Here is a 144179-nt window from a genome sequence, read left to right on the forward strand (position 1 = left end):
AGCCATCCGAGACCGTCTATCAAAGTTAGGAATATTAATCCTTATGGAACTCTTATAAAAACATATCAAAGTGAATAAGAATCATAAACAAGCTCGGAATCAAAGAATAGAGTAACCCCAAGGTGCATATCATACCTTATTTGGCTCTAGGACATGCCAAAAGAAAGGAAGGGTAAGCCTTACATACCTGTTCCACGTCCTATTAGCTACGCTTAATTGTCCAAGCTTGATAGTCTACATTCAAGAGAATTGACATAATCATTAGACTCATCGACATATACTTGTCTTAGTCTTTCAAATGAATTCACTTATATTCTATCGAAATTTCGGCAGCATTTCCCCTGTAAATACAACCATCCCCGAGAATCTAACTCGGCCAAATTATCAACAACAATCCGAGAATTCAACTCGGCCAAATTATCAACAACAATACCAACAATCATATCTCCAACTTCAACAATTATTTCAAATGCATTCTAACACTAGCAATCCTTTCTACACAATTCGACGACATTTCATTTATATTCAATTCAACCTCATATAGTCAAGCTAACACCGATGATTTCACATTCAAGTATTAATCCGAAATCATTCTAACATGATTCAAGAACACTTCAAATAATTCAACCAATATACCACTTCACCCGAAACCTTCCAAATTTAACAAGAACGATAACAACACGTTTCCTTTCCTTCCAAATTCATAAACTACACTAATAGTCTACTCATTAACAACTCCATCCACATAATTATGAGAAACCATACTAATGTCACATTAGCTCATTCAACAATTCCTCAACAATTACAAATTCATTTCAAGTCATCAAATCTTCATTTTTATTATGGAATCCACAACAACAACAATCAAAATACTAAATAAAATCAATTCATCACATCTACACAACACCACCTCCATTCGGCCACACCATACACATACATATTTCATGAATTTCATCCATTTCTACAAACTACAACATTCATAAATCATCCCTAACACAAGTAAAAGAAGATTGAACACATACCTTTCTACACACATCTCTTCACTCGGCTAGAATCCACAACTTGCACAACGAATACTTTGCTTACTCCAACAATCACTCCATGTTGTTAGGGACGTTCCACTTGGTTGAATTACTAGAAGAAAATGATTTTTCTTGATCAATTTCCATGGCCTCCATTTTTGAGCCATGGCCGAACACTACCATATTTCTTTCTTCATGTTTCCTAAGTTGGAAGATGAAATATTTTTTGTCTTGCCTTGTAAGCTTTCTTATATATATATATATATATATATATATATATATATATATATATATATATATATATATGTATAGTCCATAAGAGGTTGGACACATGCCCCACCTCATGGCTCAAGGCCATTGGCCAAGCTATGGGTGGGTCCCACTCTCACACACCACACGGCCAACATGGCCCCTTTCAAGAACTTTCAAGACTTCTTGTGAAATTCTCATTTTGCCCTTAGCCTTTCACAATATTACCATGAACCATCTTGTGAATTTCTCTTTTTACCCTTAGCCTTTCTCAATACTTCCTTACTAATAAACAACTTGTATATTAAATTAACTTTGGAACATAGTCTTGTCCTTAACTTCTCACAATTATCTTGAAATATCTGAATGTACAAAATACGGGCTATAACATTCTCCCCCCCTTTAGAACATTCATCCTCGAATGTTCAACTGATCTTATGGGGTCTTATAACACTTCGGGGGGGGGGGGGGGTCCCTCTTATCGTTGTTCTTTTTCTTTATGATCGAACTCCTCAGTCTTTACATGAGTCCTCATTCCGTGTCATGGGTTTTCTAATCCGCTGCGCCAACTTATTATCCTTGTATTCCCCAGATCATCTCTTTTCTGTTATTGTTTCGTCACCACACCTTAACAGAAGCCATGTCTTTGGTACGCAATCTTCACTTGACGATCCAATACGGCCACAGGCTGTTCCTTGCTCTCATTTTATTCACAGCATTACAGTCTAGTTACAGTTATGGTAACTTATGATCCAAGTTCACTTAACTTCTTAGTTCGCCACACCCTTGAGCTCTTGCTACAACTTTTTCTTTACTTCCTTCCCTCACATCTCTTGACACAAGTACACTTGTCTTTGATTTCTTTGTATTGGCGCTCGTTTCGTCCATCGTTATTCCTTATTGGCCCTCCGATGTGGACTCCTTACAATCATAATTGGATATATCTTCACGCTGATGGTTCATATAATTCCATAGTGTATACTCTCATGCTCCGTATAATTAATGGTCCATGAATTATTTTCTAGTATCCGGTGAACTCTTTTATTTCACTCACAGGCGCTGCGTTCTTTCTTTCTTTCAAAAATCTCCCGTCTACCAATTGTTGATACTTTCATTATAATAGTCGTTGTCATCTGAAATATCCTTTGAATCTTATTATTTTCTCCAATATCCTTTGTGAACTTAGCTTGTAGCCATTTTCTTGCTCTTTTTATTACTCTTTAAAACCTGTCGCTGCGTACTTCGGTACGGTGCCAATTTGCCCGATATGAGGGATTCAAATCATGTTCCAAACATATCATAATTCATGTTGGCATAAAGCATTCTCTTAAGGTGTCTTCCATCCTTTCCCTTCATTTCGGCCTCGCGGTACACTCATTGTCAATTCGTTTCTACTTCTTTCAGGTATTCTTCTGATGTACCGATATGTTTCGAACTCTGGCCCCGAGCTAATAGATTTCCTTTTCTGGCGCTTGAAAATGTTGTGATTCCTTTTAAGCCTAATATAATATGTTCTCCCCCCTTTTTTTAAGGGGCTCCTTATGTGCCAACAGTCTCCAAGTATCCTTGTCTACGATAATTACCTGTTGCCCTTCACTTTCTTCTTAAAGTCGAGTTCCATTATCGTATAGTCTAGCCTGTCTATCTTCTTGCTACTTACACTCTCTCTATCCTCGCTCATCGAACCTTTAACTATATTTATGATGCTATGACCGAGCGGTCTCCCCTGCACGTTCATTGCATTTCATTCCATTTCCTCCAAGATCGAATCTCTCAGACCATACCATTAATTTCCCAATCAACAGTGTCGTCCCATCACCCTTGTTCTTTCCTTGGTGCATAGTCGGATTCCTATCGCTAACTCGTTAAGGTATCCTCCTTATTCCTATGGTTAGAGATTCCCAATTACTTTCCGCCTAAATTTTCTCCTCTCCTTTTGACTAACCTGTTGGTATACCCTTCCTACTTTCATTCTTAACCCTCCTTGGGTTTCTTCCTCTTCGAGCATTTTTCTTCTCTGGTTATTTGTAGTATCGGCTCTGGAGCTCATGAAATATTCCTTGAAACGCGCAAATCCATTCTATTCTTGAGTCATTCTTTTGGCAAAAAGCCCCTTCATGTTCGGGGCAACCACATTAATTTTACCATACATTTATCCCTTTATATACTTCTCACCTTATCATCATCACAAGGCCTAATCATTCTTTCTCTTACTTCACATCCCTTGTCATAGTCACTATTACTTTAGCCCCACTTATTGGAATCGGTTCTCGAGCCCCACACATTCCTCTTTTGTTCCATATTTCTGCACTTTATTCTTTTTCACGTACCCACGTTTGAAGTTTTTACCCAAGTAGTCTCGTGCTTTGCCGGTAATTTCTCTCGGGGACCTCACTCACTGGGGTTCTTACCTTTCACCTTTTTCCTACATTTGATCTCCCTGCCTTCCACTTACTCACTCTCTTTCTTTTCCAAATATCATTGTATTAGAATTTCCAATCTTAACTTGTAGAGAAAATGACATCAGCTTACCTTGTAACACTTGTACCATTTATTTTTGTTGTCACTTGAACTTCGGTACCCTTACTCGATTGAGGCCATCCATACCGTAACGCTGGTTGCTGGGACACACATGCCCACCGATACAGTCACATGTGGGATATCCTACGCATTCATATATATATACATATATTTTTACTACTAACTTGCCCACAAAATACTTCCAAACGCTATTCAAGCCTATCCTAATTCCAGAGTTGGGATGCACTTTCTATCTCTTCACCAGTCTAGTCTGCCTCGTCCTACGCGACCTCTTATGGTCTCCAACCATCCCATATACCCTAGTTTCCCCTTAGGCTACTCTAGCTTCTCATTTGTCTCTTATGTCTAAATCTATAGGATTCCTTGCGCACTTCCCAGGGGGTCACCCATCCTGAGATTTCTCCCACCTTAGCACGCTTAATCTCAAAACTTCGATGGAATCCGGTGCCTTAATGCTGATATAATCGTGTCCACTCCCTCGCATGACCTTTATCACATGATCTGGAGCAAGTCGAAGTCTTACAGATTCCGAGACATTCTCGTAACACGTCTTTCCCTTTATAATTACTATTTTACCCTTTTTAATCCTCAATATTCACCTTTCACTTTCGTGTATAACTACCTTTCGTCCTAGATTCCCAGATTCCCGATGGTAACAAATATACCTTCGTCGATGTTACTTGTAAGTACTCGGGTATCAGTCTGTTCGGATTCCCACTCACCATTCTTGTATAATAATCTATAGCAAAACTGATTGTCGACTTTCTCTGAATCCTTCAACAGACCTTGCTCTTACTAAACCTCAGATGTTATCCATTTTAATCCTCTGGACTGCTAATCGCCTTTCTCGCTATCTTTCTTCCTGTCATGCCAAGTCCGTAAATCCTCTAAGACAACGCATCCCACTTATTGTCTATTTACGATATTTCCTTTCCACACTTCTTCTTGTTAGGTGTACCTGGTTAAATGACCTGATTTTGAAAAATTCTGACCGGGTCTCCTTACAATTCTTACTATTCAAAACCTGTACGCAGCAAATATCAACAATGCCTCACAGAGCATACGGCTATATATCACATTCCAGCCATCCAGAGCTTCCAATTTCAAGTAAAAAAAAACAAAATATCAATGCTTACCCCTGTGACTTTCCATATCGCCACTCACCTTCTACCGTCGTATGTAAGGCTTATATAAGGAATTCTCATTTTCCTATAACTTGGCTCTATCGCACGATCTAGGACAGAAAGAAGGTCAACAATCCCTAAATGCCCTGCAGCCTCCTGTTTATAAATGTGGCCGGCTTCACACTCATAAACAGGACTCTACTGGACACGACTTTGCAGACAACCCCTAGGACGACCTGCTCTGATACCACTATGTCACACCCTAATCCCGCTAGGGTGTGATGGGCACCGACCCTTACCTAGGGCCGAGCGAACCCTCTGACCCTTAGTACACACATAATCATTTTGGACTTCTAACTCAAATAAAATGAAATGCATAGTAAGAGCATTCAGATATGTTCTTTTTCGTTGTTCTCAGATCAAACAAAATCTGTAATCATAAGGAATTTATAGCGTAACACAGAATGACACATCGGCTGATGGAGCCGCTTCCAAGACTAACATCCTATACCCACGACTCTGTCTCTAAAGTCTCTAACTCCGAACAAGACATCATAGCATAATACTCTGACCCGGCAACACTCCAAGGGCAAATGGAGCTTGCCAACTCTGCTGGAACATCCTCTATAATGGCTTCTATTCATCTGGGTGTACCTGCGCGGCATGAAACGCAGCTCCCGAAGAAAGGGGGTCAGTACGGAATATGTACTGAGCATGTAAGGCATGGAATACAGAAAACAGAACCATGATCGAAACAAGCAGTACAAAAGTAAGTACATTATTCAGAATACCAAAATGCTTATTTTCAAACACAAAACATGTATGCCGAAGTCATATGTCAGAAAAAGTACAGAAGGTAAGTAGCTTATCCAGAATATCGGAATGCTTACTTTTGAAACACAAATGATGCATATCAAAATCATGCATAGGGCACAGGAACATGGTCGCCACTCCCGTCTTTGGCGCCATAACACATCATACTCCAGAAGATTTCATATCTCCGTAACATCTCCGTAAAACATAACACATCATAACATATACACGGTACCCGGGAACTGGACATATATACACGGTACCCGGAACCGGACACATCATACTCCATAACATATACACGGTACCCGGGAACCAGACATATATACACGGTACCCGGGAACCGGACACATCATACTCCGGAATTTATATATATGGAACCCGGCCCTCAAGCAAGGGACTCGGTGAACCATATGCACGATACATACCGGCCCGGGACTCGGTGAAAGAGGTAATGACACATGCACGAGCAGAGTAGTGAGAAACTATATGCAATTTAAAACATTTTCAAATACTCGATGGATACGTACATAAATCGACACTTGAGGATCATAAACTCGTTTCAAGTCAATCCGAGTTAGTATGAGAAAGTTATGAACATTTTAGTACAGAAACCTCTACGAACGCTTCAAAGCCATCCGAGACCGTCTACGAAAGTTAGGAATATTAATCCTTATGGAACTCTTTTAAAAACATATCAAAGTGAATAAGAATCATAAACAAGCTCAGAATCAAAGAATAGAGTAACCCCAAGGTGCATATCATACCTTATTTGGCTCTAGGACATGCCAAAAGAAAGGAAGGGTAAGCCTTACATACCTGTTCCACGTCCTATTAGCTACGCTTAATTGTCCAAGCTTGCTAGTCTACATTCAAGAGAATTGACATAATCATTAGACTCATCGACATATACTTGTCTTAGTCTTTCAAATGAATTCACTTATATTTTATCGAAATTTCGGCAGCATTTCCCCTGTAAATACAACCATCCCCGAGAATCTAACTCGGCCAAATTATCAACAACAATCCGAGAATTCAACTCGGCCAAATTATCAACAACAATACCAACAATCATATCTCCAACTTCAACAATTATTTCAAATGCATTCTAACACTAGCAATCCTTTCTACACAATTCGACGACATTTCATTTATATTCAATTCAACCTCATATAGTCAAGCTAACACCGATGATTTCACATTCAAGTATTAATCCGAAATCATTCTAACATGATTCAAGAACACTTCAAACAATTCAACCAATATACCACTTCACCCGAAACCTTCCAAATTTAACAAGAACGATAACAACACATTTCCTTTCCTTCCAAATTCATAAACTACACTAACAGTCTACTCATTAACAACTCCATCCTCATAATTATGAGAAAACATACTAATGTCACATTAACTCATTCAACAATTCCTCAACAATTACAAATTCATTTCAAGTCATCAAATCTACATTTTTATTTGGAATCCACAACAACAACAATCAAAATACTAAATAAAATCAATTCATCACATCTACACAACACCACCTCCATTCGGCCACACCATACACATACATATTTCATGAATTTCATCCATTTCTACATACTACAACATTCTTAAATCATCCCTAACACAAGTAAAAGAAGATTGAACACATACCTTTCTCCACACATCTCTTCACTCGGCTAGAATCCACAACTTGCACAACGAATACTTTGCTTACTCCAAATATTACTCCATGTTGTTAGGGACGTTCCACTTGGTTGAATTACTAGAAAAAAATAATTTTTCTTGATCAATTTCCCTGACCTCCATTTTTGAGCCATGGCCGAACACTACCATATTTCTTTCTTCATGTTTCCTAAGTTGGAAGATGAAATAGTTTTTGTCTTGCCTTGTAAGCTTTCTTATATATATATATATATATATATGTATATTCCATAAGAGGTTGGACACATGCCCCACCTCATGGCTCAAGGCCATTGGCCAAGCCATGGGTGGGTCCCACTCCCACACACCACACGGCCAACATGGCCCCTTTCAAGAACTTTCAAGACTTCTTGTGAAATTCCCATTTTGCCCTTAGCCTTTCTCAATATTACCATGAACCATCTTGTGAATTTCTCTTTTTACCCTTAGCCTTTCTCAATATTTCCTTACTAATAAACAACTTGTATATTAAATTAACTTTGGAACATAGTCTTGTCCTTAACTTCTCGCAATTATCTTGAAATATCTGAATGTACAAAATACGGGCTATAACATAGGGCCCCGCCATGCCCATATATACACAAAAGAATAGTACCAACAGCTGCAGCTCTGAATCAAGTGGAGCTCCTCTAAGCAGTTTCTGAACAAGTAGCCTAAGGATCAAGTCTATCTCCCTGTCCACCTGCGGGCATGACGCAGCGTCCACAACAAAAAGGACGTCAGTACGAACAATGTACTGGGTATGTAAGGCATAATCAATAGCATAATAGAAGCACGAAAAATAACATAAGATAGAAGTGTCATGGGATGATAGAGCCATTTATACCTCTAGCGACGTTCATCATATTCACTTACCCTTTTTCTAATGGAAGCCTTCCATTACATACACTTATATATATAGTAGTATCATACCCGACCATAGAGGTTCGGTGTCTCACATACCCGACCATGATAAGGCTCGGTGTTATACATACCTGGCCCTACCAAGGCTCAGTGTTATCCGTACCCAACTACAGTGGTGCGCGCGTAATAGATATCAGACCCGGCCATAAAAGCTCGATGTTACTTAATAGCCATATATATATATATATATAGGAGTACATAAGTATTGCCAACATCATTACTTTCATTATGTCTTTCCTTAGAGGGTCAACTATCATAGGATGGAAGCAATGGTACCATGAGAACATCAAGAACTATGAGCATTTGTGATTTTAGGAATGAAGTCATTATGGAAGACATATTGGAAGTCACGTGAAGGTACACAACAATGGGATCATGCCTTAAGAAAGAAGGATTAGCCTTACATACTTTTTCGTCTCCTTAACTACCTAACGTTCCTCCCCAAAGCTTGAGAGATCTACATTTAAAAGGGTTCACACCATGGTTAAGTCTTGAAGACACTCTAAAATTCAAACTAGAATAATTCATGAGTTAACAAAAAATTGGGCAGCATTTTCCCCTATTTCATCGACTTCCACCATATCGGAAAACAACTCCCCCAACAACTATAATAACATCCACAATATCATAATCAAGTAGTCATATTCCATTAAGTCTCAAAATTCATTCTCATATTTAACTTATATCAACAATTCTACACCAACCCTTTGCACAGTTGCATACAACACCTCCTTGTCATTATTATCACCCTTCACAACAGGATTATACTCATAGAATTCTAAGAATCATATCTCAAGCTAATTTACTACTCAAAATATCATTAATTCTACATTTGAACTTCATTTTCTACTTTCTTCCCTCACCCAAGTTATTCAACAACCAAGCATGCTTAAAAACATAAAATAGACATGAAAACTAACCTTTTATCTCATAGGAATGAGCTTTGGATCAAGTTACCAACTTGTATGAAAACCCTAGCTTCAATACCAAAGAAATTCTTGAAGTCTACCAACCCTAGTGAGTCTCCCAACACATGGATATCTTGATTCTTGCTATATGATCTTTGATTTCTCTAGGGTTTGAGTGGAATATGCTTGAGAGAAGGTTCTAGAGCTTTTAAGAGTTTGGGAGAAGTGGGAAATGAAAAATAAAAACAAGGGTCGTCCATATATAAAAGAGAAAAAAACTAATCTGACCCGATTATACGGCCATTTATACGGTCCGTATATGGACTGTATAATCCCACCATGGTTTTACCCCTCTCTGGAATGGTTATACGGACAATTTATACAGGTCGTATAACTTATACTGTCCGTATAAGTGGTCGTACAACCCAAAAAAATTTGAAACTTTCTCTCGTCGATTCGATCAACCTCCAATCCTTATGGAACCTTGTTGACACTTATAAAGCACTTCATTAACCGTATAAAAATCCCTATAGCCCCTCCTCAAGACATTACTAAATAAATATTAGCTCAATTATTGCAAAAACCTTTCCAAACATGACTTGCATTGCACTTTTCTTCAACGAACTTAGTTTCACTTATTCATACGGCTTCAAAATCTTATGGTGCGCCCTTTAAAGTTATCAAATTCTCCCCTTAATCTCATAAAGACTTCATGTTCATGCCAAGCTCGTGTTAGTCTATTCACAACACAACAATCCGAAATCTCCGAGGTGTAACAGTAACCTACCTGGAAGGCCGAACAGCAAACTCGAAGTGTCAATCGTGCACCTTACCCTTTCGTTGCGCCTCAAAGTAATGAAAGTCTAGCCATATCCGAATATTGAATTAGAATCAAGAAGAAATATCATTCAATCCTTACTTCTATTCAAGACCCAAATCCCAACCTATGGAATGGATTTTATGAACTAGAAAGATGAAATTAGGAATCTATAGGTCTCAACATGAAATTAATGCTCTAGGTGATCAATTCCCATCAATTATAAGCTAGAAGAAATAACAAATCACTTAAATTCGGATTCTAGGCAAAACCCCCAAATTTGGGTACAAACCCTAGCTTTTCAATTCAAGGATTAACCTCTAATAATAGATGCTACATCCTTAACAACATTGAATACATCAGATTCTATGATTATCTTAGCCAATTTCATTAGCATAATCAACTTGGGAAGTCTAAACCCCTTTTTAAGAAACTTTCATGAAAACCCATTTAATCCCTCTTTGATTCTATAGATTTCTAGCATTAGATCATGATTAGGAATAATAACTTGTGGAATCTAAGACCAAGAGAATTACCTTGATGAAGAATCTGCCCCAAAACCCTTAAATTCGCCTCCAAAGCTTAAGGTTATGAGAATAGAATAATGACATAAGGGTTTGGGTTCTATTAAGCCATTAAATAAAGAAAATGCCCGTCAACCGCATCTGCGATCACGGGACCGCTATAACGGTCCTGCTTCAGCGCTCACCCCCCCCCCCCCCCCCCCCCCCCCCGCTACAGCGGTTACCCAAAAATGCACTTAGCCACTTTTACAGCGTGGCCACCGCTATTGCGGTACACCAGAAACCAGAATATAATTCAAGTACCACAAACTCCTTCCGAATTCGATTATCACCCAAGGCCCTATACACATAAACCAGATATGTAGATATACATAAAGACGTGCTATGAACTCGCCCGTGGCCTCAGATTTCCCAACGGGGTCTCGTTGACCAAGTCAATCCCCAAAACCCCAAAACCAAAACTTTCCAACACTAGTCCCAAAACACACCCGAGTGCATTGGGAACCGAACCAAACCCACCAATTAGTCACAAATGGTCATCCGGACCTCTCGGAATCGACGGAATTCTGAAAAAGGTCCTCTTACCCAAAAGTCAACTATGAGTCATAACAGTTTTCACTTAAAAGCCAATTTTTCCAAAAGTCACGTCAAGACTCACCCAAATGCCTAGGGAACTGTGCCACCTATCCCCGCGGGTCAAAATAGTACTAATAGGGCTCGGGGACGGGTCAACGGTGGCAAAATGGTCAAAAACGCAATAACAACCGAACGGGTCGTTACACTTGAAAAAAAAAAAAAGAAGGAACTTGGAGTTGGCACCCACATAGCGGATTGCTCACGTTTGAGCAGTGGTAATTTAGGGTTGTCCTTATTACTAATATCTTTTCAGAGTACGTCTATTTTTGTTCATGTATAATAGATTCTTTAGAAGTTTCGTAACTCACTGTGACTAGATTTGTGAGTAGCTGGAACTATATTTAAAATATGCCTGTCATGGCTTATTTTGTTAGTGTAATGCCCGCAGGCTCCTTTTATGTTAGTTGTTTATGTTTTGATTGCGATGATACGATTCCAAAGGAACACCAATGTATGCTTTATGGGTAATTGATACAACGATCACAAGATTAGTTGGGTCCTAGTCAAGGTCCCCTTATTTAAGGTGTGATTTTGTCACCAAAATTGATCTAGGGCAATCCCATCATCATGCATCAGAACTACCCAAAAGCAACCTGCAGCCGGTGGTCTACCATAAGATAAGTTTCTTAGCCTTTTGTCTTATTGTTCAACATGGAGCATTTTATCAGTATGTTGTAAAACCACAGAGAACTTTTGGGTTATTTGACACGAAGTATATCAAAATCCAAATAGCCATAAATTTGAATGTCGCCCGCAATCCATGAAAGAGGAAACAAGATACTCCCTCCGTCCATTTTTATTTATCTACGTTTAACTTGACACACCCTTTAAGAAGTAATTAATAAAATGATAAGTTTACTATATTTTCATTTCAATATAATAAATTTAATGTTTTGGATATTGCAATGAGTAATGATTATAGTTAATAATAAGGGTAAATTAGGAACTAAATGATAAATCTTGGAGTAATGACAAAACGTTCACTTAGTTGACCAAAAAGGCACAATCATTTTGCAAGCACATTCAAGAAAGTGGCAAGCCGTTCAGCGTAGAAGTTGTATTCAATATAATTCTACTTTTGAGGGGGGGACCCTTTCTTTATCTTTAAGGCGCCCAATTGGTAAATCCGCATTTCATCAATAATCTATGTAACTATTAGTCTATTACTTGAAATTATTGACTTTAATAAGAAGGCTTCACTTGTCTTCTCATATTTGAGTTCTGCATATAAATACAGCAGCAAGGATTCACATTTGATTCCTTTCAGTTTCAATGTATAAAATCTAGCCCTAATTACACAGATATAAAGAAAACACCTGACGAAATGTAACTACAATTATGAACATCTCAACTGCCATTTGTGTTAGACCTCGAAAATTTTCAATCGTTTGCGTCGTAAGTAAACTAACGTAAGCTCGGAGTGGTCATGGAACCCTTATTAAGGAATATTTTTAACAAGTGTTAAGCAAATGTCTAAAGGTTTCGGGATCAAGCGAATCGAAGAAATTAAGTTTGTTGAAAATTTAGAAAAACTTGACAGAATTCCGGACATAATTTTTTGTCCAACTTGAGGGAGGTGTATCTCCTAGAATATGAGGAGTTATGGAATGCATAACCTATGTAAATTTAAGTTTATTGTGTCTAGTTTCCAATGCAACAAACCGTTCGTCGATCCGACATCGGAGTAGAAAGTTATGGGCATTTCAAGATGGGCTGCCAGATGGCTTCTCCATAGGACCCATTTGGAAAGTTGGGTATAAATACCCCCATTATCCCCTTTTTTTAATCATTTACACTTCTTATGAGCTCTAGAAACATCTATATACTTCTCCTAAACACTTATAGCCCCTTAGATCAACAATTCAACAAGATTACACTAAACTAGTTTATGAAAGGTGATTGTTCTTGCTTCTACTTGATGTTGTGGTGAGTTTAGTCTTGAAGAAAGTTGGTGTGGCTAAAGTTCTTCAAGTATAAGATTTGCAGGCTCCGAAAGTAGACTTTGAGTGGCTAAGTAAGAAGCAAGGTATGTTAAGGATGTCGCTTTCTTTCTTAAGGCATGATCCTATTGTTATGAACTTTCACAAATGATATCCATAATGATTCCTCTCATAGAAATGCTAGGAGCTTACATTCTTGATGTTCTTACGATGTTATTAATGTTGGTCTCACCTTATGATTATTGTTCCTTCAAGGTGATATATGCCAATGATGTTAGCTCCATAATGAAAATCGGAGGTTTACCGACCTTACGTCACTCCGATGAATTTAGAAACGTGTTCTAAAGGAATGTTTTGTAAGACATGAATAGTGTGCTAGTAGAAGATCCCTAATGAGATATTTAATGCTAGAAGAGAGGCTTATGATGTATCCAGAAATTAACTAAGGATTAGTTAATCAGGAAGAAGTCCTAATGGCCTGGAAATGTGTCTGTAAGTCTTATGTAATCATGTAGGCATTAACGGATAAGTAATGATCATGAGAAGTGCATAGAAGCTAATAGATAAATAATGAACACTAGAAGTATATTTTTTTTTTAAAAAAAAAAAAAAATCCACTAGGCTTGTGAGCCTAGGGCTGATTTTATAAATTTTCTCAAAGCAACAAATTAAATAGTCTTTACAAAGATTGCCAAAATGGCTAATAAAAGTGCAAGAATTAAACTAAAGACCAACCTAAGTCCTATATGATGACTTAAGTTGGCACTACAAATTGCTAAAATAAGAAAGTGGTAAAAGACTAAGACTTGAGTAAATGAAATGGTAATCCCATTTATTATGCATATGTGAATGTTGTTCCTCCTCTTGTCAACCAAAATATGTCCAAAGTTTGATCCCTTGATGCACAAGTTGGCTAACATTCCATGTATATCAGTTGTATACCTGTGTATATCAGCAATGTACTTGTGTATATCAGAGCCTGCAATCCTGTAAAAACTCATGACTGCACATGTATGTCCTTTGTCTATCAGTAACACAAGATTTATCCTCCAAAACTCAGGTAGTATACTGCAATATACACTAGAAGTATATAAAGGGTAACCTATAGGGAATATTTGGATCGAGCTACACGTTCCGCAGCACATGCATTCACATTTGGATCGGGCTGCACGTTCCGCAGCACATGCATTCACATTTGGATCGGGTTGCACGTTCCGCCACACATGCATTCATATTTACCACTGGTCTACGGCCAGTTGGGCAGTTATGTATTTACCACCATGCTACGACTGGTTGGGCAGTTATTAGCACTAAGCTACGGCCGGTTGGGCAGTTACCACTGATCAGTCGGGCAGTTGCGCTCTACCATCGAGTGATAATCGGATGGGCAGTTACCACCATGCTACGGCCGATCGGGCAGTTATCACTTATCAGTTAGGCATATAGCACTAGGATGATAAGCAGGCCAGAGACACAGTATTGTACATAGATGTAGTTAAGCACAGGAGAGTATAGAGAGATATATATGCTAGATTCTCATCGGTGTGTCAGAAGTGCCAAGTTGATTCTTATCTTTCTCCTTTACAGTAGATGTTTATTATGTTACATTTTCCGCCTTACATGCTCGGTACATTATTCGTACTGACGTCCCTTTGCTGGGAGGCGCTGTGTTTCATGCCGCAGGTCTTGATATACAGGTTGACGGCTCTCCAAGTAGGATATTAGATCAGCAGACAGTATTGTTGCACTCCACTTGTTTCTGAGTTGCTTTGTGAGTCACCATGGTTGCATATGCATTTGCATGGCTATTGCAGGGCCCTGTCCCAACCACGTTATATCACGTACTCTAGTAGAGGCTTGTAGACAGATATGCACAGTTAAACGTCCTATGGTCATCTCGGTCTATATTCTGTTATATCATTATTATGGATAGCCTTGCCAGAGCATATGTACTTAGGATTAGCTTGATGACGTATGTATATTATGTTTTGGGCTTGTGGCCCATACAGCTTATGGTATCTACGAGTTTACATTATGGCCCACTCAAGTATGACTACGAGATGCATGTATGTAGTGCTTAGTAGGTCAGCTCCGGGTGCCCGTCATGGCCCTCCTGTTGGGTCGTGACAATTTGTTACAAAAAAAATAAAGTGGCGGACCCAGAATTTTCATCTAGGGGGTCCAAAAATATAAAGAAGTAAATACACGAAGAAGCCAAGGTGGTTCAACATCTACTATATATACATAAAAAAAAATTAACCTTATATATACACTGTAATTTTTCACCGAGGGGGTTCCCCCTGGAGCCTACCTAGCTCCGCCCCTGACCAAACATGACAAGTGGATAGGATTTTCAAAAGATAGATAAATGAAAACAAAGAAAGACTAACTTGTGCAGTGCTTTTGTGTAGAAGTTGAATTCAGTTCAAAACACGTGGAGGATGGCAATAATGATCACTCATAATGGCAAAACCAGATTTTTTCACTAAGGGAAGTCAAAATATAAAACACACCAAAAAGTCAAAATATAAAACACACCAAAAAGTTAACGGAATTCGTCCTATAGCAAATATACATCAAAAAAAATTATCTATCTACAGAGTGCAATTTTCTAGCGAAGAGGTGTTAGTTGACATGCATTTGAGCAAGGTAGTCCGCCACTAATCACTCACGTGACAAATGTTCGCAATAATATGATTCTTTACATCATCTAAACCCCTACTCTTCTAGGGGTTAATGAGAAAAGGGTAAAAATCCACCAGATGATGCTTTATTTTCAACGCCTTACTTTAAGACTGAAGCACAACCACAGAATAAGTAAATCAGTACTCTTTTGATGGAACTGCTGATCGAGGTGCAGAAGATGAAGGAAATGGCATTTAGAAAAATGGGATTAGATGATCAGCACCATCTAGTTCGTGTAGAAGAGGCTATTCATCTTGATATCGAGCAAAAAGCTTCAGAATAAAGTGTAGTGAACCTCTAGTGGGTTCAATTAGGGAAAGTGGTGACAAGAATTGTTGGAATGAAACTAATTTGCAATCAAAACTTTTGACTTGAGGAAATCAAGGCGGTTTTTAGTTAGAGTTAACTTCTCTTCTGCCTCTGCCGCTTTTTCTCGGACACCGCGAACAATATCCTCAGGAGCTTTCTCTACAAACTGCATATAGCAATTCTATAAGGTCGTGACAGAAAAATGGAAATGGAGAAGCAGGACATGATATTGTTAGATTTTAACTATATACTGCTTTGACAGTCAAGGAGGTTTTTTTTTTTTTTTTTTTTTTTTTTTAAGAAAGGTAATGATTTGAAACATGAGAGTATCCAGGAATGATTGGAACGCTGATTTTGCATGTCAGATATCTCAAATTCATTCATAAAAAAATTGCATAATTGCACTTGGTAATTCTAATTAGGAACAATTGTATGTATGCACACAAAGTAATAGAAAACCCCATTTTCATGAAATAAATAGAAATGTAGATGGTCTTCATTTTTAATTCGCAATATGTGGACACTTGCCACTAAATACCATATTTTACCTTCTCTGAATTTTACTGTAATCATATTCTGATGTAATTTTAAGTTTGGCATTCAATTACTTTTATCCAGCAAAATGATCAAGTAGAGAACTCACACTTGAAGAACTCAAACGAGCCATTAGTCCATCATATTCAGCTTGCATCTTGACAAGGCGCCTAGAGAGACGCTGCACTTCGGCAAAGATGTCCACCATATCTGATAGAGGAAGATAAGCTTCCAGACCTTCACCAACAACAATGTGGACAGACTGATTTGCATCTCCTGCAATTGATCTCATATTAAGATAACACTGCAAGGAAACAAAGATTAAACTAGAACGCTCTAATCCATGTGGGGTTTATCAACCTCTCACAGCGCGTGATACTCAAAACCGACATACCTGGAGGAGATTCTGCAAAATTGACATTTCCCAAATCCAGTCTCGAAAGAAGAGCCAAAACTTCCTTTTCTCCCTGCATTAAGTGACAGCCATGTGTTTAAATCAAGATAGGCATACATAATATTCTGGCAAGAAAAATACATTTCAATACAGCACAAGATCGAGAAAAACAAAAATGATTAATCTGTTATAATGTGGGTCGTCTTGCGCTAAGCTGACTTCACTGACTCAGGAGGCAGATAGTGAACACTATATCGAGTTAATTTAGTTTCATAAGCCTCGGTCGTTGCTAAGGTAATCCTTAGCAGGAGTAAGTATCTCTGTACTACACCTTTTAACGAAATTTTAGTCTAAATAGCATCTTTTAACCAAATGGATTTCAAATAATTCACTACCGAACACATTTTCTACCTGTCACATAGAAAGGGTGCATCACTTCCTCAACCAACATCCCTTTGGGTCCTCAAGAAAATAATATGAAAACCAGCCCTTCCAATCACTGAACCTTTTCGATATCCTTTTGTCTACCCAAATGGCCTTACAAGGTAACTGAGATTGCGCGCCTCCCAAGTCTCAAATAATCAAATATTACCCAACGCCAAATAAAGTTGGGGTCAGCTAGATGAATCCTATTTAATCCTTGGGCTCTATTCACGGCCAAACAAGTAAAATACTAGATAATTTGTCTTATAAAGCAAACATAAAAACTAGAGGTTCTCTAAACTCACACTTGTTCCTACATTGACATAAAAGTCTCTAACCATAACAAAAAGACTCCTAACAAACACCGACTCCAAGGAAAATCATAACACAACTGGACCTTAATACCAATAATCTGGTAGCACCTATATGGATCCTTTGCTTTTGTTCTGTCTTAGAAAACTCCACCCTGATTCTGAAAATTATATATTTTTAGGCGACTTTTCTACATATCCTTTTTAGTCATCTGCAATCATCCCCGCATTACACGTACAGACCAATGAATGCGGAGGTCTACATAGGATGTGGTCAAACTATCTCAAGCAACCTCTCATTTTATCCTCTCTTTGTGCTACTACTCACACACTATCTTTCATATGAGATCATTTCTAATCTTACCAAATTTTCTACGTACTATTTACACTCAGTATCATATGAAATCATTTCTAACCTAATTAAAAGTATATAAATTTTGTATGTATAGTCTTCCAGAATATAGAGAAAATATTTCCTCCAACATGTATCCTTTTCATCAAACACGATAGCAATGAAAACCACCAACATTCTATTGGTACGCGTAAAAAGGGGGGAAAGAAGACAGCATAGTTCCTGTTGAATTGATTATTAAAAATGTCAAAGAAGGCTCATTAGTTGAGAATCTTAGTCTATGAACAATATGGTATGTATTGATTAAAGAATGAATAATAAGGTATGTAATTATTCAGATAGAAGAGGCAAAATATTCTTATAACGTCTTATTGAGCCGGGGGTCTTTCGGAAACAGCCGTCCTACCTTGGTAGGAGTCAGGTCTGCGTACACTCTACCCTCCCCAGACCCCACGATGTGGATTTCACTGGGTTGTTGTTGTTGTTGTTGTTGTTGTCTTATAGAATGTTATGGAATGTCCTTCAGTATCTCCTACAAAAATCCAAAGAATCTGGATATATTTTAAACCTAGGAATATTTTAACTTATAATTTCATTAATCTGCTTGAATCTCTAAAGGTCAAAAAAATTTCAAGTGTGTCTGCATTTTGTCATGTACTTTTGATTAGTAACACAGGAAAATGATACCAAAAAAACAAATAGCCACCACGTTTCAGAAAGAATAGTAATCTGGATACAGTCCACAAGTTATCATCACAGGGAAGTTAATGAAAAAGGGAGATCTTACAGAGATATACTGAATGACATCTGGATTTGCAACGATAGATGCCGAAATAAGCTTTGCTGGCTCAACTGCATACTCTGCTCGTACATTTCTGATGGCTCTAGTCTGAATTAATGGAAGGGATAAAGTATCCAGGATAACTAAAATTAAAGATGGAATAAAAATTAGGACAAAAAAAAGCTGAAAGTCAAACTCACCAATGCCTGTAAATTCTCGAATTTTTTTATGGAATCAATATTCCTGGGAAGTGAAGTAGGTGGCCATGCAGATACTATCAGAGCTTCCCCTCTACTGGGTAGTGCCTGCAGAAACAGGAGAGTCAAACTGCAATGAGAACAGCATGTACCCTTAAGCTATTTCGCTGTTGAAGCAAAAACTAGACGCTCTTATAAGATTTTGGAGCAGGCTAAGTTACTGGCATGCACCCGCTGGCCTCATCAGCTAGTAGGCCCGCGGCCAAATAACTATTGTTTTTTTTCATTAGCATTTTTTTTCAGCTAAAGTCAACTTTAATTGCAATTTGTGCTTAAAATTAAAACTCCAGCAGAGCACCTTTTTATGATTTTCACTTTTGAAACGGGCAGCCCAGCGTTCATGCAGCGTCTGGGGAAGGGCCGCACCTGGGGGGTGTGATGTCGGATTTTCGATTTGACTACTCTATTTAACGAGCTTCATCCCCTTCAAAGTTGCTTCAAAGAAACACCTATCTTTCAGTGGGAAAAGAAAGAGCTACCCCATTGTAAACCACCTTAAATTTAGATAATCCATAAGTTACCAGAGGTGAACAATATGGATATTATGTTTTTCCACTATAATATTAAGACTTTTGGAGTGAGAAATTCTTCCCCATAGATTGCAGGTTTCTCATACTGACTGCATAATCCTCACTCAGATTGTATCATCGGATTTGATATTAAGTATACAGATCAAAACAATAAAAGTGACACATTAAATATACAGATCAAAACAATAAAAGTGACTCATTAAAGCACAAAATTAAAGGGATATATCACATCACCTGCCAGAGCTCCTCAGTTACGAAAGGCATAAATGGATGTAGCAATTTAAGAATGTTCTCAAAAATATATAGTAGAGCTGCTTGTGATACAGATGCAACAGAAAGATCTCCAGAGTGATACAGACGAGCTTTACTAGCTTCAATGTACCTTGAAAAATAGACAGGGGTTTAGGGACAGAAGAAGAGGTAAATAAAGTATAAGCTACACTATCTTCGGCTAAGGTCTGGACGAAGATAGGATGAACTAAAGGAAAAGAATGAAAGAGAACAGGTAAGTTCTGTCTTTTCTTTATTCAGAAGTAAAGACCAAGCGGAAAGTGGAGGGAAATTTGCACTTGTACATCACCTTTTTCAACCCCTCTAAAAACTGGACGAAAAGGAGAAGTGAACATTACTCACCTTCCAACTCCAGTTATAATAAGTTACCCAGGGAGAAGGTTAATAGTTCGCTTTAGGGAATAAACACGCATGTGCACCTCCTCCTTCCCATTTGTCTCACTTATATGAACCAAACAAAATGTAGATTACCTATCACCGAAACCTCCAACAGGTTCCGCGCCACATTTACAATCGGTGCAACTAAAGTTGTCCAGGACCAGATTTTGTGTTTTAGAAAGTAAGATGTAGTCTAAAATACTCCTCCATTTACAACAAAACCATAAATATCAGGACATTAAAGTTTGCATCTTTAAGGAGCATTACTAGTATGTTATTAGAAAAGTATATCTCATTCTTATCCAAGTTCATTAGCAATTAAAATTTCGCCTATTCCAGTTCACCAAGGAAAAGCAAGAGACCTTCCTATCAGGTAAGCAAAGAAGAGATGAAGGATGTAAGCAGTTACGCAAGAGGTTCTTACATTCTGTTCAAACCAAATGGATCAGATCACTTTATTGTTGCTAATTTCATGGTAGAACTAGATAACTAGTTTCATGATGAAGCAGAAGTAAAATCATTCATAACCTTTTTTCACGATTAAGCTTACCTCCTCTTATCACTGTAATTTAACTTTAATCATACTACAACTAACACGTATCATTAAGTTTTTGTACTGGCCTGGAGTAGTGACCTCTTGTTTTAACTCACAATGGACTAGTTCTTCAAGCATGCATGAACAAGACTAATCACCATGCAAGAGCGTAAGAATGAATTACAAATTAAATTCCTCTGCCCACCAACACTATCATTCTTTCTACATATTACTCTTTGAAAAAAAAAATCTCTACTTAAGAATTTAGATAATGTGTTGCAGAGGCGGATATACAGTGATTACTATGGGTTAACGTGAAACCAGTAGCTTTTACTCAAACCCTGTACATGCAGTAAAAAATTCATTAAATATTTATCAATATTTGACTGTTAACCCGGTTATATTATATTAACTTGAAGTGGCTGAAAGAACCCATAAACTTCAAATTTTGGATCCAACAGTGTAAGAATGAACTACTAATTAAATTTCGGCCCACCATCAGGATCATTCTCCTACATATTAATCTTCAACAAAAGTTGTTTCCAGTTCTAGATGGTTAGGATTTCAGATACTGGATAATGTCTTATTTAAATAGAAGAGTTACAAGACTGACATGGAAACCAAGTAAAAGCACCAAAAACACAGGAAGAACATACCAATCTGCAAAATCAGACCAAAAGAAGTCATATATTTCTCTTCCAACATCTCCAAGGAAAAATTTCTCATAACTTGCAGTGACTTCATCAACAAGTACATGAAGCTTTGAAACCTGAATGGTGTAGAACTAGTTATAACAGGACCACTATACAATAATGGGCCTAATAAGCATCAAAAACGTCATCTTACCACCCAGCATTCAGGTAGTGGGAGCTTCAGCACAGACTCCATTTTATCAAACTGAGTAGATAGTGAAATACATTAGAATTATGAATGATATATTATTAGCACGGAATAAGGAATTAAAAAACTATTCAACTCTGGATCCTCGCAAACCTCAGGATGACTCCCAATCTTTTATTTGATCACTCAAGTTCCCGCTAAATTACCAATCTAAGATATATGGAAGAAGGGATTCCACTGTACTTTAAGAAACCAATTTTTTCACTTTGGCGTCTACACAGAAACCAAGGATCTTATTCGAACACCACAAATTGGGGCTTCAGTGGAACACATTGCTTTTGAAGCAACTTTTTTCTAGGATGTGAATTTGCATGCCATGCAGATTTGAGAATTCTAAAGAGAACTGGACTTCAACATTCAGAGACAAGGGTATAAACCAATTTATTTAACGGCAAAAAATTCTGTGTTGCCAGCCTATGCTGGAAAACAAAATCAATCAAAAATTGACAGGTTTGAGAGTTATGCCAACAACCACGATTAAGCTCTTTAGTCTTTAAGCCCATGCTGAACACGAAGCTCAATATAAATCTGGCAGAGGTAATGTGGATCACCACACTCAATCTGACACAATGACAATCTCTGATTTAATGCATTTTTCATTCGTATGCTACAATACTATCTTAGTTCTTTCAGAAACTTTCTTTTCCAATAAGTATGTCCACTCTTTCAGACATTCTTATTTCATTAGTGCCTAACTGTTTCTGACCCACAGATCTTGAAGCAAATTGCCGTAAAGAAACATATATTTTGGTTGAAACACCAGCATTGACAAACCTTATGAGCCCGTAAGGCTTCCCAAGCAGGAGTGTCATCTTGACGAGGCAAATTCCGCAATATGAACTTGCCAGCATTCCACAATTTGTTAGTGAATGCCTTGTTAGAGGTCAACCTCTCTGTGGACAAATTTAGATCCTATAACAAAGAGATAAGCTGGCTGATGAAAGCATCCAAGTGGACACCATTGCAGAAAAAGGAAGACGCATATCCATGATTTAGTGACTAAAAATGAGCTCATTACAAACCTGACCAGCAGTCCCTAGGGCAAGAGTGAAACGCAAAGCATCTGTGCCATACTCTGCAATGGTGTCGAGGGGATCTATGACATTCCCCAATGTTTTAGACATTTTTCTTCCCTGAAACAGAGCCCTGACAAGTTTAAAGCTACAACATGTGCAGGAAATGAACCATGGACATGGGAGATATAAATACAGATCTTATCATAATTAATGATGGTTTTCAGACGTGTCGGGGATGCAAGAGAATGATGAACCAAAAGTTCGGAGAAATGTGTAAAATTTAAACTCAAATGCAGGATCTGAAACAACTTTTTCTTAGAAATTGGTCACTTCCACAAAAGAATTAGGAAGAACAAAATCTTCACTTTCCTCCAAAACAGCAGAAGTTACTCTATAGAAAAACAACTTTACATGACATGCCCGTCTTGCTGAAACTGTAGCTTGTGAAGAGAAGGGCAATCTGAATTAAGTGCATCGGCTTACGACCAAGGGAATTGTATTTACAGGATAAGTAACTCTACTGAATAATAAATCAACCAGCACGATCAACCAATTATCTAGGAAAAGTGGATCAAGAAGAGTAAAGACATACATTTCAGGCAGTAACTTAAAAGCATGAACTCACTTGAGAATCACGGATTAGTCCATGAAGATAAATATGTGAAAAGGGGACAGTCCCAGTAAATTCAATTCCCATCATCACCATTCGTGCCACCCAAAAGAACAGTATGTCATGCCTGTTACCAAGTAATTATTACAGTCAGATAAAATTGCAATATAACAGTGTTACAATTTTGAAAACTAGAGTAGTATTGGAAAGATACTAACATGAAAAAGATGAAACATATCAACTTTCTTAAAGCAAAGGGAAATAAAAAATCATGAGATATCTATTTCTAAACATATTAAAATGTCAAGTACTAGTACGTGAAAGTTAAAATATTAGAATTAGTATTAAGTTATCCCTCGTTGATTCCATATAATATGTTGATGGTTTCTCGCTCTTGTAATCATTACTTATCTTTTCTTCTCAACTAGTATTTCTCACATAGAAGAGAGTTTCTATTTAGAGACCTAAGTAGCTTCTTTATATTGATTGGCGGCCATAAAGTTAAAATATTTCTTTTAAAAAATTACTCTTGCCTGTTATTGATAACCGTTCCAACAGCACCAAACTGTTCAAAGAGTACCGTGCCTCTTTTCTGTAACTGTGTGGCAGCACAACACCTCTTTCCGGTGATCGCTCCGGCAACATCATGCCTCTTTCAGTCACTGCTCTGGTGGAACCTGCTGCCATTTCAGCCAGCATCCAAACCATTATTTCAGTCTACTCTTCCAGGAGATTCTGGCAACTGAAAATTCTTAAGATTCCAGTCGCCAAAACTTTTCAAATAGTATTTGGTTGAGGAAAACTTTTCTGTCAATTTTGCAGAAGCTTTTTGGGCAACTATGGCATTAGCAGTGCCATTTAATTTTTTGTGTTTTTCTAAATAAGCAAGCTCAATTTGACTTCTCTTCCAACTTGAGTTTGATGGTGCATGCTATTGTGTTTCTTTTTTTAATTGTAACGATGGTGCATGCTATTGTGTTAGAATGTTACAATGATAAGTCAATATAAGTTTCTCCCGTCAGTTAAAAGTAAGATGTAGATTATATCTCATACCTATAAGTAGTTATTTACATTCACCATTATTGTCTAGTGACCAAGCATTTCAGCCCAGAGCTTTGTTCAACAGCAAAAGTAGTACAACAAGGTGCACAAATGTATAGCAAGCGCACATCATGGGTTCAAATCCTACTAGGGAACCTAGTCTGGTATTCACGTGAGAAAGGAGAAGGGCAGAGGGTGGAGGTGGGGGCACATTATCCACTGAGTTCTGAATCTGTACATAGTTTATTTCTCAGTTGTCAAATTAGAAATTAACAAATACATCTCCTCTTCTCGTGTATTTCCCTAATTTACTTTCATTTTCTAATTTCCCTTGAATTTTCACTTCATTTTTTGGGAGGGTGGTTGTTACAAACATATCTAGCATGAACTTTCTCACTACTACAACCAGGAAGTAAACTGGAACTCCTCCATCTCGATGAACTGTCAAGAAAATGTAATCATTTATATCTTACAACTGTTGGCTTAATCAATCTAATGCCATGAGCATATACATCAACCGGCAAGTTGGAACAAGGCAGCTAGGTGTGATGTAACATCAACTTTGTTTCAAATTTCTTAACAAGTAAAAACCAACTTTAACTATACCAGTATGAAATAATTGTGCAGTCCATTACGAGTTCATGGTGCATATTCATAGTACTATATATATATATATATATATATATATATATATTGCTTCACATAATATAGGGTCACTTCTAATTTGAATTCATCAAAGAGACCCTCCATAGTTGGCCGCATTTTCATGTAAATGTAACAGAAGTTCAAGAGTTTATCTATTAACCATGGTAGTAAAATTAGGTTACCTCACCTAACTTTAGTTGGAAGGAACCTACGTACTTTTCTTTCAAGGCAATAAACATCTTCAAATAGGAAAGAAGTCACCATATCCAATTTAAGATCCAAGTGATAATATCTCATCACTGGCATAAACTAAGATGTTAAATAATGCATGTACCTTTGTTTTTCTTTTTTTCTTCTTTTACACCACGTGAAGTTGCAACTTTCCATCAACAGGTTTGTTAAACGGACAGGATATTTCCACTGTGTTCCATCTGGATTGGTATATGGACTTAGACTAATTGAGGGGAACAAAATGATTTACTATGGAATTGAGCCAAGAAGGTATATTGGTATCAGCATCTATAATCCTATCCAAAGCTTAAATCAACAATGCCAGAAAGAAAAGAAATTCAATTTTAACAAATAAATCACTTCATCAGATATAATTCATATTATATTATAAAAATTTATGACGTAGTAATACTAAATCAAATTGGAAAACTAACAATGAAAAACATAATTATATGTCATTCATTGCAGATAAAGGTGAGTGATATTTCAATCATCACTAAGGTTTGGAATTTTGGGTTATTGTCAACAGCAGCATTAGGAGGGTTTTACTTTTTAGTTATTTCTCTAGCATATCTATCATTTCTGAACTTCAGGTGCACTACGGAAACGTAGGTCTTCCTATATTCACTTTCTGGTATCAATGCGACAGAGAGTAAGAAAGCGGGAAGATTCAAGGCTGTGCAGTGCGGGATAGGAAGAAATATCTGCAAGAAAGTTGGGGGGTGAGGGGAGGGAGGAGGGGGTTATACACTGAACTATGGGATATCAAATGGTAAATAACTCATGCATTAGGAGATGCAGAAGACTTGAAGAATGCTAACACTTGAACCCCCTTATGAAACAATAGAGAACAAAGAAAAGGGAATAAGTACAAACCCAGTTTCAAGAACTGATGTTGGATAAAACCGCTTGAAATCCTCTGCTGATTCATCTGGCCATCCAAGCGTGCTGAAGGGCCACAATGAACTAAATAAAAAGAACAGAGAATCAGAGAAAGTATAAAATCAGCGACCAAATGGACCAAATCATGTGAAGACTACCAGCAATCTACTAAACAGAGAATCAGAGAAAGTCTAAAATCAGCGACCAAATGGACCAAATCATGTGAAGACTACCAGCAATCTACTAAACCAGAAAGCAAAATATTATCAAATCCGTAGTATAATGAAAGCCAAAAGTAGAAAATCTCAATAGTATTATAAGCGAACACTGAAGGTTTCAAATGTATAAAATTGAAATAACAATTAACTGACATCAAGATTTTACTGTAGACAAGAAGATAGGAAACAACGCAGTTCTCTTGAGAAATGGTTACTGTAGTGCTAGTAAAAGATAAATTAGGAAATATCAGATTAAAGAAGTTAGGAAATACGTAAAAAGAATGCTTGAAGCATGTTGAAAGGCAAAGATGATAAATGACAACATTAGAGAAAAAGGAAAACCAACAATATCATATACACAAAATTAAAAAACAAGAACACAAGTTGGGGCTTATTGATGAACATTGGCCCCGAATGGTGCTGAATAGAGCTGACAAGCTCATAGCCAACAGTCGACTAGTGATCAGATACGACTGAGTTGGGTTCTGAGACAAACAAGACAAGAAGAACAATCCGAATAGGCAATATTAGACCTTACGTATGAAAACTAATTATTCCAGAAATCTTGAAGATGCATGGGAGGCAGATAGCCATAGCTAAGACAAAGCTTTGAATTGTAGATTTGAGTCAAAACACAGAAATCCACATTGTTCAAAAGGATGGATTTTCTATTCTAGATTAATTAATATCCAAATAGTTACACAAGAAAAACACCCGAGTGGAGTTTAAGGGGAAAAAAAAGTTGAAAAACAACCTTGAAAACCAGGTATCAAGAACATCTGGATCCTGATATATTTCGACATTTTTCCCATACTTCTCTTGGGCTTTTGCAAAAGCTTCTCTGTGACTCCTAGCAACAATATAGTCTTCTTCACAGTCTTTACCAGAAATATACCAAACTGGTATTCGGTGTCCCCACCACAATTGTCTGCTTATACACCAATCCTTGATGTTAGAGAGCCAGTGCTTATATATCTGCAGTGCATCAGGAGAAGTAGCCAAATGAAAACCTACTAAATCAACGTTGATAGACAATGAGGCTATTTTCAAGCTTTAATTTTTTGCTGCAACTAAAACTGGATTACCATATGAGTGAATACATCCTTAACAAACACCAAAGATTCATTTTAAAAAATGCACAGTTTAACTTGGTCTACCAGTATATTTTAATGCTAAAAGTGTCAACAAGAACAACTCTGTAATCCTCATATTATGACCTACAGTAATGCTCTAGTGCTGTCATTCTCCCCAAGAACTCCACATATGCAGTCCTCAGACTCTTCAGCTTCTGAATTATTCCCAGTAAAATATTTTCGATGATCAGAAAGACCAATAGAATCTAAACTATGTAGAAGGCTTAGATATAAAAGGTGAGTAAGAAGCTAACAGAAACCCAGCGTAAAAGTCTAATAGATTTAACAGTTTCAGCAACAACGTTTTCATCAGTAATATTACAGAGAATTGAAAAGCAGAGGAGTCATCAAGTTGAATGTGAGGCAACATAGCATTTTTAGAAGCCTAAGAAACTCAAACAGTGAACGTAAGAGTTTACAACAAAAGGATGAAAAGTAAATGATTTTGAGCCATATGAAGCAAGACAGTTCTATCAGAAACAGCCTCTCTACCTTCACAGGGTAGGGGTAAGGCTGCATACACACCACCCTCCCCAGACCCCACTTGTGCGATTACACTGGGTATGTTGTTGTTGTTGTTGTATGAAGCAAGACAGTTACCAGTATGATTTACATACCTTCTCAAATCTTTCGGGCATAATAGTCAATTCTCCTTTTGAAACTGCTTCAAGTGCCCTCTCAGCCAAAGGCTCCATTGTGACAAACCATTGCTTACTAACTAGAGGTTCTATAATCTGAAGAAGAAAAAGTAAAGTTAGAACTGAGAACAAAGCCTGGATAAAGGAATTCTTTCTTCTTTATCACTTCCATGAAAATAAAGAGCAAAACATAAGAGTCACACTTCTCCACCACGCTGTGATCTAGGAACTCGTGAAGTATGAGCCTCTTTCTTTACAGCCAAGCCTGTCTCCTCAAGATCTGACCAAAGTTTCTTTCTTGCCTCAAACCGGTCAAGGCCACTGCACAAGTGGAATAATCATATCCAAAAACAATTTATAATATTTCAAAAGCCAACAGTGCTACAACAATAGGTAGTAGTAGCTTATTACTTACGCATATAACCCAGCCACCTCATTTAGAGTCCCATCTTTATTCATCACATTAAGTATAGGAAGACCAAGCTTGCGAGCGAGAAGGTAATCATTGTGATCATGTCCAGGACTTATCTTCAATACACCAGTTCCAAAGTCTTTGTCGACATACTGTTAGAAATCATGCATCAGCCAAACTCCTTTGACAGCCTTACAATTCTTCAAAAAGCAACCTCATGTTTCAACATAAAAATGTACAGTTAATTATCAAAATATTCTTTACTTTTACAGGAAAAACTGCCACCCGAGCATCTAAACCATCCACACTGAAAGAGCTAAGCGGAGAAATAATCTAAGCCCAGGACATATAAACTACTTTAGAAACCATTATACAACCAATGTGAGATAGGTTCCATAACGTCCACTCGTACATGTAACCACGCTCCAGGGTTTACATGTGAACTGAAGACCTTTTCCTTCTTTCTTTCCTTTTAAGAAGACCGAAGAAGTTCAACAGGAAGAGCGGTACTGGAGCAGAGGGTGTGGACTCATCAGGTACATCCAGATAAGACGGGGGCCAAAAGGACGGAGAGCAAGCTCAATAGGTTGAAAAGTGAGCCTTGAGCAGAAAGAGAATGCTCAGCAGGCTACAGAGTATGTCTCGAGTAGAGTTAATGGTTCAATAAGTTGAGTTAAAAGAGGAAGCCCAAAGCAATAGAACAGGTAAGAAAGATTACAAGCTTACCGAAATTCGGTCCTGATAGCATTGGAAGAATCTGATTATCTAATCCAACACTTTAAGACAAAAAGTGGCGTATCCAGGAGATTAAACCCCTTTGTAAACTATTGTACAACTGATTGCGAAATAAATTCTATATCACAAGCCATCAAAACTCTGTATGACTCGTCGGCATCCAAAAAGAAGGACGAGAAAGGTAAGCATGGAGGAGAGTAGATAACAGAATAGGCGAAAAAGAATTAACATGAGAGAGGGTCAAAGGAGGATAGGCACTTGTACGGCTTGGGCATCAGTTCTTGAGTCAAATTTCAGAGGATCAGTTACTATGTATAGGTTGACAAGATTACAACTTTGCGACTCATTCCTCTAAGTGACAATTCATCTAGCATTAGATATCACTTCATATACTTTCAGCTCTAAGAGAAGTCATGCTTGCACTTAGTCTGACTACAGAAGCAGAAACTTTCCCTACCTTATCAGAGATAATTGGCACATGGCGACCAAATGTCAATGGCACAATAGCCTGCTTTCCTATATACTTAGAATAACGTTCATCCTGCAAAACAGCATCAATAATATATAAACTGCAGATTCACATGGAAAGGGATTCAGTTTCCCTGCGAAATCAGTTAAACCTATCAATAGAGAACGTGTAATACAAGAAACAAGAAAAACTACCAACTTCACTTGACTCAAAATCTTCATAGACAACGTGAAGACATGCGACAAGATAAACGGTAAGCAAAACACCACTTCTGTTCATTTTTTTTTCACAATAAATCATTTGGCCAGCAGAAGGGGAACCTTGGAGCAACGATAAAGCTATCTCTGTGTGACCTATAGGTCATGGGTTATCCTTTTTTGAGAAAGAAAACAAAACTCAGTTATCAAAAGTACGGGTAATGAATTTTGATTTCTTGAAAGTTGTGAAAGTTATATACAAATCAAATGGTGGCCAATAATTTTGAATGTTCTATTATTTTGATAACCGAGATCGCCCATACAAATTTTAAACATGTAATGTTTTCTCTATGAAGCCCATTACTTTAATAATTTCGTCTAATATCAAATAACTTAATAAAATCCATTTTTAATCAAATCTTGTCAAATAAAATTTTTGCCCTCTTCTGAAAAGACCGATTTTTTATTAGATAAAGTTCAGGGCGATATACCTGAGGATTAACAGCAATGGCAGTATCACCAAATAAAGTCTCTGGGCGTGTGGTCGCAATTGTCAAAAAGTCACTCCTGCCCCAAAAAATTTAAGAAAATAATAATTAGATAACCAAATTAGAACATTGAGAAAAAAAATTACATTGGTAGAAGGCAACTAACAGTATAAGCCTTTTATAAGCCACACCGAATGGAAAATAGCCGAAGCCCAATAGTAAAGAAAATAAGCAGAGAGCTTGGCTGATAAGAAATTAAAATCTAGCTACAATTAAGGCTCGCAGTAAGCAGTTATAAATTGAAAAGCACGCTACCAATAACCTTAAAAGCGTGTTGACTTTTCTTATATCTGGTGAGCAAAAGATACATCAAGCGAAACAGCATTTTCACCTAGGTCTGACTAGAGTGCATACCTATTTACAACATAAAGTTCTGAAAACTTTACTGGAAAACATTATACAGGAGAGCCATTTACAACATAAATTCTGAAAACTTTAGTGGAAAATGTTATACAGCAGAGAGCCATTTCATAGAACGTTCTACCGAGTTAAACTGGTTGTGGCACTGGCATCTGCTTGCTGTTTGAATGATGATAATAAGTAGCTCATACTGGGAATGATGTTCCCATGTTGATAGAAGCAAATGACATAAAGTAAGAATAGCGTGGAGATGCCCCCAAAAAAGGATATAAGTAGTTTCCGTACTTGCTGTAAAATATTTCCTTGCTTAGTTTTAATCAACCAAACATCATATAATAGTTTTACGAAATGCAAAAATATATTACGTCAAAACCAAAATAGGCTTGATCATGCCAATTTCTTTTAAGTAAACTAGCTAGACTTGATTGTGGTTCCGACAAACAAAACTAGGACATGGATTGAAGCAATTTATTTTGGAAAAGAAAAGCCTTCTTAGCAGCAAGACCAAAAGTATAAAGATAACTTAAGCTACTTGAGTGGTGAAATCCCATTTTCATAATCTCAAACTTGAAATTCAGCAAATAGCAACCGCTGAAGAGATCTCATGGAGACAAAAATCAAGATGTTTATGGTTGAAAGAGGGGGATAAGAATACAAAGTTTTTCCAAAGAATGGCCAACTCTCATAGAAAGGGCAATACCATTGACAGACTCAAAATAGGGGATGAAGTAATTGAAGACAAAGGAAGGATCAAGGATGGTATTCTGGAGTACTATCAACAAATTTACAAAGAAACTGAATCTTGGAGACCCTCAGCTGTCTTTGAAGGTCTGTCAAGTCTCAACACAGTGGATAAAGAGGACCTTGAACTTCCTTTCACCGAAATGGAGATTTTAGAAGCTCTCATGACTTGTGCCCCTGACAAAGCTCCAGGCCCTGATGGTTTCACTATGGCTTTCTTTCAAAAATCATGGAACTTCATCAAAGCAGACCTGCTAGCAGCTTTTAATTTCTTTCATCAAAACTGCCAAATGGTGAGATCATGCAATGCCTCTTTCATTGCTCTTATCCCAAAGAAGAAAGGGGCCGCAGAGCTTAGAGATTATAGGCCTATAAGTCTTATAGGCAGTGTCTACAAATTGCTGGCCAAAATTTTAGCTAAGAGGCTCGGAAAAGTGGTGGATTCCTTAGTTTCTGGACAGCAGAGTGCTTTTCTGAAGAATAGACAGATCACTGATGCATCTACGATTGCCAATGAAGTGCTAGACTGGAAAATTAAAAGTGATGAGACTGGGATCCTATGCAAATTAGATATTGAGAAAGCTTTTGATCAGCTTAACTGGGCTTATTTAGTCAACATTTTGAAGCAAATGGGTTTCGGGGAAAGGTGGATAAGGTGGATTTATTTCTGTATTTCGACAGTGAAGTTTTCAATTCTGGTGAACAGAAGTCCAGTTGGGTTTTTCTCTTCTCAAAAGGGACTCAGGCAGGGGGATCCATTGTCCCCTTTCCTCTTTATCATTGCGATGGAAGGATTATCTCAGCTGTTAGCAAAGGCCAAAGAACTTCAGTGGATTCAAGGGTTCCAAGTGGGCAGAAATCCTTCCACCTCAGTCTCAGTCTCTCATCTACTCTATGCAGATGACACCCTTATATTTTGTGGAGCTGATTGTCAGCAGGTCTCTAATCTCAACACTACCCTCATGATCTTTGAGGCCATCTCTGGACTTCATATCAACATGCGTAAGAGCACTATATATCCAGTGAATGAAGTGACCAACCTAGAAGCTCTTGCTGATATTCTTAGCTGCAAAACAGGCTCCTTTCCCACCACCTATTTGGGACTTCCTTTGGGTGCTAAATTCAAATCATCTGGGATATGGAGTGGGGTCATTGAAAGAATGGAGAAAAGACTAGCCACTTGGAAGATGCAATATCTCTCATTGGGTGGCAGGCTCACCCTCATCAAAAGTGTCCTAGACAGCATTCCCACTTACTTTATGTCACTCTTCCCTATGCCAACCTCAGTTCTAAAGCAAATTGACAGGCTTAGAAGGAAATTCCTATGGGAAGGTAACAGTGTTACTCATAAATTCTCTTTGGTCAAATGGCAATCAGTTATTCAACCCAAAGGCCAAGGGGGGCTGGGGATTAGAAATCTTAAGTTTCATAACAACAGCCTACTCATGAAGTGGCTTTGGAGATATGGTCAAAATGAGGCAGGGTACTGGAAGGAAATCATCAAAGCTAAATATGGTATTCAAGACCACTGGACTGCAAAGAAAAGCAATGAACCACATGGTGTTGGAGTATGGAAACACATCAGTAGTCTCCAAGAGGAATTCTTCCAGGCTGTCTCATTCAAGGCTGGAAATGGGCTCAAGATCAGATTTTGGCAGGACAAATGGCTTGGGGACACTTTAGTAAAAGATTTATTTCCCTCACTATTTCTGATAGCTTCTAACAAAGAAGCAACATTAGCTCAATATAGAGTTAACAACTGTTGGACACCAATTTTAAGGAGAAACTTACAGGATTGGGAAGTTGATGATTTTCTTTCTCTATTAGAAAGTTTGGGACAAAGTACTTTGGTGGCAGATTTTCAGGACAGAATACTCTGGGGAAATTCTAAGGAAAAGATTTTCACTGTGAAGGAATGTTACAACAACTGGTGCTCTCAAAATAGCCTTTTAGAGGTTTGGCCTTGGAAGCTTGTATGGAGAACCAGACAGCCTCTCAGAGTTACTTGCTTCACTTGGACTGCACTGAAGGAAGCATGCCTAACACAAGACAATCTTAGAAGGAGAGGTGTAATAGTTGTTAACATGTGTACCATGTGCAAGCAGACCAATGAAAGTGTCAACCATCTATTTTTGCACTGCCCTGCAGCAGCTAGCCTCTGGTTTTTCTTCTACTCTATGCTTGGTCTACAATGGGTAATGCCCTTCAACATCAAAGATGCATATGCTAGCTGGATACTCTGGAGAGTTGACAAATCCATTAAAAGAATTTGGAGAATGATCCCAGCAGTAATTTTTTGGACCCTATGGAAGGAGAGAAACAACAGATGCTTTGAAGGAATCTCAACTCCTATTTGCTCTCTAAAGTCTAGGTGTTTAGTTAGTCTTTTTAGTTGGCATTTTTTTGCCCCTGTAAACAATGTGGGTAACTTTCTAGATTTTATCAGCTCCTTTTCTCTAGTTCAGTAGAGATAGGATATCTTTAGATTGTTCTACAGGTTTTGCCAAGCCTGCCAGCTTTTCCCATCTGTAACCTTGCATCTTCTTGATGTTTTACTAATGAATTTTATTACTTTACCAAAAAAAAAAGTCCCATTTTCATACTACCATTTCAATGATAATGCTCCCCCCGTTTCAGTTTATGTGACATACTTTTCTTATTAGTTTGTTTCAGAGAGAATGATATACTTCTAATTTTACCCTTAACGAGATGTTTTAATAGACACACAAATATTATGATATGTTTAAGGCCACAAGTTTCAAAGTTTTATAGCCACACAGATGTTTTGCTATGTTTAAGACCACAACTTTTAAAAGCCTTGATTTCTTTCTTAAATCCCATGCCTATTCAGACTATGTCACATAAATTGGAAGGGAGGGAGTAGTTTAAAACATTAAATTAAGGTCAAGAAGAAAATACAAGTGATTAGCTGCAAGTGTGTCTTTACTTTGAACCTCCAGCAACACGATACTTGATGTAATAAAGTGCACCAGGTTCTTCAGAATACTCTACTTCCTGAGGTGGAAAAGCAATTCACATTAACCAATGAGATTTAACCACTAATTAACAAGAGAATCATAAAAGATGCAAAGTATTTCCAACTGCATAAATAGCATACCAAGTCTGAAACTGCAGTCTGCAAATTAGGAGACCAATTAACCATATAAGAACCTGCAAATTTCCAATGTGACAGGTAATGAGTTTAGGTGAAAGTTGGCATCCAGAAGAACACTTAGGTTTAAGCATCTTGCAGAAAGCCTATCGTTGGTTTAAGTCCAGTATTTGATTAAAAAGGTGCAGTTCAAATGCCGTTTCACTCTGAAGGATCTATCAACAGCTCTACTTTTTCCATGTCAAGAGATCCAATGAAATGTCAGTCCCAGTTAGATACGCATGTCATCCAGGTTCAGGCTTCTAAAGGAAGCTCCAAATACTTTTTAACTATATGTAGAAGTATTTCACGTGAGTGCTACAGTGAAACATTTTTGCTTTTAAGATCAAATAAAATTAGAGGAACAAGGATATATTAAATCGTCAACATTCAACAAAGAAAAAAATGCTTAACAATTGTAAAGATCAGTTTCATGCTCCCGGGCACATTTACCAAGGATTCTCTCTCCTACTTTCTAGGATTGCAGAAGCTCACTTTTCCGGCAAGGAATACCGGAATTAGACCTTTTCTTTCAAGCCAACAATAGTCACCCACTGTGATTATTGCCAAAATCCCTATTTTTTTAGTCGTCTTTTTCAGTTCTGATCTTAAAGTAGCATGGAGAAGAACAGAATTTATTTCAATGCTGGTTTCAAGTCATTTGACATCACTAGGTGTATATCAGGCAATACCATCTGGTTCGACTGGGAGGAAAGAAGCAGGAACAGGTTGAGAAGGATAACTTTGAGCAAGAAGATCATGGAGTGGGTATGCTTCACCTTCAAGGAAGCTTCAAATGACCAAAAAAAGTTGGTGAGGAGATGAAGGACAAAAGATCAGGTGGCTGACTTCTTTGGTACTAGGAAGTACAATGAACATGGCAGATACATGAGCATTTTGTCCCTCAAAGGTGAAGCAAGATCAGTTATTATTGTACCTGAACTAGCCATCAATGCAGGCTGGAGAGATATAGCTCATAAGATTGAAAGATTCATTAATTTCTCTCCTCAACCAACAGTCAGGCATCCCCCCAAACTGACTAACAAAGATTTTCCGTACACAAAGGTTGTTGAAGACAGTAAATGGCAACCCCAATCAACAACAAAGGATAGCATAGTTAATGAAGAGGGTATATTGGGAAGATGCATAACTGGTTTCTTTGGGGAAAAGGAAACCCCCACCCTTTCAGATATTAGAAGGTGGGCATCTTCCACATGGAAGAAAGCTTTCGGGGTTAATATCTACGAGATGGCTGGACATTTGTTCCTTTTCGAGTTCCCAAATAGGAACATGGCCGAGCAGATTTTACAAGGGGAATGGGTTTGGAAAAATTTCAAGATCAAGCTAGAGTGGTGGAACCCTTTTGTTGGCTGTATACCAGTCCAACAGAAGAAAATTTCGACTTGGATCAGAGCAGTAGGGCTGCCACTCCATTTATGGTCAGACGACATATTCAAAGAAATCGACGACAAGTGTGGAGGGTGGAAGAAGACAGAAGAAGCAACTGAATTGAAAAATCGCCTAAAATGGGCTCGAATTGAAGTCATAGGTGAGGCTCGATGCATACCCAGTGAGGTCACCGTCTCTAGGGGGGGATACAATTTCATAATCCTGATCTGGGTTGAGAGAAATACAATATTTGAGAAGATTCCGGCCAAAGAACTGGCTAGGGTTCAGGCAGCTGCTGTAGAGATCATTGATCAAAGAAGAGTACAAGAGCAGGTTAATATCCAGAGGTCCAAAGCCTCGTACGAGGTTATTAACCAAGTCTGCTCTATGACAGCTGTTGACTGGAGAACCTACAGTCACGTGGGTGTTGCAGAATTTTTAAACAATGCTGAAGAAGCACGTGAGAGGCAGGTGACCTATTCAGAAAACATTAATAAGCAGTTGGGTCAGTCCAGCAACTTCAGTGGGCCAGATTCGGCCCAAGTCATCTTCAATGACTTAAATTCCCAGACCAATCTGAAAATAACAAGAGACATTATTTTTGAGGAATTAGCTGCACACAGAACATCCTCTTCAGAAAACCCACAAGGCTTATTACTTACGGCTGAAACAGAGGAGTACATGCATGCAAAGACTCCTAATTGTTTAGGAGTTTCAGAAAGAGAGAAGGAAGCAGACATACAATTGACAAGGGCAGAGGGGGAAAATATGGTGGAAGAGGAGGGGGGGTTCTTGATTTCCACAAAGAACAGCAGTTGGAAAATCTCGATTCAAGCATTAATGGGGAGTTATGGGATGTGGAAGTGGAAGAGGCCGTACCTATTCTAACAGAGCAGGAAATTCCTGCTATTGACAAGGAGAGAGTTACGACTGTTTGGGTTCGCCAACATATTATCAAGCTAGGCAAGATTTTTGGCGCCGACTTCAAGGGACATGAAGAAGAAGCCCGAGAACTTCTTATGCAAATTGATGAGTGCAGGCAAGCTAGAAGGATGGAACCTGCCATGGAAATTAAAAAATCCAGAGCCAGAGGATCACAGGAGTTAAAGAAATTAATTGATTTTGATGTTAAATTCAAAAGTAATGGGAGCAGGAACAAGGGGAAAGGGAAAACATAGTTAAGTAATGAAGCTCAATCTTGTGTCATGGAATGTAAGGGGATTAAACGATGTGGGGAAAAGAAGGATGGTAAAGAGCCTTGTAGATCATTGGAGAGCAGACATTGTAAAGAGCCTTGTAGATCATTGGAGAGCAGACATTCTTTGTTTTCAGGAAACCAAGCTAGAGGGGAACATTCAAGATTTAGTAAAACAAATTTGGGGGGGAAGATGGGTAAGATATGCTTGCCTAGAAGCAAGGGTACTAGAGGGGGAATTATTATGCTATGGGATGGTAGAGTTTGGAAGGGGGAGGTTCTTCAAACGGGTGTTTACACTTTAACTTGCAAGTTTGAGGCTGTGCTTCAGAATTTTAATTGCCATATATCTGGGGTCTATGCTCCACACTGTAAGGTGGAAAGGAGAGATGTATGGGATGAATTGGGGGCTGTTAGAGGACTTACGGAGGGGCCTTGGGCAGTTTGTGGTGATTTTAATGTTTGTAGGTTTCTTTCTGAAAAGAGGAATTGGCAGAGGAGATCTTCAGCCATGGTAAAATTTTCAGATCTCATAGAAGACTTGGAGCTTATTGATTTACACCTGGAAGGGGGTACTTACACCCGGTTCAAAGGTGATACTCACACCACAGCCTCTAGAATAGACAGGATCTTATTCTCATCCGATTGGAATGATCATTTCAGTAAGATGAAGCAAGCAACTCTTCAAAGGCTGACCTCTGACCATGTTCCAATTGCTCTCTTTTGTGGAGCTTGGGAACACAAAAAATCATATTTCAAGTTCGAAAATTGGTGGCTAAATACTGAAGGTTTTGTTGATAGAATCAGTGCTTGGTGGAATTCTTTTGTGTTCTATGGGAGGCCGGATTACATTTTTAGCTTGCAAACTGAGAGCCCTAAAAGGCAAGCTAAAAGAATGGAGCAGAAATGAACAAGGGAACCTGAACATTCAAAGGTCTAAATTGCTAAGTCAAATGGCAAGTTTGGACTCATTACTGGATAGCAGAGCATTGACAGAAGAGGAATCAATCAGGAAGGCAGCAATAGCTATGGAGTATGAGGACTTCTCAAAAATGAGGAAATTGCATGGAGACAAAGATCCAGGACCCTATGGTTGAAAGAAGGGGACAACAACACAAAGTTCTTTCACAATTCAGCCGATGCTCATAAGAGAAACAATTTTATTGACCATCTGGAAGTGCAAGGGGAAACCATTGTGGAGCCTGAAAGAGTTAAGGAGGAGATCATACTATATTACAACAAGCTCTACACTGAGACAGAGAACTGGAGGACTGCTGGGAATCTAATTAACTGTCCCTCAGTAACAGAATCAGAAAAGAACAATTTACAAGCCAGATTTAAGGAACAAGAAGTGTATAATTGCTTGAAAAAGTGTGCTACTGATAAAGCTCCTGGCCCTGATGGATACACCATGGGATTCTTTATCAAATGTTGGGAAATCCTGAAACAAGACATCATGGAGGCTTTTCACAATTTTCATGACCAAGACATGTTTGAGAAGAGCTTCAATGCTACTTATATTGCATTAATTCCCAAGAAGACAGGGGCAAAGGAACTGAAAGATTTCAGACCTATAAGCTTGATAGGTAGTTTCTATAAGCTTTTGTCTAAGGTACTCACTGAGAGGTTAGAAAAGGTGGTGGATAAGCTTATAGATTCTCAACAGATGGCTTTCATCAGAGGAAGACAAATCATGGATGTTGTGTTGATTGCTAATGAAGCAGTAGATTCAAGAATATCACAAAATAAGCCTGGCATTTTGTGTAAGTTGGATATTGAGAAAGCATATGATCATGTTAACTGGGAGTTTCTACTTAGAATCCTCAGGCAAGTGGGTTTTGGGGAGAAATGGATCAAATGGATCAGGTTCTGTATATCTAATGTGAAATTCTCTGTCCTAGTTAATGGAGCCCCTGAAGGCTTCTTTGATGCTCAAAGAGGAATTAGGCAAGGGAATCCCCTATCCCCGTTTCTATTCATTCTAGCTATGGAGGGTTTAAACAACATGATCAAAACAGCAAAAGTAAATGGATGGATCACAGGTTTTGAGGTTTCCACAAACAGTGAGAGGAGTTTGGAGGTGACTCATCTCCAATATGTGGATGACACTCTGATTTTTTGTGATGCAAATGAGGAACAACTAAAATATCTGAGAGTAATTCTGGTACTATTTGAAGGCATCTCAAGGCTTCACATCAACTGGGGGAAAAGCCATATATATCCCATCAATTCAGTCCCTAATATAGAGCTTCTAGCCACAATCTTGGGAGGTGAAGTAGGTTCTTTACCCACTGTTTATCTTGGGATGCCATTGGGTGCTAAATCAAGGTCAAAGAACATTTGGGATGCAGTTCCGGAAAAGTGTGAGAAGTTGTCTAGATGGAAAGCACAATATTTGTCATTGGGAGGCAGGCTCACTCTGTCAATGCAGTTCTTGATGCTCTTCCAACATATATGTTATCCTTATTTCCTATCCCCTCAAGTGTAGTCCAAAGACTGGACAAGCTCAGAAGGTCCTTCTTCTGGCAAGGAAACAAGGAAAAGAAAAGTTATCATTTGGTTAAGTGGAAAGTTCTGATCAGTAGTAAAAAACAAGGTGGTCTTGGTATCAAAAATTTGAAGAATCAAAGTAAGGCTTTAAATTTGAAGTGGCTGTGGAGGTATGCTCAAGACTCACAATCTTTATGGGGAAAAGTGATCAAATTGAAGCATGGGGAGCTGGATTTTTGGGCTACTAAGGAGGTAAATAAACCATATGGTGTAACTGTCTGGAGATCAATCAGAGCATGGTGGCCTTTTTTAAAGAGCCACTCTGTTATCAGAGTATATAATGGCAACAAAACAATTTTCTGGAAGGATAGGTGGTTGGGAAACAGAAGTTCGGAGGAGCTATTTCCTGATATGTTTGCTCTGGCACAGCATCAGAACAAAACAGTGGCTGAAATGTGGTCACCTCAAGGCTGGGAGTTGATCTTAAGAAGAATGTTGAATGACTGGGAAATACCTAGACTAGTTGAGCTTTATAAACATTTGTAGTCTTTCCAAGGGCTGAAGGATGGGGTGGACTGTTTGTGGTGGACTGGGCATAACAAGGGGCACTACAAAGTGAGTTCAGGCTATAAGATCATGAACATGACTGAGCCACAAAACTCTAACTGGCCATGGAGACAAATTTGGAAAGTTAAGATACCTCTTAAGGTTGCATGCTTTACATGGTTGCTAGCCAAAAAAGCTGTTTTGACTTTTGACACATGAAAACCTGAGAAAGAGAAGGATTACATTAGTTTCAAATTGTTGCTTATGTGCGGAAGCATCCGAGACAGTGGGGCATCTGTTTTTACATTGCAGAATTACTGATCAGCTATGGAAGATTTTTATCAATCTCAGAGGCATCTCTTGGACAATGCCTAGCAAGATTGTTGACACTCTTTCTAGCTGGGAGGAGGCTGGGATTGGGGCCAGGAATAGAAGCTACTGGAGGATCATTCCAGCTTGCATATGGTGGACAATCTGGAAAGAAAGGAACTCCAGATGTTTTGAGGATAGAAGTAGCACTCTACAGAAGATCAAGCAAGACTGTATGTTGCTATTTTGTTTTTGGTGTACAAAGAATCCCTCTGTAGATGCAGAATCAATCTTACAAGTTCTTGACTCATGTTAGGATTTTACTTTCTTAGCTTCTTAGTTTTCTTTTTTCTTTTGTAAAGGGGTTTTCAGTACTATCTAAGTACTGGTCTATAACACAAAGTTGTTACCTGTTCAAAAAAAAAAAAAAAATGCTTAACAATTGTGTATGCTGCAGAATGTTGAAGCCGTCTCCACCCACAGCTATCCTTTAGCAACAATAGTTTCTTTCTGAGAAAGGTAATAACTTGTATTGAAGTCCAAAGGATCAGCATCAATGCTGCTAAGAGCTGTAGTTAAAAGCTCCAAGAGGAGCCAAAAAAGGGATCAGCCAGTGGCTGAAGATCTAAAACATTAACAGTTGCCTATCAGATCTACTAGGTCGCCTACATCACTAACAATATCTTGTTTACACCCAAAATTAAAAAAAAAAAAAAACTAAGGCAATTCATCTTGATCTTCTGAGTGGAATTATCATTTAGCAACAATAATTAGGAAAGCCTATAATGCAAAGGATTAAACAATTTTGATCAACGCAACCAAGCAGAAATTATATGTTCACTTTGCATCATGCATATACCCTAGAAGTTAGCACCCCACACCCTTTATCTTTCTTGTAGCCAAGAGACTAATTTTGCTGTTCGTAAAGTAACTTCATCATTGGAATGATTAACTTTTGGTTGTCATCAAAAACACGAGATCTATTCAAAAGACAAGCCAAAAGCAAATAAAAGGAAAAACATAATCTATCCCGGAGGAGCTACTACATATTCTCTCCCCCACCCACCTCAACCAAAAGAAAAACATAAAACCCAAAACATAGTATAGAAAGAGGCAGTACTACTCTTGGGAAAATGAAAATCAAGAAGTTCTCAAGGTAAGTCTACTTTCTTCAAGGCAATAGAGTTTGCCAGAATAGCTCATTTAATCAAGCAACAGTCTCTATCTTTTACTTAAAAAAATCATACGAAGTTTTGGAAAGGGAGTAATGTGTACCCTGATAAATTAACCCTTTCTCATGAAGCCTTATAAATGCTTCAACTACTGCTCCTGCAACAATTGCATTTTTAAAATTAGACTCCTGTTATGCAAATGGATGATATATGTATATATATGACAAAAAAGAAATAATACAATATTTATCAGTGGACCAGTATTAGCGTCATCTATATCTGGATGCAGAACCAGGTACATTTTCATGCAATAAACTATTTTCAAAAAAACAGTATGTAGGATGACAAACTAAGATGAGGAGCCACTTAGAGAATTCATAGCTTGCTATCCTAAAGAGTTGATATCCGTATTCTTTAGACAAGTTCGCACCACAGAATTGATGGGACTTTTACTGAATGGAAGGTGATCTTACTACTCAGCTGTTCATCAAGGGTAAAACGTTCTCTGGTCCAATCACATGAAGCACCAAGTCTCTTTATCTGGTTAGTAATTGTTCCACCATACCTAAGTAATAAAAGGGAATAAGCCTTTCTTCTTTGATTGAAAAGAAATACTGAAAAAGCAAATTGGAAAGATGAACAAGGACAATATATCCTTAAAAGGAAAAAAGAAAAGATCAAATATATTAGGAGGATATGCATTGAATCCAAAGAATGATAGCATACTTCAACACCGTAGAAAGATAATCACCATGGTCTCTTTCCTGTAAAAGGAGAGCATGTGATCCTAAAATTTTGAAGCCAGCCATACAAGATTAAATACAGGTGCAAATTACAAACATATTAGATAAAATTAGAGAAGGTTGGACGCAATTTTTCCGCCATATCCTACCTAATGCATTGCTACATAGGAGCAACTTCTTCTGATAATTGAAGAATGTAAAAGAAGATTAGGCATACCGTCGGGGGCGGAGCTACCCTTGCCCGAGGGACACCCCTTCGCCGGAAAATTACATTGTTTAGATAGGTCAAATTTTGGTTTTATACGTATATATACTCGTGTTGACACCTCTTGACAACATCGATGGTTTAGTGCAACGGTGAAGGGGCTGCATAAATTCTCTAAGGTCGTGTGTTCGGTCTCTGGTCGCGACAGAATTATAAATTTTTGAAAATAATACCTCCATCGCCTGTATTAATTCTTGTAGTAGAGGAGGTGGTAAATAGTTCATTTTGTAGAAAAAAACCTAACCTCTCTGCTACGACTCATAACATAAAGACAAGTCTCCAATAAAAGATTAGCTTTTAGAATTTGGGAATTCAAGTACTACTAGCACCAAAAGTTCTTATTAATGAGACATTCCTCAAGACAAAGCTCTCATCCTGAAGACTCTTTCTCCCAAGTCATTCCCCGAATTTTTTGTAACATTGTACTTTCATATGTTGACTCCCCTAAGTAGCTGCTAAAAGGTGCTAGTTCAATCTTCCACATGTCAAAACACATCCCAAATCTGGTGTATAACCCAAAGCCTTCATTTTCACCTTTAATTCTTAAAAATTTGATGATTGAGTAGTACTATAAATGGAAATAAAAAATTTGTTTCTGCAAAATTAACCATGGACATGTGGGCTATAAAGGAAGTAAGAATCATCTTAGCCAATATAACATCAAATAATGTCTTAAGGAGTTGAGTAGGTGCTGTGTTACTTTCAGAATGCTAAGTAATTTATTTTATATGTTTCTGACCTTGTCTTTTTCATACTTTAGATGTATTATAATTGCTTGTTTACATGTGACCGATTATGTATAATTTTCTTTGTGTGCATACTGCTTTCATTAGTCAAATTTATTTTGTTTGTTTTTTCGTGTATTGGCATAATACATAAACAGACCCTCAAACTTGGCCTCAGCTGGCAAGTATGCCCTCCAACTTTGGGGGTGCACAAGCAGGCACCTCAACTTGTATAAAGTTGAACACGTAAACCCAAATGTTGACGTAGCACGTAAATTTTGGAGGGGTCTAGATGATCATTTTGTAAGTTGGAGTGTTAAATTGACAAAGTGGAGACAAGTTGAGGTGCCTACTTGTGCACAACCAAAGTTGGAGGGCATACTTGCCAGCTGAAGCCAAGTTTGAGGGCCTGTTTAAGTATTTATATTTTGACAACCCTTAATGAAAATCCTAGTTCCACCATTTTATACCGTATACCTAAAATCAAATGGAGATAGAGTTAACTCAAAATGCTTATATGTGTTCTTAGTTGAGAATGCAACAGAATGGGAGCAAAGGGTTCAAATGGACAGTGCCAACTAGTTACATTAGGTGTGGTGTTTGCTGAGGGTGTCCGCATACGGTTAAGTGTCAGAATTAGGGAAACTTTATCTTACGCAGCCCCTAATTTTCCTTAAAGACAAATTATTTAGTACTGGAAAGGATGGATCTGAATAGAGCGAAGTGGATACAAGGATTCATATAACCAACCTGAACTAGTTTGAAGAGACGAATAATTGTCTGATCTAATTTAACTTGTTGAAGAGATGAAATATAATTTCTTATTATGGAGAAGGGCTCAACTCATTGACATATTAACAAAATAAAGAGTAATAAGGAAATTTCTATGCTTAAAATTCTCATGGGAAATATTCCTGTTACTACTCTACTGTTCAATGGTTACAGAACATGCAGAAATCATTTTTTTATTTTCATTTCATCTTTTTCTAATTAGAAAATAAAATATTCACGTTAGTAGAGAGGAGGTTGTTACTACTGGGACATTGAATAATAGAGGCCAGCTGGATTACTCTATCTAACAAGAAAATTATGGTACTTATCAAAGAGAAGATCTTGGTACTTTACCTTTTCATGGTGTTTGTTATTTTTCTAATTAGAAATTAAAATATTCATGTTAGTGGAGAGGAGGATGTTAGTACTGGGAGATTGAATAATAGATGCCAACAGCAGTACTCTATCTAACAAGGTAATTATGGTACTTATCAAAGAAGAAGAAGAAGAAGAAGATTTTGCTGCTTCAGCTTTTCATGGTGCTTGTTATTCTTCTTTTCATTTTATACTATCTTTCTTACTTGTGAGCGTTTGCTGATAGCCAGAATGGTAATCATTCAACAAAATATGTGTAATTATCTAAACGAATAGGTAAAAGAACTTTCTGCATCTTCTGGATGTTTTTAATAAAATTATCATTATTTCATTAAAAAAATGAATAGATAAAGGTTCACTAGTAGCTTGAGAGATCCCTAGGAAAATAACATGTAGGTGAAAAAAAATTCTGTTTCTTTTTAGATCGGTTAGCATATATGAGAAACAGTTTTATGACCATAAATCATGTAGCAATGCAGAATTTACTAAATAAGTAGCTTAAATAAGAATGAGCAGATATACTTCTGTTTCCATTCCCATACTCGTTTTGTAAACTCGTCTCTACCCAAATCAGCCCTTTTTACTCCTTCTGCAGCTAGCATTCTCTCCACAACCAACTAGAAAACAGAGAAAACAAAAAGATAAGAGGTATTCAGTTTTGCACAGCCAAGCAAAAATAACAATTTTTGATAGTTAAGATCATTATGGAAAACGAGCATATTTTTAAAAATAAAAAGGATAATTGACAAGTGGCGCCAATTACACAACAAGATAAAGTACTGCCACAAGTTTGAGAAGAACGAAAAAGGACCACCAACATATTACCTACCGCAGAGAAAGAAACTGTAGATACATTTGAGGAAGTAAATGATGGAACACCTTACTAAACATCAACACTATGTAACTAATATCAGCATCTGAAGTTTCAAAAGTAGATTTCTCATATTGGCGACCACAGTTCTGTACACCAAAACAAGCAAAAATAACGTCCATTCTATGTGCATTTGCACAAAGATAACACTGGAAAACAGCTCAAACTCAACTAGCTCGCAGCGAAAGTTCTTGCATACCCAAAATGGTCCATGAAAGTAAGAATTTTCATCAAAATTGGATGAAACCAAGACAAAATTATGAATGGATGGCAAGCAATATAAGATCAAATCTCAAATGATATGCAGTTAAGTAAAAATAATAAGCTTTTGGATGTAGAGGGAACCTGAGTTGCAATACCAGCATGATCTGTTCCAGGAAGCCAAAGGGTAGGTCTTCCCTTCATACGGTTATATCGTATCATGATATCCTGACATAGAAGACGATGGAAATGAAGTAATTTAGAAAATCTGAGATATATCAACTAACAGATAAAATGATCACTTTGTGAGCTGAAATATGAAAAGTAATAGACCAATAGTAATCAAGAACAACATTGTGCGATCCCTCCCCATTAATTGTACAACAACGTACCCAGTGAAATCTCACATAGTGGGGTCTGGGGAATGTAGAGTGTATGCAGACCTCCCCATTAAATTGTGTGACAAGATAATCCAAGAAGACTTTTTTTAGCCATGAACTACGACTTTCAGAATCATGTCATTCCACAATAGTTATTTATGTCTTCTCTGTGTTTTACCAGTTGATTTCAGGCATCCTCTTTTTTTTTTTTTTTTTTTTGTTGAGAAGGTAACATTTCAGGCATCCTCTTTTGGTTGACCTATCCTTAGGGATGTCTTCTAAGCAGTGGATGCATTTTTTGAAGGAATTAAGTGAAGCATGTTTGGTTAGTTGGAGAGCCATCATGCTATGCTATTGGGATGATATTGTAAGATTAGGCAGATCAGTAGCTATAGCACCTGTTTTCTCTGATGTGATTATCATTCAATGTGTCACATTCTGTCAGCAGTGGACTGGCAGCTTTGTTCAGCAAGACATGGACTTGGCTAAAATGTCAGGTGGAGATTGTGGATGTATGGTGCCAGGTACTCGCATAACTCGAGCAAAGAAGGTTCATTTGCATCAGATAATCAGTTCAAGATGTTTGGTTCATGTTATGCATTCACACAAAGTTGTTGGCCCACTTAATGAGGTGAAATTGGTAACGCAAAATTTCTTTCTGACCAATCTGAATTTAAAATTGAGAATTGGGACATGTCGATAAGCCGAGTGGTCAGAAAAGGCCACGTTTCCAGGTCAAGAAACAATGTCGTGGTGAGCAGCGAGCCATGAACTATAAACTTGGAAGAGCGGGCAAAAATCTTGTCAAGGAGCACAGTGAGAAATGTCTATTCATGTTAAGGGCTGAAATGGAACAGAAGGTAAGACCCCAAACTACCATGCGGGCATAAGTTTGGTGCCTACTATCATAAAAGAAAAGCAGTGTGTGCAAATGAGGCTGAAGCCAGGCTAGTGGGGATGTTGGCACAAGTGTCACAGCAACAACCGCGTTGGGCGAATATGCTATGTACCTACCATCATGGGGGAAAGCGATCTCCAAGAGTTAGCTCTATGCAAAGCTGAGGCCAAGCAATGAAGAGTTGCGCCTGTGGGTCAGGACAATCGTGAGGAAAGACTTAAAAGCAAGCTTCCTTGTGGGGAGTTCAAGTATCAAACTTCAGCAGAGTCAACCACCATCTATGTGAATGTGAGCCAAACCACTTCAAGGGGAAGCAAGGTCAGAATTGGGCCAAACCGCTACCGGGGGGGGGGGGGAGGCGATGTCGATATTGTCTCAAGCCACTTAGAGCGACGGAGATGCCAAAGTTGGCCATGCTACTGCGTGGGGAGGCCAGGTCAAAACTGGGCCAAACCTCTAAGACGGGGCAATGCCGATATAGCGTCAAGCCAATTCGAGCGAGGAGATACCAGGAGTTGGCCAAGCCACCGCGAGGGGAGGCAATGTGCTAAATCACCAAGGTGAGAAGACAAGACCAGAGGAGGAATAGCTTAAACTTTTGGATGACATGATCACACACTACAATATGGCACTAGAGCAGGAAAAGGGCGTTTCAATTGTCAAATAAAAAATTCAACGTGCTTCGCCAATGAAAAATACACAGGGCCACACATGAGGGGGCGTGTTGAAAGCATAATTAAGTAAATAAATGTGTGTTGTAATCTAACAATTTTAAACATTTAGATAAAAATGGTTACACCATTCAACACTCACCGAACCCTATGTATACCCTTTAAATAGACATAGAAATCTCCGAAAGACAAATCGTGTCTTCGTGTGCACAAAGACATGGGAAAGGTGAAACATTAATTAACTATCCTATGATACTACAGCCCCTATATGGCTTCTATATGTTCAAAAAATCTCAGTCATACTCGCATTGCACTAGAACATTCAATCTCATAAATCTTTGACAACCAAAATGGAAACAAGATTCTCAAAGGTTGAAAGTCATTATGGATTTACTGTCTTTTAGAACCACTTGTTAATACTACGAAATTCGTAACCCTCATATTTCCTAAAAATTAAAATTCCAGAATACTGAAGACAAATGGTTTGTCTCTGCACTAGAATGTAATACAGCATTGTGGCAGAAATACATCCTGGGAAAACGAAAAAGAACGCATTGTGAGTGTGGGAATTAGAGGGTTAAAGTCTGGTTGAGGTTTATGATAGCATCATCTGTCTAGCATAAAGCAACTAGTCATATTTTACGTTTTAATCTGAGGCTTCCTATAGAATTCACATAACACTGATTCTTAGCCCGTCAGTAGTCACCTAATTGATATTTGATAATTTCTTTCACATATTTATGTGGGATTACACTGGGTATGTTGTTGTTGTATATTTAAATATCTAGAACCTCGATTTAGCATAAGGCACTGTTTCTTTATCAAACAAACCAAAGCACCAAATGTTGTTTGATAACTTTATTGACTATTCATGTTAAACCTGACAAGGCATTGTAAAATAATAATCCATGCCTGATAGCCTTAGTAATTAGTCAGTTTCCAGAAATGATTTTTAATAACGCAAAGATAAGACACCACATCCATTCAGTTTGAATTATAGAGCCTTTTTTGTATAAGCTATCGCAACATTACTTCTAGCTTTGTGCCCCAAAATACAAAAATAAAGTAGCAAGTGAGATTTAGACAATAATTACTTGATATATTGAATGATGACCTTGTATAACTCGAGAAAGACCATTCAAAAGAATAAGTTAGAGCAAACAAATCAAAAAGAACTATAATAAGAGCATATGCCGGAATTTAATACATAATATACTGAACGCAACCTCAAGCGTCACAAACATAGCGTGGCCCATGTGCAGCGAACCGGTAACATTAGGTGGTGGCATTGGAACTACAAAAGGATCGCTCCCTTTGACAGTGTTTGGTTTGAAATATCCTTGAGACTCCCACCTAACAACAACAATTTCACTTATTAGAATTTGCAGAGTAGTGAATAATTAGAAGGTGATCATTTAACCATCATTCTGAGATGCAGAAATGTGAGGTCAATTCATATGACTTTATTAGTTTGGTTTTGTATTATTTATGGAGAAGAAGATATAACAACCTACTATAAACTAACCAAATTTTGTGTAATTATTAATCACTCTAACTATAGTCAATTGAAGTTAACAGTGAAACATTACACCAAAACTGCAAAAATATAAAGTTGGAAAGTAAACCTAATGTATTGTATTGTACTGTTAGTTTAGATACAATGTTTGTTTTGATTGTTACTTTAATTTTATTGTATTGTTTCGTTATGTAGCGAGAAAACTCTCCTTTTGTATAACGACCGATTTGGTGTTATCGCGTCGTTACCTTATTTATTTTTTCTCATTTTGTTTTACTTATTTTCTGATAATCATATTCTATCTTTCATCATACCTTTTTATGATAGCTCTACATTGTACCCTACTTTTATGGTAGGTTTATCCTTCAAATTGGTGATGTTAGAAATTATGTAACGACGGAAAACGATGCAATCTATCCAAACATTGTATTCATCAAAACAATGCAGTAAGATACAGTACAATATAATACGACATATTATGAAACAATATGCAACAGCCATCCAAACAGAGTGAAGGTAGAACCGGTAAAGCTTTTTCTACTGAACAGCTTATCAGGCACTCCAAAAATTTTAAAAAATAAAAAAAGAATTCAACAATATAACGGAAATGAACTAATGGAAATATCATATATCACCATTTATATATGCGTTCTTCATTAGTGAAATCAAATGACTTTGCAACTTCCGGTGAAGTAAATATACCACCACGACTTTCTGCTTCCGCATTCACTGCATCATAAAAGCCATAATTAGTAGGCGTTTGGCCACACCAAATATTTTTCACTTTATTTGGAATTTTTTGAAGTTGGAGTGGCAGATGGAGATGTGTTTGGTTATAGTTTTCGCGATTGTTTGAATGCACTAAAAGTTGTGGGGGGGGAGGTAAATAGGATTTTAGGTGTTTTGCAAATTAAAAATATAAATTGAAGTTAGTATTTGGAATTTCATGGTCAAACGCTGATTTTCAAATAAAGAGTGTCTCTGGTATGGATGAGAAAATGTTTTTCAATTTTCCCCTCAAAATGTTTTGAAAAATAATTTTCTAAGGAAAACAAGTTTCTTGACACTTCCGCCCCACCCCCACAGTATTTAGCTAAATTACATGGGATAATATATTTTTGGTTAGTTAACAAACACTAGAAAATAAGTAAGAAATTTTCATGGAAACGATTTGCTTCATACCCAAAGTGAGAAAAAAGAAATCCGGAAAAATTCTTGTGGCCAAACGGGTTTCAACTCCGATGGAAATTACACAATTTTCAATGGCCAAACGGGCCCTTAAAGAGGAGACTTACAAGTGGCGAAGAATCGACGTGAGAGAGTAGTAGTAGAACGACGTCGTCGTCTTGTAGTGGAGAAGAGAAGTGGATTCAAACGGAAGCATAATGAAGAAGAAGAAGTTGAAGAAGATAAGAAAGAGGAAGTTGTGCACACTACTACAGCCATTTTGCAGACACACACTTCATGTACACCACTGGGCAGAGAGAGCACTTTTGTGGTTTTGTTATCCTCCCGCCGTTAACCTCTGGCCCTGTTTTTACCTTTCGCATTGTAAGGGAAACCGTGCAATTAGGTGAAATTTAATACACCACTGTCAAATTCTAATACTTCCACGTAAAAATATTTTGCGCGGATTGCCTTCCATACGGATTGGCCTTTAATAAAAATATGGGAGACAAAATAGAAATAACTACATCGCATGAGCCACAGTTTTTATGTAACTTTTTCCGGCATAAGTTTCGAATTTCTTTTATATTTTTCGATGTCAATAATATTTTCAACCACTTTTTTATTACTTTAAGTGTCGAAGGACAAAAATTAAAGACCAGATGTTTGAGTGGCAAAAATTAAAGACCACCCCACTTAGCGGCATTCGTGCGAATTGCCCTTGCACTTATTTATGTAAAACTAGTGAATTTATCCGCGCTACACGCGGTCTTGAAAGACCTCATTTTATATACAATTTTTTAAATATATATTAAAAGTATTTAAAATTTATTCTTCATATACAAATACATATAGATTATAGTTCAAATTTTAATGTGTTTTATTATTAACACTTCATTTTACATTTTTCTAAGAGTCGTCATTTTTAAAAACACTTGAGTTTTGAGTCGAGGGTTTTTCGAAAACAGTATCTCTGACCCAAAAAGGGAGGGGTAGGATCTATGTACATCCTACCCTTCTCAAACTGCACTTGTGAGATTACATTGGGTATGTTATTGTTGTTGTTGTTGTTGAATAATTTTGTATAAGCCATATAGGTATAACTATAACTTTTTTTATTTTTAATATGTAAAGAAAAACTTTCTAGCAAATTGGTCTCTTTATGTGCATATGTATAATAAATTAAACATAATTTCGTTGTACATCTAATTTATGTAAATAAGTATTCAACTTTTTGAATAGGGAGTTCAACAATGTCATATTTTTATAAAAATGATTGATATCTCTTAAACAATTGAGCGTGCTAGCATATGAGGTACGAAACCTCATATTTTCTCTTTGTAGTAATCACTCTCAGTCAATGTTATGAATAAGAGAAAGAATTACAAAAAGGAATTACACTGGATGTGGAAGGTTGAAATGAAATATTGAAAGAAAGGCAACAAAAAGAAATTAAGGGGATCTTTAATGAATGTGAAAAAATATTGAGAGTATGATTTAAGAATTTGAATGTAGAATTAGTTACACACGCAATACTATCATTAGAAGTTAAAGATGAATTAAGCAATTAAATTTGATCAAAGAAAAAAGGGCAATTCGCCCTTCTCTTGGGGTGGTCTTTAAATTTTGTCCTTCATATTTGAAATCTTTAAATTTTTCCCTTCGGCTAAACCCCATGGGTTCCAGGTTCGAACCCCCATATAGTCAAAAATTTTTAAAAAAAATCGCAAGACAGAGTTTAAATTTCGCTATGCCCCCACCGGCATACACTTGTGAAGGAATTACCAAAGTTATGCCGAACCCGGCATACTTATGCCTTATGGGCATACTTGGCATAAGTATGCCGGGTCCGGCATAACTTTGGTAATTCCTTCACAAGTTTATGTCGGGTCCGGCATAAAAATTTGCCCATTAAAAGTATGCCCCCACCGACATAAACTTGTTAAGGAATTACCAAACTTATGCTGGACCCGGCATACTTATGCCTTATGGGCAGACTTGGCATAAGTATGCCGGGTTTGGCATAACTTTGATAATTCCTTCACAAGTTTATGCCGGGTCCGGCATAAAAGTTTGCCCATTAAAAGCATGCCCCCACCGGCATAAACTTGTTAAGGAATTACCAAACTTATGCCGGACCCGGCATACTTATGCCTTATGGGCAGACTTGGCATAAGTATGTCGGGTCCGGCATAACTCTGGTAATTCCTTCACAAGTTTATGCCGGGTCCAGCATACACGCGACTCAAACCTTGCCTTGCAATTTTTTTTTTAATTTATGCTTGAGTGGGGGTTCTGTCACACCCTAATCTTACTAGGGTGTGATGGGCACCCGACCCTTATTTAGGGCCGAGCGAACCCTCTGACCCTTAGTACACACATATTCTCTTTGGACTTTTAAATCAAATAAGGATGAAATACATAATAAAGCTTTCAGAAATATTCTTTTCGTTATTCTCAAATCAAACAAAATCTGTTATCATATGGAATTTATCACATAACATAGAATGACACATCGGCTGATGGAGCCGCTTACGAAACTGTCATTCTATACCCACGACTCTGTCTGCAAAGTCTCTAACATCAATCAGAAATCATAGCACATATACTCTGACTCGGTAACGCTCCAGGAGCAAATGGAGCTTGCCATTTCCGCTGAAACACCTTCTAGCAAGTCTTATATTCATCTGGGTGTACCTGTGTGGCATGAAACGCAGCGTCCATAAGAAGGGACGTCAGTACGAGTAATGTACCGAGTATGTAAGGCATGAATAATAACATACGAGGGATACATAGCATATAAAGACACGAAGGAAATGTAGAGCATATCGTGAGATAAAAGAGCAACCCGTACATATGAGTGCCTTTTGGCGGGTACCATGCATACTTAGTGCTGCGGAACGTGCAGCCCGATCCATTTATATATTATATTGCTGCGAAACGTGCAGCCCGATCCATATATACATATATTATATTGCTGCGGAACGTGCAGCCCGATCCATTTATATATTATATTGCTGCGGAACGTGCAACCCGATCCATAAATACATATATTATATTGCTGCGGAACGTGCAGCCCGATCCATATATACATATATTAGTGCCGAGGAACGTACGGCCCGATCCATATATAACATAACATGTTAGTGCCGAGGGACGTACGGCCCGATCCATAAATATAATATATTAGTGCAGAGTATAACATAGTGCGCACAATGACATAACCTGCCCGGGACTCGGCGAACGATATAACAATAGTATGCACGAGCAGAGTAGTGAGAAACCATATGCATATAAATCAATTCTAAGACTCAATGGACAAGTATACTTACCGACACCTGAAGGCTCAGAAACAAGTTTCGGGTCAATCCGATTTAGTATAAGAAAGTTATGAGCGTTTGAAGTACAGAACCTTCTACGAACGTTTCAGAAGTCATTTTTGGAAAATCAAAGCAACAATCATATCAAGTACCTTTCGGATATCGTTACGGATCAAATCAAATAGAGCTTTTGGAACCATATGTACGTATCAAAATATGTCAAAGACTCGATGGAATAATCAAACGTACTATCATTTGAAAACCAAGACATTAGTCATATCAATTATCTCTTGAATGCCATTCGGAAACATATCAACCGAACTTCGGACATCATAGAGACGCATCAAAACCATATGAAGCAGCTTATGGGAATCAAGGACGTTAGCCATCCTAGTGGCTCTAAGAATAGGAATCTTTTTGAAGTCATACATATACGTCATCTACTTGTTTCATAGGATCATGCCAAAATAAAGAAAGGGTAAGCCTTACATACCTGCTCCACGTCCTATTAGCTACGCTTATCTATCCAAGCTTGCTAGTCTACATTCAAAAGAATTCACACAATTATTAGATTCGTCGTTATACACTTGCTTTAGTTCTTCAAATGAATTCACTCATAATCTGTCGAAATTTCGGCAGCATCTCCCCTGTAAATATACCATCCCCGAGAATCTAACTCGGCCAATTTATCAACAACAATCCGAGAATTCAACTCGGCCAAATTATCAACAACAATACCAACAATCATACTAACAACTTCAACAATCAATCCAAAATATATTCTAACATTAACAACCTTCGTCACACAATTCAACGGCATTTCATTTATATTCAATTCAATCATATGTAATCAAGCCAATACCAATGATCTCACATTCAAGTACTTGCCCAAGACCTTACAAGCAAAATTCAAGAATACTTCAAACAATTCACATAATATTCAAAACAACCCAACCAACATACCACTTCACCCGAAACCTTCCAAATTCATAAACTACACCAACAATCTATACATTAACAACTTCATTCTCATAATTTTAAGAAACCACACTAATGTCAAATTAACTTCTTCAACACTCCCACAACAATTACAACTTCATTTCAAATCATCAAACCTTCATTTTTATTATGGAATCCACAACAACAACAATCAATACACTAAATAAAATTAATTCATCACTTCTACACAACACCACCTCCATTCGGCCACACCATACACATACATATTTCATGAATTTCTACATACTACAACATACATAAATCATCTATAACACATGTAAAAGAAGATTGGATACATACCTTTCTCCACACATCTTCTTTCTCAGTTAGAGTCCATAACTCGTACAACGAATACTTTGCTTACTCCAATAATTACTCCATGTTAAAGAGGACTTTCCAATTAGTAGAAATGCTAGAAGAAATAATTTTTTGATCAATTTTCCAAGGAGTCATTTTTTTGGAGCTATGGCCGAATGGCCTCCTTCTTGCTCTCTCCAAGTTTCTTGAAATTTCCAAGTAATGAATATGAAACATATGATTAATTAGTCATCTTCTAGACACATATAATATGCCTCCATGTGGGCCAAGGCCCAGACCTACCTTGGCCGGCCACTTGGGCCTATTTATTTCAAGAATTTTAATTTTTCCAAAATCAACTTCTAACCCCAAATTTTTCCTTAATATTTCTATGAGCCACCTTGTGAATTTCCCTTTTTACCCTTAGCTTTTCTTAATATTTTCACATCAAAAGATTTCATAAACAACTTGTGTATTCAACAAGATCAAAACATAACCTTGCCCTTAGCTTCTCGCAATTATCTTGAATTATCCGATCGTACAAAATACGGGCTATAACAGGTTCGAACTCAGAACCTCGTGATTTCTGCGTGAATGCTCAGAGTTGCAATGCGAAGAGCAAAAATTAAAGACCAGCAATATGAGGAGCATAATTTAAAGACCACAAATATGAGGGGCAAAATTTAAAGACCACCCCAAAAGAAGGGCAATCCGCGCAAAAAAACGATAAGCCCATGAATACATTTCAAGAGCTTAATGCACCCCTTTTTTTTTATTATTATTAATCATTGATCTTGTCATCCCTTTCTAATATTAAGCATGGCCTTGCGATCATTTATCAATTCCTACAAATTAAAATGACATTCCTTGTATTATACCCTGTAAATCCAAGCCATATCTTCACCAGCAACACTATCTACTATCCTACAAATTTTGGAGTGATGTTCTCATGAAAAAGTCTTCAGACAGATGATGATTTATGACATTAAAGGAAACTTAAACTTCAAATTAAAAGGCATGAAAACACATACCCTGTAACCTCACAATCAAGAATTCATGAAAAAACGACCCTCAAGATCATTCAAAAAGAAAATACCAACATCTCATATGATATTCAATAACATTTCCCGAACTATCCACCAAAGAGTAACACAAAGTTATTATATGAAAGGATTTAATAATAAAAAAAGACCAGAAAACTAATAAATGAAAAATACATACTACTGTAACTATAACTTGTAACTGTTGCTAGAATTAATTTCCTTTGCTTTTAATTCTCTGACATTTGAATGTTATAACTGTTGTTATATGTTAGTGGCAGAAATTAACCAAAAATGCAATAAAGCCAAAAAAAAAAAAAAAAGATAAATGCAAATGCAGGTCATAGAGAGGTGTCACATCACCTTATCCATGCATAGTTTTATATTATATATAGATAATGCATGACTTTTTCTTTTCCTTTATCCTTTTAACCTTCAACCTTTTCACCTCTCTTTATATATTTTATTTACCTTATACGTTAGAAGATAAATTTAAATATCTATAATCAACCATAAGATTACCTTGTTCATACATAATGATATTAATTAGTATCATTAAAGGAATTGGGTAATGGGTATTAATGGGTTACAGTAAAAGATATGAAAAGTTAAGCGCAGTGTACTTCTTTTGTTTAGAGGTATACAGGGATAATTTTACTTTTTCATTTGTCTCTCCATTTTATTAAACTAGATGGTTTGTGCCCGTGGCACAGGCGTTCGTTACTATTGACACGCAAATAAAGGAGAGATGATTAAACTAAATATTAACATGACATGCTTCATAGTATATTACATTCATTTGTGGAATAAAGTTATAGGAGTAGTTGCAGAAAAGGCAAAACAGAGACATAGTTTGTGGAACAAAGTTACATAGGTAACTTGCTTAGGAAGACAATAGTAGAAAGATTATACGTGCTCCAACATCTGTATGAGATTGGGCTGAAATCTGAATTCTGGCAGTTGAACATAAGTAGGCTAAGTAGGCTCTTGCAAGATGAAACTCTTTCATGACCTGGGAAGAAATTGAAAGAATAAACTTACACAATCCAATAGATAGCAAAGTAATACTGTAAACATAAAGAAAGTTAATCTCTTACTTTGCTTACTGGCATAAAGAATAGAAATGTTGATAGAGAAGAAAAATAAATCAGCTAAGAACTTGGGAGAAAAATTGAGATTTTAGCTTTAATTCTTTTGAATTGTAAAACTTAGCAATGTGCAGTAAAGTTTACCTAAAGTAGACTATTTCAATCCAACAATTTTGCTCTTCACATACACCATCAAACACAAGCGTGTGCCCTATACGTTGCTCCCGTTATTTGCACAACTACAGATTTCTGAAAGAAATATTCAATATCGTAAGATGATACATATTTTTAGCATGATTACTAAAATTGAAGCAATACCATAAAGCTGATTATATAAACATTTCATACTAAACTCATTTGAGGAACAGAGTATACTCTGTATAAATGAACTTGCCATAAATGGCCTCAGAATCCTTTGTGCTTCTCTACCTTCTGTAAAGCTTTCCTTTTGCGGCCAGCTACTTCATGAATCCTCCAGCGAGATCATTCATGCCTCTATGCACCCAGCTGGCTATTCCATGTGCCAAAACAAGTACAAAACAAGGGACTCTCCAGCATGGAACAAAGGAAGGATATTCTGTTCCATTTCATCAGGAAGATGTAGCTGGAGCTTATCCAGCCCAGTTTGCTATGGATGTAAACAACTTCCTTAATGCAGAGGTAAAGAGATTGATGCCATTGACTCTGTTCTCATAGATAAGGCCATAAGACGACGATATAAGCTCCTCCTCTCCTATAGCAAAGGAACAAACAAAAAGAATATTAAAAACCATTGAGATTTCAATCCATCATCTCTCTAAGTGAAAGTCTATTAAATGTTCTTTACACCAAAAACAAACTGTAGCAATGTAGCTGCTTGCTATCATATTAGAAATACCCCAGTGAGTGGCCACATTTATAAGATATTGTTCCTTCTAAATTTGTTCAACGTCAGGTTTATTTCTTAAAGAAGGAACTTTACCAAACCAATAAAAAAACATGACAACTAATTATAACATAATGAAAATCCATATTGAAAGTGTTAATACATTTAAAATGATCTATCTGCTTGGAGCCAAATATCATATTCCTTATTAAATGGTAAGAAGCATATTTGACAAACATGACCTGAAACCACCTTTATTCATCCATCATGATAAGTGATTTAGATCTTAGTAACAATAGTTATATTTTGACATTATAATTAAAATAAAAAGGAAATACCCATTCTTCTTAGGTTCTTGAATGGATATCACTCATCCAAAGTGAATTAACACTTCAAAAATTCATAACTCTTCCTTTATAGATTATTTCTTCTTAGCTAGGCGGAATTTGCCAGAAGAAACAGTTTTAAGCACTCCAAATGCACTATTTTGTTATTTGGCAGCATTTTATACGCTCATATCGAGAACAAAGGTAAACCTTTTAGCAAAACAGACAGTCTACTGCATAACAACCATTCAATCTTTTTATTTTACACCAATTTCGCATCCCAGAGTCCTTTTGCAGTTGAAAGGCGTAAAAGATTACCTTACCCAATTATATCTTCAAGAAACATGGTAGTAAGTCATTATTAGATGCAATCAAATTTTAAAACTTCGAATCTGACCATGTGTTGCTGCCTCACTTAAAGAAGCAAGGGCCACTTGAGAGTACAATGCCCTAAGAGGCAGCACACCTGGCTTCTATGTCGTACATGTCTACATCTAATTTGCAACTCCTTACTGATACTAGGGGCCGTTTGGTGCAAGGTATTAGCTGGGATATCCGAGCACTAACTGTGGGATTAATTTTATACCATGTTTGGTAGAAGGTATGAATTTATCCTGGAATAAATTTATACCTTGTATCAAACAAAGTATAAAGTGCATCCCAAACTTAAAGATGAGATATCCCATTAATCCTGGGATTATTTTATCCCATCTCCTAGATGGGGTAAATTAGTCCCAAGAGATGAGATAAATTCGTCCCGGGATTATAATCCTGGAATAATTTTTTCTACGTACCAAACGACCACCGAAGGTTTACTGGCTTTGTGCAACTCTAAAACACATCATATGAATTTTAGAGAAAACAGTTACATATAGCATTTCATAATGCAATTCTCTGTCACATCTTTTTTCTTTGTACAAGAAAATACGTGATCAATTAAATAAGAAAGGTATACTATGACTTTTGAAAACAAATGAGGTAAGAATGAGTGCATTACCTTACTTGTGAAAACATGCCTGCTTTGGTGTAGCCTACATTCTTCCCAGAATTTGTGTGTCCACCTACATGAATTATCAAACATCAATTATTACCAAGAGATCAATATGTCGTGCTGAGCACGGGCCTATGCCGGACAACATTGTTAGTATTATTTGCACAATTTCAAGATTACCAAAAAGTTCAACAAAAATAATTTCACAGATGGAAACATACATACGCTGGAAAACTCCATATTCTTTATTTCTTAATTTGGATAAAGCAAAAGAGAAGTGTTCCAACATCTAACTTGCTTCGGTACCTAGCTAAAATTAAGGGAAAAACAGTCTTAGATTTGGCAGTCATCGTAACATAAGCTATTTCCAGCCTTTGTTTGGGAAACTTGGTAAACTTGATGTAAGTTCCATGAGTCCAACTCTGTGTTTTCCTTGCATAAAATGCTCATGTCTCCTGGCAGCTGATAGGATGTCTCTGCAAAATGGTTTGGATCCCACCTGAATCCATGTTCAAATTTAAATAATAAGATTCAGTTATAATAGTCGCAAATTTGAGCATTCCGCTATTCTTAATTAAAGAAATTTAAACTTTGACAATTTTTTTTATGACAAACTTGACAAATTATTTGGACACTAAGACATTAGAAGGGAGTAAGAAATGGAAAGTAAACAACTAAAGTTTGAAGGAGGCAACTTACTAAGTTTTTTGAAAATGAGAAGTCACAAATAATTTTTAAAAAGTATATATGAGTATCAAATTATGGATGGCATGCACAATTTAATTTAAGATTAATATACTTAGTGAGATTAATAATTTTTATTTTTAGTTACATATTTTCCTACATCGGCTATTGGCAACATTCTCTTGGATTATAAATTGGATTTTCAGCAGAATTTAAATGGTTACATTTGGACATGTTGGTTTTGATCATGATGTCGATTTTGATTTTCTCAATAACAACCTCTTGGAAGTATTTGTGTCCACATGTACTTGTGACAACAATAGTTGCATTTCTGTTTGGCTATCATCTGTTAGTTCTGGAAATCATACTCTTTTCTCTACGTTGTTGATCCTGCTATAATTTTGAGTATTTATTTTAAAATTCTAACTTTGCAGACCATCTATGAAAGGAAGGGAAATATATTACTCTCTCCGTCTCAACTTATGTGATATTTTTTGCTTTTCGAGAGTCAATTTGGCTAAATTTAAAGCTAAATTGAATTAGATTAACTCAACATTTTAAGATTAAAGTTTATATATTTGAAAACTACATAAAAAATACTACAAGTTGCATTTTGAAACACTATGAGCTAAGTTTCTTCATTTCTTTTCTTTATTATTATTGAAAAAAGGTTTTAAAACTATGATAATCATAATGTGAAATATTTTGAAAAAAATGAACCGTATAATTCACATCGATAAATAATTGTGTTTTTCTTATTGGTGAATAATCATAAAGAGAATATTCGGAGAGGTTGGTATTATGAAAGAAAAATTGAATATTTTTCTCTCTTAAATTATCCCAATACTAAAAGGATAAGATATTACGTCAAGTGACAAGTTAACAATAAAAGGCGACGTAACAATTTTTTACAATATTAATAGGCAATATAATAAAGTTAAGTGAGGTTAGTTTTTGAGTTGTAATTAAAAGATAATGTATTAGAACTAAGTATGATTTGCTTAGAATTTGAATTGGAAAATTATATTAAATTTGAATTAAAAGATAAAATTATATTCACATGTCTTGACAGATTAAGCAAATAAATATAGAAGTCAACTAATTAGTAATTATTTTTAAATATCATAACCTTTTCCAAATATTTCAATTTTATATGATAAGAATATTCTTTCCATATACAAAATGTCTAAATTAATTGCAATCGTGATAGGATATTAAGTGTCAAATTAATTTTTTAATATAAATTTTTTACTTAAGTATAAATCATTGATGACGTTAAATTTATTATATTAATAGTTATATTTATTATCTAGAAAAAAGTATTGATTTTATATCTAACATTTCTACTGCAACATATTATTATCTAACATTCAGAGACATGTCACTCTGACAACCTATGGGGACACCCTAACACAGCAACATAACAGTGAACCCAACTTTGAGAATCACACAACATGGATGTGTTGGTATGGTTTCAACACCATCTTAACAACATGGATCTTCAACATAACTAAACTGCAAAAAATTAACTAAAAAGTGTAGATTTATTAAAAACAGAGAAGTAGACAACACCAAACACTCTTAAGACGGATGATTAAGTTCTAACACGTAGAGAGCTATCATCAGCTTGAATAAAGAAAAGAAAATTGAAAATAAGAAAAATGGTGCTTTAGATAAAGAAAATTCCACAACAAAATCTATATATAATACAAAGCTAGGCAAGAGAAGAGTGATGTGGCACCTCTCTTTTGCCAAGGATCACATTTATCTTTTTTCTCATTTTTTTGGCATTTTTCTTAATTTTTTCTACTTATATTCAATATTATAAAACCTAGAAGTAAATTTTTAATCACATTAATTCTCTTAATTACCATGTCTCTTTCAGTTTGGAAAGCTAAAAAGTCGATGTCATTAATTTAGTGATTAATTATGCAATAAGACAATATTACAACGTAGAAATATGGGGCTTCTTCAACAGCCAACCAACTAAGAATGTCCTCCTCTTGGCCCTTATTTTTCTTCCTCCAGATGTTCTTGAACGGGTAATAATGCATTTCATTAGTGTTATTTAAATTTCTCACTAGCATAATATTGAAATTTTACATATTTTGTGGGAGGTTTTTCTTTTTCTTTTGAGGTCTGATAATGATGATTAAATTACCCATCCGTGTGTTTTGTTTAAAAGGTCTTGACAATAGCAAATTTGTCTTCTTAAAATTTGGTTAATCTTAAAAAAAAAAAAATTAATCTAACTTCATAAAACATGTCTTTCTCTATAATTTGTATCTTCACATGAATAGGTGAAAGAGTGCAGCGGCAACATTTGGCATGATTGATCATATTCAGGTTCATCATCTACTTCATCTAATGTTTATATATCTCTTTTCAATGAATACCGTATATAATATTTATGGAGTTGATTCTCATACGTGTTCTAGCATATTATACATTGAACAAGCATGTTTTTACTATAGCCCGTTAGAAGTTAATTTGATGATATCAATTAAAATGCGATTTTGCTTTTTCATTTTCTTTTATTGTCATTTCTTGTAATATTTGGATCTAACTACATTTCTATTTGTAAGTATTTTGTTTTTTCCCTGTCTGATTCAGGTCCCAAAAAATATGATTCCACTATCCTTTCTAGCTCTTCGTGTTATTTGTACGTTATTTTATTCAATATTGTTTCTTTCTTTTCCCCTACTATTTAGTACTGTACTACATTTTATGATGATAAAATTATAATACATAATTAATTTATAACGATGGCTTGGTTCTTATTATATTCCCAACAGTTTATCCTCTAATTAATCTGTTTATTTCTTATATTCTAGCTGTTTGGATTCTTATTCTTATTCTAATTTACTTGGATAACTAATGAGGAGGTAATTTAATGTTTCTCATGTTTCCACATCTTATATATTTCTTAAGTAATTTTTAATGGTTGAGTACTTTCTTATTCATATTTTTAGTCAACAATTTTACTACAAATAGCTTTTATGCACTAAATAGAAAAATTGTATAGTAAAGAGGTTGGTAACAAAATTAACTCATGGGATCACTGGGATTATCCAACATGGCCTTCTATGAGGGGTTTCTTCGTTAATTCTAGAGGCTCAAATTCGAGATCTTTAGCTAAATATGGAAGAACCATCTCATTACATTCTTCGATGACCTTTTTTGTTGATATGATATGAATATATAATATTTTTGTGATTAATTCAAATTCACTTTCATTATTTTTCACCTTATTGTTGTGCCGTGACATGTACTGCAATTATATATTTGTAGTTTTATTTTATTTTATGTAATTTGCTGGTTTTATATATTGATAGCGGCATTAAATTATGATTTTGAACAAGTACAAACATGGAAAATTATATAGTGAAACATTTATTGCATAAAGAAAAATAAAGAAATGTATAGATTCTTTTCGTTCCTTTTTATATTTACAAATAAATCTACTTTCGTTGGTGTTGTAATGCTGCAATTTTTGTCTCTTTTGTATTTATTTTGTATACAATCATAGGGATCAACGAGGAAGATTGTATATACCATTTCGTGGAAATTTTGTTAAGTTGTAATTAAGATAGAGGAACAAGTAATCGGTTCCGCTTCAATTTGTTATTCCAAATATATGTCCATTAAACTCATAAATTTTGTTGACAAGTGAAAATTCAATCATTTGCTAATCATTTAAGTGGTCACGGGTTTGGAGATGTAGATAATTATCGCTTTCTTATATTTTTATTCTCACCTTTCTAAAATATCACAAACAATTTTAATATTGTTTACAAATGTATTTCTTGATTTACTATTTTATAAATTACGTAAAAAAACGTTAATATTGAATATTGTAGCTCCCACTTCACTAATAATAAATAATTTGTAGATGCTATCCTCATATTCAGGGGCTCTAATCTTTTCAAAGAAGAATTCATTTAGCCAACCGCGCGAAGCGCGGGTTTATTCTCTAGTTTTATAATAAGTCCTAATGAAAGAATCTTCAAACATGAAAAACAGTAGAAAGTTGTTGAAATAGAAGAAAGCTAAAGAGAGTAAGTAAATCCACCTGTAGAACTTTTCTAATTGATATCAAAAACAAATTTAAGTATTTATAAATTGCATGAAACTTGAAAATCATGACTACCACATTAAAAAGGGAAAAGACTTAGAATGTCCCATATGGCTATATCAGGACAATTTCAACTGCATCAATATACTCGAGAAAGCTTACTATTACAGGGCATGCTATTATACTTCGATGCTGGTGCAACATATCTATACACATGGGATTTACCAACTATATTCAATTTTCAGTTTTTATATGCTTACTTCAGTTCTAAACAGACAAAGTAGAGTGGAGATAATTTGAATGGAGAGCTATAGAATTTGACAAAGGACCATATGTCCACAGAAGAGGATAAAGTCCTAAAGCTATACCAGGTTAGCTTTAATCTCAAATTGTCAAGGCAAGTTAATAAATGAAACATACTCTGAGCTTTCTTCCTTTGGAAGGGAAAAGAGGGTTAGGCCTTTAGGTACTGGTTTGTGTAAAAAAATGAAAATCTGGTTACATATTGGCTAAATCCTATGATCCTACTATACCCTCCTCACTCGCCCCATTACATTAAAACTACTGATCCATTTGAATTTTCTTTTTAATCAGTACTACCAACCCATTTGAATAAAGAGAGCAAATTATCTAATATATAGTAATTGTTTTAGATGGAAAATCTAATTTTATCGGATGTCCCCGAATAGATGAAAAATCTAACATTTCAACTTCAATCATAACATCAAAGCATTATCAATAAATTCATAAATTGAGGGATAATTCACCTGAAGGCTGGGGGATGGCTCCCTGATCATTTAGTTTCTCTTTTACCATCTTGGCTAATTGTTTCAAACTACAGCAAAAGCTACTGAGGTTTCAAACTAACAGAGTAGGTTTCAAACTAACAGAGTACCACTTAAGCTATACCTCGAAAGAAACAACAAACTCAACGTATCTTACTACTGAAGAAGGACAAGGAAATACTCAAGAAGCTCACAGATGAGAGCTTACTGGTTTAATCGATTTAAGGGCGACAGGTCAATCAACAATCAGAGCAACATAAAGGACAGACAATTCAACTGAAGAAGAAGTAAAGTGGAATAATCGAAGTAGGAAACTTTCTGCACTTAGAACTCTTTTTAGGTTTTGATTTGAAGTCATTATTTGGCATAGAGTTACGACCATAAATTCTAACAACACCACACACTCCTACCCTATTATGTGCACAAAGAAAATATTGCAGGGAAGCAACCGAAAGTATCAATCGTGCAAGGTTTTTGTTTGCAGCAAGCATCTGCTGAAAACTGCACCCAAAAGAATACTATATTGTAATATTTAGAACTAAAAATTTGTGTCTGAGCAAAAATGACCTTAAATTCCACAACAGAAAGGTAAAGAACTAAAATTAGTAATATGCTTCCTTCTTTACAGAAAGAACAATGGAAAAATGCACCATGAAATCGCTCACGCTAATTCAAAAAGCCACGGAAAAGTACAAACTCATAAAGAATCAAATGCTGTAAACACCTGCGAACTTACCTCTATCAGTCAGATTATTTCCTGTTTTTTCCTGCTTTCTTCGAGCAAATTTGAGCTTCAAAATCCTGCGAAATCCGAAGTGGCCAACCATTACATTCCAGTAAAATTGAACATGAATGATCACTACTGCTATGTATTGAAATTCAAAGAGGTTTCAGTCTCGATGTGGAATGCAACTATAGCCAACAGAAACTCAATTAAAGAATAATTTTGAAATACTTTATTATTAATGTGTGTGTATATATATATATATATATATATATATATATACCCCACAATGATAAGGACCTTGGCAGAAATGGATTTAAAAGAACATCAGAACTAAGACGCTACTTTTTACCCAAAATTAGCAGCAATGCTACTAAATTACCAAATTCCAAATGCGGTAAATTTAGTCCCATCACTTATTTCAAGCCATACCCACTACATGAAACACATAGAGCAACTCAACAAAAAATTAGGACAGATCATCCGAAAAGTAAAGTTTCAAACACAAGTATGCTGAAAAAAATACTGATAAGACACACAGAAAATATGAAAAGACAGCAGTGAAATCCATCCAAAAAAAAAGAGGAAGAAGAAGTAACATTCAACACACAGGACAATTCAACAAAAATGAGAACATACAAAAATTCATAAAATTCAGTCTCAAATACATGTATGGTAAAAAATAAAGCTTAGATATTTAATTTCAGAGAGAGAAAATTACCGATGAAATAAAAAAATAACACCAAAAGCAAATAACACTCAGCCGTGCAATTGGAAACTCTAAAGAGAACTGAAAGAAAAGCATAATTGAAATGGAACCACCCAGCTGATAAAAAGCAGCTTCAAACACAGAGATCAAACCTCGCTTCCAGAGTTCTTGCCAAGGAAATCCAACCATGAAAATGGAACTATTAAAGAGTTTTTGAAAAACAAAAAAAAAAAAAAAAACAAAGAAAGAGAAGAAGACAAGGAAAAACCAAGAATTCGAGCAAAATTGTGAGAGAATCATACCTTAAATCGTTCCAATAAGAAGATGAATAGTGCTAAAAGGTTCTCAAAAGTAAAGGAAGAAAACGTAAAGAGGTACTCCTTTGTTCTGTTGGATAATATAAGATGGATGTTTCTAGAGAGTGAGTATTAAGGTGAAGAGAACGTAAAGAGGTACTCCTTTGTTCTGTTGGATAATATAAGATGGATGTTTCTAGAGTCAGTATTAAGGTGAAGAGAACGTAAAGAGGTACTCCTTTGTTCTGTTGGATAATATAAGATGGGTGTTTCTAGAGAGTGAGTATTAAGGTGAGTTTACCGTATTGCCCTTCGTCGTCCATGAAGTCCCACACTTATTAAGGTGAGTTTACCGTATTACCCTTCATCATCCATGAAGTCCCACACTTATTATATAGTTAAAAAATTGTACACAAAGAAAAAAAAAATCATTAAAAGCCTGATTACTCCTACAACTCAAAATTGACATTTTACGCCAAAGACAAAGTTATTAAATTTGAATTAGCACTATAATTTCCTGCAACAAACTAAAAGAGTAACATATATGTATATAATATATATTTGACAACCAAAAATATATAAATGTATTTTTTTTGTTTTTTAGATCTTCAGGCGTTAATTCCTTTTCATCTGATGTTACTGCCACGTATAAAAAAACTCACAATAATTATAAAATCAAACTCAATAAAGGAAACAAAAAAAATCTACCACAATATGCCTCGAAAAAAAATTATCTCGAAAGATTCTTATCTCCATTTTGCATATCTGTTGTGATTTACCCTCCGGCTCAATCTATAACCATTTTCATTCACATAAAGAACGTAAATTTTGTATTTTCAAACACAAAAAATCAATTCGCACATGAAAAAGCCAAGTATAATATCGGTTATAGAAGGGTCAAAGATAGGAATACGAATAAGAGAATAAGAAATTGACGCAACATCGCAAAAGTACCAATAACGGAAAAAAGGCAAACAAGAAGAAAAGTAACTTTAGTATACAATGAAGCAATGCACTTAGGTATTTATAGTAACCAAAAGTACAATTAGTAACTTATGAGGAAATACAATAGAATTGAGTAACGTATAGTGAGTGATTCCAATATAATTATAGTTAGTATTAAGTGCATTGAGGGCCAGTTTGTCACAAACGTAATTACTAAATCTGGAACGAATGGATTTTCTTGTGGGAAGAATAGATAACTGAAGAAAAATAAGAGGAGTAAAAACAAATTAAATAAAAAGGAGAATTAGATTAAATGAGTTTTTGGGCTAATTGCTTGGAGAATTTATTTTACTGCTTGGACAATTTATTTTATTGCAAGTTGATGACAATTACTACTATAAAGGAGAATTTATTTTATTGCATAAATGATCACTATAATTGTTATATTAATAGCAGTGGCTTTTGGGTTTCTAAACTGAAAAAAGTAAAGATGGGTGATGACGAGAATGTCATTAAGAAAAGAATTTTAACTTTGAGGAAAATCTCAAAAAATTGAGAAAAAAGATAAATGCTAATGGAGATCATAGAGAGGTGCCACATCACCTCATACATGCCTAGATTTATATTATACATAGAATTTAACCGATCATTTGCAGTTTTGTCCCATTTTGTGCTGGACTTTTCTTTGCCCTTGAAATGGGTTGGTCTCTAGTTTCTGTCCTTCAAAATCAAACTTAGGCCTCATAAATTACGCACCATAATATCCACAAGTTATGCCAGCGCCCTTAACGAACTTATGCCCCATAGGTATAAATTCGATTTTGAAGGACAAAAATTAATACCAGTCCATTTGAAGGGAAAATTGTGTAATTACTTCAAATTTAACTAGTTTCAAAGTTTTTGCACGAATTGTCCTTTAAACGCGGTTTTAATTTTTGCCCTCGTATTTGTGGTCTTTAATTTTTACTCCTGCTATTCATTTAATGAAAATATTCAGCCCTGCTTCCCTCTGCTTAAGTTTTGTAACATTTATCTTTGGAAACTGAACTTTTACTTCGTTGGGCATAAGTTCTGGTGGATGTTGTAATGATCCAGTCGGTCGTTTTGAGATTTATGTGTCGTTTATTCCAGAGCTCTGTAATAATTATTTTGACTTGCTTGCAAAATTTGAAGTCAAAAGGATATCATTTGGTTCACGTTGGGAGAAAGTTTCATTTTGAAAATTCCTGCATTTAATTATTTGGATTAATTGCCTGTTTTGAGAAAATGTGCTCTGATTGGCGACCTGAAGATTTCGTTACATTTGTAATATTATTATGACATGTAGAAATTGACGAAACTAATTTTAGAGCTCATTTGGTTGGTTTTTGACAATTAAGTTGGACTTAGTATTTAATATGCTTATTTATGGTGAAAAGATGGTCACAGAAAGAAATAAGACTTGGATTGGAAATTTGTCGGTTACCTTAGCTTTGTATGATCATTTGTGACTTGTAGGAGCTTTCGGAATTGGATTTTGGTCAAGTTTAAGTGTTTGAATCATTGCGTAAGTCGAAAGTGTTACACCTCGTATTTTTGTACATTGGATTTGTCGTAAGTTAATTGAAATAAGTTCAAAGACAAGATTATTTTTGAGGTTATAAGTATTTATGCTATGTTTAACAAGTGATACGTAAGTGTCGTTAAGGTTAGAGGTTAAGCGAATCAGAGAGTATAAGTTTCATCAATATATTACCCCGTGCTTTCGGGCTATGGGTTGAACCGCTCAACATATATAAGTAGACCTGAGTCCCAGAGAATTTTGATCATATTCGAGTATGTAAATAAAGAACTCATTGTATAAGAAGATGAAGTCCCGAAATGATTTCAGACTTAAAAGTGTGACGACAATGGTTGGAAATGATATTTTGTGTGTGCCAAATGAGACTATGGACTAGTGCTATATCACATGAACATAATGATGAGCATATGAAGTGTGTTAAAAACAGTTATTACTTAAATGAATTGAGATAAAAAATTTAATTATGTGGGTAATTGATTAAAAAGGGGATTGTAGTGGGAAAATTAGTCAATGGTTTGCTGGATAAGCATTATAAGGATTTGCACGTGTCTAATGACTAAGAAAGTGCTAGTGACTAAGAGCCCGTTTGGATTGGCTTATAAGTTGTTTTCAGCTTTTTTTGAATGTTTGGCTGGCCAGTTTATAAGTCATTTTGTGCTTAAAATAAGCTCAAAAAAATAATTGAGCCCGTTTGACTTAGCTTATCTAAAGCAGCTTATAAGCTGAAAATAGCTTATAAGCCAAAACAAAATAAGTTGGGCTACCCCAACTTATTTTTTGGGAAATTGGCGTGAATGCCCCTCTTTTGGGATGGTCTTTAGATTTTTCCCCTCAAAATGGTGGTCTTTAATTATTGCCCTTCCGAGCAAAAGCAACATAGTAAAAAGACATTACTACCCCTAACCGTTACATATATAACACAAAAATCGTTATTCTTAAATCCTTCCCTTCCTTCATATCGTTAACCCAGCCCAACTTCGTTCCCAATTTTTCACATTATTCAAATCGTTGTTTCAAGCCAGATTTCTCAATTGATTTTGCTGCTACAACATCAGTAAAAGGTACAAATCTTAATTCAACTCAATTTAATGATTTTATTGAGTTTAGGTTGTTAATATTTGAAAAAGATCATCTTCTACGACCTGATTATTAAGAAACAGATGACATACAACTCAGGTTGAACATTGCACATGATAAAATTAATCAGCAAAATAGAATTGATAAAATTAATCAGCAAAATAGAATTGATTGGATTTAATGCTTTGTTCTGATTTTAATTACTTTATACCTTAATTAAATTAGTATACAGTGCTTATTTACTTGAAATTGTAATTATAGTAAATTCAATTTAAATCAAGCAATGCTTATCGATTTAAACTTGAATTAAGGCAAACTATGTGCAAATTTAGAACAAGTATGCCGGAGGAGGCAAAAGTTCAATTTACAAAAGAGTAGAGTTTGTTAACGGCAATGTTCTGAACCAATTTCATAACAAGTATGCTGAAGAAGGCAAAAGTTCTGGTTTATGTAGAAGTATAAATTAGTCCAGTTGCGTCAATCCTCTAATTGGAATAACTGTTGTAGGAATTTGATTTAAATTGGATGAAGGTAGATGAGGTTTTTTTTTTTTTTTTTTTTTAACCAAAAACAGTTACTGCATTATCATCAGCAAAACAAAAAGTGCTTATGCCGGAGGAGGCAAAAGTTCAATTTACAAAAGAGTAGAGTATGCCGTTAACGGTAATGTTCTGAACCAATTTCATAACAAGTATGCCCGAGAAGGCAAAAGTTCTGGTTTATATAGAAGTATAAATTAGTCCAGTTGCGTCAATCCTCTAATTGGAATAACTGTTGCAGGCATTTGATTTAAATTGGATGAAGGTAGAGGAGGTTTTCATTTTTTTTTTAATTTTTTTTTAACCAAAAACAGTTACTGCATTATCATCAGCAAAACAAAAAGTGCTTATGCCGGAGGAGACAAAAGTTCAATTTACAAAAGAGTAGAGTATGCCGTTAACGACAATGTTCTGAACCAATTTCATAACAAGTATGCCGGAGAAGGCAAAAGTTCTAGTTTATATAGAAGTATAAATTAGTCCAGTTGCGTCAATCCTCTAATTGGAATAACTGTTGCAGGCATTTGATTTAAATTGGATGAAGGTAGAGAAGGTTTTCATTTTTTTTTTTAACCAAAAACAGTTACTGCATTAAGTTAAGCAAAACAAAAAGTACTTATGCCGAAGGAGGCAAAAGTACAATTTACAAAGTAGTAGAGTATGCCGTTACAGACAAAGTTCTGAACAAACTTCTGAACAAGTATGCCGTAGAAGGCAATACTTCTGTTTAGAAGCCATTAAAGTAAAATTCTACAAACCTAAAGAAACTTACACTTCATTAACATACATACATATATATATATATATATATATATATATATATATATATATATGTCCACAAAACATAAAATCCTAACTTCATAAGTACCAAACTACCATCATCAGTTCTAATTTCATGTGTACCCATTCCAAATTGCCCCATCGTCAACTTGGCCAGAGTGTTGGAATAACCTCTGCCTTACAAATCGTAATTCTCTTCGCAGATCATCATTTTCTCTACTTAGAGCACCGTAAAGAGCCCTCAGAAAATCTATGTCTCTTTTGATATCAGCAATTTCATGAGTAATTTGCAAATTTGCAATATTAGGATGGATTTGGTTATGAAGATGGGCATGTTCATGTGCTTGCCCATGGCCACCATTAACATGTACAATATGTTGATTTTGGTTCATTTTGTATGTGATTATATCTGGTTTTCAGAAATTAAGTGTTTTTTTTTCCTTCTTCCAAAAGTTGTGTTGGTTTATATAGAAGTATAAATTAGTCCATTTTAAATTGGAATAACTGTTGCATGGATTTGATTTAAATTGGATAAAGACAGAGGAGGTTTTTCAGTTTCATGAAAATAACTGTTGCAATTTCATTGGAATAACTGTTGCAGAAACAGTTACTCCGTTTTTGAAGAATGCTGGTAGCGCCAGAACATCTGTTTACAAAATGGTAGAGTATGCCGTTTCAGGCATACTTCATGACTTTACATACAATGCCTGCTGGGAAGGGGAGAACTTAAATTTTCAAAACTAACAACTTAAATACATTTCATTTTGTTTTTTTCTCAAGTGAATCTCTCTTTATGCAGGAAGTTTAACAAAACAATGACACCAAGATACATCTACGTAGCCTTCAACGACAAATGGGACGCCGCCTACAATTATGTTAATCATGAAATCAAGCTAATACTTGTCAATGATGGTGTACATTTTCAACAATTCACTCAACAGATATTTGCGGGGCATAAGATACTCAGCAAAAAGAGGCCAACATATGGTTTGACACCGGTGAGAAAACATCCAAAGGGATGCGTGTAACAAACGACATTGATCTTCACACTTGCTTGTACCTGCTCAACAACAATGACAACTTCAGAAATTCCCGTTTCATATTAGAGTTCAGTTCAGCTGATGCGGAGAACAACCCATTACAAGAACATCATAATGAATCTATCCTAATGACAGAAGGACAAACCATAGAGGAAATTGACAGACAACTCTGCATTGCTTATGAAGAAGACATGTCTGAAGTTGAATTGGATGACGAACAACACAACCCTATTGGACATAACCTTGGGATTTCACATGAGCAGAGCGAGATAGTAACTCCTAACCAGACACATCAGCAGCTACAATGGAAACCACCAAACATTGAGCAAGTTGTAAACAATGACCTTTCTCAGCATCCAACTTCAATGAATGTTGTATCACTTACTCCGAGCATGGCAGTTGAAGAGACACAAACACAGCCATGCAAAAAAACAAAGACACTAAAGAGGAAGAGGATACAAAATGATACACAAATTTTGACACCTAGTGCATCGATTGATCAACTAGAAGTTGACATTTTATTCAAAGACAAAGATACCGTGAAAAAGTGCATGAATAACATTGCAATTACTCGTCATCAACGGTACAAGGTAGAAAAGTCATGCACGCAACGGTATTACATCAGATGTGTTGACCAAACCTGCATTTGGCGTTTCCACAGTTCAAGGTTCAGAGGATCAGAACTTTTCAAAGTAGTTAACTTTGAAAAGAGACATAGTTGTTCAATAAATTTCATCACCTCTGACATGAGGAATGCAACTTCAAAAGTCATAGCGGAATACATTACAGACCTAGTACGCCATACAATACAAGAGATAACACCCAAATTTGTCATTGAAGAAATGAGAAACAGATATGGCTTGCACATTGGTTACCACAAAGCATGGCGTTCCCTCCAACACGCTTATAATGTCATAAGAGGAAGCCCATAAAATAACTACACACTTCTACCGCAATATCTTCACATGATGAAATTAAGAAATCCTGGAACAGTTGCTAACATCAAATGGACCGCTGACAATAAGTTTAATTATGCTTTTTTCGCGTATGGAGCATCAATTGAGGGTTGGAAACACTGTAGACCAGTAATGATGGTGGATGCAACCCTCTTGAAATCAAAATACCGCAGTGTGCTCATGATAGCAGTAGCAAAAGATGGAAACAACAACATATTTCCTCTCGCATTTGGTATTGTAGACTCTGAGAATAATGAATCCTACAGGCGGTTCTTCAGACACGTGAAAAAGGTGTTTGGCACGCGCAAAGACCTATCAATTCTTTCCGATCACCACTCATCAATTGCAACTGCAATCAAAGAACTGTATCCAGATACCCAGCATGGAATATGCATCTATCACATGGAGAAGAACTTGCAGAATTATTTCCCATCCGAAGCGATCCTATCACTGTTGTACAATGCAGCAACTACCTACAAACAGGCAGAGTTTCGTACCTATATGTCACTAATAGAACAAATCGACCCAAAAGCTGCAGAATACATAGAAGAAGAACCACCGGAAAGATGGGCACGTTTATTCCACACTAACAGGCGTTACAACATGCTCACAACAAACAATGTCGAGACAATGAATTCTGTATTGAGGAATGCAAGGGAGTTGCCAATAATGACATGTATTGATTACATCCAGAACAAGCTGCAAAATTGGTTTTACCAGAGAAAATTGGACGCAACAGGACCGTCCCATGACCTGACATGTTGGGCTGAAAAGATTCTGCTTGAAAAGATAAGTAGAGGCTTCACAATGAAAGTAAGTACATTTTACCAACACACACTTCAATATTAGTTTGGTGAGCAATGCATAGTTTAATTTTAACCAAACACAAAAGTTATGCTGGATAAAGGAAAAACTATGACCCTATTTTTATACTTCGTTTTGCCGGAAGGGGCAGACTCTTATTTTAATTAGCATGGAATTATGCCGGTAAGGGCATAACTATAACACTGTTTTTATGCTCACAATGAAAGCAAGTAAATTTTACCAACACACACTTCAATCTTAGTTTTATGAGCAATGTATAGTTTAAAATTAACCAAACACAAAAGTTATGTTGGACAAAGGAATAACTATGACCCTATTCTATACTTAGTTCTGCCGGAAGGGGCAGACTCTTATTTTCACTGTACAGGAAGTATGCCGGAAAGGGCATAACTCTCATATAATCTGAAAATTGCCACAAAAAATATCACTCATTTATATTGTCAATTTCCACAGGTAGAAAACATAACTCCCGTCAAATTTGTTGTGAAAGATGAAGGATATCAATACAATGTAGACCTGAAGAATATGACTTGTGAGTGCTTGGAGTTCCAAACTGACGAGTTACCGTGCACACATGCCATGGCAGTTATAGACAAAAGAAGTTTGCCAAAATCTACATACTGTACAGACTGGTTCAAGAAACAAGCCTGCCAAGAGACATACAAAGGTGAAATGCTATCAGTTGGAAATCGAGACTCATGGATTATTCCACAAAACATTATGGATATTAAAATAACGCCGCCTGATGTTAAAATAAGACCTGGAAGAAAAAAAACAAAAAGATATCGCCCAAGAAGAGAATCGACAAAGTACACATACAGATGTGGTAGATGCAAATTCTTTGGACACACTAGGGCAACCTGTAACCACAGTCCAGCTCTCAATCCATATTCAAGAAGATACAGGAAGAGGAAATTGTCATCCTAACATCACACTCTTATACATGGTTTATATGAATTTATCTTATGATTCTTGACGCATAATGCACACTCTGCCTGAAAGAAATGGCAAAACTTTGGTATTACTGAGACTGATACTTCAAGCATCTTATCACTCATTTATTCTTCTATCCATTCTTTCTTTTATTATTTTCTTTTATTAAGTTGTTATCTTCTTGTTGCTGATAATAAAAGACTATATAATAGCAACAGATAAATGTCCCTACATGAAATCTACAATTCTCTACCATAAAACATTGAGGAAAAAGAAAAAAATCATTAACTTTAATTATCCAGTTTTATAATTTATGCCTCCTGTGGCAGGTATAACAGTTTTTGCCGGGAAAACAAAATTGGTATCTCAAAGACTACATCCTGGTAAGTTTAATAGATGTATGCCTTGAGACATAACAATATTGTTTCTTTCTGATGTTTTCAAGTTTTACATTTATGCCGGAATCGGCAGGTCTTCCGCTTACAAAATAAATAAGTATGCCGTTAGGGGCATACTTATGTGCTTTGTTATTTATACAATATTTTAAAATGCTGGAAAATTGGATAAAGCATTCAGCACAATACAATTAACACTAAGTAAAATATTTCATTCATTAATACTAAAATTTCATTCATACAAATTTTGGATTGGAAAAAAAAAAAAAACAACAACATAGACTAAAAATAAAAATTCATTCATACTAAAATAACAATTATGGGGTCTCAACTAATCCCAATAAAATACGTTCTGACTGGTGAAAAAAGTTAAAAGGTTTTGTCTTTGATGCTGGTTGTGGCAAGTTCTCTGAACTTAATTTCTGCCGGAAAGGGTGGAACTTCTGTTCATAAAATGATAAACTATGCCGACCCCGACAAACTCCTATTACATAACCACCATAAAGTTGTGATGCAAAGGGCATAACTTTGGTTTTCAACAAAATAACAGCTTTCCGTCACAAATAATCCCCAATAAATGCATTTTGGCTGGTCAATAACTTCAAAGGGTTTGTCTTTGTTGCTGGTTTTGGCAAGTTTTCTGAACTTAAATTATGCCGAAATGGGCAGAACTTCTATTTACATAATGAGAAACTATGCCGACCCCGGGAAAATTCTATTACACAACAACCATGAAGTTGTGATGGAAAGGGCATAACTTGGATTTTCAATAAAATAACAGCTTTTATGAACAGAGAAGTTGAGATTAAAAATGAACACCATCAAATTACAAAGGGGCTTAAAGTTGAAATTTATAACACAAACAAACTATACAATCTTATAACATTTACAAAAAACACAAGGACACACGAAAAAAAAATTACATAGTGCAAAAATAACTAAAACAAACTATTTTTTTCCTTTCTTCACAGATCTAGCTCAACTAAAACAAACTATTTTTTGCTTTCTTCACAGATCTTGCTCTCTTTTTCATCTCATACTCACACTCCATATCGTTATGCTCATGATAATCACTTCCAGCTGTATCTGGTGGCGTGTCATAACCCTTTTTCAGCTTATCTTTCGCATGACAAACCAAATTGATTGACCACTCTTTAATGTAGTCCATCAAACCAGAACCATCCCAATCAGCAGGATTTTCACCACTAATCAGCATATCAGCAAACTTGATCAAAAAACGATCACAATTATAATCTCTGAAAGTCATAAAAGAGAGATGTTTTAGAACAACAGAAAAGCAAAAACAATAAAAAAAAAAATCAACAAAAAACAATGGAAAAAGCTAAAAAAGATAAGAATGAAACGTACGATCCTTGCTTTGGACAGGCATCCCAGGTATATGTCAGATTACTGAAGTTATTGTATGATGGCCTGAATAATTGAAAATCATTGACCATCAACAACTTAGGGATCATACCACAGTAGGCCTCGACAATGCGAACCAAACGATCATCATTATGATTGAGTGAGTTATAAACTACCAATTTACGCTCATCAATCATGAAAACAACAAGTACATAGTGAGAAATTGCTTTAGGATCATCAGATCCTGGGCGAATAGGAATTAAAAACCTGTCGACATTCTCCCATGATATACCACATTTTCCTCTTTGCCCATACACAATATTACTCAGCAAAAATGCATCATCACTGCCGCCAGCAAACCAATGGTAATTAACCGGGTCTTCGTAGTATCTATTGATGTCAAATTGCACAAGCTGATCAAACATCATATCTACGGTTGTGTACTTAACAACATTGGTAGCTGGAGGATGATACATCATTTTCTTCCTCAAATAATATAGCATCACATCAATATGCTGTGTTAAGGAAAAAACAAAATAGCGATTCAGCAATAAAGAAAAAAAAAGAAGCAAGAAGCAAGAAGCAATAACTAATAGAAAAATAAGAAAAGAAAAAGTAAAAGACAATCACGAACCTCATCATTAAGCGCATAGACACCATGGTACAACTCCAAAAAAAACATCTTATATTTTGGCTCAACATCACCCAACTTATAAACTTCACTGAGTTGGTTCAACTTTCCAGGATACATTACCTCGTCTTCTGCCCTGATTAAAAAAAAGGGAACAAAAATTACAAAAATACAAGCAGAAGTTTGGTTCACAGAAAGGAAATTTTATGAATAAGGTTTGCCGGAAGAGGCAAACCTTATGCTTGAAAAAGGGAAAAGTATGTCGGAAGGGGCAAGATTTAGGTTTCAAAATGTAAAAGTATGCCGGAGTGGGCAGAAAATAACTTTCCAAAAGAGATGAGTATGCCGGAGGAGGCAGAACATGAGTTTGCAATAAAATGTGAAAGTATGCCGGAAGGAGCAAGAGCTAAGTTTCAAAAAGTAAAAGTATACCGGTTTAGGCAGAAATATAACTTTGTGAAAAAAGGTAGTATGCCGGAGTAGGCAGAACAAGAGTTTGGAATAAAAGGGGGGGTTATGCCAGGAGGGGCAAAAATACAGAGATTGTACTTAAAAGACTGAAAAGAAAAAAACATAAACCCAAAATAAGGAAGAAAAATGCAAGAAAGCACACAATAACTAAAAACTTACCCAGTAGGTCAAAATCTACTTGGTGGAAGATTTCGAGGATTGATAAATGTTTTCCAAAAGGTCATGGCAAATTTGCTTTTGAAGTAATGGAATGGGCACATCTTTCTGTACTGTTCATCCCAGTCACTTTCGTCCTTCCGTGACCCAAAAGGAAGATCGTTTCGTCCAGAATACAGCATCCATCCGGGTGCCGAGGTATCACCCACTACTTTCCTTTTCCTCTGGCGCCTTGTCTTCAAGGAAGATAACACTTCCGCCACTTCAACAACATGTTCTTCTTCAGCAATAGGAAGGGTTTTACTAACAATACTCTCTTTGACAGCGGAAGAAGCGACATTTACAATATCTTCAAAGGACACATATCGAAAATTGTCCTCTATTCCTTGAGAGTTCTCACCCTTTCCATCAATAACAGCGGACTCACTTGGAGTACTGACTTGAACCGAGTCTGCATTGGCTGGTTCGCTCCTCAATGGCTCAACCGCATTAATAGGCTCGGGCATAACACTAATATGAGGAACAACAGCGCGTTCATCACCCTCGTTAGAAACTTGAGCTTCAGGTGTTTCACGTCTTATATGCTCAAGATTTTCAAGTGTTGTTTGCTCAAGATTTTGAGCCATATCTCCTTTTGGTGGAGATACAATGGATTCTTCGCAATTGGCGTCACCAAACTGTTCACCGCCCAATTGTTCCTCCACAACAACCTACATAAAGTAACAAATTAAGAAACACAACATCCGTCATCAAAGCAAAAATATTAAAATAAAAAATTAACAAATTCTTCAAGTGGTAAAAGATTGAAAATTATGTCGAAACAAGCATAAATTAGGTTCACAAAAAGGAAAATTTATAAACAAGTTTCGAAAAATATGCCGGAAGGGGCAAACCTTATGCTTGAAAAAGGGAAAGGTATGCCGGAAGGGGCAATATTTAAGTTTCAAAAAGTAAAAGTATGCTTGAGTGGGCAGAAAATAACTTTCCAAAAGAGATGAGTATGCCGGAGAAGGCAGAACATGAGTTTGCATATAAAATGTGAAAGTATGCCGGAAGGGGCAAGAGCTAAGTTCAAAAACTAAAAGTATGCTAGTGTAGGCAGAAATATAACTTTGCGAAAAAAGGTAGTATGCCAGAGTAGGCAGAACATGAGTTTGCAATAAAAACGGGGATTATGCCAGGAGGGGCAAAACTATCATTTGCATAAGCAAAACAGAAAAGAGCAAACAAAGTGTTAAAAACAACAAAGTATAAATGTAAATTTACCAAAGGCAATTCAACCTCAACATTTCCAGTTGCATTTCCTTCAGCTTGAGATACACTGGATTTATCATGATGAGGCGACACCAATGTATCACCCTTTTCTATCCTATCATCTCTGGCAGGAGATAAATCTCGTTCGAGATGATCAGAAACCACCACAGCGTCATCTTGAATTTGCTCAAGATTTTCAGACATATGTCCTTTCGATGGAGATACGTTGGACTCTTCACGATTGGCGTCATCAAACTGTTCACCGACAAATTGTTCCTCCACAATAACCTACATAAAGTAACAAATTAAGAAACACAACATCCATCATCGAAGCAAAAATATTAAAATAAAAAATTAACAAATTCTGAAAGTGGTAAAAGATTGAAAATTATGTCGAAACAAGCATAAATTAGGTTCACAAAAAGGAAAATTTATAAACAAGTTTTGAAAAATATGCCGGAAGGGGCAAACCTTATGCTTGAAAAAGGGAAAGGTATGCCGGAAGGGGCAATATTTAAGTTTCAAAAAGTAAAAGTATGCCTGAGTGGGCAGAAAATAACTTTCCAAAAGAGATGAGTATGCCGGAGAAGGCAGAACATGAGTTTGCATATAAAATGTGAAAGTATGCCGGAAGGGGCAAGAGCTAAGTTCAAAAACTAAAAGTATGCTAGTGTAGGCAGAAATATAACTTTGCGAAAAAAGGTAGTATGCCAGAGTAGGCAGAACATGAGTTTGCAATAAAAACGGGGATTATGCCAGGAGGGGCAAAACTATCATTTGCATAAGCAAAACAGAAAAGAGCAAACAAAGTGTTAAAAACAACAAAGTATAAATGTAAATTTACCAAAGGCAATTCAACCTCAACATTTTCGGTTGCATTTAGAGATTCAACTTGTTCAACATCTGTCTCCATGGGACATGTCACATTTGTTTGGCCTTCTCCAAAAACATCTTCAAATGCCACATTTAGAGAAGCATTTGCATTTTGTAATGTTTTGCGTAATTTTCTTCTCTTGTAAAACTGGATTTTGCCTCCCAACTCTGTCTCATCAGCGGTTCTTTCACTAGAAACGGCTTGCACATCTTCCATATGAATTTCTTGATTACTTTCAGCCTCAACATTAGACAAATCAACACTGTTGCCCCCCTCGTCTCCCGCGACAGTTTCAGATTCCCAAAATGCCTGTTCAATATCAGCAATATCTTCCCCAACATAAGACTGCACCGATCTTCTTCGTTGCCCAACGGAAGATTGCTTAACATTTTTACGAGACATGGCTTGTTTAGTTTTCCTTTTAGCAATAGCACTTTTACGAACAGATCTTGTGCTCTTGCACCTACCCTTTTCAACATGACAAGGAGAATCAACATGTCGACGAACATTTTCAGCATCAGAAGCAGTTTGTGATTCAAAATTTAACCCTGCTTTTTGCAAAGCAGAAATCAGCTGATCCATCCAGGCCTTCTCCTTCTGTTGATTATTCAAAATCCTATCCAATTTAACATCACAAACATTTTCCAGGAGCTGTGAAAATAAACAAATACAGCAAAGTGTTAAACTCAAGAGAAAAAAAAAGGAACAAAACTTTTACAGGAAAAACAGAGAGGACCATGAGAAATACCTCAATGCGACGCTCTAGAGAAGAGCTTTCAGTGGATTTGCCAGTAATATTGGCATCTTCAGATTCACTTCCATCACCACTTGAATTGTCCGGAGATTCATCAACCACCCCTTTACCTCGCTATTGAAATAAAATCCATACAACAATAAAATAAATAATGACATCAAAACAGAAAAAGAAAAACCACATTAAAAGTTGACACGAAAAGTAAAGGGCAATAAACACCATTACCTTTCCACTCGTGTACTCTTCGGATACAAGCAATTTCTTGACATCATTGAAATGTGGAGATTTATTGCTGACATACGACAACATCAGAGGTTCACGACAATCGCCAATAATATCAACATATTGTTTGCGATAGTCGTTGAACCTAGACCAAACCCAAACGCTAAAGCCAAAAACAAAACCAACAACACCATAATCAATGTTATGTCTGTTTATCCCTTGCTTATATATTGATTTGAAACACCTCAGGAGTTCAGCAAAACACAAAGACCCCCAATTAAACTGCTCAAACAATTCACTGTCCTCTATGTATACAATATGCTGCCACAATACCTTTTTATCAATTCTACTGCCCAATAAAACACGACCAAGAATGTATACCTCTGCTAGCATCACCGCATCAAGGTCATCTTCAAAATCTACATTTTCAGCACTCATCACATTTTTCAAATCCCTCATTTCCAAATTACTTTTACCATCTTCAACACCAAAATATCTTTTCAAAAGACGACCGCCATTGGTTTTGTTATATTTAGCATAGAAAGATCTAGGAGGTTCAGTAATTGATAACCCAGTGACTCTCTTAAATGATTGGTCTGTAAATGTCACAAGTTTATCTTGTATATTAAAATGCATTTCATTTGTTTCAGAACACTGAACTTCCGACAACAACATAAAATTCACCAAGACACCCGACATTTTTATATTATGTAATTCCATAAATTTCCCAAAAGGACGATTCTTCAAAATTACCAACTGTTCTTTTGTAAGAAATTTCTCAACAAATTTAACAAACTTTTCATCCCCTCGCCATACAGCACTGATGCGTGTGTTTGTCCACTCTTCCGGAGGAATATAATAGTCAGCAACTTGTCCAAATTGTTGTCTCATGATTTAGCACACTGACATGAGCAAAACATAAAATTCAATCAGGAAACAAAAAAGGAAAAAAAAACACATAAAAAACATTACCAACAAAAATACATTACCACAATGCATTACCAAAAACGTAAAAGGAAAAAAAAAAACAGAAAACCCTATTCAAATAAAATACAGACACAAGCAATTGAAGGAAATAACTTATCAACAAGTAATAAAATAGTAACTAATAACTTACAGATGAAATTGAAACTCCACTAAGAGAAATCAATGAAAAAACTGATAAAGATGATATAGGAAACGTGATAAAGTAACTGCCTTCTTCAGCTTTAAAGTGAACAAACGAAAATAAAAAGTAAATTACAGGAAGAGCGGGAAAATATATATTGAACAATTTTTTTTAAAACTGCACACGTGCTAACCACGTGACAAAACTTATGCCGAAAGCGGCATAATGTAAGTGTGTTAGGAATAAAAGTTTGCCGTTGTACGCATAACTGTGTGGCTTTATAAAGAAGTTCAAATTAGTCCATTTTAAATTGAAATAACTGTTGAAACGATTGGATTTCAATTGAATGAGGATACAGGGAGTTTTGCAGTTTTTTCTAAAAAAAAAATAAATCAAAACAGTTAGTGAAATTTTAATTGAAGTTACTGTTGCAATTATTGACAAAAATACAAAGCGTTTTTCAGTTTTTTCAGTTTAAAAAAAAAAAAAAGAATTAATACATTTTCAATTGGAAGTAAATGTAGTAATACCTATTAGAGATATTGGGAATAAGAGTCACTTTTTCATTATCTTTTTTTATTTCTAGCGAAAAAAAAACATTACTACGAATTTAGAAGTATGCCGGAAGGGGCATAACTTTTGTTCCCAACGGGAAAACTTATGCCGGAGGCGGCAAGATTATTTGGCTTGACTTTTGCAAATTAAGCTCTTTGGATTTCAATTGGATGAGGATACGACAAGTTTTGTAATTTTTTTTTTAAAACCAAAAACAGTTACTCAAATTTAAATTGGAGTAACTGTCGCAACTATTGACAAAAATACAAAAAACAAAATTCAGTTTTTCTTTTCATTTTTTTTAAATAAAATAATTAATACATTAATTAGAAGTAACTGTCGCACTTATTCGAGATGTTTTGGAACAAGAATCACTTTTTAATTATCTTTTTTATTTTTAGGAAAAACAGTTACTTGCATCTTAGAAGTATGCCGGAAGGGGCAGAACATCTGTTCACAAAAATGGCAAAAGTATGTCGGTTAAGGCAGACTACAGAGCACCGTTTGAAAAAGTGAAACTTCATTATATGTACAGAAATGAAAGACCAATTTACATATACATAATTCGAAAAAGGGAGAAACACAATAACATAACACTTGCCGTAAATAACAAAAAAAAAATCAATTCACTTTCCTAACTCTTCTGCAGTACAGTACATATCTTCAACAGCAGAACTCAACCGTTTCTCAACTGGAGTACTGCTTGGTGTAAGCAAATACCAATTAGGATAACCATCATCTTCTTTGTTTCCATCTTCACATCTCGGACGTTTTCTACTACCATCATCTTCTTTGTTTCCATCTTCGCATCTCGGACGTTTTCTACTATCTTCAACAGCAGCTGCTACTTCATTTACATTTTGTGATGCTTCATTAGAAGAAAACACATAATCTCCGCATTGAAAAGCATTATTAATTGCAGCAATTTCTTTAACGCGGTCTTCATTTTCTTTCACAAATTCCTTTTCAAACTGAGAAAGAGTTTGAGTTTTATCAGACAGTTGACTTTATGAAGAAACAACAGCATCACAGAGCATATCGAGCATGGGAGACGTCTCATTTTTTGTAGACCTTGCTTTACAAAGCATATTCTCCTCTTTTCCAAGATGTACATCTAACTTCACCTCATCATTCACTGAATAACCCAAATTGGGTTGTCTTTTACCAGATGCACAAGCTTTACAAGATTTATTTTCGCTATGCAGTCGAACTAAACTTTCAACACAATGCATCACATAATCAAATTTACTTTCCAAACTGTCAAGTCTACTTTCTAAACAAGTTCTTTTAGCACTTTCAGAAGCTGCTACACATGACTTTGTTTCATCATGTACACGAACTAAGCTATCCACAACATTAATCACGCCAACAAATTTTTTATCCAATTCTTCGAAACGGCTATCCAAAGACTACAAAACAACGAAAAAAAAAATTTAAACAAAGAAGAAAAGAAAATGAGAATAAACAAAAACAACGAATGCAGCATGCAAAGTATACATATCATATTAACAAACTCAAAAAAAAAAAAATCCATACCTTTACTTGATTGACAATTGTAGATCGTTCATCATCAAGTTGCTTATTCACACTAGACAAAACACCCTGTATAACAGATCAATAAAACAACACATTACTTTTGATGTCACTAAATTAATGTTGAACAAGTATGCCGGAACCGGCATAACTGAAGTCTGAAAATGAAAACAGTTTGCCGGTAGGGGCAGAATTCAAATATGAAAAGAGAAATGTATGCCGGAAGGGGCAGATTTTAAGTTTGCAAAACCAAAAAATATGCCTCAAGGGGCATAAACTTTCATTTCCAAAACCAAAACAGAGAAGACTGAAAAATGTGTTACCTACTAAAATTAGTCTCAAAATGAGAATAGTATGCCGGTCGGGGCAGAACTGAAATATGAAAGGAGAAATGTATGCCGGAAGGGGCAGATTCTACGTTTGCAAAACCAAAAAGTATGCCTCAAGGGGCATAAACTTTAATTTCCATAACCAAAACAGAAAAGACTACAAAAATGTCTCCTACTAAAATACTATACCACAAGGCCTCTAACTCATAATTCAGTTAAACAACCAAAAACACAAAAAGCAAAGTACAACTTACATCAACTATCTGAGAAGTAACTTCAGATGGCAAAACCGCACGGGAAGAACAAGGGCCTGAATCATCAGGAAATTTAAGTGCAACTGGATAATCCAGCATCTCTTGTTCCGTACCAACAACAACAGCATGGACAATAAATTTCTTGAATCTCTATAACACAATATAAACACATCAAATTAGACAAAAACACAAAAAATAACAAGAGGGAAAAAGAACCAAGAAAAAAAAGCATCAACAAAAGGGAAACACATACTTTTTCAGCATGGAAGAAATTATCAGTAATAACTTTATAATCAACTTGCTTTGAAGGACCCCAAGACAACATACGAGGAGACTTCAGACCATGAAAACTTGAAAACCCTCGAAAGATAGGGAAAACCTCCAACAGCCACACATTTAAAGTGTAAGGGAAACCACTAATCATATAACGTGTAGATGGCATGTTCTTGAAAGTCTTCACACAACCACGAATCGATCGTACCAACCAATTAAAACAGAGAGAACCCCAAGGATAAGACACTCGAAGACTGTCATCGTCAATTATCTTCATTAGATGACCTTTAACAACACATTTCTCATTACGACCCAACAAAACCCTCTCCATTATATAGACCTCAGCAAGTCTAACAGGATCACCAGATCTTTCCCAAAAACCACCAGTACGATTACTTGACTTGATCTGTAAGAAACTCTTGAGATCACACAACCTTATTCTATCCTGATTTGGAAAATAATGTCTCAACAATCTATTTGGTCTGCTAGACACAACACTAAAATCGCCAACACAACAATCCAACCCAGTAATAAGACGGAAAGACTCGGAATCAAATACACACATGCGATCAAATATCTTAAACTTTAACGCACGATCATTACTAGATGAAAGTTGTGATAAGATCAAGCAATGGAAAATACTATCACTCAGGCGGACATCAACCAAATTCATAAACTGTCCAAACACACCCTTTTTCAACAACTCCAATTGAGAGACACTCAAAAAGGACAAAATCAAACTCCGAAAATGAAAATCACCACTCCACATGCCACCTCCTTCAACCCAGTGTTCAAACTTAACCAAGGGATGTTCCTACTATAAAAGAAAAATTAATGTCAACAGAAACCAAGAGTTTACATAAGAATAAACCAAAAATGAGAATGAAAATAATGAACATATACCATAATAAAAAATCAGCCCCTAGACTGGTACACAAATACCTGCATAATAGAAGAAAGTGGAAGTGCAAGAGGGGGGGGGGGGGGGGGTGAATTGTTAAAATTTTTCGATCTGTTAGTCGACTAGGTTAAGCCAGCAGTCGACTATCTACTCAGTGAGTAAGGTGCAGAAAATAAACGACACACGTATTTTATACTGGTTCAGATTCAATGTGAATCCAAGTCCAGTCCCCTTGGGTTGCAAGGGTGGTCTCTGCAGCTCTTTTATAAGGTTTGGTACAATGAAGGTTTTGAATGAAGTTCCTACGTCTACACTCAAAACACTCTTATTCATTTTGATACAAAGCCTCACAAGCTATAACTCTCCTTTCTCTCTTATTACACTATGAATCACTCAGACTAACAATGTTTATTAAAAGTAAAGCAGAGCAATGGAGGTAATGATACTGTTGCATAATTCCTGTGTTTGTGAAGCAGCCCCTTTTATAGAGTTTTAGGCTCTTCACGCAGAGAGATCAACCCAAGGGATTTGATCCTTGGAAATGGAATTAAAGATCCTATTTCCAAGAATAAGACTGAGCTTTTGCTACTTTCCTTGTGCGTCGAGGCAGCATCAGAATTATTATGCTTCTCGCGATACGCCTCTTAATATTGGAGATGGCTTTTCCTTCTTTGAAACGATTTGATGCTGCTGGAATATTGCATCGTGATTGAACAGATATGTTTCCCTTTCTGAAAGATCTTGTACTGCTGCTGGAATATTGCTTCGTTATTTAGCAGATATCTTTTCCTTTCTGAAAGATCTTGTACTGCTGTCTGCATCGTTAGGGCTGAGAATGCAGTCTTCTCGCGTGAGCCCAGCTCGTTTGGGTTTGTGCTGTGGGCTTCCATTTTGTTGGAGCTATTTTGTGGGCTCCCATATATTCCTTGTGTGATTTAATCACTATACCTGCACAAGTAAAATTGTCATCATAAAAACTTGACACTAACAATCTCCCCCTTTTTGAGGATGTCAATTTTAGATAATGTGTAGTCAACTTCCCTGTAACAGATGCTCCCCCTGACTAGTCGACTAGTCCTTGTAGGCTCCCCCTGAGTAGTTGACTGTCCTTCTCCCCCTTTGGCATCACTCAAAAAAAAAAAAAACAAAAGCCAAGAACAACAAACAACCAATCCAACAAAACGGGCTAACCAAGGAGCAAATAGCAAGTAGTAAATAGCAACTAACAACCAAACAAAACAGACTAAACAAGGAGCAACTAACGACCAAACATAAGTCCCACAAAAACATTGTTTAAACAGTCCAACAAAAACTAAGAACTAGGCTTGACGACGGAAGACTGGTTGACGAAGAAAGTAAGCTAAAGTATTCACAATAACATCCTTCATCTCAGTCAACAGAGTGGTAAGCCGTTCAGGCATGGTGGCAACACTGGCTTGAAGCTTGGCGGACAGTTTGACCGCTTCCTTAATGATAGAATCCAATTTTACCCGCAGCTTAGAGACATCAGCACCTGTTTCCTTATCACATCACGAATCTTCTCTACTTGAAGCAATGTGGATGCCATTAAGTCTTTGATGGACTCAATTTTTTCATCCATAGAAGAAAGTTTGGCGAGAAGTTCTTCATAGCATTCAGTAGAGATAGCAGAGGAATCTGATTTTTTCTCTTTGGTGGAGGGACCAGGTTGAGATGCTTCATAAACGTCTTTTAACAACCAGGAATCATTGCTCAAGATATATCCCATGCTACCAAATGCCCTAGAATTGTAGCATTGCTTTACTAGAGTGACGGGATAGTCGACTAAGTCGATTTTATGGACTTCTAGGATGCGGGAGATGAGCATACCATATGGAAGACTGGAGGGATTGGTAGCACACTCAATCATGTAATTGATGATGACGGAGGACAAATTAATTTTTTTCTTGGAAAGAAGGCAAAACGCAAAAATGGCATCACGCTGGGAGATAGTGGAGTAGGACCCAGCACGAGGAACAATGGTAGTGGCAACCATATGTGCAAGCACACGAGCCTCAAATGAGATATTGGACGGACCAATTTGAGCAGGGGCAGAAGTGGAATTGGAGAGGGTTTTCTTAACATCGTCAAAAGACACTTCAAGAGATTCAGGCCAAAAATTCTTGGGAAGTTCAGAAAAACCAGAGCAGGTGCAACAAAAAATAGAGTCAAGAACAGAGCAATTTAGCACAATGTGAGTACCAAGAACCAATGTTTCGAATTCATTAGCCTTAGAAGACCTAAGATTGGCATAGAACATACGAACAGGAATTTCATACACATGAGGAAGGGTTTTAAAAAAAAATTCCCATCCTTGATAGGCAAATAATTGTTTAACATTACAACTTAGAGAGAGCATAAGGTCAAGATCGACAATCCTACCAGAAACGATGGTTTTGTCCTCAAGAGACGAGAACAGTGCTTTATGATGTTCATCCCAATTTTTTTTTTCGAAGATCAAGAGGTTTATCACAGATTGTTTTGAGTCTCTTGGAGGAGGTGGAGCATGCACCCTCAGAGAGGGCTCGCTTCCTAAGATTACAAATGGGAATGGATTCAGAGTCGTCAGAGGAAGCAGGGTCATCGGAGACGACGACGTCATGAGGAGTAGAGGAGGGAGTCTTACCCATGTCCTGGAGCCTTGAGCTGTGACGTGTGGAAGGAGTAGGAATTTTCGCGGTTTTCGCCATTGAGGAGATGAGAAGATGGACGGAAGTGGTGGAAGGGAAAGGTGAAGAGGAAAGTGAAGGGGTTTATGGGGATACGGGTAAGGCAAAAAGATTTATGGGAAAGGTAAAAAGTAAATATGGGAAGATGGGATTGTCATAAATTTGATGGGAATACAATTTATGACAAAGATTTGAGAAGCCGAAAATTGTGGCATGGATTAAAAAATTAGACAGATTTATCAATAATTCCCAAAGATTTTCTTAGCATGCAGAAACGTTCTTCAAGCAGGGGGTTAGTAAAAATATCAGCAAGCTGATTTTCAGTGTTAACAAAAACTATTTCAAAATCTCCCTGAGCAACATGATTTCTAATAAAATGATGCTTAATATCTATATGCTTGGCCCTAGAATGATGCACAGGATTTTTGGACAGACAGATAGCACTAGAGTTATCACATAAATTTTTTATAGGTTTAAAAAACAAGTCATAATCACTTAGCTGATAAGACATCCAAATTAGCTGTGTGCAACATTGACCAACAACAATATATTCAGCCTCAGTAGTAGATAGAAAAACTGATCCTTGTTTTTTGCTATTCCAGGAAATAAGAGATTTTCCTAGAAGCTGGCAAGTACCACTGATACTTTTTCTATCATCTTTATCACCTGCAAAATCTGCATCTGAAAAACCTTCTAGCGTAAAATCAGTGGTGTTAGGATACCATAAACCATAGTTAGTTGTTCCATGAAGGTATCTAATGATACGTTTAACAGCAGTAAGATGAGATTCCTTTGGAGCAGCTTGGAATCTAGCACACCTGCACACACTAAACATAATATCTGGTCGACTAGCAGTTAGATAGAGCGGTGATCCAATCATTCTGCGATACTTGGTTTCATCAACAGGTTTTTCTTTTTCATCCTTATCAAGAGAGCAAGTAGGACTCATTGGAGTTCCCATAGCTTTAGAGTCAAACATCCCAAATTTTTGAACAAGTTCTTTTGCATACTTAGCTTGACATATAAATATTCCAGTGTCAGTTTGGTGGATTTGTAGTCCCAAGAAGAATTTTAATTCTCCCATCATACTCATTTCAAACTCGCTTTGCATAAGATCAGAAAATTCCTTGCACATAGAGGGGTTAGAGCTTCCAAAAATAATATCATCAACATATATTTGTATAATGAGATTTCCTAAGGAAGATCGTTTAATGAAAAGAGTTGTATCGATCTTTCCTCGAAAAAATACATGACTTACCAGGAAAGAGCTTAAGCGATCATACCATGCCCTAGGTGCTTGTTTAAGACCATATAAAGCTTTACTTAATTTAAAGACGTGATAGGGAAATTTTAAGCTTTCAAAACCTGGCGGCTGTTTCACGTATACTTCTTCTTCAATGAACCCGTTTAAGAAAGAGATTTTGACATCCATTTGAAAAAGTTTGAATTTTTTAAAAGAAGCATATGCAAGCAAAATTCTAATGGATTCTAACCTGGCAACAGGAGCAAAAGTTTCATCATAGTCAGCACCTTCCTGTTGTGAATATCCTTGAGCAACTAGTCGGGCTTTGTTTCTAACCACTTCTCCAGCCTCATTTAGCTTGTTTCTGTATACCCATTTTGTGCCAATGATTGAAGCATTCTCAGGTTTGGGAACTAGATTCCACACTTTGTTCTTTTCAAATTGATCAAGTTCCTCTTTCGTAGCCTTGACCCAGTATTCATCTTTTAAGGCATCACCAACTTTCTTTGGTTAGTATTGAGAAATAAGAGCAAGATTCACATTATTTTTACTAGATGCTCTAGTTTTCCTTCCTTCATGGATGTCTCCAATAACAAATTTCTTTGGATAGTCAGGTTCACTTCTCCATTCATTTGGAACTGTACCAATAGTAACATCAGTCGACTGAGGTACATCAGAAGTCGACTCACAGGGTGCCTTTTCTTCAGTGGGTTGTGTAACTACTGTAGTAAGTATTTGACTGTCTTCTTCATCTGCAATTTTCCTTTTCTCGACCAGGTGATTAGTATCATCAAATACAACATGAATAGACTCTTCAATAGATAAAGTACGTTTGTTATAAATCCTATAAGATCTACTAGTAGGAGAATAACCAAGAAATATACCTTCATCACTCCGAGGATCAAACTTACCAAGATTTTCCTTTCCATTATTGTGAACAAAGCACTTACACCCAAAAGGATGAAAGTAGCTGATGTTTGGTTTCTTACCCGTCCATAGCTCGTATGGAGTTTTCTTAAGAATTGATCTAATTAGGCACCTGTTCAAAATATGACAAACTGTACTTACCGCTTCTGCCCAAAAGTGATGAGGTAGGCTTGTTTCTATGATCATTGTTCTTGCCATATCTTGAAGGGTTCTGTTCTTTCGTTCAACTACACCATTTTGTTGCGGGGATCGAGGTGAAGAGAAATTATGTGTGTATCCTTGATCATTACAGAATTCTTCAAAACCTTTATTTTCAAATTCTCCTCCATGATCACTTCTAATGGAAGTGATGTAATATCCTTTCTCACGCTGAATTTTCTCACAAAAAAACTTAAAATTCTTTAGAGTATCATCTTTATGAGCAAGAAATATTACCCAAGTAAAACGAGAGAAGTCATCTATTATAACAAATGCGTACCTTTTTCCTCCAATGCTAGCAGTTCTAGTAGGACCGACTAGATCCATATGAAGTAATTGCAAAGGCTTTGATGTAGACACAATATCTTTAGAACTAAAAGTGTTTCTAGTTTGTTTACCTTTTTGACATGAATCAGATAAGTGATCTTTTGTGTAGTTGAGTTTTGGCAATCCTATTACAAGATCATGTCTTGCTAGTTTCTCAATTAATCGCATACTAGCATGTCCAAGCTTCTTGTGCCACATCCATGGATCTTCTCCCATTGATGCTAGGCATATATGACCTTTAGGATTTTTGACAGAGTCTAGAGTGTACACATTTTTATTTCTGCTTCCAGGGAGAATCTTTGTCCCAGAGGAGTCTTCTATGACACAACCTGATTTACTAAATCTTATCTCAAGATCTGAGTCACATAGCTGACTTACACTTAACAAGTTATACTTAAGTCCTTTTACCAACCAAACATTTGAAATGTCACAGGAATTATCAAAAGCAATAGTACCAATACCAATTACCGTTCCAGTTGAATTGTCTCCAAAAGTTACCAATCCTCCATTAAAGTCAGCGACTGATTTGAATAGACTTTTGTCGCCTGTCATATGTCTTGAACTCGCACTGTCTAGATACCATTTTCCTTTTTTTCTTTTCTTGTGGTGTTCCTGCAAGACAAAAGTTTTATTCTTGTTTAGGTACCCAAGAGTTCTTGGGTCCTTGATGGTTAGTTTAAAAATATTTAATTTTCTTGGGTTTCCATATCCAACCAGGTGCTGTTGAAAATCGAAATCTACAGTTATAATAGTTATGACCGAGTTTTCCACAGAAAAAACATGTTTGAAAAGGTTTTATTCCCACAATATAGGAATCAGTTGAGCTAAGCGTTCCAGATTTCCTTTCAGTCCTTTTAGGAGTTCTAGTCGACTTATTAATGTTCAAGGAACCAGTTTTCTTTCCTTCAAAGTTGCTCGTTACCTGCACAACCCTTTTTTTAGTGAACTTATGTGTATAAGTTGATTGGTTTGACTTTACATGGTTGTGGTTGGAAGATTTCATTAAGATATCTAATCTGGATTGTAAATCGTAGACTTCACTTTGAATTGAATTTTTTTCCTTTTCGCATATTTCTAATCTTGATTCCCATTCCTTTTTCTCTCTTTTCAGTTTTCTATATTCATCAGAAACATTGTTTAGATCTATAAGAGTTTGATCTAATAATTCTTGAGTTTCTTCACATTTAGCACAGGAATGAGAACTTACTTTACTGCCTCCTTCGAGAGCCATGAAATACATATTTTCACTTTCGTCAGATTCTTCATCTGAGATCTCATCTTCACTCCAACTGCTGAATGCTCTTTGTTTTTGATAACCTCTGGTTGGTTTCTTTCTTGTATCGGGACACTCAGATGCAATATGGCCATATTTTCCACATTCATAGCATTTTCCGTCATTCTTTTGCTGTCCAGTGGGAGTCTTGCTTTTTCTAAAGTTTGAGCTTCCTTTTCTATTATTTCTTGATCTTCTCATGGCTTCTATCACATGTCTCGAAATCATAGCAACCTCTTCTTCTTTAAAATCATCATCAGATTCTTCTACTTGAGCCTTGAAAGCGACCACTTTCTTCTTTTCGTCCTTCTGGTATCTTTGTATATGATTCTTTTCAAAGGCTATTAGATTTCCTCTTAATTCATCATAGGTGAACTTATCCAGATTTCCATCTTCAAGAACAATGGCTTTGGTTTCCCAAGTCTTTGGCAGACTTCTAATAAGCTTTCTAATTTGTTGTGAGTTGGTATATGTTACTCCAAGTGATTTGAGTTCTCCAATAATTTTGCTGAATCTTGTGAACATTGATTCGATGTTCTCATCGTCTTTCATCATAAATGCTTCATAATCGTGCCTTAGAGCATTAATTTTTGTTTCTCTTACTTTTGATGTTCCTTCATAAGTAACCTCAAGTTTGTCCCACATTTCTTTAGCAGTATCACGATTTGAAATTTTTGCATACTCTTCTCCACTCACTGCACAGTAAAGCAAGGCTATTGCCCTTGCATTAATTTGCAATGTTTCTTGTTGTTCTTTAGTGATGTCGTGTGACTCTAGATCAATTGTTGACGTTTCTGCATCTTCTTTGTTTTCAATGTCCGCTCTGGGAATGGGTTTAGGTCCTTTTTTAATCACGACCCAGGCTTGATAATCAGTTGATTGCACGAATATTCTAAACCTTTCCTTCCAGTGGCAATAGTGTTCACCATTGAAGTAAGGTGGTCTTGTTGTGGAGTGCCCATCTTGCAATATTGCTCCAGGAATTTGATATCCAGCCATTTGATCTTTTCTCACGTGCGGTTAAGCACTGAAAGTGAGACCTTGCTCTGATACCAATTGAAAGTGCAAGAGGGGGGGGGGGGTGAATTGTTAAAATTTTTCGATCTGTTAGTCGACTAGGTTAAGCCAGCAGTCGACTATCTACTCAGTGAGTAAGGTGCAGAAAATAAACGACACACGTATTTTATACTGGTTCAGATTCAATGTGAATCCAAGTCCAGTCCCCTTGGGTTGCAAAGGTGGTCTCTGCAGCTCTTTTATAAGGTTTGGTACAATGAAGGTTTTGAATGAAGTTCCTACGTCTACACTCAAAACACTCTTATTCTTTTTGATACAAAGCCTCACAAGCTATAACTCTCCTTTCTCTCTTATTACACTATGAATCACTCAGACTAACAATGTTTATTAAAAGTAAAGCAGAGCAATGGAGGTAATGAGACTGTTGCATAATTCCTGTGTTTGTGAAGCAGCCCCTTTTATAGAGTTTTAGGCTCTTCACGCAGAGAGATCAACCCAAGGGATTTGATCCTTGGAAATGGAATTAAAGATCCTATTTCCAAGAATAAGACTGAGCTTTTGCTACTTTCCTTGTGCGTCGAGGCAGCATCAGAATTATTATGCTTCTCGCGATACGCCTCTTAATATTGGAGATGGCTTTTCCTTCTTTGAAACGATTTGATGCTGCTGGAATATTGCATCGTGATTGAACAGATATGTTTCCCTTTCTGAAAGATCTTGTACTGCTGCTGGAATATTGCTTCGTTATTTAGCAGATATCTTTTCCTTTCTGAAAGATCTTGTACTGCTGTCTGCATCGTTAGGGCTGAGAATGCAGTCTTCTCGCGTGAGCCCAGCTCGTTTGGGTTTGTGCTGTGGGCTTCCATTTTGTTGGAGCTGTTTTGTGGGCTCCCATATATTCCTTGTGTGATTTAATCACTATACCTGCACAAGTAAAATTGTCATCATAAAAACTTGACACTAATAGAAAGAACCAAAACACATAAGATTGCATAAAAAACCAACATTATTAACAAAACAACACCAAAACACATAAAGATTGCATAAAAACCAAAATTATTAACAAGACAACACCAAAAAACCAAGACACACATAAATTAACTTAATTCATGAAGTTATGCCGGAACATGCATAACTTTATGACGGAACTGGCATAACTTCAGTTTCAAGAACTAAGAACTCTGCCGGACCCGACATATGTTGCCTCAGACAAACACATTCTTCACAAAAACCAGATTATTAAACAAAAACAATAGCAACAACATAAAACAGCTGTTCACAGGCAAAACTTCAAAGATTCAACAAAGAGAAAACCAAAACGCATATCAAAATCAACTAAAACATATTACGACATTCATAATACGACATTCAAAAAACCAGAATATATACATGGGGAACGAAACTAAAGTTCAAAAAATCATACAGACACTGTAACAAAACACTATAATTTTAAATAAAAAAGGATCAATTAAATATAAAAAACGATGAAGACAAAGATATCAATTCAACAAACAACAATTTAACATAAAAACAAATATTAAAACGAGCAAAAGATCCAAATTCGTACCTAAATTTTAGAACAGATAAGACAGACACAAAACAGAGGAGGAACGAAGAAGCAAAAAAAGAAAAGAAAAGGGCAAATGACGAAATAGAAAGGGTTTTAATGGGGTAAGAGTAATTTCGTCAAAAAACTTTCATTAAATAGGCGGCAGGGGCAAAAATTAAAGAAGGCATAAATGAGGGGCAAAATATAAAGACCAACCCAAAAGAAGGGCACTCCGCGCAAAAAAAACTATTTTTTTTGGCTTATAAGCTGTTTTTTTTAAGCCCATCCAAACAGGCTCTAATATTAACAATTGCTTATGTGACAGCTTGGTGAAAAAAGTTAATTGATGCAGGGCCCACGGTTATGGGGAGTATTGATCTTGATAAGATCCCATTCAGTTAGAGAATTCTTTCAAAGGTAGATACAACAATTTCTCAAGCTAGACATTTTCTTAAAAAGGAAAGTGGGTAGCAGTATATTTTCCTAAACCATCAGCTACGTAAGTTGTAATTGGGTAGCAACAGCAACGTTTTCAATTTCAAATATGTGTTTCTCACGAAGCAACATTCGGCTTTTGCTAGCAATCATCGTTTCGATCTCGTTGTTCTGTTTTGATGTGTTGTTGAATCCAGACTTTTCTTCGAAGTGAAGTAAGGTGGAAGAAGAGGAGTTCTTGACAAATAAGGTAATAATTTTCCTCCTCTAGATGAATTTAAGTCAATATAGTTTATAGCTAAGTTGCTAAATGAGAAAATACGGAAATTATATCGTAAATCGCATTTCATGTTGTTGTTGAGTTTTGGGCTGTTTTCTTGTTATTCTTGTATGGCATAAGGCTGGATCTTTTGATGACTATACTTGTTATCATGTTAGGAGTAATGTTGAGTTGAGGTAAGACATTCATAAGGGGTGATATGGGTTATATGGGTACCAATCCGAGCTTGTCCCTTGTCGTGAAATGTTTATGACTTGTTGTTGCTACATGGTATCTTGTTATTTATGTCAATACTTGCTAGATTGTTCTGGTTGTTGTTGTGGATATATGAAGTTGGAGGAAGTTAGGGTTATAGGGGAGATGCTGCCCAAATTTATATAAAGGAGTTGCTAGCGTGAAGATTCGACTAAGTCTCCGAGGTATTAACCATATGCCTTATTGTGCTTATGTAGATTAAACTTCATTGTGTGCTGTGTTGGGAAGTATTGTAGCTTGAGAAGATTGAGGTATGTTAAGGCTGTTCCTTCTTTTCTTAGCATGATTCCATATCTATCTATATAGAATAGGAGAGGCAAAAGAATAGTAAGATGACAAGTGTCATCACTACAAAAATCAGAATTTTAAAATACAAAATAATAAAAAAAAACAACTTCAACAGTCAAAACAAAACTGCAAGAAACAAATTACTCAGCAAAATAAAAAATTAAAATAACTGCACGGTAAAGTACGTATATATACATATTAAGGAGAAATTTTTACGAAACGTGACGATAGTTTTCTATTTACAAAACATAACATTACAAATCCTATACAAAACATACTTTTAAAAATCATTATTTTTATAAAAAAAATATTTTTTTTTAAAATTATATTTTTGGTTAAAAAATTTATGTATGAAAGTTGTATGAAATGTGTATATCTTGCTCAAGACTTAAAAAATTCGCTCAAAATTTAGTGTATGAAAATGTATGAAATGTGTATATCTCGTTCAAGGCTTAAAAAATCCGCTCAAACAATTTTGTATGAAAACGATATGAAATTTGTATCTCGCTCAAGGCTTAGAATTTCGCTCACATTTTCGTGTATAAAGTTCATGTTAGATTTCTGTAAAATTAATACAACTACAACAACATTGTATACGACTTTGATACAATATTCAAGACTTAAAATAATCACTCAAATTTTTGTGTATAAAATGTGTATATCTTGCTCAAGGCTTAAAAAGTTTGCTCAAATTTTGTGTATAAAAAACTTATGAAATGTGTATATTTCGATCAAGGCTTAAACATTACGCTCAAAATTTTATGTATGAGAATGGTATGAAATGTGCATATCTCGCTCATGACTTAGAATTTCATTCACATTTTTCGTATAAAGTTCATATTAGGTTTCTGAAAAATTAATACAACTACAACAACATTGTAACAACTTTTATACAATATTCAAGGCTTAAAGTTGTCACTCACAATTTTGCGTATGAAAACTATATTAAAAATTTCGCTCACACATGCCCGTACATTTTTCATACCGCTTTCATACACAAAAATTTGAGGTAATTTTTTAAGCCTTTGAGCAAATTTTTTTTTTTAAATTTTTTTAAAACAAAAAATATATGAAAATACGTCATATTTCGAAATATCGTTATATTTTATAAATAAAAAAAATTATCTATATATTTTGTAATAACGAGTGTTAAGTAGTTACCTATGTCATATTCCCAAAAATAATAACACGCCTTAGTTATTTAGATAGATGTAACCGCTGTTTTTGATTTCCTATAATAAAGGCACCCACAAACCAATATATCCCTTTGATTCCTCCATTCTCTCACTCAATGTACTCTCCCTCTCAGAAAAAAAATTCTGAGTTTTCATTTCGATTCATTTAACTAATTTTGTTCTGCTTTGTAAGAATTTTCTCTAATCACTTATTCTGTAATTTGTAGCTTGGTGGAAGGAAAAATTGATGTGCTCTGAATATTTCAGATCCTGTAATTTTAAATTTTGGCTGGTATGCTTTTTGATTATCTAAATACTACAACTGCCAGCACAAAAGAAACTCTACCTTCCTCAATCGCAATTGAACGCTTCGAAATTGAAGGTTTCTTCTCTTCCTTTTTCCATTTGAGAATTTCTCTAAATTATTTCTACGGTTCCTGTCAATTCGATTATGTTTGCATATCTGATTCAGCAATGTGGACTTGCTCAGTGAAGTTTTGCATTTGGTGTTTCTTTATTTTGCAGTTCATTGTTTTTCGGGGTTAGATGTTATTTCGAATTCCTCTATACAGGTCTTACCAATCGCTCTCTACGATCAAGTCTCTGTTCTCCCTTTCAACAATTGTGAGCAAAAGCAGATCTCACCCATTTGTGCTTTCTAATTTCAACTGCTCTTTTACATTTGTTTAATTACGCCAGTTTCATTATTATCGTGTAGAATAATTCGCTATTTGTCGTTGTATTGTGATTATTTATAGTTTTGTAGCAGAGAAGTGTAATAAGAGTGCAAAATGAGGACATACAGAGAGTCACCCTGAAACTCAGCGGTTCATTTATACTTGAGGTAATATATTCTTTTACTTCTTATTTTTGGGTTTTTTGGGTAACGATGGAAAATCTGAAGTTCATACTTTAAATAAGTAGATGTATTTACAGTCTTCCCAGCAGCGAGTAAGCATTTTGCAACACCTCTAATCATTCTATTTCCTCTTCTATTGGACCTTATTAGTTTCTTTCTCCCCCTTTTTTTTGTTGAAGTTATTACATAGTAGTAATAGGTTTGAAAACTTTATTATTTTTTGTTGTTAAATTTGACTGCCAAAAGCAGAAGAATATATTCTTAATTCTGGAAGAAGATACTAAACCGCAAGAAAGTAGAAGAATATTCTAAATTGGGGAACTGCTAAGATTTACCAACAGTGATATGGTTAAAATATGCGATTGAAAAGATATGGCCTATATGCATGGAGGAGGAGATTGTTTCACAGAAAATTCTGCTCTCTATCATTCTACGCAGGGGCGGAGCCAGAACATTTGATAAGGGGGTTCAAGAATTTGTATCTGGTGGAGAAGATAATACGGTAAAGGACAAAATTCTCCAACGTACATATCATTCATGTATAAATTTTGTTTTCCTACAGCCCTCAAACCTTCTTATGCACAAAATTTATAATTAAAGATATACTTCTTATTTACTTAGTAGGTTTCTTTGATAGTAGGATTTGCTGACGAAGCTTCGATCAATTTTTTCTAATTGTGCAGATGCAATATGTATTCTCCTTTCAGTATTCCAATTTCCTCTTTAACTGATACATTCTATTTTGTGATTTTCTTGCATTTGTTTATAACATGTTTGACTTTTCTTGCTATACACATGCTGGGATAAGCAAGTACTTCTTTAAACTTTGCCTTATATTTTTATGGAATCGACCAAGTGTTCAATCACGATACCTCATTAAGAAAAATCATTTGAGGAAATTTATTTACTCTATTAAGAACTTTGGTTGATGCTCAGCTTGATAATGAGCCTGAGTTCCATATCATAGGTTCATGTATTTTTCAGTTTTGCTGTTGCATAAATCTCTTGAAAATGGACGTGAAAGAGAACTTTCGTTAAGGAAAACTTAAAAATAACCTTAATGAGCAGTTCTTGAATGGTGACTTTACTGTTTATTATTGGTTGTTTCTAACTTAGTTACAAAGTAATCAGTATCGCCTATTTGCATACACGTTCTGAAAATCAGTTCTGTTCCTTGTTACTTTGCTCCTATCCTTGGTTATTCGTTTTTTCAGGTGAAAAAATAAACCTTATAGAACAAATTTTGTTGATGGTGAAAAGTCATTAGATACTAATGCTGCTTTGGTAGATGTATGTTTGTATGCTCCGCTACTACTTACACTGGTCACTTGTGAGGATTAGGGAAATATTTTAAGGTACATCCCAATATTAGAGAATTTTTTGGTTTTACTGAAGATCATAGGTGTTTCATAGACTTTGTTGATGATAATAGATAAGTAGCTCAAGCATATTTTTTATACCAAGGCAGCACTAATTTCTTGGCTAAAGACAACCTTCATGTATTTTATGTGTCAACACTAATTAAAAAATTTGATCTAATAATGCGCATTGTTAAAATTATTAATATTTTTTCCTCATTGGTTTTATGTACCTCACATTTTTTCAAAGTGAGAATATTCTTCTCAAAGTTACTACGAATCTCGATTCCAAACATGTTCAGGATGATAGATGTTTTACTTCCATAATTTAGTTGAGTCAGCTGGGATAGGAGGCATTTGCGGGGGATATGAATGGAGTAATGATAATGGCTTCCCATTTCCCTGTCGCTAATATCAGCAACTACTTGGCAGAGGCAAAGGCTACATCTTTTGGACTGAATTGATGCAGGAACAATGGCTTGAGGCATAACATTCTAGAATGCGATTCTCTTTCGGTTGTAAATATGTTACCGGGAAAGAGCAATACTCCACGGGAGATGAAAGACGCAACATAGGAGGCAAAGATTCATATTGAACATGGTGATTGCAAGATTAAACATTGTTACAGAGAAGCTAATCAGGTTACAAATGCGTTGGCTAAATGGAGTATAGGAACATGGCGTTGGCGTTTAGACATATTCACAGAAGAAACCTGTTTTCGTAATGTTGGAAGCATATCTTTTCCCCTGTTTTATATCAGATTTTTTGCCCTAGAAGATATGTTTTCTACTTTCCTTCCGTACAGGAACTAGCTAAGGAGTTAAGGATATTTAGTCCTACTCCTATGTAATAATTTTTGGCTCATATATATAAGGGACACGCCACCATACGGCGGAGGTGCATTTTAAAAAAAATAAATTTGCGCGTCAGCAAAGGATTTAGGGTAAACTAATGATTCTCAAGTGCATGAGGTTGAAGGAAATGGGTAGATTTATGTTTGTGAATTGTGAAAATTTTGCAAAATTTTGCAAGTACTAATTACATTAGATTGTCCTTGAAAACTAATTACACGAGCCGGTAGTATGTTTTTATAAATGCTTATACATTTTTGAGGGCATCTAAGTATCTGAGTTTTACATTCAGATGTTAAACTTTGGTTATTAAATATTTTATAGGTATATTATTAATTACTCCCTCCGTTTCATAAAATTTTTGTTCACGAAAATACTATTGCGTAAAGAAACAAAATGATAGGTGAAATATTGTTATACTAATTAGAATTTATATGTTCAAACAGATAATCAAATAATTATTACCACTTATTTTGAAACAAAATGTAAATCCTAAAACATGATTTATTTAAAAAACGGAGGAATTATTCCGTAAATGTTTATTACAAGGAGAGTAATATTAAAGGATATTCAAGAGTCTAAGTGGCGAGCTAAAAAACACATGACATTTACAGCAATATGTGGTAGCCTGTGTAATACGAATGAGCTTGAATTGAGTGTTATCAATTTTTGCATTAGATTTGAAAATAATTTATTTTATTTGACTTGAATAAAAATATTTTTTGAATTATACAGATAAATATCAAAACTATGTGTTTATGGTATTTGTTGTGTCATTCAAAACCTATTCACTAATCACATGATTCGTTCCCTTTTATTTCATAAATTTTTTGTTCACGGAAATAATGTTGCGTAAGGAAAGACATAAAATGGTAGGTGACATATTGTTATATTAATTAGATTTAATATGTTTAAACAGATAATCAAATAACTATTACGACTAATTTCCTTTAATATTAACCGCGCATCGCGGGGGTTCTAATACTAGTATAGTAAGAGCGTAACGAACCGTATGACTAGAGATTTGCTAAGTAGAGCTTGTCCTATTGTTGCAGGTTATAGAGAGACAGAAGAGACATGTTATAGTTTTATTACCTTTCAGCATATGCATGATATACAACATGATATACATATATTTTTCTTTAGCCTAGCCACTTGGTCAGTGAGACAGCATTTTCTGGCCGGCGGGTCAGTGAGACATTATTGCCTGACCGACGGGTCAGTGAGACATTATTGCCTAGCCTTATGGTCAGTGGGATTTTACAGTTGCCTGGCCACTTGATCAGTGAGATATACATTATTACTATATTGCATTTCATATGAGACAGATCAGGTGAGACATTTCAGGGTATTCCTTGGCGTCCAGATTGTTATGTTTTAGTTCAGTTTCAGTTATTCTATTGCCTTACATACTCGGTACATTGTTCCGTACTGACGTCCCTTTTGCCGGGAGCGCTACATTCATGCTTCCAGGTAGTGATAGACAAACTGACAGACCTCCCCAATAGGCGGGACCAGATATCAGCTGATTAGTGAGCTCCCTTTGTCCGGAGTTGCGAGCTCTATTTGGAGTCTTCCTCTTGTATATGTAGACTCGATGGGTAGGCCGGGGCCCTATCCCATCCATGGTATAGTTGTTTACTCTTTAGAGGCTTGTAGACGGGTCCTATATATATATGTCACTGTTGTAGCCTTGCCGGCCCTGTATATGCCTATTTCGATACTGTTGGTTGTGTACGTTCATAGCAGCCTCGTCGGCTTGCTCAGCTATATATATGTTATGGGCCTATGTGCCCCATTCAGATGAGATAGCCAGTCTTTATGTATACACAGAGTGCAGTTTTGTCACCTTTGTTGGTATTTCCTGTTTGCAGGTAGGCCCCAAAGTTGAGGGTTACCCCTCCAGAGTTACATATTTAGAGCGGTTCGCTCGGGCCGGGTATGGCATCCGGTGCCGGCCATGCCTCTCTAGATTTGGGGCGTGACAAACTTGGTATCAGAGCAGGTCTGTCCTAGGGAGTCTACAAGCCGTGTCTAGTAGAGTTTTGTTTATAAGTGTGTTGTGCACCACATTTGTTACCCTTCTTTCAGATCCAGATCGTGCTATAGAGCCGAGTCATAGGAGTTTGGTTTTTAAACTCACGTGTTGGTGTTTGTATACAAATATGCCTGTGACAAAAAAGACTTTAGCTAGCCAAAGGGCTAATATAGCAGCAGGTAAGGAAACTAGTAAAGAGCCATCGGTTGATGTGGCCAATCTGAAGCCCTATCAGATCATGTGTGTACTAGATATGCAAGTAGTATGCCAGAGCTTCAAAGTGTAAGCATTTATTCTCCTTTCCTCATGCAGAAAGGAGGTACGAGGTGCCTAAATAGAGAAAACTATAAAGTACCTGGAAATCAGATAGGGAAACATAAGCGTTATTGTCCCACTTTCACAATGATAGAATGATAGTGAGTAGTATCAAGCCCCGATCATGATATAAAGACGTCGCCAGACGTAATCTTAGAGAGGAGTGAAATCTCGGGATCTAGTAATGGTTGGAGAAATCCTTGGTGTGGGACAAAATGTTAGAACTGGATGACATTATTGAAAAGTATTATGAGCATGTCTATGGTGTACCTCTTTAGGTGGTATATGTGTGGTGTGCCCGCAAAATTGTACAATCGAATACAACTTATTTGAAGTGATTAGAAGATTCTCGGGCTAGGCATTCGAATCCTTGTTGACAGGGTGAGTATTCACCTTAGTACGACTCATACCCAAGTGAAAAAGAAATATTAAGCGACCAGAGAATAAGCCCTGCTAAAGAGAGATAAGGTGGAAACGAAAGAACGTCTTGCTAGAGTTTACCAGCATAAGAGAAGCGTTGAAAATGTTACTAAGAGGTTAGTAGAAGGATATGTGAAGGGTTACGAAGGGATATGAGAAATGATTAAGATCGTAAGTCAAAGTACAGTACTATAGCAAGGTTTGTGATATGTCAAGCAACCAGAGAATAGGCACTACTGTAGAGAGAGAAGGTGGAAACAAAAAAACGTCTTGCTAGAGTTTACCAGCAGAAGAGAAGCGTTGAAGATTTTAGTACGAGGTTGGTAGAAGGACATGTGAAGCGTTGCGAAGGGATATGAGAAATGATTAAGATCGTAAGCCAAAGTACAGTAGTATAATAAGGTTTGTGATATGTAAGAGGAAATAGCAAGAGAAAACAAGCGTAGAGGTAATAAAGAGAAGTAAGTTATAAGACTAGGTCTCTATCATTACAAGAAGTGGTTAAGATGAATGTGAGTTCGACACTTTAAGGATCTTTATAAGGATGGTATAGCTATGTTTGCGAAGCAAGGAAAGTTGACAAAAAAAAAGAATGAATGATAAAAAAGTGACTCTTGAGGGTTACTAAGAGAGAGATCACCCTAATACGATTGTGACAGGTAAAAGTTAAGTTATCAAGATTGAGTAGATCAACTGTGAATACATGGCACTCTACATATATAGGTGATTCAGTTATTCCTGATAAGAGAGGATTATACTAAAGCGAGTTATGAGTTATCAGAGGTACGAAGAATTACGAAAGGTGTTGAGGCAACAACATGAATCTACAGGAATGAAATCCTTGAGTACGAGGGGATGTCCATTCTTCCAAAAGGTAGATAATATGATAAAGTATCAAGCCAAACCACGCGTTTTGTTACTAACAAAATAGTAAGAAGGAGTACGACGAAGGGGTTCAAAACGAATAAGATGGTATTTATCCAGACTCTACAAATGTGTTACGATTTGGAAACATTATGCAAGTATTAATACTGGGATAGAGGTAGTGACAACCCCTGGCTAAAGGTGCCAATTGGTGGTAAGTGCAGCTGAACAGGAGACTCAGAAGACCAGTATGAGGAGTAAAGAAAGACAGGAGGACATAGGCGCTAAGAGGAGTTCCTCAGAACTAAGATATGAAAGAGGAATCAATTCGGCCAATCATTAACTGAATTATGCAAGACCTAGTTATGGTTAACCTATAGATTGTAGATGGGCCATTAAATGAGATAGAACTACGCATCACAAAAGGGTCCAGGTGCATGAAGTTTCAATTTTGGAAGTAAACGACAACAATTTTTAGAATGATTTTAGACAAAAGCAATGACAGATGTCTGTAGCATAAAGCAATTGGAAGAGTCGTTGAGCCTAGGATTCCAGACAAATATTTAAGGGTTGCACTCAGAATCGACACTATCAGAATAAGATGGAAGTGAAGGTTACTGAAGATGAATGCGAGCAGCTCAAAGGCGCCTAAGCTCCTAAGGGATTTATATTATAATGGGCTCACAACCTAGTATGAATAAGAAATATAACTGATAAGAAGTGTCAGTTAAGGGATGAGGAGGAAGAATTTACACCCAGTATAAAGATTTAAGGTAAAGTATAGAGAGAGTTAGCCCATGATGTTGATTTTCTTAGAGTTCGTCTGTACCAATAAGAAAGTATGCCACTAACTCATCGCCCACTATGCATATTGACTAGAGAACCAGAACTAAGAATACTACTCGAGGTTATGTATACAAGAAGTTCCAGGATTTAGATAACTGAGATAAGCTAATGCCTTCGTGATGCATGTATAAGGAAAGAAGATTGTTATACCTAGAGACAGTCTAGAAATCATGAAAAGAATTATCGACCCATGAACTAGAGTTGGCAGCGGTTAAGCACGTAGTCAAGATATGTCGTACGAGTTGACATCCTTATGGATCATAAGAACCTCTAGTACATATTCAAGCAGAATAAGGACACAAAGATGCACAAGCCTTCATAAGAATGTAACAGTCCTGGGGAGTGGGGTGTAAGTAAAGATGAGCCAAAAAGATATAACTGAGCATGATCCTACTCATGGGTGTAACGATTCAGAAAAGCTAATCTATAAGTTGGAGAGTGTCAAATGAGAAAGGTATAGGAGAAAGATCATAGAATTATTGAAAAATATTGACATAAAGATTCTATACCATCCAGGAAAGGCTAATGTTGTACCCGACACCCTTGGTTGCAGATCTATAAGCAATTTTAACATACTTCAGGCTGAGAAGAGCGACGGTTAGCATGAGAGCTATGTCAGCTAGTTAGTTTGGGATTCCAATTATTGGGCTCAGATGATAATGAGGTTACCATTTATGACACAATAGTATCGTCCTCAGTAGCAGAGGTGAAGGAGCGACAGTATGAGGACCTATTGTATTTCAGCCTAAAGAGAAAGTTCAGCAGACTGAGTGCCGGTCTTCAAAGTGAGAAGAGAGGTGGTCTTGAGATACCAAGGCCTGTTATATGTTCTCGATATAACGATATTACGACATCAGATTATAACAAGAGGTTTACCCTGTCCTTATCATAAGTATGACTCCAGTTAGGTGATCATTGGTAGACTCAAGAAGTCAGCCCACTTCTTACCAGATAAAATGACTTATATAGTCAGTCAAGGATGATGTGAAGTTATACATCAAAAGAAACAGTACGACCACATAGTGTTCTAGAGTCCATTATGTCAGATGGAGGTGCCCAATTAACAACTATCATTTCAGCATTAGACTGGCTCCTTCTGAGGCCAAGTGCGGACTCCCTATGAAGTGTTTAGAAATAGGATAATCAGAGTTACTTGAACCCGTTTTGGTTCATTAAGCGGTATAGGAAGTAACCTCATTCAGCGGCAATTATTAACAGCCTAGAGTCATCACAAGTCATATTCAGAGGTGTGACAACGAGACTTAGAATTTAGTGTTGATGATTGGGTCTTCTTGAAAGTTTCACCTATGAAAGGCGTTATGAAATTAGACAAGGACGCCAAGCTTAGCCAAGGTATATTAAGCCATACAAAGTCATTCGGAGGATAGACCAAGTAGCCTATGAGTTAAAGTTGTCGTCAGAGTTAGAGACCGTCCTCCTAATATTTTAAGTATCTATATTGTAGAAGGACATGCTGTTCAAATTACAGATGACTTATCATATGAGAAAGTTCCATTTTCTATCTTAGATCGACGGGTCCGCGAGTTGAGGACCAGGAAAGTAACTCCGTAAAAGTATTGTGAAAAAAAATAGGAATGTCGAAGAGAAAATGCGTGAAGTAGGGGAGGAAATGAAATGTAGAATTGTAGCGTTACGTTGTTTTCAGGAGCAGAATTACTCGGATACAAGGTAAGTTATAGTTTATGGTATTTCCCTGATGGCCATGTGAGGCCAATAAGATGTTGTTGATTGTTTATAGCCTATGGCTGTGTGGTAGGTTGGCATAGTCCAGTTTATAGAGGAGATTCTATCGAAAATTTTGTAAGTCTCTAAGAGTGTGACATTCGAGGACGAATGTTTCTAGGGGGGGGGGGGGGGAAGGATGTTACACCTCGTATTTTTGTACATTGGATTTGTCGTAAGTTAATTGAAATAAGTTCAAGGACAAGATTATTTTTGAGGTTATAAGTATTTATGCTATGTTTAACAAGTGATACGTAAGTGTCGTGAAGGTCAGAGGTAAAAAGAATCAGAGAACATAAGTTTCATCAATATATTACCCCGTGCTTTCCAGCTATGGGTTGAACCGCTTGACGTATTTAAGCAAAACTGAGTCCCAGAGAATTTCGATCATATTCGAGTATGCAAATAAAGAGTTCGTTGTATAAGAAGATGAAGTCCTGAAATGATTTCAGACTTAAAAATGTGACGACGAAGGTTGGAAATAATATTTTGTGTGTGGCAAATGAGACTATGGACTAGTGCTATATCACATGAACATAATGATAAGTATATGAAGTGTGTTAAAAATAGTTATTACTTAAATGAATTGAGATCAAGAAATTAATTATGTGGGTAATTGGTTAAAAAGGGGATTGTAGTGGGAAAATTAGTTAATGATTTGCTGGATAAGCATTGTAAGGATTTGCACGTGTCTAATGACTAAGGAAGTTGATGCAGGCTGTGCGTCCACCAAACACAATATATGAGGGACTTGGTTGAGTACTAGTTCCCTTATGCAACACAATAAGTACATAGGGCAAGATATTACCGTGAAAAACTCCTTACTCAAGGGATTAAAAACCACGACCTAGCCCAGTAGTATTTCAACTCCACTACAGCGAGCAACTTCAGGTTACAACTCTATCGTAAACTAGGAACTAACTCCCACAGTCCCTCAACCCTTGTAATACCCTGATTGCAAGCAACTCCACTTAGCTAACTCTAGCTAAGGACACTAATACACTTAGACTAATCCTAGCCTAATGTACCACTCAATAGCTTGAGGAAACACACTTCCAACAAGCACCCTTTGAGACTTTTGATCTACCTACAAACAACTTCCTTTAAAGAGAAGAGTAGGTTTACAGTTTAAGGACAAACGACCAAAGACTCACAACAATATAAAGAACTTAGGCTAAATCTTGTGTCTGGATCAGGTTCTTCAACTTGTAGGTGACTTTGTTCTTGAGAGATCTTGAGAACTTGAGTCGGCAGCTTTGCACGATTTGGATTAGGTTTTCAAGTCTACCAAATATGTTGCCATCATGTTGTATATATAGTGTTGACACCTAATTTTTGATCTCCCATAATTTATTTTAATTACCCAGAGTCTTTGGATATTAAACAGAATGAAATTGGTATGTTTAGAAGGCAAAATGATTTTATAAAATTATTTAGATAATACTTTACCATTCTTATTTGGTAAAATAATTTCTATGATGTCATAAATCATTTAGAAATTAATTTGCTAAATTTAACCAAGAGAAGACAATTCACAACAATTATTTAATTGTTTAAATTATCAAAGAAATCAATTAGTAAGTATTTTATTCCATTTAATTCAAGGAATTTGATTAATTAAATAAACTAATCATTTTACCCCTCAACTCTTAATTTCCCCATTTTTATTAGGATTTTACCATAATTAATTAAATGCTTAATTGTGGTTAATTCCCTAAAAATTGTTTACTATAAAATTTATAGTGGTTACAATTGAAATGGTCAATTTTGACCGTAATTGAATTCCAATCTTGTGGTTTGACCTAATTGAGGCGATTGTTGCAAAAATAGCCTTTAAATTGCTTGTGAAGTTTAATTGTGACCTTGTATGAAAAGGTCAAATGCATTGGCCCGATTGATTAAGGCCATATTTGCAAAAAATTGCCTTTATTTGTTTGAATAGTTTTCATCTAATTAGGATTAAGGGTCTAAATTAATTAGTCTTTTCTTAATTACGATTATATATTAAAATGAGTATCAAAATCCGGTACATATACGCATGTATACATGGATATACATGTATATCACGTGTGTAAATGTGTTTAATGGAATGGCCCATCAGCCTATTTAAAAGAAAGTGGATCGAATCCAGCGAAAACGGGCAAGACTCGGCCCAACTCTGTGTTAAAGTGGGTAACACCCCATACTCCCTTTCATTCTCCTGTCTACGCCAAACACACCCTACTCCCCCTCTCCTCCCTCTCATTCACCGAACCCTAGCCGCCGCCCCCCACCCTTCTCTCTCCTCTGAGCTGGATTGACAAAAATGGTAAAAACACAGAGTCCACAAGGTTTTCTCAGTACATGCATAGCCGAATCAAGCTGCATTTATAGCGAATAAGTCTCTCGCTGCTCCTTCTCACCAAACACAACCTAAGAGAGGTAATTCTCACCCTTCTCTCTCTTATTTTCCATATTTTTTTTCTGAATCAAGTACACAATGCATTAATGACCTTTATTTTGAGCTGCTTCAACCCTCGAATCTCATTGGTTCTTCATGAACCAACCGGATCGAGGGAATAAGCTTAGAATTCATTTCAATTTTGGGACGATCTGAGTCATTCATTGTGAGAACCAAGTGTATTGTTTAGAATTTCACTTTTCCCACATCGATTGGGGAATTAGGGTTTGGGTATTTTGGGGTCCTATAAGTAGAACCCCATTTCATTGAATAGAAAAAGTTGGGAATACGGGATACAACACCAAAAACTTGAGTTTTGAGCTTTCGTACGGAAAATTGGGGTTCTTTGTCTAAAAGGTTCAACTTAGCCTCTTAGGTTGAGTTTTGAGTTCAAAATTTTAATTTACTTTGCTTTTGTGTGGCTGAGTTTGATTTTGGAAGCACAAAGGAGGCTCTAAGTCCATTCTTGCTCTGGTTGCACTCAAAAAAGGTAATTTCCTTATCATGCCTTCTACATTTTTATGCTTTTATGTTTATTTTGCTTAGTTTTTTGCTTAATGTCAATTAGTACTAATGCTAATTTAGTTGTTTTTGCTGATATAGGCCTGTTAGTATAGAATTATGTTGGTTTGCATTTGTTTTCTTGGTTGTTAGCTTAGAAGAGATTGATATGGACCTATTGAATGATATATACATGCCCAATCATACCTTGAAATGCTCATATATGCCTAGATACTCTTAACTGTACTTGAACAGGATTGAATAGGTTTTAAAAAACTGCTTAAATGAATCTAAGCATGTCTGCTTAAGCCTTAAACAAGTCTAAGATAATCCAGAAGTGCTCAGCTAGGCCCAAATATGTCTAGTTGAACCTAAAATATGCAAACATGCCTGTATAGGCTTAAGTTTCATTCAAAATTATTCAAATGTACTTAAAGTGGTTTTGTGAGGAAGGGTATACGTGAATCTGCCTAGACTTTTGTATGAAACTGTGTTCACAAACTAAGTATGAAAGGATTCCAAACCTAGTTAGAATTAATGGTAAAACATTGCAAGCTTTATCTTTAAGTTATGAAACAGGTTTGCTACTTGATTGTATCCTAACTTGCTTAAGGTTTCAACTTGTTGTGATAATGAAATTGGGCAAAGGTCTAGATGAGGCTCACAGTGTCGGCTTATCATGTTTCTGTTTTGTCTTGATCATTGAACAGTCTTGTCTGACTATAATAACTTTAGGCATGAATCATTTATGCACCTCCCCTCAATAGATATATATCAGCATTGGCTCAGGGCTTAGTTTGGTTCGATGATGAGTTGACAGGACTACAAGTGTGTATATGATCCATGTAAATAACTTGACAAGAGAGAGTCTTTTTGAAGGTGTCTTAAAGAGAGGTTGAGAGGGACCAAGTTCAACTTGGGTCCTTAACATCTCTCCTCCAAATAAAAGGCACCATGACATTCCCTATGAGTCTGTGGGATAAATGTGATCAGATGTATGTTATTGGTCCTTCATCCTTATCATTGAATCCAAATGTTTCCATAAAATAAACTCACTAACTGTCTTAATGATTCGTCAAAAGTAAGAACTATCCATTTGATGATGCTAATCTCTTGGGGGAAAAACAGACCAAGTAGGAGCCTTAGTGTAATCTAAATTAAAAATGTTAATCACACAAGCCACTTAAGCCGTTTGAAATTCTGATGCCATTTCTTTCTTAAGATCTTGACAAAACTACAAAGATGGTTTTTTCCTTGTTCAATCAAACTATGCATATGAAGGCCCATGTTGTTTGTACACATATTCTATTCTTTATCCTTTTTACAAGTACTGGAATGAATATTGGCCAGCTCTGTGGCACCTTCTATGCATTTGGACTTGTTTAGCCCCATCTCCTTTCCTTTTGCCTCTGATTGCTCAAACTAGAAGGATGCTATACTACTTGTTTATGTTTCTGTCTGATTCTCAAACTTACTTGTGATAATGAGTGTGATATGCTTGATTTTCTTTAGCTCACATTACCTTGTTATGATTGGCACTGTTGACATCATGAATTGGGAACATATGTGGTTTGAAGTAATTTGTTGTAAGGATTGTTGGTTAGTTAAGGTAATGTGCAGGGTTGCTGAGAGGATATACTAGTCCGATGGTGGTTGTCACAACCCAGCCAGGGGCCGTGACGGGTACCCGGGGCTAACCACCGAGCACCGCTCGTGCCATCACTTATTAAGCTTATTTAGCAATCATTTATCCGATTCATGCTTAATCTATAATAAAATCCATTTTTAATTAGGAACGAAATGCTTTTATACATACGAGCCCTTAGGCTAGCAAAATAATATTCACATATATATATATATATATATATATATATATATATATATATATATATATATATATATATATACATAATGACCATGCCATGAAACCACACGACCCACGTCGAGTATCTACGAGCCTCTAAGAGATGACATCTACAACTGTACACAAAAGAATCATCATAGGCACCTCCGGGACAATGGAGGGCTTTCAGTCAACTAGCAGCCTCTAAGAATCCGGAGCAAGATCTCCTCCCTGTCTACCTGTGGGCATGAACACAGCGTCCAAAGAAAAAGGACGTCAGTATGAATATTGTACTGAGTATGTAAGGCAGGAATGAAATAAACAAACAGAATAGAAAGATAATGAGTCATGGGACAAAGATATAACCTGCAAACATGTCATAGGCAATCGTATTATTATTATTATTATTATTATTATTATTATTATTATTATTATTATTATTATTATTATTATTATTATTATTATTATTATTATTATTATTATTATTATTATTATTATCATATTTCACATTTTACACAATCATAGTACCCATGTTATCACATCCCATACATCATCAGGTACGTCATCATATGCCTCGTCACATCATAATCTGTATCGTTACCCGCGTCCGGGTACCCCTAATATGCCGCCCACTAGTGGTGATTATGCCTGGCCCTCTCGGCTCGGTGTAAACATCGCAGCCCGCATTAGCGGTGACATGCCCGGCCATATAGGCGCGGTGGAATCATACGCAGCCCGCAGTAGCGGTGACATGCTTGGCCATATAGGCGCGGTGGAAATCTTATCATCACAACAGCAATCATAACACATCATTATCATACATCTCAAGCCATAGCATCATGTTATCATTTCTTAGTGTTCCATGTATCCCCTAGTGTTACAAGTTAGCATTACTTATCATCTTATTGTCATAACATACAATAGCATTAAGAGCAATCATTAAGCTTTAAGACAACCATACTATCTCGGGGTGACGTAAGGTCGTGAACCCCCGATTGTATTATGGACATTTATGAGTATCATGCCTCGCCTTGAAGGGAAGAAAACGTAAGGCGAGTGTTAAAAATAATAGCATCATTAGCATTGTAGGAACATCATGCCACAATTTCTTGAGTCTCTAGACTCTAGGTCATTGTCATCACTATCATGCTCATAGGGGATTTAATATATAGGAGGACTCTTAAGCTTCATCTTATAGAAGGATTTGTGGAAAGCTTGAAGGATTCATGCCTTTTGAAAGAAGAGTTAAGCCTCACAAACCTTTGTCGTTTAAGCAATTTAGCGTTTGCTTATTCTCCTTCAATGTCACGCTTCTACCTTCAAAAAGAGGATTCGTACGATTATTAGTTAACCAACTATAAGAACGCACTACTATTTCTAGAGAAAATTGGGTAGCACTTCCTTTGTTTATACTACTTTTCCCGTATTCCATATCAACTCCCGATCACCCACAGTAACAATCATAATATCGCAAATCACAATTATCATTCATATACAATGGCCATGATCCACCATTTCTCTTCATTTTTCCCCACATTTATGGTTTTGGGTTCGCTATCGTATTTTCCCATGTATCACACTTATCTCATGGTCTACATGTCATTTATAACATATTCATACTCACAACACACTAACATTCATGATTCAATTCAACTACCACTCACTCATGACACTATTCACTCTTGAAAGACCCATTTGCTATGTTCTTCAACAATTCGGGTATCTTAACCTTCCAATACCTTAAACAACATAAAATGGTCATGAAAATTACCTTGGATGATGGTTGAACAAGTCTTGAGTGGAGTTTCTCTTCTTAGCACCAAAGCCCTAGCTCACTTCCTTTGGTTTTCTTGAGGAAGATGAACTTTTCTTGAGTTTCACACACTTTGATTCATGGATTATGTGTTGTTGATCTTGGCTTTCCTTTGATTCTCTTGAATTATTCTGGATGAAGTGCTTTGAAGTGTTCTAGAGAGTTCTTGAATTGGAAAGATGATAAATGAAATAAAACGAGCTTGGGGTCCCTTATACTTAACTTAAAACTCTAATTTTTGTGAACAGTATTCGGGGTGTACAGTGGCCATAAACCCAGTTTACGGGCCGTATAGTGGTTTACGGTCCGTCCTTCATGGCCGTATTTAAGCATATCAGAAACAGAATGGTCTGCTGGGATCATGGTGGTTTACGGACACAGTTTACAGGCCGTATTTCAATTTACGGTCCGTAAACTGAGTCGTATTTTACCATTTTAACATTTGACAGAAAGTTGAAATCTTGGAAGGTTGGAGGACGACAGCAGTTTACGGTCCGTAAACTACTTTACGGGCCGTCTTCCACTTTACGACCACTGGGCCGAAGTGAAAATTCTGCAACTTTTCACTGCACGTTCACGGGGAAATTTCCGAGGTGTAACACTCTTCCCCCCTTTTGGAACATTCGTCCCCGAATGTTGAACACTCGGAATTCTACGAAAATTTCACCAGAGTTTCCCCTGTAACTTGGCATTACCAACCTGTCACAACAACCCATAATATCGTCGCCTCACAGGGTACATCACAATAGCAACATATCTATGGCCACACACGACCAAAAACATAAAGATAAAGCATACATACCTTATATTGTCGGCGTTTCATTTTGTATCTCTCCTAGGGGTTGGAATAAGTGCGGATACTTGGACCTCATCTTCTCTTCTGCCTCCCAAGTCATTTCTTCCCGATTGTTGTTTTGCCATAGGACTTTGACTGATGCTATTTCTTTATTTCGAAGCTTGCGCACTTGCCTATCCAAGATGGAAATAGGCACCTCTTCATTAGTTAGACTTTCTGTTATCTGCATATCGCCTATCGGGACAATCCTTGTGGGATCTCCAACACACTTGCGGAGCATCGAAACATGAAAGACTGGATGGACTGATTCAAGCTCCGAAGGCAATTCCAATTCATATGCTACATGTCCCACCCTGCGAATGATTTTGTAGGGTCTGATGTACCTAGGACTTAGTTTCCCTTTCTTACCAAATCTCATCGCCCCTTTCATTGGTGACACTTTAAAAAATACCCAATCATTAACTTGGAACTCCAAGTCTCGTCGGCGGTTGTTCGCATAGGACTTTTGGCGACTTTGGGCCGTCAACAACCGATCTCGAATCACCTTGACGTTTTCTACTGCTTGTGGAATCAATTCAGGGCCCACTAACTGTGCTTCTCCTATTTCGAACCATCCGATTGGAGATCTACATTTCCTTCCGTATAACGCTTCATATGGAGCCATTTGTATACTAGAATGATAGCTATTATTGTATACAAATTCGATAAGGGGTAAATGCTCATCCCAACTACCACCGACATCCAGTACACATGCTCGTAGCATGTCTTCTAAGGTTTGAATGGTACGCTCGGCCTGCCCATCAGTCTGTGGATGAAATGCCGTGCTAAACTTCACTTGCGTGCCCAAACCTTCTTGAAAGAACTTCCAGAATTTAGCTGTGAACTGTGCTCCTCTATCCGCGATAATAGACAGTGGGATACCATGGAGTCGCACGATTTCTTTAAGATACAGCCTTGCATAGTCTTCTGCTGAGTACGTGGTCCTAACTGGAAGAAAATGGGCTGCCTTTATCAATCTATCGACGATCACCCATATAGATTCATATTTACCACGAGAACGAGGTAATCCCACGATGAAATCCATGTTAATCACTTCCCATTTCCAAGTGGGTGCTTCTATCGCTTGCAATAGGCCTCCTGGCTTTTGATGTTCCGCTTTTACTTGTTGGCAATTTGGACATTGTGCTACAAATTCTACTATGTCTCTTTTCATACCATCCCACCAATACATCATCTTGAGATCATGATACATTTTGGTTGAACCCGGGTGAATAGAATATCGAGAGCAATGTGCTTCTTTTAGAATCCGTCGGTGCAATTCCGCCACATTCGGCACACACAACCTGCCTCGGTATCTAAGAATTCCATCACTAGAAATTTACAACGGAGACTTTCCCTTTCCATGCGATGCGTCTCTATAATGACATAACTGAGGGTCTTCATACTGCCGTACCTTCACTTCCAGATCCAAGGACGAAATTGCGGAATCTTTGATACTAATACCTACATCACCTGAATCGATTACACGCACTCCAAGATTAGCCAATCGATGAAGTTATTGAACCATGTCTTTCCTTCCCGGAGGGATTTCACATAAACTGCCCATTGATCGGCGACTAAGTGCATCGGCTACTACATTCGCCTTCCCGGGGTGGTATAAAATGTTAACATCATAATCTTTTAATAATTCTAACCACCGCCTCTGCCGCAGGTTCAACTCCTTTTGTTTGAAAATGTACTGGAGGCTCTTGTGATCTGTATAGATATCAACATGCACACCATTCAAATAATGCCTCCACATTTTCAGGGCATGAATAACCGCAGCCAATTCAAGATCATGCGTCGGATAGTTCTTTTCATGTTTCCGCAATTGTCTCGAAGAATATGCAATAACTTTACCATGTTGCATCAACACGCATCCTAATCCCACACCGGAAGCATCACAATACACAACGTAGCCATCTGGCCCTTCTGGAAGTGTTAAAACTGGAGCTGAGATCAACTTGTTTTTCAACTCTTGGAAACTACGTTCACAAGAGTCATTCCATTGGAATTTAGCCGACTTCTGGGTTAATTTCGTCAATGGGGCTGAAATGGATGAAAAGCCCTCTACAAACCTTCTATAGTAGCCTGCTAAACCCAGAAAACTACGAACTTCTGTAGGCGTCGTATTCCTTGGCCAAGTCTTTACTGCTTCAATTTTCTGAGTGTCGACTCGAATACCGTCATTGGAAATAACATGGCCCAGAAATGTCACAGAATTCAGCCAAAACTCGCATTTCAAAATTTTTGCATATAGCTCCCGGGCTCGAAGAATACCAAGGACGATCCTCAAATGATCTGCATGTTCCGATTCCGTGCGAGAATATACCAGAATATCGTCAATAAATACAATCACAAATAGATCCAAGAGAGGCCTGAATACATTGTTCATCAAATTCATAAATACAGCCGGAGCATTAGTCAACCCGAATGACATCACTCGGAATTCATAGTGGCCATATCTCGTTCGGAAGGCTGTTTTTGGAATATCCGCTTCCCTAACTCTCACTTGATGGTAGCCCGACCTTAAATCTATTTTTGAAAACCACTTGGCACCTTGCAATTGATCGAATAGATCATCAATCCTTGGAAGAGGGTATCTGTTCTTTATCGTCACTTTGTTCAATTGCCTGTAGTCGATACACATTCGTAGAGATCCATCTTTCTTTCTCACAAACAAGACTAGTGCTCCCCACGACGATGAACTGGGTCTAATGAATCCCTTCTCGAGCAGTTCTTTCAGCTGCGCCTTTAGCTCTTTTAATTCTGCTGGAGCCATTCGATAAGGAGGAACAGAAATAGGCTTGGTATCCGGCAACACAGCGATGGCAAAATCAATCTCTCTTTCTGGAGGAAGACCTGGAAGTTCATCTGGAAATACGTCTGGAAACTCATTCACCACCGGAACTGACTGGAAAATTGGTGGCTTTTCCTCGGTATCATGAACCCAGACTAAGTGATAAATATAGCCCTTGGCTATCATCTTCCTTGCCTTGAGGTAGGAAATAAACCTGCCTTTCGGAGATGCTGTATTACCCTGCCATTCGAGCACGGGCTCTGCCGGAAAGTGGAATCGAACCACTTTTGTGCGACAATCAACATTTGCATAACACGAAGCCAACCAATCCATACCCATGATTACATTGCAATCTACCATTTCTAACTCAATCAAGTCAGCTCTGGTCTGTCGATCGCATATCACAATAACACAATTTTTGTACACTTGTCTTGCTATCACATGATCACCAATTGGAGTGAGTACCTCAAAGGGTTTAATTGACTCGGGTTTTACCCCGATACAACCAGCAACGTATGGATTAATATAAGAAAATGTAGAACCTGGATCTATCAACGCATACACATCACGGGAAAATATAGACAATATACCTGTGACTACATCCGGAGAGGACTCGAGATCCTGTTGTCCCGCTAAAGCATATACACGGGGCTGAGTGGTAGCCGAAGTAGATGCTGCCCCTCGGCCTCTGCCTCGGCCTGCTGTCATATGAGAAGTCTGCCCTGCGGGGTGTGCTGATGAGGAACCCGCTGCTGAGCCTGTGGGCTGAACCCCACCTCTACCATATCGTGAGGACAATCTCACATCAAATGTCCGGTCTGCCCACAAACATAACGACCATCAGTGTCCTGACGACACGGCCCTGAATGTAATTTGCGGCACCAACTACATCGTGGAACTGGCGGTCTCCTCTGACTATAATCACCCTCAAACTGATAACCCGAAGCTCTCGAGCTATGACCCTATCCTGACGGAAAAGAGCGATCAAATCCCCTGTCCGCGAACTGGGGAGGTGCACTAGTCGCTGACTGGCATGAATGTCGGGAATAATCCTGCCTCGATCCCCCTCTATAATCACCACCCGTGCCCTCAGATCTAACCCTTTTGTTTTGCCTCCTATCACTGTCGCGATCGCCCCTTTGTTGTCGTTGTCGCCCCTCTAAATTCTGAGCATGGGCCTGTATCAGGGAAATGTCCATCCCATCTTGGAAAGAAGCTGTCAGACAATCTCTAAATAAATGCGGACCCAAACCACTCACAAATCTATGTACCCGATCTCCCATGTCGGCCACCATAGTCGTAGTATATCTAGCCAAAGAGTTGATTTGCATGCTATATTCCCGGGCACTCATGCTTCCCTGTCTCAAATTCAAAAATTTATCCACTCTAGCTCGGCGGACCTCGGGTGGCAAATAGTGGCGAATGAAAGCAGCTACGAACTCTTGCCAAACCGGAGGAGGCGCATTCTCCCCTCTTGATAACACCCAATTGTTGTACCATAGCACCGCCACATCCCGGAGTCTATAGGACGCCAACTCCACGGATTCGGTTTCGGAGGCATGGACAATCTTCAACGTCCTCAAAATTTCATCAATAAAACCTTGTGGGTCTTCCTCCGGCTTTGACCCAAAGAATTCCGGGGGATTTAGACTCATAAAATCACGGGCCTTTGTACTTGCTGCCTAGTCACTTGAACCCACATTTTGTCGTTGTGCTTGTGCGGCAACCAATTGGGTCAATAACTGAATAGCCTCAGTCATTTGTTGACCCGAAGAAACCGGCGGAGGAATTGGAGCTGGGGCTCCTCCTTGCTCTCCCACATTAGGCGGGGTAGAAGAAGTATCTGACAAGGCCTCGTTGTGTGATTCGCCTTCCTCTACATTCATCGGAGGCTCTCTTTCTACCCGCCTCTTTGTTGTAATATTTCCTTTCTGGGCGGCGGTAGCTTTAACCTTTGGCGGCATTTTGAAACCATAACACATTATTAGGGAGGATAAAATCTTACACATAGCTCTATCGCACGATTCCCTAAGAAGAAGGATGGTCATTCTTCCTAAATGCCCTGTAGCCTCCTGTTTATTGATGTGGCGCGCAACACACCATAAACAAGACTTTACTAGACACGGCTCGTAGACACTTCATAGGACCGAACTGCTCTGATACCACTTTTGTCACGACCCAGCCAGGGGCCATGACGGGTACCCGGGGCTAACCACCGAGCACCGCTCGTGCCATCACTTATTAAGCTTATTTAGCAATCATTTATCCGATTCATGCTTAATCTGTAATAAAATCCATTTTTAATTAGGAACGAAATGCTTTTATACATACGAGCCCTTAGGCTAGCAAAATAATATTCACATATATATATATATACATAATGACCATGCCATGAAACCACACGACCCACGTCGAGTATCTACGAGCTTCTAAGAGATGACATCTACAACTGTACACAAAAGAATCATCATAGGCACCTCCGGGACAATGGAGGGCTTTCAGTCAGCTAGCAGCCTCTAAGAATCCGGAGCAAGATCTCCTCACTGTCTACCTGTGGGCATGAACACAGCGTCCAAAGAAAAAGGATGTCAGTACGAATATTGTACTGAGTATGTAAGGCAGGAATGAAATAAACAAACAGAATAGAAAGATCATGAGTCATGGGACAAAGATATAACCTGCACACATGTCATAGGCAATCGTATTATTATCATATTTCACATTTTACACAATCATAGCACCCATGTTATCACATCCCATACATCATCACGTACGTCATCATATGCCTCGTCACATCATAATCTGTATCGTTACCCGCATCCGGGTACCCCTCATATGCCACCCACTAGTGGTGATCATGCCCGGCCCTCTCGGCTCGGAGTAAACATCGCAGCCCGCATTAGCGGTGACATGCCTGGCCATATAGGCGCGGTGGAATCATACGCAGCCCGCAGTAGCGGTGACATGCCCGGCTATATAGGCGCGGTGGAAATCTTATCATCACAACAACAATCATAACACATCATTATCATACATCTCAAGCCATAGCATCATGTTATCATTTCTTAGTGTTCCATGTATCCCCTAGTGTTACAACTTAGCATTACTTATCATCTTATTTTCATAACATACAATAGCATTAAGAGGATTCATTAAGCTTTAAGACAACCATACTATGTCGGGGTGACGTAAGGTCGTGAACCCCCGATTGTATTTTGCACATTTATGAGTATCATGCCTCGCCTTGAAGGGAAGAAAACGTAAGGCGAGTGTTAACAATAATAGCATCATTAGCATTTTAGGAACATCATGCCACAATTTCTTAAGTCTCTAGACTCTAGGTCATTGTCATCACTATCATGCTCATAGGGGATTTAATATATAGGAGGACTCTTAAGCTTCATCTTATAGAAGGATTTGTGGAAAGCTTGAAGGATTCATGCCTTTTGAAAGAAGAGTTAAGCCTCACATACCTTTGTCGTTTAAGCAATTTAGCGTTTGCTTATTCTCCTTCAATGTCACGCCTCTACCTTCAAAAAGAGGATTCGTACGATCGTTAGTTAACCAACTATAAGAACACACTACTATTTCTAGAGAAATTTGGGCAACACTTCCTTTGTTTATACTACTTTTCCCGTATTCCATATCAACTCTCAATCACCCACAATAACAATCATAATATCGCAAATCACAATTATCATTCATATACAATGGCCATGATCCACCATTTCTCTTCATTTTTCCCCACATTTATGGTTTTGGGTTCGCTATTGTATTTTCCCATGTATCACACTTATCTCATGATCTACATGTCATTTATAACATATTCATACTCACAACACACTAACATTCATGATTCAATTCAACTACCACTCACTCATGACACTATTCACTCTTGAAAGACCCATTTGCTATGTTCTTCTACAATTCGGGTATCTTAACCTTCCAATACCTTAAACAACATAAAATGGTCATGAAACTTACCTTGGATGATGGTTGAACAAGTCTTGAGTGGAGTTTCTCTTCTTAGCACCAAAGCCCTAGCTCACCTCCTTTGGTTTTCTTGAGGAAGATGAACTTTTCTTGAGTTTCACACACTTTGATTCATGGATTATGTGTTGTTGATCTTGGTTTTCCTTTGATTCTCTTGAATTATTGTGGATGAAGTGCTTTGAAGTATTCTAGAGAGTTCTTGAATTGGAAAGATGTTAAATGAAATAAAACGAGCTTGGGGTCCCTTATACTTAACTTAAAAATCTAATTTTTGTGAACAGTATTCGGGGTGTACAGTGGCCGTAAACCCAGTTTACGGGCCGTATAGTGGTTTACGGTCCGTACTTCATGGCCGTATTTAAGCATATCAGAAACAGAATGGTCTGCTGGGATCATGGTGGTTTACGGTCACAGTTACGGGCCGTATTTCAATTTACGGTCCGTAAACTGAGTCGTATTTTACCATTTCAACATTTGACAGAAAGTTTAAATCTTGGAAGGTTGGAGGACGACAGCAGTTTACGGGCCGTCTTCCACTTTACGACCACTGGGCCGAAGTGAAAATTCTGCAACTTTTCACGTCACGTTCACGGGGAAATTTTCGAGGTGTAACAGTGGTCTCCTAACTTGGATAGAACTGCTACTTGTATGAAGTTGTGCATGCAATGAAGTGTGGATTGTCTGCCTAGTGCTGGTTTGGTTAGTTTGAGTCTGAGTCGGCCTTAGTGTAGGTTAAACATCATTGCTTGCAAATTTTGAAAGATGATTAGGCGATTGATTGAATCATAGGTTCAAGGTCATGTTTTAAGGCTAGATATACATAAAATTTACACTAGGTTAATGAGAAAGAGAAGAGATATACATATGATATACACTTGGCATACATATCCTATGAGTATATCATTGGAATATTAGATGTATATGGGAGTAAGGTAGTCATATTAGATGAGTACCAAGGGGATAGAATTTATTTAAGCCTCAATCTCAGTCCAATTCAGTCTTAGCATAGATGTGGACCTGGCCCATTTTAATAGAAGCAGTCCTTACTTCAAACTTAGACAACATGGGGAGACAACAGGGGTTCGGGTAGAATTAATAAGATGTGTGGACAGGTCTTTTGGGCCCAATCCTCAGAAACTGAGTGTGTATATATATTTATTTCACTGTATGTATATACATATGCTTTCGTATACATTTTGTAAGATCAGTAGTATTTTTTCTAACCGGGTTCCTGTTTCTTCTTCCTCCTCTTTACTGCATGCCACTTGGGCCGGTCCAAACCAAACCTATTGGGCTATGGCCCAACAGTGTCAATTCTTTCTTAACATAAATGAGTCCAACGGAGAGAAAGGGAAGCAAATATTGAAGATAAGTAGAAGGCACAACCATGGGTTAAAATGGTTAACTAGGGGCTTGGTACGCCCCTAGCCTAACTTATCTTTTACTTACATATTTATATTTTGATATTGTATTGTATTTGTGTGTTTGTAAAACATTTGTATTTATTGGAATCCTTTACGGTTATGAACTAGCCGTCTTAGGCCAACGGTGGTTATGCCGTTTAGAAGGCTTTAAGTCCCCGAACGATTTAAAAAAAGAACCCGGATTTAGTATAATTATTTTTAAAACCTAAATGAATAACAAATAAAACAACTTTTGATACAAGTTCAAAATGGATACAAAGAAGCTTCAAAAACCACAAACATTATATCATTCCCCTAAGAAAACCAGATCAGTTTTGCAACAAAATAATTCATGCTGGAAAGATAAAACCAGTTTTGGATAGAAAGGTATATTAGAACAGACTGATTTTGGGCCAAGCCCAACCCAAAAAACTAATGTTTTGGTGCCTAAGCCCATCTGAGTTTGAACCAGAAAACAAAAGGATGAAGGAATGATTTTTGGGCCCAAGCCCACCTAAAAGACAAAACAACCATTTCATATGAATCACAGATTCTTAATAATAAACCAAGTCATTTTATAGAATTGGATTTATTCAAGCGAGTGAAATACGTTCGTGAATACAAAGTTTAAGATAAGACGTTCTAACATATCATACGGATTGACCCGAGACGAAGTGTATGATTAAAACGTAATATATATATATACTTATATACACATACATATCTAAAAAAGACAAAACATTTTTATACTTTTACAAAACAAAATACACTATCCTTATACATAAAAGGAGCCTATTTTCACCCGGATATTATAAATCCAAGTCTAAAGTACCCTATATATAAAGGGAATATATTCGAATCTTTTCAAAGCCAATGATATGCAAGCAAATGACAGTATTTCTATAATGCGAAAAATAAACACTAAATAAGCAGTTTAAGCAAATAATCACACAATGGAATTTGAATGCCAACCGTATAGTATGAATCCTTAATGCTGGGGTGCCTAACACCTTCCCTAGGGGATCACCAGAACCCTTTCCTAGAACTCTAGATTACGAAGGTTTTTTCACTGTATTTGAATATATCCTTCTACCCGGTTTTCCTAAAAATTAGGTGGCGACTCTTTTTCAAAACAAAGTCAGAAAGAGCACCAACAAGTTTGAAGTAGCTTTCCGAGCGCTAATCCTGCCCGCGAAATGCAAACCGTAACAGATGGCGACTCCGTTGGGGACTTAAAGGTTCTAACCATAAGGATTCCAGTATAATATGAGTTTATTTGTTTTAACTGTTTATGTGTTTATTTTTCTGCAATTATAACTGTCATTACATGCATATCATAACTCTGCCATTCCTGGCATTTATTTTACATTTTGTTCCTAAGGAAACTTCATGGAGCACGCAATCGTTCCTTCACTATAAAACAAAATACTTTCTTTGGAACCGTTATGAGGCGGGGTTGGTTCGCGGTAGTCCAACAGCCCTAACGGTTCTGCCCCCGTTGTCTGCTCGGGTTCCCGGTCATTTGTAAAAGCCCACTCTAGTGATAACTAGGATAGAACTAAGACAAATCCCTTATGAACTAGAGCATTCGTACTTAGACGAGCCTTGGGTATCTCATACTTACGTAGGGCTCATTAAGAAGACTACCTTGTGATCGGACGATCTATGACTCGAAGACGCCGCTTTTCATTTATGTGCTATGTGGAAACATGTTTGTGTCTATGTGGTGAACCATTGGCCCTATGGGCCTACGAGAATCTTAACGGTGTTTTATTTTGTAGATGGAACGAAGAATTTGGTTTGACATAGTCCTCGAGGCCCCGGATTTTCTTAGAGCTTGGTGGGAATGGTTAGGAGATGCTCATCGTCGGACCATTAGTTGTACTTTGAGTCACCTACCCTCTATCATGGCCATGAAAGGTCGCCCGGAGTCAATAGATGTTTTAGCCGGGTATTGGATGAAAAGTAAATATTATTCCGTTTTGGTAACACTGAAATGACCTCAACCCTAGAAGTGATTAGGGATGCTATAGACAACAATGGAACCTGTCTAAGGAGGCGACATAAGCGGACCATAATTTTCTATTCCCTCAGAAGCCGTATATTGATCAAATTCTGAAGTACCTTGCTTTGACCGAGGCACCCTGGGAACATGGGCCTACTATAGCCTTCAGAGACCTGTACCGGAGATGTGGGACCTCACTGGGTATACTTTGTATCAGAGAGAGTTTAAGAGTCGGGAAGAGTGGGAAGCCGTCAGGCCCTTAGCATTCGCCATAGCTTTATTGGGTACTATGGTGTTTCCAAAAGATGAGTCATTGGCTATAGACACCCGAGTGATCTACTTAGCCCAAGCTATCTTCTATGGCGTGACCAAGGATCAAGAAACCAGGTATTTTGACCTAGCCCTAATCATTTTGGCAGACATCTTTCGGGCCTTAGACAAATGCCAGAATAATTTTTGATACTTCCAGGGGTATAATATGTTGCTGCAGTGGTGGATTATCAAACACCTAAACATGACTAAAGAGGTTCACCTATGGAGTCGACAGAACAGGATAGACCGCCTCGTAGATTACTGTCCAGCTCTCGAATTTGTGTCCAAAACTGGTTGGGCTAATTTCTTCGCTGACTTGATTGAAGATTGGATTCAGTGGATGTTCCCCGACTTCACATTTTAAACCATAGTAGTTCGGGGCAAAAATTACCCATTTGTGCCATTAGTCGGGGTCCGAGGAATCCGCCCCTACTATCTATCCTGGGTTTTGAGGCAGTTTGGGAGAAGGCAAGTAATACCCCAAGCAGGGACCCCTGGGCAGTTCATCATCGAAAATGCAGAACAGAAAATCAAGAATGCTGGGATAATTCTCAGCGAATGGAATGGTTGTATGAGGTGGGGACAAGACACCTTAGCCCCAGACAGGTTAGAAGAAGGATGTGAATCGGGCTACTATGAATGGCTACAAGGCCATTTGGCCTGCACACCTATCCTAGGGTCCACATTTCATCATGATGTCCGATGACAAGATCGCCTGAAAGAATGTTTGGAAAGTACGGATGAGCGTTTGGCTATGATTCTGGAAGAGTCGGATCATGTGATAGTCAGAATGGAACTGTATCAGACACGTCTTCACATTCAGACCGCCCTTCGAAGGGCCAAAAAGGCCAAAACAGATCAAGCCTCAACACCAACCGCTGGAGCACTTTGCTGATTTTACTGCTTTTATTATTATAGCCCCATGTCGGCTTCGTCATCTTTTGTAATCCCTTCGGGGAAGATATTATTATTAATGAATGATGATTTTCGAGGGAATGGTTCATCTTTACAAATGACGCTTGCATGTCTCAAACGATTAGGACAACCCTGGCTCAAAAATCCTTAGGAACATGAGTAGTATAATTGTTTACAACTTACATGACTATTTACTACGTGCTTCATATACCTACTTGCTATATGTACTATTATGTATTAAAGCCTGAATACGATTGAACCAATGTTTTAAATTACATATCTAAAAGAAGACTAATTGACTTAAGACTTACCCTAGTTTATCTCCACTCAAAAAGGTTGACTTACAAATGGCAAACTAAGGAGATCAGAACATGCTCACCCTAGGAGAAACCGCTGAGATGCTAAGACTCAAGTTTTAGCAAATGGAAGAGCATCTTCAGGAAAGAAGATTGAAGAGGTTGATAGGCTACTTATCTAGTTGGTAACCCACCGAAAGGATACCACAAGAATAGTACTATGAGGAGAATGTCTCCGAGGAAATAAGGGAGTTGGTGATGAATTACATATTGCTGGAAAGGAGGCCAGAGACACCTCGAGAAGGAGCCCCAGAAAAGGGAAATGAGAATCAAGGAGCTGAATCTTACCCATGGATGATGGAGTCAGATCCACAAGAAGAGTCAGAGCCTCAAGAGGAAGCCTCCGAACCATAAGAAGCTGAAGAAGAGCAACTAGAGAAAGTTTAAGCCCCAGGATATGGAACAAGAAGAGTCTGAACCTGTGGACATAGAAGTTGAGGGAGACCTGGAGCCTTTGGAATGTTCCCTGAGTTCCAGATGGAAAGGGCGTGGTATGGACGATTAGTCTGACTGCTACGCATCTACAGATGAAGGATCGGATTTCTACGCACCCTCACCTGAGCCAGTACCTGCTACATCCACCATGGAATCAGAAAACTCTGAAAGAGTGGACCCCGAAGGCACCCATCTGGTGGGCCCCAGCCTTCAAAGCCCGATCTACCTCTTTTTGAGAGGCTTCTCCACCAGTCAGTTGCAAAGACGTGTTTGAAAAGATGCAAGCCGTTGGAATACCTTGCACCACTCGAGCCAGGCTACCAACCCCCAAGTTGGTTTATGCCTATAAGAGATGCCATTTCCCCCGCAATTAAGTAGGCCATAATCTGAATGAGTGTTTAGGATTGAGAAGAAGAATCGTCAGTCTGATAGAAGATAGAATCATTGGGACTTTATGGGGCCACATACCTTACTAGTCCATGACCCTATCGTCCCAGGAGAAGGAGTTACCGCTGAAACTCAGATCTGGCGGTACGACTTCACAGTCTTTGAGGAGACGTACTTTCGCATCTTCTCAACCTTCGCTATCTTGGGGAAAATGAGACTTGTGGAAACCATCCACGAGCCCCTACCAGTGGGGCCCAGAAGAAACAAAGTTTGCTTGTTCTATACAGTAGGTATGGGACATGATATCGAGGAATGCTGTGTTTTTAAGCTTGAGCTCGAGCATAAGATCAGAATTGGGGAGATCTTAGTCATCCTCCCGCCACAGTGCTGAGAAAAAGAAAGACAAACATGAGAGAGCGAGTTCGTAAGGACAATGACTCGCAGAGCTACATTTTTAGGTATATATTAGGTGTCCTCTTTTGCACAAATGTTACCCCCTCCCCCCATAAATATGTAAGGAACCGTGTCGACCTAATGTTCCTATGAAGGGATACGCGGGAAGCCCTTATCGAGCCTGGTCTGGGGATGTCTTTAGTTAGGGTTAGCCCAAAGAATATCTAGGAAAAAGTATATATCCTTCTTTTGTAAAATGAATTACGATAGGGCCTGATTTCCCCTGGTGGGATATGTAGGCAGTCTACGTAAGATTCGGCCCCTATATAATATAAAATGTTTTCCCCTTCCCCCCCGTTATTTTAACTTTGGTAAAAGAAAGAAGGCTTGCCAAGTAAGTCAACCTCAAAGCCCATTGGACCAAGATCCACTTAAACAAAAAAGCCCAAGATATCCGAATCTTTAGAACAAAAGATCAATCGGTATTCTGGCTTTAATACCTGACTTTATGTGCTATGTGCGCCTTTAAATACAAATATGTGATATTTTGCTTTTTTATTCAATATCAGATGGCTAACTTTGTCTATCGTCGAGTTATTCTTATCTTATAGAACGAGGCCGATTAGCTTAGTACCACAAGCTGGCATACTTCACGAGATCAAAAGCCGCGTTAGCATTCCTCTGGAACGACAACAAAGGAAAAGAGAAAATAACTAGTACATCGAATAACAGAAGAAATGAGCTCGTTCTCCGCGAAGGAGATACCCAGGACCCCTAGGAGATGTTACCTCAAGAGGACGTGATTCCAACATTGCTAAGCGCCGTCACGGCCCTCCAAGACAAGATTGCTAAGAATGAGGCTGCCAGCACTGACAAGGGTGCTTCTAGTGAAGGAAGAAGGCCTCATCCTACCTTCCCTTCACTGAGCTCTCCAATGCCTGATCAGTTCCTCATCTACCCACCAGGGACCATCCCACCTCCATTAAATCCAACTGAGCCGAATTACGTCGGTGCTTCTCACCGCACTCCACCACCAATAATACACACCCAAATTTCGGGAACCACTCATTCGGTTCCCTCATATCAAGCTTCCCAGCTGGTGTTCATTAATCTGGAAGATCATACACATGTTTCAGCTCTGCGAACTGGGAAAACCGAGTCACTCAATCATCCCGCTTACCAAACAGTATCTTTCTACACTCCCAAAGTCCCAAACGAATCTTCTCCAGGACACAAAGAACTGGACCACTATGAGGAAATGGGGAAGGCCTGGAGGGCTGAACATGACAAACATGAGAGGGATATGGAAAAGAAAATAGAGGAACTATTGGAAAGGTCCAACCGGACCACCAGAAAGTCCACAGGGTTAAGATACGATGATTGGGCATGCATCCAGACTTGGACTTACCGAAAGGATTCAAGATCCCAAAGTTTGAAATGTTCTATGGGACAGGGAATCCCAAAGAACATCTTCAGTCCTACTGCGACCAGTTGGTCGATATTAAGAAGAACGAACCTCTGATCATGCGACTACTCAATCGAAGTTTAACTGGCGAGTCCGCTGAATGGTGCGCAACCCAAGACATGCACCAATGGCTCATTGAGAGGACATGGCAGAAAGCTTCATGGAGAGATTTCGATTCAGTATCGAAACAGTGCATGGCCAATACTATCTTGAAAAGGTCAAACAAAAGTCAACTGTGAACTACAGAGAGTTTGCCAGCCGGTGGAGGGCCGAAGTATCCCGTGTGTAGCCACCAACGTGCGAGGGAGAACTGGTCTCCGTATTCATTCGATCACAGGAACCAGGATTTTATGACAGAATGTTGTCCATGGCCGGAAGGCCCTTCGCTGAATTAGTCAAGATGGGAGAGGCCATAGAAGATGGTCACAAGTATGGTAAAATCATCACCATTTTCAATAAGGCATCTGGACAAGCCGCTGCAGGAGTCTTCCATAAAAAGAAAGAGGATGCGGCGAGCATGTCCCATGTACCAAGCCCAAACCCTAAAAGGCAAGAAAAACCACAATCTTCTCACCAAGCTCCACTCCCTAACAATTACCCAACTTCTCTTTATAGCCCCACACCTATATTCTACGCACAACCAAGCTTTACCACTACCGTATCGGCTTACGTGGCTCCACCAAGTGTCCGAGTGCCCGCTCATACTTATCAACCACCACCACAAAAACTTATCAACCACCACAACAAAATTATAAGGCAGCAGGCCATGCTTACCGCCCACCACAGATCCATCGACTACCGAACTACCAAAATCAACCACCACCACCAGTATACAATGCTCCACGTCTTGGTTCTGAGAGAAAGCCAGTAAGAGAATTCACAACATTGCTTGAGTCAAGGGCTCGACTCTTTGAAAGGATACACGCTATAGGCTTAATCCAGAAAGTCCCTCCAAATCCTGCTCAGCCTACGAATAGGGTTTTCAGGGCCGATCAGACCTATGCCTATCACTCAGGGGGAAATGGGCACAACACAGAAGATTGCATAAATCTCAAGCATAAGATTTAAGATCTAATCGACAAGGGAGAGATCTTCCTGGAAATCGCAGCTCCCAATGTAAACACAAACCCATTGCCCAATCATGGAAATAACTGAGTCCACATGATTGAGAAGGAAGAAGATTGGGTAGCCTGCAGGGCATTAGCTTCCAGAACAGTTAAATCCATTGAACATATGGTGGATTCCCTCACGCTCCAGGAGCGTCCTAATTTTAAATTCCTAATCCTAGCACCGGAAGTTCCAAAGGCTATACTAATGTTTAGAACCTTAATCCCAGTAACAGTAGTAGCCTAGGTGGCACAACAGATAGAGGCGGCTCCCAAGGAGTCGGTCACTGTACAAGCAGCCATGGCTGAAGGTATGACTCGCTTGGGAAGATGTTACACTCCTAAAGAGCTGGTTCAAAACGCCGCAAGAAAGGAAAACACCCAGAAAAGGGCAATAACGAAAGGAGAAGCCGAAGAATTTTGGCGGCATATGTGAAGAAAACACAGCACAAATATCGGTGTTAGCACTACTGGCTTGCTCACCATCATACAGACAAGCTTTCATGAAAGTGTTAGATGATGCATACGTGCCAGTAGGTACAAGCAGTGAGGATCTAGCCGGGTTAGTAGCTCACATCATTGGAGAACACAAAATTTGCTTCTCTAAAGAGGAATTGCCAGTCGAAGGAACCTCCAACAACAGGGCTCTTTATATCACTCTATAATGTCATGACAAAGCGATAGAAAGAGTGCTCGTGGATGACGGGCAGGACTTAATATCTGTCCTCTGACCATGCTGACACAACTCGACTCTCATATTGGAAAAATTCGCCAAAGTAGGACAAATGTCAGGGCATTTGATGGGTCCTATAGTGATTCTTTGGGAGAAATGGACATGCACATCCAAATAGGACCCGCCTCTTTCATAGCAGAGTTCCAAGTTATGGCAATCACCGCCAATTACAATCTACTTCTGGGAAGACCATGGATACACTTTGCTGGTGCTGTACCATCAACATTGCACCAGGAAATGATGTTTGAGCGGCAAGGCCAAGAGATTGTAATCATAGCCGAAAAAGATACATAAAAGTACCCTTACAACATCATACCAGTGATCGAAGAAAACCCCAATAGATCATATTTTCATGTGGTGGAATATATCGAGGCAACCCACGCTGAAGGGAAAATTGACCAACCAATGCCTGCAATCTACAAAATGATTTCCTCCATACAGAACCTGTGCCAATCCTGAAGGAAAATTACCATTTCGGTCTGGGATATACTCTTAGTGAGGACGAGCTCACAAAAGCCATCATAGGAGAACCCATAATGGGGAATTTGCCTCAACTAATTCCGGGGTTGTACCAGTCATTTCCTAAAAAGATGTCGATGCAGAGAGATGAGAGAGTCGACGAGGGACTGGAGCTGCTGTTTCGAGAGCAGGAATACTGCGCAATTATCAAAGAATGCCAAGAGATGCCTACCATATGTAGCCTAAAGCCGGGAGAGCGTTTGGACAATTGGACATCTACTCCCCTCTTGTCTCCTCAGTAGAGAGATGGGCTTCTTTTAAATCTTTTTGCTAAAACGGCGACATTGGACGAGGCCCTAATGATCGCCTCCTTTCCAAAAAATTATCTCGTAATGTTAAAAAATGGGAGTGGTCCGACGTTGTTCCGGATCAAGACCACAGTTTGTAATCAATTACTTTCGAATTAATGAAATCCTCAATTTAAACAAGTACATTATTTTTTACTAGTAATAATAAAACTTTCCCGATTACCATGCATAGTGAACAATAATAAAACCTAACTTTAGTTTGCCTTGCTTTTTCAGTAATAACAATAATAAAACAACCGAAAATGTCATGATATGTCGTGAAAAAAATGAGGAGAATGATCAACAAGAGTATGAGGAATACGACGAGGTGATGATGATGCCAGAAGGCCTGGTAGAGGAATTAGAAGAATTGAAAGACAAGAAAAAACCAAACATGGACGAAACCGAGGTAATCAGTCTCGGTGACGAAAAGAATGTCAAAGAAACACGAATCAGCGCGCATTTGGAAGCGCTAGCGAAAAAAGAGCTTATAGCTCTATTGAGGGAATATGTGGATGTGTTTGCGTGGTCATACACTGACATGCCAGGATTGAGCACTAAGATAGTGGCCCACATATTGCCTATTAAAGAAGGTTTTGCTCCGGTCAAGCAAAAGACTCGGACATTTTAACCGGACATGAATATCAATTAAGGACGAGGTGGAAAAATGGATCGAATCCGGGATAGTGGAGGTGACGTCCTACCCCACTTGGTTGGTCAATATAGTGCCAGTACCCAAGAAAGACGGAAAAACTCAAATCTGTGTGGACTATCGGTATCTCAACCGGGCCAGTCCAAAAGATAACTTTCCCCTTCCGAACATCCATATTCTCATTGACAACTGCGCTAAGCACGAGCTACAATTGTTTGTGGATTGTTTCGTCGGGTACCATCAGATACTCATGAGCGAAGAAGACACTGAAAAGACGGCTTTCATCACCCCTTGGGTAGTCTACCATTAAACGGTAATGCCGTTCGGTCTCAAGAATGCCGGCGCCACATATATGAGAGCAATGAATACCCTGTTCCATGATATGATACATCGAGAAATCGAAGTATATGTGGACGTTGTCATCATAAAGTCAAGAGAAAGTTCAGAGCATACCACACGTCTATATAAGTTCTTCGACAGACTTCGCAAGTTCAGCCTGAAGTTAAACCCGGTGAAGTGCGCGTTTGGAGTACCCACAGGTAAACTATATGTTTCATAGTTAGCCGAAGAGGCATTGAGTTAGACCCTACGAAAGTCAAGGCAATTCAGGAACTGCCGCTTTCCAAAACCACGAAAGAAGTCATGAGCTTCTTAGGAAGGTTGAACTACATTGGGAAATTCATTGCTCAATCGACTGTGAGTGTAGAACCAATCCTCAAATTGCTCAAGAAAGACGCTTCCACAAAATGGACGGAGAAGTGCCAAGAGGCATTTGACAAGATCAAGAAATACCTCTCCAATCCTACCGTCTTAGTGCCACCCAGGCCAGAGAGCCCACTGTTACTGTACCTGTCAGTATCAGAGAATGCTTTTGGATGTATGCTTGCCCAATATGACAAGGAAGGCAAAAAGGAACATGCCATCTACTATCTGAGCAAGAAGTTCACATTTTTCGAGTCAAGGTACACACTCGTAGAGAAAACATGTTGCGCCCTGACATGGATCGCCCAAAAGCTAAGGCATTATTTGTCGGTGTTTACCACTCACCTCATCTCCAGAATGGACCCATTAAGGTATATCATTTGGCAACCGATGCCCGTAGGAAAGTTAGCCAAATGGCAGATGCTACTAAGCGAATTCGACATCGTGTATGTAGCACAAAAACAGTAAAGTGATAGGAGCTGGTCGACCAGTTGGCAGAAAGGCCCGTCGATGATGAACTCGAACCATTACAGACTTTCTTCCTAGATGAGAAAGTAATGGCTATGGAAAAAGAGGTGGCTGAGCCCTACTCGGGATGGAGATTGTTTTTCGATGGAGTAGTCAACTACAAAGGTCCCGACATTGGAGCAGTGTTGATATTAGAAAAAGGACAACACTGCCCGACGGTCGCCAAACTCAATTTCAGGTGTACCAACTTGTCACGACCCGACCGGAGGGTCGACGGGCACCCGGTGCTAACCTATCCGGGCACCTCTTATTGTACATTCACATTCACATCTAGGTGAGCCACATAGCTTATTCATAATTTCTATACATCCATAATATTAATCTCGTTGGGCAGCAACACATTTATATCATCATCGACAACAATGCCCATATCCATATACACAAGCCGGCGAGACTATCAAAATGATATACAAAATATGAGCCGGCAAGGCTGTAAGACATCTAAACATACACAACTGTCTGCGAGCCTCTAAGAAGAGTATCTCACATCATATAGGCGGGACAGGACCCCTCCATGCCCATATGTATGTACACAAAAGAATAATACCAAAAGTTGTAGCTTCGAACGAAATGGAGCTCCTCTACACACTCCCTGAACAAGAAATCTATAGATCAAACTTGTCTCCCTGTCCACCTGCGGGCATTACGCAGCGTCCACAAACAAAAAGACGTCAGTACGAATAATGTACTGAGTATGTAAAGCATAATCAACATCATAATAGGAGCATAAGAAATAGCGTAAGAAGTAGCATAAGGAATAGCATAAGATAGAAGAATCAGGAGGCAATAGAGCCCTTTGTACCTCTAGTGGCCATCATTATGTTTACTTACTTGTCTTTCATAGGGGCCTTCCATTTCCAATGCTTACTCATGCATATATACATACATATACATATTCGTATTCATATTTATACCGTACGCGACCACAAAGGTTCGGTGATTCACATATCCGGCCATGACAAGGCTCAGTGATTTACATACCTGGCCCTACCAAGGCTCAGTGTTATCCGTACCCAACTGCAGAGGTGCGTGCGCGATAGGTATCATACCCCGCCATATAAGCTCGGTGTTACATAATATTCATACATACTTCGACACGTATACATAAAAGTCCATAAGTATATCAATATCATTGCTATCATCATTTTCGTTACATCTATCCTTAGAGGATCAACTATCATATAAAGGAGATACTAGAATCGTGAAAGTATCGAGAATCATAAGCTTTGGTAATCTTTGAGATAGAGTCATTTGGAAGACATTATGGAACTCATGAAAGGATATATAACAAAGGAACCATGCCTTAATGAAAGAAGGGTTAGCCTTACATACCTTTTTGTCTTCTTAACTACTTAACGTTCACCGTCGAATCTTGAACAATCTACATTAGAAGGATTCATACCATGGTTAACCTTAATGATATTCTTAAATTCAAACTAGAATAATTCATGATCTAACGAAAATTGGGCGGCATTTCCCCTATTTCGTCAACTTCCACCATATTACAAAACAACTCCCAAACATCCATAATAACACCCACAATATCTTCATCAAGTAATCACATTCCATTAAGCCTTCAAAATTCATTCTCATGCTCAACTTATACTAACAACTTCACACCCATTTTTAGCATATTTTCATACAATGTTTCCTCATCACCATTACTACCTTCCATAACAAGATTATATCCATATTATACTAAGAATCATGACTCGAGTTAGCTTATTACTCAAAACATCATGAAAGTTACACTTAGCCCTCATTTTCTACTTTCTTCCTCTACCCAAGTTCTTCAACAATCAAGCATTCATGATAACATGAAATAAGCATGAAAACTAACCTTTTATCTCATGGGAATGAGCTTTGGAGCAACTATCAACTTAGGTGAAAACCCTAGCTTCAATACTCAAGAATTCCTTGTAGTCTACTAACCCTAGCAAGACTCCTAACATATGGGTACCTGATTCTTGCCTCTTGATCTTTGTTTTCTCTTGGGTTGGGGTGGAATATGCTTGGAGAAGGGTTTTGAGCTCTCAAGACTTGTGGAAGATGAAAAATGAAATAAATGAACAAAGGCCATCTATTTATACAAAACATAAAAATTCAGCCCGATGGACTTATACTGACCACTTATACGGTCCGTATAATATTATATGGTCCGTATAAATGGACCGTATAACACCACTATGGGAAAGTCCATTTCTGAAATAGGTCAAGTTATACGGACCCGCTTATACGGACTGTATAAAGTAATACGGACCGTATAAGTGGTCGTATAACACCACCAAGAAAATGAACCCTTCTGTGAAGGTCATGTTATACGTACCCTCCTTATACGGACCGTATAAATTTATACGGACCGTATAAGTGTCCGTATAACTCCCAGTTATGCGAAACTTCCTCTCGTTGATTCGTTTGACTTCTAATCCTCGTGGAACCTTCTTGGCACTTACATAATACTTCATTAACCATACAATAGGCCCTATATCAGCCTCTCAAGATATCACCAAATAAATATTAGCTCAATTATAGCGAAAACCTTTCCGAACACGACTTATATTTCACTTCCTTCAACAAACTAAATTTCACATATTCATACAACTTCAAAGTCTTATGGTATGCACCTTAAGCTATCTAATACCTCCTTAATCTCATAAGAACTTCATGTCCATCTTAAGCTCTCATTGGTCTACTTTCAAAGCAACAAATCCGGAATTTTTGAGGTGTAACACAACTACATGGCCGAATACGAAGCATGTATTCTCGGCCTCAAAATGAATTTGGACAAGAACATACAAATGTTATTGGTAATCAGAGATTCCGACTTGCGCATCAATTAAGTGAAAGGAAATTGGGCAACCTAGAATGAAAAAATACTACCATATGTAAACCTGGTACAGAGACTGTGCGAAAGATTCAAAAGCATTGATTTCAGGCGTACTCTGAGGGCTCAAAACTAGTTTGCTGACGCATTAGCTACAATAACCTCAATGATTCAGCACCCCGAGAGTACCCACATTGATCCGCTAGAGATCACTTTGAAAAAAGATCAAGCTCACTGCACTCACGTTGAGGCCGAACCAGATGGCAAACCAAGTTACGCGGACATTAAGGCATACCTGCAGAAAGGAGAGTATCCTCCAGAAAGATCAGCAAATCAGAAGAAAACCATCAGCAGACTAGCCAACGGATTCTTCCTGAACAAAGAAGTGTTGTACAAAAGAACACCTGACCTCGGGTTACTCAGATGTGTGGATACCGAAGAGGCTACAAAATTGCTGAAAGAGGTACACGCAGAGGCATGCGGACCCCACATGAATGGATTCATCCTAGCCAAGAAGATCTTGAGGACAGGATACTACTGGATGACCATGGAGCATGACTCCTGCAAATTTTTGCAAAAATGCCATCAATGCCAGATACATGGAGACTTAATCAGGGTTCCTCCAATAGAACTACATGCAATGAGATCACCTTAGCCATTCGTGGCATGGGGAATGGACGTCATCAGACCCATCGAGCCCCTGACATCTAATGGACATCGTTTCATCTTAGTCGCCGTCGGCTACTTCACCAAATGGGTGGAAGCAACTTCTCACAAGTCATTAACCAAAAAAGTCATGGCTGAATTCGTCAAGAACAATCTCATATGCTGCTTCGGTGTGCCCGAGTCCATCATTATGGACAATGGAGCCAGTCTAAATAGCCATCTGATGAAAGACGTCTGTGAACAATTCAAAATAACTCACAGGAACTCTACCGCCTACCGGCCACAGATGAATGGAGCCGTAGAGGATGCCAATAAGAACATTAATAGAATCTTGAGAAAGATGATTGACAATTACAAGAATTGGCACGAACAACTGCCTTATGATTTTTTGGGGTACAGAACGACAACCCGAACATATACCGGAGCAACCCCGTATCTTCTGGTCTACCGCACAAAAGCAGTCATACCCGCTGAAGTAGAAGTCCCATCATTGAGGATTATCCAAGAAGAGATACTGAATGACACAGAATGGGTCAGAAACCGCTACGAACAACTGGCCATGATCGACGAAAAGAGAGTGGTGGCAGTATGCCACAAATAGCTATACAAACAAAGAATGTCTCGAACTTTTGACAAACGGGTCAGAGCCCGACTTTTCCAAATTGGACAGCTCGTACTCAAGCGAGTCTTCTGTCACGACCCAGCTAGGGGCCATGACGGGTACCCGGGGCTAGCCACCGAGCACCACTCGTGCTACTACTCATCTTGCTCATTTAATGGTCTTTTATCGGCTTTATACTCAAATTGTAGGAAAATCATATTTTACATGGAAACATAAATAATTTTTATATACATTTGCCTCTCGGTCATCAAAATAATGTATACATATAATAGCATTTCGTGAGACCATCTAACCCACACTGCGTATCTACGAGCCTCTACTGGAGTACTAAACATAAGGATGGGACAAGACCCTGTCATGCCCAAAGATACATATACATGAATATACACAAAAGAATCGTCATAAGAACCTCCGAACAAAGGAGTGCTTTCAATCGACTGACAGCTACTGCTGGTCTGGGTTGAGCTCTCCTCCCTATCTACCTGTGGGCATGAACACAGCGTCCAAGGAAAACAGACGTCAGTACGAACATTGTACTGAGTATGAGAGGCATAAACAAAGAAATAGAACAATGACATAAAAGAAATACCAATATGGAACATCTATATCTAATTGTCATGTATAAAAGAATTAAGTCATGCTGTCTTACTCATACTCGTCATCATATCATGTATGTATAAAGTATAAGCTGCCTGTCCATATCGGATCGGTGTGATAATCATAACATTAGCCTGGGTTCAGGCCTCCCGCGTCCGGGGTATCATATCATGCCGCCCACTAGTGGTGTCTGCCCATGCCATTTGGCCATGGTGTATCGTATAGCTGCCCGCCTTAGCGGTGACTGCCCGGCCAGCTAGGCGCGGTGTTATATCATCATCATACATGCTCATCATAATATGCTTATCGGAACATACTCATCATAATACATGCATAAGGCTTATGAACAACTTTACTTTATCGGGGTGACGTAAGGTCATGATCCCCCGATTTCATTATGGAGCAATTATCGACATCCTGCCTCACCTTGAAGGAACTAACATATAAGGTGAGTGTGACCAATAAATAACATCATGCTATTTTAGGATCATCATATCATATCTCTTCTCTTATATTACCGTTCATAGATGTAGGCTTTTAGTTTTCCGGAATATAGGAACTCATGAAGAGGAGGAAAATTATGCTATGAGATTCATGCCATTAGAAAGAAGGGACTATCCTCACATACCTTTGACGTTTAACTAAGCTATAGTTCGCTTGTTCTCCTTCGATATCGCGTTTCTACCTTCAAAAGAGAATTCGCATTTACGTTAGTTAATCGACTATAAGAACGCACTACTATTTCTAGGGAAAATTGGGCGGAACTTCCTTTGGTTATACTACTTTTCCCATATTCTATTACAACTACCAAACATTCATAATTCAATCCAACTATCATTCAATTATGGCACTATTCACATCTTATGACCCATTTACTACACTCTTCCGTAATCCAAGTGTTTCAACATTTTAATACTTCAATCATCATGAGAAGGTCATCAAACTTACCTTAGATGTTGTAGGAATGAGCCTTGAGTAGCAATACTCTTCTATACCAAAAACCCTATTTCACCTCCTTTGCAATTTCTTGGTGTAGGTGAACTTTGATGTGATTCTTACACTTGATTTCATGGATTTGATGTTATTGAACTTGATTTTCCTTTGGTCCTCTTGAATTCTTGTGAATAAAGTGTTTAAAGTGTTCTAGAGACTTCTTGAGTCGTGTAGATGAGAAATGAATAAATGAGCTTAGGGTCCCTTTTAATAACTCAAAACCTGATTTTTAATGAACAGTAGTCGGGTGCACAATGGCCGTAAACCCAGTTTACGGGCCGTATTCTGGTTTACGGTCCGTCCTTCACGACCGTATTTAAGCATATCAGAAACAAAAAGGTTTGCTGGAGTCATGATGGTTTACGGTCATAGTTTACAGGTCATATTTCGATTTACGGTCCGTATTCTGAGTCGTATTTAACCATTTCGTCGTTTGGCAGAAAGTTGAAGTTTTTGGAATGTTGAAGGACGATGGCAGTTTGCGGTCCGTAAACCACTTTACGGGCCGTATTCTATTTTACGACCCACTGGGTCGAAGTGCAAATCTGTAACTTTCTCATTTCCAAAATTCATAAATAATCATTGCCTACTTAGTAAAACATCGCACACTCATACACTTCGTTGGTCTACTCGTTGTACGTTCACGGAGAAATTTCCGAGGTGTTACATCTTCCCCCACCAAAAAGAATACAAAGGAAAGTTTGTGCCAAACTGGCAGGGATCATATATGGTCAGAAAAGTACTCTCAGGAGAAGCCGTGGTCCTAGCCGAGATAGATGGACAAGAATGGGCCAAAGCCATTAATGCAGACACACTCAAGAGATACTACGTCTGAGATTTCATTTGCTTGTAATCACTTTATTATTTCCTTGTAATCGTATCTTTTGCTTGTAATCGTACTTTTGTAATAAAATAGGGAAAAATAATCATCTGTGTAATAAACTACGCAATGACCTGACTTCCCCACAGTGGGTTACGTACGCAGTCCATGTCGAACTCGGTCGCATTATTACTATATTTTGAACTACGTTTGACCTGAATTCCTGCTGCGACATGATACGTAGGCGCTTTCGAGCTCGGTCGTCACAAAAGAAAAACCCAAGAAACCCTTAGGTAAACTCAGAGACATGAAGTCAGAAGAAATCAGCAAGATCAAAATACAAGGATCAACGCAAGAGTCAATCAACGTCAACCCTACACTGGGCAAATTTTTTGAGGAGACCTAAAAAATTCCTATCAAAAGCGACTAGAAAAAGTATGAGAAGCCCAAACCGTACACTGGGGCAGAATTTTTGAGGGAACCTCAAAAATTCCCGCACAACGAGACGATACATGAATAAATCAAAGAAAGACCTGAAACTGGGGTAAATGTTTTGAGAAAGATCTCAAAAATTCCACTAGTCCAAGAACACAGCAACGAGACCTCCCGGAAGACCTCATTCGGAAAAAACACACGTCATGACAACCAAAATGAAAACAAAGATTTTCAAAGGAAAAAACACATATTTTATAACTTTACTTTTAGATTTTCAAAATTAGTATAAGTTCGCTCTAAAGCCATCTCTCGAAATACCGAGTCCAAGAGGATTCAGAGGAGCATAAAGAGAAGACACCAGATAGGAGGACAACGACGCTAATTGGCCTCTTAGGAAACTAACTATTTTTTTGTGGATGCAGGGTTTTAAATAGAAAGGCGGATAAGTCATCAACCGGCATACCTACAACAAAGCAAAAGACAAAACTCAACCAGACATCAAGTGGCAAAAAGGAAAATAGCATCTCTGACCACGAGGGTCATGAAACAAAGGAAAAGAGCATCTCTAACCACGAGGGTCATGAAACGAATGGACAAAGACATATTCGACCAAAGAATGGGTCACAAAATGAGTAAAAAAACATATTCGACCAAAAGGGTTAACAAAACAAATGAATGGAAAAGACGTATCTGAACACAAGGGTCATACAAAGAATGAACAACGAAGACATATCTAACCACAACGGTTACACAAATAACAAATGACAATGGCATATTCGACCAAAAGGTTCATGACAAAGGCGAAAGGGAATATCCGACCACAAGGGTCACAGCCAATACAATGGATGAAAGAAAGATTATCCAGCCGCAAGGGCCATATCTGTCATCTGCATGCCAAAAGGGCCATTCATTCATACAAACATCGCTGCGGGGGCCATTCATACAAACTGCCAAAAGGGCCATTCATACAAACCGCCAAAAGGGCCATTCATAGAAACTACCAAAGGGCCATTCATATCAAACTGCCAAAAAAGCCATTCATACAAACTGCCAAAAGGGCCAATTATATCAAATAGCCAAAAGAGTCATTCATTCATACAAACAGCCAAAAGGGCCATTCACTCATACAAACAGCCAAAAGTGCCATTCATTCAAACTGCCACAAGGGCCATTCATTCATAAAAATTACCACGAGGGCTATTCATACGAACAACCACAAAGGCCATCTACACAAACAAGCAACAACCACAAAGGCTATTTGTCAAAGAAACATGATTAAACCACGAGGAATATCTGCAATATTGTCAAAATCTGGAAACAAGTACATAGCGGCTAGAAGGAGTCGGCTCACTGAACCAAATCCGGATGATTGCGGAGAAAACATATAACTTTTTCTTACGCAGCCGGTCAAGATTGAGTGCCATGAGAGTATGACTCTCCGGCCAAGATTTGGAAGCCATCCGATCTTAATCTCAGCCATAATTTTGTTTGTTATTTACTTTCTTTACTAAAACCGCGAACAGTCGGGTACACACCGGGAAATCTGAGGATATTCTCGCATAAGGGACATACTCTTCCCCAGCGAGTCGAACTACATGTGACCTGATTTCCCGAAACCAAGGATATGTAAGCGGGCTCAACACCAGAGAGTCGGTCATAATCTAACAACCGTCCAGAGAAATATTAGTCACAACATTGGAGATCTCAGGACTTTCCCTTCAAATCACTTAAAGTCCTTAGTTGAGTCGAACTACAAGTGACCTGAATTCTCGTAGAGCCCGAGATATGTAGGAAACCCAGAAACCAGGGTCAGGCCATATATTTAAAACTACATAAAATGAGAGGTAGGATGAGTCGGGTCAGCCAAAAATTAGGGTTAGTCAAATTTCTTTGCTCGGGGATGGTCTTGGCATCCCCAAACACTGAAGGGGCAGTTGGTGACACCTAATTTTTGACCTCCCATAATTTATTTTAATTACCCAGAGTCCTTGGATATTAAACGGAGTGAAATAGTTGTGTTTAAAAGTCAAAATGATTTTATAAAATTATTTAGATAATACGTTACCATTCTTATTTGGTAAAATAATTTCTATGATGTCATAAATCTTTATGAAATTAATTTGCTAAATTTAACCAAGAGAAGAAAATTCACAACAATTATTTAATTGTTTAAATTATCAAAGAAATCAATTAGTAAGTATTTTATTCTTTTTAATTCAAGGAATTTTATTAATTAAATAAATTAATTGTTTTACCCCTCAACTCTTAATTTCCCCATTTTTATTAGGATTTTACCATAATTAATTAAATGCTTAATTGTGGTTAATTCCCTAAATATTGTTTACTAAAATTGATAGCGGTTACAGTTGAAATTGTTAATTTTGACCTTAATTGAAAGCCAATCTTGTGGTTTGCCCTAATTGAGGCCATTATTGCAAAAATAGCCTTTAAATTTCTTGTGAAGTTTAATTGTGACCTTGTATGAAAAGGCCAATTACATTGGCCTGATTGATTAAGGGAATATTTGTAAAAATTAGCCTTTACTTGTGTAACGAACCGTCCGATCGTTATTTAATACGCCGCGAACCCCTGTCCAATCCAGGTCTACGATCGTAAATAGCAAGCCCATGGGGTGTTTAAAGGTATAATAGTCGGAAAAATCAGTTTCGAAAAGAGTTAAAAATCATGGGCCCGGGGCAGGAAATGGACCGCTATAGCGGCCAAGGGACCACCGCCGCGGTCCCGCTATAGCGAGACTTCGTCCGCCATAGCTGACATGGCGGGGCAGTAGATGCGTTTTTGATGCTCAGTTTACATTTCACCCTCCTTTTTAATAAAAGACTCTCCAAGGCTACTATTAGGTTTCCACAAGAATCAAAACCCTTGACACCAAGAGAAGATGATTTTTCCAACATTCTCCACATCTTTCCCCACAACTATCATTTCTCATGGATTCAGATACGGCTAGGAGAGTGAGTATTTCATGGAAATTCAAGTAGCTGTTCCTCATCAAGGTAGGTTACGGTTTACTTGAGTTAGACTTTGATTAGTGAATCGTGTATACATTTATAGTTGACAGGAGATTGCATGATTAGATCTTCGGACAAAGAGTTTGGATGGATATGTTCACAAGTTAACGGAAGTTATGTGTAAACAGTAACTAGGGTAACAATGAGTGTTTTAATTGAGTGTTGAGTGCTACTATCGTGAGGTTTTTGTGTTATGGGATAGGAAGTGATTATTTGCCATAGTTAAAAAGGGGTATTTAGTTGTTCAGAATATGTATTCCTAGGTATATTTGATTTTCGTATTTATTTTCAAGTATATTGAAATATTCATATAATTGGCATTC

The 144179-nt window shown here is 37.4% G+C and overlaps 1 protein-coding gene and 2 long non-coding RNA genes across 16 annotated transcripts; 1 reads left to right on the forward strand and 2 right to left on the reverse strand.

The window, feature by feature from the left end:
* Positions 1 to 13818: 13818 nt before the first annotated feature.
* On the reverse strand, positions 13819 to 51031 carry LOC132636070 (valine--tRNA ligase, chloroplastic/mitochondrial 2). Of its 6 annotated transcripts, none has more exons than XM_060352745.1 (29): positions 50698 to 51031; positions 50038 to 50131; positions 49113 to 49239; positions 46082 to 46165; positions 45388 to 45482; positions 42460 to 42551; positions 42090 to 42143; positions 40660 to 40728; positions 37154 to 37333; positions 34853 to 34905; positions 34682 to 34749; positions 30577 to 30652; positions 29877 to 29960; positions 28688 to 28836; positions 28476 to 28593; positions 28252 to 28368; positions 27256 to 27476; positions 26278 to 26367; positions 23500 to 23611; positions 22881 to 22991; positions 22633 to 22770; positions 21805 to 21855; positions 21615 to 21727; positions 19989 to 20136; positions 19168 to 19272; positions 18974 to 19075; positions 17101 to 17173; positions 16816 to 16982; positions 13819 to 14120 (listed from the first exon to the last, which is right to left on the reverse strand). In XM_060352745.1, exons 1-29 carry the CDS (start codon positions 50846 to 50848, stop codon positions 14109 to 14111), a joined length of 3054 nt encoding a protein of 1017 aa, XP_060208728.1. In that variant the 5' UTR covers positions 50849 to 51031; the 3' UTR covers positions 13819 to 14108. The 6 variants fall into 6 exon arrangements, with proteins under 6 accessions (XP_060208728.1, XP_060208726.1, XP_060208727.1 ...); XM_060352743.1 differs by lacking the exon at positions 13819 to 14120 and adding an exon at positions 15619 to 16338 and having other exon boundaries at positions 50698 to 51029; XM_060352744.1 differs by lacking the exons at positions 13819 to 14120; positions 40660 to 40728 and adding an exon at positions 15619 to 16338 and having other exon boundaries at positions 50698 to 51028.
* A 5946-nt stretch (positions 51032 to 56977) lies between these two features.
* Positions 56978 to 66992, reverse strand: LOC132636072 (uncharacterized). 5 transcript variants are annotated; one of them, XR_009580969.1, is made up of 7 exons: positions 66775 to 66992; positions 66485 to 66639; positions 65776 to 65840; positions 59802 to 59994; positions 59502 to 59565; positions 57458 to 58046; positions 56978 to 57237 (listed from the first exon to the last, which is right to left on the reverse strand). It is a non-coding gene; the product is annotated as an uncharacterized LOC132636072 (long non-coding RNA). The 5 variants fall into 5 exon arrangements; XR_009580971.1 differs by lacking the exon at positions 66485 to 66639 and having other exon boundaries at positions 57458 to 57562; positions 57689 to 58046; positions 66775 to 66986; XR_009580970.1 differs by lacking the exon at positions 66485 to 66639 and having other exon boundaries at positions 57458 to 57562; positions 57667 to 58046; positions 66775 to 66986.
* A 29139-nt stretch (positions 66993 to 96131) lies between these two features.
* On the forward strand, positions 96132 to 101315 carry LOC132636073 (uncharacterized). Of its 5 annotated transcripts, XR_009580974.1 has the most exons (6): positions 96132 to 96405; positions 96888 to 96941; positions 98381 to 98535; positions 98679 to 98777; positions 98912 to 98997; positions 99451 to 101315. It is a non-coding gene; the product is annotated as an uncharacterized LOC132636073 (long non-coding RNA). The 5 variants fall into 5 exon arrangements; XR_009580976.1 differs by lacking the exons at positions 96132 to 96405; positions 96888 to 96941 and having other exon boundaries at positions 97825 to 98535; positions 99451 to 99514; positions 100673 to 101309; XR_009580977.1 differs by lacking the exons at positions 96132 to 96405; positions 96888 to 96941 and having other exon boundaries at positions 97825 to 98535; positions 99451 to 99514; positions 100703 to 101309.
* Positions 101316 to 144179: the final 42864 nt, after the last annotated feature.

Source organism: Lycium barbarum, chromosome 4 (assembly GCF_019175385.1).
Source record: "Lycium barbarum isolate Lr01 chromosome 4, ASM1917538v2, whole genome shotgun sequence".
NCBI classification, from domain to species: Eukaryota; Viridiplantae; Streptophyta; class Magnoliopsida; order Solanales; family Solanaceae; genus Lycium; species Lycium barbarum.

What these genes read in the sequence shown, in the direction of transcription:
- LOC132636070 (XM_060352743.1), bottom strand. Translation starts at nt 50,848, where the DNA reads ATGGCTGTAGTAGTGTGCACAACTTCCTCTTTCTTATCTTCTTCAACT. An exon ending in GAAGAACGCATATATAAATG is followed by an intron (nt 49,240 to 50,037) that starts GTGATATATGAT and finishes TGTTGTTGTTAG; the next exon opens with GTGGGAGTCTCAAGGATATT. An exon ending in ATGTCATTCAGTATATCTCT is followed by an intron (nt 17,174 to 18,973) that starts GTAAGATCTCCC and finishes CACTTAATGCAG; the next exon opens with GGAGAAAAGGAAGTTTTGGC.